Source organism: Leuresthes tenuis, unplaced genomic scaffold, assembly GCF_036924035.1.
Source record: "Leuresthes tenuis unplaced genomic scaffold, fLeuTen1.0.hap1 SCAF_18, whole genome shotgun sequence".
Lineage (NCBI taxonomy): Eukaryota > Metazoa > Chordata > Actinopteri > Atheriniformes > Atherinopsidae > Leuresthes > Leuresthes tenuis.
Window position 1 is genome coordinate 22,225,884 of NW_027325372.1, and position 140,832 is coordinate 22,366,715.

Here is a 140,832-nt window from a genome sequence, read left to right on the forward strand (position 1 = left end):
TGGATCTCCAGCTCCCCTTGTCCATGTGTTAAAGTATGCTTAAGCAAGATGCTGAACCCCACATATCCACCACAAACTGAATGCATCGAGCGCATAACAAGACTACGAAAGCTCAAAGTAAGTGCAGTTCATTAATCATTTATAGCACTGACATCAAAACAGAAAACAGATAAATGGGTTGTCCCATCTCCTATCCTTCACTCCATAATCGAAACTTCAGAGCATTTCCAAAGTGCCGCAAATAGGCCCATTTTATCTGCCTGTACTAATTCTGCTCAGAAGTGCACTGATAACAGCAGAAATATTTACCGGAGACATGTAAAGGATCGAGATATTTGTGCCAGCACTTGAAAAATGTTTCCATATGTTGCTTCTTTTTTTTCAAACTACAGGGCAAACTTAGGTGGAACTTTGTGGAGAGGAAGAGCACAGCCACGGTCAATTAGTAACACAGGAAACAGTCACATCACAGCTGATCTCAGCAAAGTTTGCGCTTAAGATCAGGTACCTAATCAAGGCCGACATCTTCGAGGGTGCATCTTCACAACCCACACTTTTTTTTTTTAAAGTTGATGTTTTGGTGTGTGGCAGCACATTCCCAAAATAAGTTAGATCCTGTAACTGTAATCCTCCTTTTTAATGGAAAATCAGCATCACCATTTCAGCAGTTTACACTGTATCGATGGACAAATTCATAATTGCAAGTGTGTGTCTTTTTTGATATATCAACAAGTTTTGTCAGCCTTTTCAGAGAGTGAAGTGACATTACAAAGAGAAAACGCTCTTTAAAATGATGACTCATAGAATCTTTTCTCTCTGTCTTCTATCGGGTTTAATAATTGATTAAAACATACAAGATTTATCTTCCTGGGAATTTGACACATCATTTCCGACAAATCCTCTCTCCAAATATGTTTTGAAAAGTGCAGGACTGGACCTTCGTCTCTTTTCTTGTCTGAGCAACCACTGCCCAGGGAGCCTAACTGGAACCTCGCAGAGACTTGACATTTTACTTTTTCAAACCTTTCGACTGAAAAGTATAACATGTCACCAGGTTACATTCCCTAAAGCAACACATTGTCTGGCCTAATTGGGTTGGATGGCTCAGCTAGACATCGAGGTGGCATTTTGCCGGAAAATTCCCTCAGCTCGCAGTACGCCTTCGTTTATCAATGTCTGCCTGCTTTTGCTGAGTAGTTTGTTTTTGCCCTTCGCACACTTTATCACCTGTCACATCTAATGGGACCCAGTGTGGTGTACACAGGGCTACGGCATATCTCTTGGGTTCATCTCTGTTTCCTTTTCCACCTTCACCGCAGATATCTCCTTCAGTAGCAGAAGCTCTCCACTCCACAGGAGTGTTCAAGCTGTGTGCTGGCATGATTGGGACAGTAACAATGGCACTGTTCGAACAAAATTAATTTACAGCCTGCATTTGCATGTAGTAGAAAATAAGAAAGCAGTTGCCAGTTTGGCTTGAATTCCTTTTTTTTAAATTATGCACAAACAGAAATACACAAAAGGTCAGAATACTTGAACAACTCCTGGGTGAAGGCCCATTTTGTAGGGAGGATCATCTTTTCATTGTGTTCATCAATTAAATGAATTGAAACAAACAGACAATTCCCTTTACAGCTACATAAAACTTAAAAGACAGTAAATTCTCACTTTAAACCAGAGTTTTTACTTGAAAAGCAGATGGATTTTCTGGTGATCGACCAATAGCTAATGAATGTTTTTGTTATGGCACACTTTTAGTGTTGGTTTATGGTATTTACAGGTTGTTGTTAGGACACATCTGTTGTTAGAACATAGAAACCATTCAATTTAGTTGGATTGCTGTTTTGTAGTGTACAGTCGCTGCATTATTACTATATTGTAAATGTACAGTATGTGTGGTCATAACCTTGCCAGCATCACTGCATTAATTGCTCCTCTGTGTTCAATTTTCAATTGTTAATCAATAGAAATGTTACTTTTTTTTGTAAATTACATCCGAAAGATCTCAAGAGTAAAATCGGATCCAGAGTGCATGATTAAAAAAGCGAATTAAAATAAAATATCAATATAACCAATTTGGAAGTTTTCCCCGTCGGACTGACTGTTGACTGACGCTTGACAAAAAACTTAATTTGAACGATTTATTCATTGAGCTGGCACTTAGATCCCGGAAGCTTCTGAAGTGGTGTCAAGTTTCATGGAATGAGGCAGGAAATGCCATAATATATATTCCAAAGTAAAACTGGTTTTGAACCAAAGACCGCTTTGTGAGTGTTTTACTGCCAACTTCAGGGCAAATTATAATGACAACGGGTTATTTTTTTCTGTTAAAACGTTCTTCAGATGTGGAACTAATACAAATGAGTTGATAAAATGTCTACCATCGTCTACCGTTTACTACGTCTGCTTCTCAAAACACACACACTCCTTACCTTTATTTTGAAACCAAATATTGCTCCTTTTCCGGTTTTTGCTCCGGTTATTCAGATAACTTAACGTAGCCATAAAAAAGACAAATTAAGTTCACGCTCCACAGCTGGTGATGGCGGATGTTGTTGAAAAAGACACCATGAAGAATTACCATATAGCTTCCGAGAAAATTAACCCGGACACCAGTCGCTTTCCCTATTGTGTAGTCTGGACACCCATCCCCGTGTTATCGTGAGTTATGGCCGCTGTTAAATTGGGCTTTTTACGCTCGGGACATTAAGCACAGTGACAGCTTTACTAGCTTAGCTAGCTAGCACACGTTCACACCATCCTGTTGCTGCTTTTACTGAAATAAATGGAATCACAGTACTGCGGCTTTACTCCTATTAAGAGTTCTGGTGTGAGTGCGGACTGTTTTCGCACATGAGCAAGAGTTGAAATGGAAATATACGTCGGCGCATGAATAATCGGGCAGAAAATTAGAACGATGATAAACACGAAGTAAACAAAATGGCAAAGAAAGCGTCAAGCAGGTTTAACAGACTCTAACTTGTGACGCACAAAGTCATGCAGGCTTGAAAGCAGTTGTGTTGTGTTTTAATTAAGCTTAACCACCTTTTGCTTATCATCCTTTTTCATACTTTATAGACTAACAGCGGAAGCCGTTAACAATTCAGCTTTCTATTATCAGCAATTTTCCATTTGTTGTGCAGGAACAACATTTAAAAAAAAACAAAAAAAAAGCATTTCCCTGAATAAACCTGCCACCTGTTCATGACATGAATATCAAAAATCTGCAGTCCTAAAGCCAAGAAAGATTGAATTAACACGGGATGCCCATGAACCTGATTAGTAAATTCTGTTATTCTGTTTTCAGGCAGCAGTTTTGTTGTGCATGGGTTTGAGCTCTTTGTCTGACGACAGTGAGCAGAAAGAAGATCGAATACTTAACAATGAATCCACCCTGACCGACATTATCTCTCCTTTGTGGATGTTGTGTCCTCATATATCGATCTATTGAGTGAAAAGAGGATGTGTTACGTCTTTCAGATGGCTGTTTCCATTCATTGGCCACATGGGAATCTGCACTTCCACCGGAGTCATCCGGGACTTTGCCGGCCCTTACTTTGTCTCGGTGAGTAATGACTGTGGTGCTGTGAGGCTTATGCACGGCGATTTGGAGAAAATAACGCCGTCTGTGTGTGGAAGTGCAGCACAGTGGCTGCACGCTCCCCTGCGTGCCGTTTAGTTAAAAAAAAAAACTTAACTGACAACGCTAAATTGAAACTCGCACCCACTTTCATCAGCTTGAGGGGCACAACTGACATCGGTAGCTGTGGTGCTTGAGCGAGTGTTGGAATGGACAAAGAGATGGCATCGAACGTGACGAAATAGCAGTGATTCAAAGTGATTTTGTTCTGAGCCACAAGTAGAAAAAAACAGAGTGAATACAGCTGAAGCGCCCCTCATTGTTGAAGCGTCTGTGTGGGCTGTTGTGGTCACAGCTGAAGCCCCAACACTCCACTGAGGGGAAGGCGTTTGGTGCTTCAGCATTCTAAATGTGCCTAATCTACCCTGAATCTTAGACCTCAGTGGAAATGCAGATCATTCAAGGACGAAATAATCATTTGGCGCCATGGAAAAAGCTCTGGAGTGTTCAGGTTTTGGTGCTTTTTGTCATAACGTACCTTAGAAATGCTTTTGGCATGGAAATGATATGCAGGAAAAAAAAAAAAAAAGCTCTTGAATAAATTAAATTTTCAGAGATTTAAAGAACTGAAGGGGACTTCTTCTTTCTTTGAAATTCAGCAGAGGAACTGATGTGATTAGTAGGAGCAAACATCAAAAACAGGACATGACATGGACCTGGACTTCAGTTCCCGTTCAATCACAAGCAACATTTGTGCTCAAGCTTTCTCTGTTGGGGTTGTGTTATGTAAAATGTGGTTGTGTTAAGCTCCTCAGGGCCACCGTATAGTAATGATGCCTGAGTTTAACAGTTGAATATATATATTTTTTTAAATTCTACAAAAGAGAGAGAGACTAGATCAACACAAATAATCACTTAAACTAACATTTCCTTCGTTATGCAGGAGGACAACATGGCTTTTGGAAGACCGACAAAGTAAGCAAATAAAAATCATTGTGAATGAATGTAATGTCAAAGAGAAATACTGAGAACAAACCTGTCTCTGTGTATCTGTCCAACACAACATTACTGTTGTCTTTCTTTTTTTTACACCTGCAGGTACTGGATGCTCGATGTAAGCAAAGTCTACGCCAGTGGCTCCAATGCCTGGGACACAGCAGTGCACGATGCCTCAGAGGAGTATAAGCACAGGATGGTAACTATGGCTTATGTGGACGTGACTTCTGTCTCCAGTTGTGTCATAGAGGAGGGAATATAGGATTAATTTGTGATCTTTTTTTTTTTTTCCCAGCACAACCTGTGCTGTGATAACTGTCACTCACATGTTGCCATGGCGCTGAATCTGATGCGATATGAAAACAGCACTTCGTGGAACATGGTCAACCTCTGTCTCCTTGCTCTCATCCACGGAAAACATGTCAGGTAAGATGGGGGCAGTGTCAACAGTCTCTCAGCTGGACACAAAAACAAAAGACAGCTGGTACACTATGGGAGGTTCTGTTAGTCAGACTGTACTCTCATTTCAGTTTCACAGTCAGGAAGGTACTCTGCACATTTGTGTTGGCTAAACAGTTTAGGAGCAGTATCCCAGTTTATGCGCAATGCAAAAGGACATGATTTTGAGCTGTTTGTTTGCCCGCTGATCAGTTGTTCCACCTGCTGCAGCTCAGGAACAAGCGAGCGGAGAAAGTGCAGGTTGGGCAGAGTATCATTAAGAATGTGCCTGCTCAGTTTCAAACGGAAAATACTGTCAGATCAAAGCTAATTGTCAGAGTGATTTGAATTCCAGTGAGCTGGGGTAGAGCCAACACTATTGAAACCATCCCACTGCTTTGGAAAAATGAATTGTATTCATACTATAATCAGGAAAACACGAGAATCACTCGCATGATTTCAAGATGAAACAGTCTGAAGCCCTTGGCAGACAAACCTGTGAAAGTGACAGAGATGCCATTTTGCACTTATGAGATTTGTCATTGAAGCAAATAATGATGTCAGTCTTGGGTATATTAAGGAAGTCCCTTATAGGTTTTCACATGTTGTTGGTGTAGATTCGCAATCGTCCATTTCATGGTTATCCTTAGAGCTTGAATAAAGACATCTGGACCTCTTTTCTTGGCTCTTGAAGACATTTCACCTCTCGTCCAAAAGGCTTCTTCAGTTCCGACTCAGTCCGTCTCCTGACTCTGGTATGACTGTAACACCTCTCCTTAAGTCCCAGATAATGCTTGTAAGCTGGAAACTCCCCACTCCCCTGTTAAAACATCTTCAAGAACCAAGACGAGGCCCAGCCTCCTTTATTGAAGACTCACAACATGTCAAATCATAACAGTTCATATTGGCATGCCAAGCCCACAGCTGTCAGAAGTGGAGCTGAAATTATAACTATCAACATGCTTCAGCTGACTGAACAGTCCTTGATACACTTGTTAGGGTTGAATTGCACCACAGTAGCAGCACAGTGTAATCTTGACTTGAGGATACCATCTGTATGTCAGATGAGAAACCACAGCACCACTCTCTGCGTCCTTATAGAGTTACAGCTTTCTCATGTTTATATCAAGTTAAACACAGAGCTGTGTGTCAAACATAACTGTAGTGGATGGGAACAGTTGAAAATAATGATAAGTGGTCAGACAGAGCAGAGGCTTCAGTGATGCTAGACACTTTTCTCTCATTTTGACTCGGATGATGTGAAATAACATCTGGGTGCTGCAGCTTATTACTGGAGGTGAAACCAAAGAGGAGCAACGTTTGGACAGTGCTGCTAATTCTTTGCAGTCTGTTGGATTCTTCTGGATGATCATATGTCAGATTTATCCACTGCCGCTGTTGCATGTCTGTTTATTAATGAGACTGCTGCAGTTCCCACTTTAGCTGTGTTGAAAGCTGCTAGGTTCAACCCATGCAGTTTGACAAATGTTGGAGAAGTATCGAGGGGCTAATTTACACCTGACACTGACGGTTCAGTTTCCAACATATTAATGGGAAGCAGAGCATGTGTGAGATGGATTTTACAGTATGTTATAGCACTTTATTTTAGTGTCACAGTCAAATTCAAGCAAAATTGCTTTTGAAGTTGAACGACTGTCTAATGTGGGCACAAGCATCTGCTGTTCAACACCAACACTTTGAGCAGCTCCAGATGAGCTCAGAAACACTGATAACCGTTCAGTAAAACGGATGATTTCTGTTCGGAAATGATCAGGGAGAATTCACATTGTACTTGTGGCTCTCTTCCTGAGTCTAAAAATACCTGAACATAGTCTAAGAAGCTGGTACAGCACAAGCCTGTAAAGTCCAGCTGCTCTATTCAAAGCCAGTGTAAGAAGTAGGGCTAAAGCTTGTGAATGAGGTTCTTCAGTGGGATCCCAGGGGCTCAGGCATGATTTCACAGGTATGCCTTAAACCCGATGTGTCTCAGGACACAAGAAAGAGAACGCCCTGATTCTTGGGAAGAGTGTATATAGGACATTCCTCCAGAAAGCCTTTGAATATTGGTATTATAAGAAAGGATTACACATCCAATGGATCCCTAGTGAGTTATAGGACAATAGAGAAGACAATGGAATTTGCTGTGGTTGCTGCTGTTATAAACAGTTTTCAGCAAATGAATTAATCTCAAATTCACAAACCTCTTGAATTTGTGTAGTGAGAGTCCAGACACAAAGTTTTTAGTCTGTAGAACAGAATAAATGAGTGTTAACTCAGCATGTTGTACACATCTTTGTCTTATTTCTCACCAGCTGATCAGTTTTCATCTTGATTTCTAAGTTTAACACGAAAAAAATGATTAGACTACATGATTATTAATACTGTCAGCTTGGTTATACCAAGCACGAGGTTCAGGTGTTTTCAGCTGGTGGCAGGGCTCATACAAATGTTCGATTCTTCTCGCTGTTTCTTCTTTTTGGACATGACCACATGAATGTCTGTTCCCTCACCTTTACTTTCCCGTCTCCTCTCCTCTTCTGTGCCCATTCCAGCTGTGCAGGCTTTCTGAAGACCTGGCTGCCTTTCATGATGCTCATGGGCATCATCCTCACAGTGGCCCTGGCCATCAACCTCCGGTGACCCGGTGACGAAGGATAAAGGCATCGTGAACCTCCTTTGGAACAACGAGGGGAGGGGCCATCGTGGAGTTGAGCAAAAGTAACTGAGGAGATAAAGACTGCTCACCTCTAAGAGAGGATTGTTGGACTAAAGTGTGTTTTGTCACTGACATTACCGCAGTGCTGAAGCTGCTATACCTCAGTGATGGAATTTAATTTCTATTCATCTGTCGGAGACTGAAGACCACCCCACAAATGCATTTAATGGATAACAACTACTGTGACTGCAGGTGGAAAGGAAGAGTTGTGTGTGTGTGTGTACTAACAACCGCAAAGACACACCCGCATAGCTGAGAAACACACTCACGCCTTGCTTTCAAGTTAGATGTTTGTAGTCGGTAATTGATTGGGGAGCGCGCTCCCCTGAGTCAGTGCTTTCAGACTTTTACACTGAGGAGCACAAACATGTTTAATAAGTTCGCTGCCTTTCTTGAGGGTTTGTTGCATCTCATGCTCAATCTAATGTCACTCTTCCACAGTACTACAGAGAAGACCTAAACACACTAGAACAGATTGTATTTTTGTGCATTTTCTTATTTGTACTGAACTCACACTGTAGATATATCGAAAAGTCTTATCTTCTAACAGAAATATTTTCTTAGAGGTAAGTTCTCCACGCATGACACGTTTCACCTCACGGAACCGTTAACTGCAGGTCATCGGTGCAATGATTGTAGCAACCTCAATGAATATGGCTGTGATGAATATCTAGTTTTCTGTGTGGGCCAAATGCACCAGAATGCGAGGCCAACTCAAACCCAGTGCTGCGATTACTTTGTTTTCCATTTTTACTGCTTTTGACTTTTATGAGGAGTAGCAAGAGTCAGTGCCTAAACGTTACCTGTGTCTCAGTTACACTTTCAGTTTTATGGTTGTTGTGGGTCCTTTTAAAAAAAACTTCAGTCCACATGATGGTTGGCACTCCAAATCCGTTGCTATGGTGGTCGCAGGCACACTCAAATCCCCTCATTGTTTGCTAACAGGGAAAAAAAGTGTTGAGCTTTCTCTTTGTCCACGGTGCTGCCAGAAGCAGCAGGTAGCCAGGATCCTCAGGTTTTTCACGCTCACCATCTCCTGCTTAATATCCCCCGTTTCCCCCAACGGCCGTTGCTCCTGCTGTGTTCCACCTCTGCAGATCAGATTCCAAGGTCAGCGCTGTTTTTTAAAGCTTTCATATGTGCCAAGCAGCATCCTGCAACAATCCAAAGGAGATGTCATTTGTTTTTAGCTGTAGGGCTAACGCGGTGCCAGTTTTCTGCACTTCATCAGGCTTCTGTTGAAAGCGGATCTTCTGTGGCCTCTTTTTTTTGTGTATTTCACCCCTGTTGCCTATAAATATGTGACCACACATTATAGTGTATCAGGTGCTTTTCATACAACATGATTTTAACTTTGGGGTACATGCAATAGACTTATCGTCTGAGTTCTTTACAGTGCAAATTGTAGTTCTTTAGTCCACTTTTGCATATCCGCTCTGCTCCGCGGTGCAGCAGACTCATGCCTGAAAGAATTTGTGAGGTAGTTGTTCACATGGAACGGAGCATGCAGTTGCATGCCAGCCTGTGCATGCATGCAAGCCAATGAGCAAAACTGTTCACGGTCAACTCACAGCTGTGGCTTCTTCATTAATAATCAGCTGCCTTTTATTGAGACAAACTGCCTAGTGATTGATTTCTATATTTAGTACCCCTCATTTTTCTCTTCCTCTTTCTAGCGGTGTGCGATTGCTAATCGTCTTTAGAAAGAATAAATAATATTTTAGACTGTAACATGGCCTGCTTCGGTTGATCTCTATGCGACGCACTCGCCTGCTTCACGTGCAGAACAACTCGAGCTGCAGATTCTGTTGATTGGATGAGAGAAAACCATGTATTTGTAGAGCAAGGAAAAAATTGACATTTTCACAATTCTTTTTTGTGACGTGTGAATGTTTTGAATTAGATTTTTGGGCTTGGATACAAGTAAGCAGACGGGTAATCCAGCTCTCAGGGCGGTGTTACTAAACGGAGTACGTGTTAAAAGGGAAACATTTGGAAATCTGCTCATGGTTTTTCTGTCAGTCGACAGAATTGTATTTGAATGTGTAATTTTGCTTTGAATGAAGCAGCTCATTCTTTACATTACTTTTTAATAAACATTTCTGTCTAAAGATAGAAATGAGTAGCCCTCTGAGACCGTCTGCCATTATCATCATTGTTGCCTCTTTCAAATATAGGCTTTTGTGTGTATATTATAGTAGCAGAGATAGAAAATGTGAAGATAAATAGTACATTAGTTCTTTACGGCATGAATGAATTGAGTGGAGATGATTTAAAGGGTTTTAGATGCTGCCTGCTGCGGTGCCTTGTTGTATCCAAGAGCCAGCTCCAGGAATGTGGAGACCTGTGGTCCCAGCGAATTCAAAAGACAGTTGGGTTGCCATTATCAGCGCCACTATCCACATATACTGACACCAGTCTGCAAATTCAGAACTCCTCTGTTTCTCTAATCCTTCAGATATCTTTTATGCTGCAGCTCACATGGCTACGGGGAATTTTAAGAATCCTGCGAGCGACTGTGAGAACTCTGAATGTGTTCAGTACTTACAGCTGTAATACCAATAAAGATGTCTATTGTTGTAAAAGTGTGAGGATTTTTTTTAAAAATTTTTTTTACCTCTTTTGGGTTTCAATCATTGAAATATGACCACTGTGTTTCATCAAAGCTGTCAGTTGGAGGAATGAAGGCTCTCAGCCTCCTCCTGAAGCCTCTATAAATACACTCAGAGGTGAATCCTGTAATAATCTTAAGAAGCTGTCAGAATACACACCGGGGAAGCCGTTTTAGCTTTGATACTATTCTGTTAAATGGTTTAAAGTCTCACTATAGCCATTATCCTACAGAGCAACATGGTATTCAAGAGAGGGGGGGGGGGGATCAAAGGCACTGGCACCCCTCCCCCATATTTACCATACCACCTGCGTAGTTGGGAATGCCAGTAACACCATAGTTCACCTCAAAAAACGTCGAAAAAAGAGAAAACATTGTTTTTTTACGTTCTGCAGAATTTAAAAGTCCAGGTTTCAGTAGCTAAATTTAGGTTCAGGTGAGAGAAATGTTGGCCAAAAACTCGCTGTAATATAATGAGAAAGAGAGCTGGCATCTCCTCCACTTTCTCCTCCTCCTCATCCATCCATCCATCCTGCCAGAGAGAGATCTCGTGGATCCGGACAGGGAGGTGAGAAGCTCCTCCCCGCAGATCATCACACAAGTCGATGGTCCTTTTTAACTTCATTGTTTGGGGAAGAAGCGACGCCCCGCTTTGCCACGGCAAAAGGATCAAACACTCCCTCTGATCAGCGCGACCCCCAGTCCTGTTCTCATGGAAATCAGAGCCCGCCTCCCGGCCACACTTTCCGTGGGGCTGCGAAGTTGAAGGCGCATTACCAGCCGGGACAACACGCGATAAGGATGTGTCTATGAGGAGCGGATCGTTTCGTTCACCCTCCCTCCTTCCATCCACTTCTGTGTCTTTCTGTTTCTTTACTCCTTGTTCTCGGGCTTTTTCTCTGCAACATGCTGGAGTTGACGCGCTGCATTGTTTTCTGCGCGCTATTTGGCTCCGTTTACTCGTCTTGCCCTCCGCGCTGCGAGTGTTCAGAGGCGGCTCACACCGTGAAGTGCGTCTCCAAAGACCTGCGGAGTATCCCCACAGGGATTCCCGGATATACTCGGAATCTGTTCATAACCGGGAATCAAATCAGTCGAATCGGCCCAGAATCGTTCAAAGGTCTGGATAATGTGACCAACTTGTCTCTGAGCAATAACAGGTAAGGACTCTTCCGGGGATTCCTGCGCCTTTTTGCCATCACTCCTAAGCAAAGTAAACGTGGAATGAGAAATCCAAGACAAATCATTGTCTAAAGTAGAAGGTTTCAGTGGCAGTATTTGTATCTATTTGGGTTGCCTCAGTTGTATTAAACATATTCAGTTTGACCTTAGTTTTGGTTTAAAGCGATGTTTCTGTCATGCCTTTACGCTTAGAAGCACCCATCCTGTACCCATGCTGTATTGCTTTTAAATCATTTTAAAGTGTGATTTGTGTCTCATGGATTTCTTCAAAACCAGAATTTCCGAGGTGGAATCCCATACCTTTGCTGGACTCCTTCGCCTCCGTTCTCTGGATCTCAGCAACAACCAGCTGGCTGTCATCCACCCCGAGGCCTTCACGGTCCTCAACCAGCCTCTGCGCGAGCTCAACCTGAGCGGAGCCCTCTACAACCACTCCTCTGTGATGGACCTGTCCACGTCTCTCCGCTGGAGCTCCTTGGGGAACCTGCAGGTTCTGGACCTGTCCGACAACGGCCTCATCTTCTTGCCGACGCACATGTTCACCCACTTGAGCAGCCTGCGGCAGCTTCAGCTCTCCAACAACTCTCTGGTGGCCATCCACAGCTCCACCCTCTCCGGTTTGGACCGTCTGGAGGAGCTCGACCTCACGTTCAACGCCCTCAAGACATTTCACGAGGAGGGCTTGCGAGAGCTGGACTCCCTGCCCAGAGCTTCTCTGCTGCTGGGAGAGAACCCGTTCACCTGCACTTGTGGAATTGAACCTTTTGCTCTGTGGCTCAACAGATCACAGGATCGTATTAGAGATGCCGACAGCCTCATGTGCGACTTCCCAGTGAGCATGAGGAACACGTCCATGCTGGCAGTGGGCACACTGACTTTGGGATGCTACCAGATGGATTCAGGGGCAGACCTGGCTTTGCAGACCTCTTACGTCTTCTTGGGTATCGTCCTGGGCTTCATAGGTCTCATCTTCCTCTTTGTACTTTACCTCAACCGCAAGGGCATCAAGAAGCGCATCAACGACATGCGGGATGCCTGCAGGGAGGTGTGGGAGGGCTACCACTACCGTATCGAGATAGACTCTGACCCCAGGTTATCACAGGTCTCTACGAGTGCCGACGTGTGAAAGGACGCTCGCCGCCGGAGTATTTTCCTATGAAACTGACATTTTTCTAATGCATTTATCTGTAGCTGAATGTAAAACAATGTACAGGTTTATCTGTAAATATATACATACAGTAGCGTTAGCAGGCGCTGTCGACTGAAGCGCACACTCCTGAGTGAAATGGAGATCAAATGTTCTGCTCTTTATGAACACACAAAGCAAAAATAAGTGCCTGGAGTCAGTTTGGTCCCAATCAGCACAGTGATCTGAATCAAACCCACTCTGTCATTCTGTCAGATCTAGTCTTTATTTTCAGCTTGGAAAAGAAAAAGAAAAGGTGACACGGCGCTGCAGAAACATTCTGGCACTATGGAAACAAACCTCTGGGAAGTTAAAGCACAACCACTCATTCATCTTTGATCCATCTCAAGCCCTTTGGTCCCGCTGGCCTCCTGCCCCAGGGTGCCAGAGAGGAATTAAGCCACCAAAAGCTTTTTTTTCCCTTCCAAAGCCCCCCCTATAAAATCACCACTCTGCTCCTCTTTGGCTGTTGGCTTAGAAGAGAGGGAGACAATTCAGCGCTGGCCAGCGGAAATCTCCCTGCCCCTTCATTTTTTTCTTCTTCTTCTTTTTTTTTGGTGAAATGTCGCTTTGTTTCAACTCCTTGAGTTTTATTGTCAAAATGATGAGAACCAGTCCCGAGCCGAGGCCGCTGAAAGCAATCTCCCTCCCTCCTTAAAGACAACAGCCGTTCTGGAGGCTCTTTGAAGGAAAAATCTGGCTTTCCAGGTTTTTCTGTTTAGTTTTTTTTACCCCTCCTCCTCCTCCTTCTTCTTCTTCTTCCTGTGATAAGATACAGATGATTCTGAAACACCAGCTACATTGTTTCTTTCAGAGGTTTGCTTACACCAGTGTGGGAAGAAAAGAAAAAGACAAAAACATATGCTCTGAAAGTTTTCCCTTCATCTTTACCTATTAGAACTAGAGCCATTAAAAAAAGTCATTTATTTTTAGTTGTTTTCATAGCGACTCCTGAAGTAACGCTGGGATCCGGAGTCTTACATTTAAGGAACCTTAAAGCGAATGAATTCTGGACCGTGTTTTTCTAAATGACAAAAACAATTATCTGTGGCCTTTTGATGCTCTCCACTCAGACCGAAAGAAAAGGTGGCATGGTGCCATTTCTTAATGTGTTTATTGCCCAAATTGCTAGCTATCAAGGTATTTGCAATGGTAGGGGATGCTGGAGTTAAGTGCTACAGCCTCCCTTTGTTCAGAAAACAGAGCTGCATCTTCATCCCATCAAGACGTTCTCCAAACTCCTCTGGAAGTGCTGCAGAAATGTTTATAGCACGGAGCCTATTTACTGCATGTGGAATGACAAAATGAAGTATTAAAAAGTCTCGATGTCTGTATACTCATTTAGCTCAAATGTAATATTGTGTGTTATGAAAACAGCGGAACTGAATGTATTCATAATATTTGGACTGAAGCACGACGGATCATTTCTCCGAGGCGCAGCGCCACATTAAGCCGGGCATTTACTCGCAGAGGAAAAAACAATAAAGGCTCGTACGCAGACACAAAGGGGAAGCTCGGATGGCGAGACGCTTCAAATAAGCTTTGTTTTCCCCCAAAGAAAGAAAAAAAAGATGCCTTGTGACAGCCATTCTCTTTCTGCTCTCACAGACGGCCATTATGCCGGAGTGTAATAGGATTCACTTACGATGACAAAGTCAAGCGCTCTGATCCAACCATTGTTCAAGTGTCATCATTCTTAATAATTGCCTGTGGGAAGAAAATCCCAGGGGGGGCCTTCATTCAACTATTACACAACATGTCACACCCGGGGCATTAGGCCGTCGACCACGGGTTATTGGTGTCAATTTGCAGAGCAGAAATAAGAAAAACTATTCACTGCATGACATTACTTCCGTTTTCACTCATTAAAGTTTGCATTGGAAGCCATGCCTTCTCCGTTCTTTTATGAGTCTGGCTGTTTGAGAAATATATGGTGTGTTTGCTATGAGCTGTGCACGGCCGCCTCAGCAGGGATGCAGTGAAAGGGGAGGAACCCTCAAATACATCCAGACACTCTATTACTCCCTGCGCAAAAAAGAAAGGCTTGTTAAAAAAATCGCTCCAATTATGCCTTCAGACTGCATGTTGCACATATCTACTGAAAAGATCACGTCTGCATTTCAACTTTGCTTCCCTCGTTTTGAGTTCCCACAAGCCTTTTGTTGCACTGCTGAGAGGAAACAGTTTTAAAAACTTTAACAGCCTGTAGACGCTGCTGTATTCTGTGCAGCATGTGGTTTGCACTAAACACACACTGAAAGTATGTCTTTACAGTTTCCCTCTGGAGCACAGCAGGCTTTTGATTTTATATGCCTCCTGTCTCTGGGAACATCTTGGTGCCATTACAGGGGTTTAATGGCTGTGATAGGAAATATGCCTTAAAAGTGAACACCACATCTGTGAGGAATTGAACATGTTAAAAAGAGACCACAACAGTCAGCTGTATGACGTCAGAGACAGAGTGGCATCTATAGGCCCCTCTGCTGGCAGAGTATGACGAATACAGCTGTCCCTCCCTCTCAGCTCAGGACACACGTCATCATTTACATCCAGCTTTACTGAATGCAACAACTTCAACTTAACAGTCAGTGTCAGCAGTGTTCATGCCAAACTCCTCTTTCTTGCCTTTACTTATTCACGCAGTGTTCTGATTCGTTATGTGAGATCACTGAATTCATGGTCCAACCACCCCCACGTCCCTATCCATCATCTCTAATAAGTCTGGCCAGTGACTAAACTACAGAAGTGGTTCCAGTGGGGCATCGGCTATTGTTCTGCTGTTCACTTGATCAATGTGACTAATTGTGTTTGCCAGTAGATGCAGGCGAGGAGGAGTTGGTACAGCTGGTCCAACTGCCTATTAAAGCCGACAGGCAACTCATATATCACTTTCATAAAGGTGGGAGCTAATAACACACATCCAGCATGCAGTACAGACACAAAGCACACACACACACACACACACACACAAATCCTTGCATTTGTCAGAACTGAAGAGATAATGAATATATATGCAGTCTTTCTCTACAACAGTAGGTGTCATTACAGAGAGGATGTGCTACACTGCAGCAATAGCTATGGCAGGAGTTTTAACTTGGTTTTTACTCTTAGTGGAATTTGATTTTTTTTTTGTAATATTTTCAATAACTTCCCGTTCTTGGGCCATACGGATGTAGAGATAGACCTACTTGTACACTCTTCCCTATACCTCTTCGGGCAGGATTCAACTAGAAGAGATGCTTTAACTTTCTATGTTGGGTGAGCCTGATGCTTTGAATTGTAGCACCAATCAGACACACGATAAGTAAGGTGATTTGATTGGTTGGCACTTCCGCTTGGAAAAGCTGAACTGCTCTCAATTTCCTACCCGAAGTTGGGCGAACAAAACACAGGAAAAGAGCCAAAGTTCAATTTGGCAACACCAGACATCTGTGTGTTAAATGTGAATGTCTCAGTTAGACTCTCCCCAACAGGCAAAACTCAGCTTGAGGTAGACCTGAGAGCAGTCATTATCCAGTTGCAGCTCCTGAATGAGTCTAAACTCTCCCAACTCCTGTCTGGCAGAGATGATATTATGAGCCTACTCCATCTTGGCTGCTGCTCACTTCCTCCTCCTCAGTAACTGAAATGGCAGGCCGAGAGATACATCCTTCATCAAGTTCTACAGCTGGAAAATGAGACACATCCTGGATATCTTTTTGGTCACCTCTTTACAGGCATCAAACTCTTGTCTCTGTGACGAGCGCAGCAATTGCAGAATCCTATGTAAAAGCCCTTTTACAAAGATTGGGAAGTGAACAACCGATGGAAACGACACCAAATCTCCCAGGCACTATGATGTCAGTATTGCCACGTGCAGCTGTTCAAGAAGAACAGCGATCACAAACAGAACGTAACACAGGGTAGAGTGCACAGAAGCTGCTGATAACTTTATAAGGGTTAAAATTACACCAATAAAAATGGAAATACTAGTCCTTTCAAACACAGCTTGCATTATAATCGCTGAAAGAGGACCCCCTTGTTATGCTCTTTAAAACCGTCCAAACAGTGTCTGTTTTGGGCTGTATCAAAGGGTGCTTTCAAAGAGCAAGCCGCTGACATGTAATCAGAAGACTGTCTATAGCGCTGGTGTCTGTAGTGGTGTGTTTCACTATGCTGGCTGTGCTTTTCCCACGAGTTGATTCATCTTTGTGACCACTCAACAACTTTGACCCTTCGTTCTGCCTCTGCCATGATAAAATGAAATTAAAGGGCTACTGGGTTTCTGCCTTTACCAGACATAATCAAACAGTAAGCAATGAATAAATCCATGCATTTGCTTCATTTCCTGCATGTCAGGCTGTTCATTAAGCTGCAGGTGATTGCTGGTATAATCTTTTCTCTGAGGCATCAGAATCTCTCTCCAGCAAATGATTTACCTCCGATTTCAGAAATGTGCTCATCGCTCTATTGTCCTTTGAGATGTTTACAGCACTTTAAAAAAAAAGATTTTACTCTTTACACAAAGTTTCATCATTAACGACAGAATCCTAACCTAGACAGAAGGCTAACTAGCTTGCACTTTCCAAAGTACACCTTACATGCTCGCTAGTTTTCAGTTTTTTGAGAAACTTGACAGCATGATTAGATCTCCTGTAAGTTCAGTGTTAGTCACAAGCATGACTTGAATTGTTAAAAACAGTGTGATGTAGTATAGTCTCAGTTTTCTAATTTACGTTTTCATTTCACAAAGCTCAAAACAGAAATGGTTCTGACTTAGGTAAACAGTAAAATTTACACTATCTCTCGAGTTCAGTTCAATCACCACAGAATGTGTACAACGTGTTGGCCTATGTGTCCACATGTCAGAATGGGATTCTTTAGTTTCCTGAACTTTAAACAAAACCCTCTTGGCGCATTTGTTTCTCATTGGAAAATAAGAAACAAATGTTCTAACAAAGCCTGGCATGAGAACAAAGCTCATGTAAAACATACAACCACAACAATGCAGCAGGGCTCTCAAGTCTTCGTGACCGCATCTCCATTGATCTACGAATTGACACCAAGTGTAAACGCTGCAGCAGCACTTTGACCTCCCCTCCTCTGGGCCTCCAAGCTGAGAGTAGAGCAGTGTTGTTGTGGGGGGATGTTGTCTTCTCGCTGGCACAGAATCAGTCTCTGCATCCCTGTGGGTTGTCAGAGGTTTGTTTTGTTGTAGCTGTGGTTGTTATAGCAGGATGAGGTTAGGGGCTTTTCAATTAAACAAATGTATTTCCATCAGTGTCTCATCCTGCCTTGTCCTCTCTAACTCCTGAAATATGCTTCTAAAGCTTATTTCATGTCCTGAGGTTTAAAGACAAAGAAACAGTTTTCTTCTCTGCTTTATGGTCCCGAAAAGATCCCTTAAGGGGGAACAACACAGTATGAAGATGAATTGTCTAGATGGGGACCAAACTTAATCAAGCCATTTAATTGATTAGGCGTACCAGAGGAATAAGCCCCAGTTTGATTCATTAAAGAGTCTCTCCTCTGGTCCTTACTAAGAAACCGAATAAGGCCTGTTACTGGTTGATTATAGATGGCCTTGACCTGTTTTATAGAAAGGACAAGATACTCACAACTTTGCAGCTACTTCATCATCTCTTTATTGCATCAATGAGCTGAGCTGGAACTGAGCAGAGAGCAGGTCAAGTACAAAAGTCAGACAGAAAACTGCAGTCTTCTGAAAATACATGAAATCAAACCTGTCTTCAGAATACCATTTTAATTGTAGCCACTTTCACTTTATGTCAGTTCATTCAAATTAAAAGGCTGTTAGTTGCTGCTAGTACAGTATAATGCTGCAACAAGACAGGATATGTTCAGGCATATGATCATATACATGGCTCATACAAGGAACAAATCTAAGAGAATGGAGAAGCCGACAGAGGCTATATCTTTACCTAAGTTAGCCTCTGATTTGTCCCATCAGTGTCTGTTCAGTGACAGATGTCCGAAGATGGATGAATTGGTTTGACCACAGAGATGTGAACATCTGTGAACTTGCCAGCAGAGCCAGTAGCTGATGCAGTGGCTTGCTTAGGTGATCTGGCTACTCAGTTTAGTAGTTGTCTTTGCTTGGAAGTAACATGTGCCAACTTCTCAGTTTCCTTAATTTAGTCCCTTTCAATGTTAGATTGAACACAATTTCAGGTTGATGCGTGTCATCGAAGGGATACTTTGACGACACGCATCAAAAGTAGTAGTATCGATCTTGTCAGTTTTAGACAATCTAATGTTGAAATGTTACATACTATAGTTTAAAGTTGCACTTAATATTTTCATGTGAACATTAAAGCTACATTACATATATATGTGTGAAAACTATGAGCCAGGTTACTATTGGTACCATGAAAGTTATTTCTCATTGTAACCCGCCATCAGTCAACCCACAGTTTGTGAAGGTTGTTTTAGTGTTTTAGCATCTCCCTCATCACAATCTCGTGAACATGGTGGAACGGCTAAAGAACTTGATATTTTTACAGGGTGTTGGTGGAGACTGAAACAAAATACTTTGTAAGCTAAATACTTGACTTGCATATATCATATACAAGTAGAAGGTCGTCCAACTTTTTACTTGCTGTGAAGGTTAGGCCCTAAATGGCATATCAAGAAAACAAAATTGATTCAAAGACACTTGCCCTGTGATGAACTGGTGACCTGTTCTGGGTGTACCCTGCTGTGGTGAGTGACACACCGGCTGCTCCAACAGGGACTTATGTGCCATCCAACCTTGAGACGGTTTTTCACACATTCTTTGGCCTTTATTTCAACTTCCACGTTTTATTTAGACTTCCTTCGCTCCCCTACTTAATTACTCATTAAAAGTACTTTGTTTAGGTTAGGATCACATCATGGTTAGACATAATAACACAAAAAATCTTCATTCTACCCTGCAAAAGTGATATTTGGGGGTACCCTTCGCGTTTCAAACTGACTCCTTTGTCAGTAAATGTCAGTATCTGATAACTTGGTAATGACTTTGACCACTTTCAGTTTTACCACAGATAAAGCAGTTTACATCATCTGACTTCTTTGTTATCCTTGTTGCAGAGATTTAGATGACTTCTCAGATCTTAGTCACGGTTCAAGAAAGAATCCCATTTTCAGAGCCAACCTGACTAAAGCCTAGACAAACTGAATGTTATAAAAATAAACCAGAAAAAGATAAAATGGAACCTAAAACCACAGCAACAAAAACGATCTGTTCCATTATTCAGGCACAGAAGATTTGATTACAGCTTTATTTATTTTTTTCAAATTAACTCTAGCAGGATTTCTCAAATAAAGAACAAACATAGAAATAATTAAATTCAGCCAGTGGGCTTACTTGCAAAATCTCTGTGTGATTTCATTCACACAATGAAAGTTAATGGACACAAACATTTGCACATAGTGGTTTAAATGACTTTTGTGGTTGTTAAAGTTTTGGGGCAGAGACCACTTACTAGCTCAGATTGGTTCCGAAAGAAAAAGCCAAAAACTGTCTAAAACGGCTTCAGATATTTACCTGCACAACACAAATTAAAGTTCACAGTTGTATTTAGAGTCAGATTTGCTTGTGCTTCAATGATGACACACAAGCCTTTTAACAATACTGTTTATTTCATTAGAATTATCTGTTCATTGGGTTTAGCATTACAGGGCCATGGTTTAATCTCCAGAATCATGTAAGTTGTGAACAGGAATGAGCACAGAAGAGCTTTGCTGATGACGATGATGATGATGAAGCTGCTCATGGAATGACTTAGGTGTGAACTCTCTGTGGGTAGTTTGACCTCCCGCCCTCCTAAAGGGAGGAAACCTAAGCTCATTATTATTACCTTCATTATTTCCAATTCTGGACCAGATGCAGAGCAGGAGGAGGCATTGCAAACCCTACGGGGATCTGAGGCACCTGATTGGACAGAAAGAAAAGAGCGGTCCTGAGGCCAAAGGGTAGATTCTTTCGGAGAGGAGACGCCATCTGCTGACTGTCTGTCTCCCTGACTTTAGGTCATATTGGCACATTAAAGACTGCAAGGAAGCTTACATTGGAAGAGGACATCATATGACAGAACTGCATGTGACATCCGGCATCCGGCATCATGAAACCCATGTCCTTCTAAACCTGAGAAGATCAAGATCTCAATCTGCTGTTTCTGGGGACTGTTTTAGTTTACCACCAACCAAGTTTCTTACCGATCGTAAACCATTTCACATTCACTAATGATATCTTATCTAAATCTAAAGTTAAAGCTAATTTAGCTTCTCTTTGGGCACTTTGGCTTCTTCCCACCATCCAAAAACATGTAGGTTAGGTAATTGATGATACCAAATTCTCCCAAGGAGTGAGTATGAGTGTGCTCAAATGGTTGTTTGTCTCGTTTGTCTCTGTGCGGCCCTGTGATGGACGGGCAACCTGTCCAGTGTGTACCCTGCCTCTCGCCAAATGACAGCTGAGATAGGCTCCCCCTGCGACCCTCGGTTAGATTAAGTGGGTATAGAGAACGGATGGATGTATCAAATGAGTGTGTATATCGATGGTACAACTGGTAGTGATAATTGCAAAACCAATAACCCTATTAACAATATTAAAGAACATGTGGATCTGAACCAAACTTTTACCCTGAATACACAGAATAATGGGAAATGAGTACAACCTGATTAATCACATATTGCATTGAGGTGACAAGTACTATGTTGAAGTAACATGCTGCCTCCACGGAAACAAACCCAATATCAAGTCAGTGGTTGCCATGTTATATCCCAGTAAGGAAGTGTACCAGCTTTGTGATTGTGAACATAGCTGTAACTGAAGGTACCTCAATAAGCCACTGATACTGTTTCATTGTACAGACTAAAATGCTCCAATGAAAATGAAATGTGTTACCTGTAAAACACTGTGAGCAAACAGATCTGAAAGAAAAGCAAAAATTTAACTAATTTTCACCATTTTCCATCTAATGCTAGTTGCTGAGTGGCTATCAAAACAAGCAGTTATGGTGCCGAATACATCATTAATGATTAATGATTCTGTTTGAGAGTCTTGTGCTAAAAACTACAGTATTCAGCAGTGTCCTTTGACGAAAGCCCAAACTAACAGTGCATTTTCAGATACAGCTGGTAAGGTGGGATCTGACTCTTCTCTCAAATGTCCCCACGTCCTGCACAGCTCTGCACATAAATTGATGACCAAGCTATGTTTGCCTTCTCCTCCATCACACTGTGTTCAGGGTCCTGCACACACAGACAAAACCTGTCCTCGACTGGGGCCTAACTTAGTGTAACCTTTACACAAGAGAGGCTCCTCAAATGTCTGCTGCTTGTTATCAAGTCAGAGAGGCATGCCTTGGAGACAGAGTGATGTATTTCCTTTGTTAGAATGGCACCCTGTTCTGTGAAAATAAGCACTGAAGCAGAAAACTCTTCGTTATTGTACACTCACAAGGCAGATTGTTAGCTAAAGTAAGAGGTACCATCCACACAGAGGGATGCCACAAATTCAGATAAATATATCTGATTCAAAGATTGATTTAGCGCTGTTTTCTTGTGACGACTGTGTCATCAGGAAAGAATTCAAGGGGAGTTTCACAATGTTGATAGGCATAAATGGAAAGAATTCAGAAAGGAGGAAATTGCTCCTGAAAAAAATGAAAGAGAAAGTCATCTGTGCTATTTCCTTTGACAGGAAATTGTGTCTTTGATCTAAGCCACCACACTCATCTGGTCATCGCATGCGAGGTGTCACTCTTTCCTATGGCAGAGAGGAAGAAATGTTACATTGCAGGTCTGGTGCTCACAGGATGCCCACTGCAATGTCACCTCTGAAAGATGGAAAATAAAATAGCACATTTGAATAAACCTGGGATCAGGAAGCATATGATGAAGGAACATATTTTGGCAGGGTGACCCATTTATTTGTCCTCCACTTGAGGTGCATCATGTCTCCTCTGGCAGCAGGCGACTGTCATTATTGAACACTACTGACCAAGCACAGTCAGGGATGAAGATTCACACCTGTCAGACTACCAGGGAGTGTGTCCTTAGTGTGTGTGTCCCCTACACTGGCTGTAAAAAGGTCATTTTCATGTGGAGCCTTCCACATGGTCAAATATCAGTCAAACAAGTACAGTAGGATGATGTCACACTCACAAGCAAGCATGATATGCATTTTATTCCATTCACATCTGAGAACAGTTTCATTTTTATTCTGTGAGATGGAGACTGTAGTGTGGTTTGAAAGTTGTTGTTTTTTATTTGCTTCATTTCTGCAAAGTGCAACCCGGGTGTTGGGGGCAAACATTAGTAATGTTGACAAGACCATCTACATTAATATGATGTTTCTCACAGTCTGGCCGAATGGAGACAACTCTCAGGCAAACAAAGAGCTGCTTACTTTTTTAGAGAACATCAGTAATCACCCTGACTTCACCACAGCAGCACCTGCAGACAATCAGTTCATTAAGCACTGATTGGTTGCAGGTTGAAATAAATACCAAATCACTGCTGGATGCACATACAGAGCAGGTGGCTTTAGGGAAGTTGGGCTACTGTTTCTTTGACTGGAGGCTCACAAACATGACTTGTGGACTTGGTTTGGGGTAAGTGTTTGCAGCCATGTTTGAACAAGTGATGCGTTGTCTTCTTTCTTTTAACTGTGGTGTTTTGTTCCCTGAGCAGGATCTTGCTGGTTTTAGTTCAAGCAGAGCATGTATGTTGTCAATGGGCTTCAGAAGGTGAGCACAACACATTTAAGCTGCTACTGTAACTCCCTACAAAAGTAGACTGACATCTCTCTTTCTGTTCTACAGCACAGGGCTCCCTAAATGGCAACAAATATGCTGGCTTTAGTCAACAAGATGGCAGACTAAGACAACTCGGCGTCTATCCCCAGAATCAAGTCAGACAAATCTCGTTTTCTCCACGCTCAGTCCAGAGTAGTAGCCTCAACACACAAGCCAAAAGAGGTTCCAGTCAAGGACTTTCAACTAGTAGATATACACAAGCTCCTTCACAGCCAGCCCAGAAGTCTGTGAGAATACAGAGCAGGTTGATGTCAAAACCCAACTGGCAAAGCGCATATTCAAACAGGGTTAATGCTCAAACTGTGCCACAGCAGTCGTTTGGCCTTTCTACTGCTATCTCAAGTGGATCTTCTGTGAGTCCGCGCAGTTGGAACCAGAAGGATCTCAGCAAGAAGGTAGCTCAGCCAGTCCAGCAGGGTACACCGCGTACTAACAAGTATCTATCCAGCAGCTCTGCCTCTGTTCGTAGTTCTGGGAAAGACTTCCCCTCCAGTTTGGCCTCTGCTAAAGCTCCTTATGGTCTGTTGCGCTCAACTGCCGCATTGTTTAGCCCAGTAGGTGCTGCACCACCAGGAAGATCTGTGCAGATGCGGACATATGCTCGTGCCCCTGCAAAAAAGGTGTCTTTAGACCGTAGAGCTGACGGACCAAAGCCCAGAGGTTTCTCATCTCAGTTTTGGATGGGAAAACCACATATGAGCCAGCCATATTCTGGGACTGGTGCAATAACCCAAGGAAGCTACAGACCCCACTCTGCCTCCAATGAACAGAACCCCAGCGGCAGGTTGTCAGTTCAGGGAGCTCACAGACTCTCTGTTCCCAAGAGGAGCAGCAGCACAGTGGGAGCTTCTGCTCCTGGCTTTGCCCCAGTCTCTGTCTACGAGATCCCTCAAAGATTTGGTGGTTCAGTTTTAAGAAGGCTGAAAGATCCTGCTGACCAGAACAAAGTGAAGGCCCAGAAGCCACAGCAGACCCCTACGGCACCTCTACTACAGATGATCCAATACAAGCCACAGCTCCCAAGTGTTCATCCAGGATCCAAATGGCGCGGGGTCAGCCTGGGCCACAGATCCTAGCAGGTGAGTATCTGACTTAGTCTTACTGTTCTGTGACTAAACTGGACTTCTAATGGGTCTCATTCTACCAACAGGTGCTGCAATGTTTTCTGCATATTTTTTTTTTAAAAAGAGTAATAAAGTCACTTTTATATTCTACATCTGAAGTTCTGCTGTAGCCTTGCATTTGTGCCAAAGCTTAACTTTATATATTTTGTATATGTAAGACATTTGTATAAGTGGCTAATGAGCCATCAAACTGTTTTCAATGTTCTTGCTCATGTCTGGCAAGAGCCAGACACTAGAAGGTCTAAAGGAACAGAACTGAAAGTACTTTCACTTTCCAGACTTACTTGGAAGCTGTTTACATCACTTTAACTTTGCTTCAAATTCCCACCTCAACTAGCTCTCAAGTTTAACTTGAGATTTGACCACATTGGTTAAGTTGTGTGGCATCAGGGACTTCTGAACAGACTTGTAGTCTAAACATGGTTGGTTGGCCCTCTGGACAGCCAGAGTGTCTACTTGTAGTGATGGTCAGGCAAGTTACTGAGGCTTTCCTTACAATTGTGCTGAAAGATTCAAGGCTTTAGTGACAGCTGGTGGGCAAATAAAACCACTGCAACTTCTCAAAAGTATAACTAAAGCGCTGCAATTTCAATCTCATGTTGGCAAAAGTACATTGAAAAAATTCACAAGGTGATGTTCTTCCAATTAAACTGGAACAACAAGCTCAAAACTTGTATAAAGTGTGGCAGCACTGGACTCAGAGTGACAAGAGCTCTGACAGGAAATCTGTCAGCCCAAGCCCTGACATCTAGAAACATTTATATTCACCTTTATCTCAGAGGTTGTACTTGCACTCAAAGTATAATGGAGTACAAAATGGGAACATGGCTTATTTAGAAAAAAGCTAGTCTTCATTGCACATGCATGTGGAAATGGTAAAATAGTTCTGTGTTGGCTGATCCTTCAATATCAGGAGTATTTACATGATGCTGGGAACAGAACCTCTTACCAGAATAGTTCAACCTTCATTAATCGACTGATCATAACTCTGCAAAGAGCACATTTCTTAAAGCTAAAAGTATCACACCTACGTGTATGCAAGGACTACATGTATACATTTCTTAATGTTGTTCTGTGTATGTGGCCCCGAACCCAACCCGTATAGAATTTTTAGTTCATACTGGCCCAAAACTGGTTTGAGCAGTGTCAAGGCCCTGCTCACCCAGCAGTACCATTGCAACTCATAACAATAACTAACAAAACCACCAAAAATTTCTAACACTGAAACTCAAACATTGCTTAAGGCATTTAACGTTACCTTCAGGATCGTCCACTGTTCGCAGCACATAGAAGCGAAAAACCCGATGGCTGATACACGGGAAAATTCTCCTATGGCCCCATTCCCACTTGGTGACCGACCACTTAATTACCTTTCAGTGCCTAAGGTCCCGCTCCGAACAGCTGAGTCACACCAATGGCAATGAACATAAGTATGATTGGTAACTGGTAAACTTCAAATGATTCTGCAAAAATATCAAATGAAAGAGGAATTAACCAAATGATTAAACCAGAAGTATTTCGGAAACCAAACGATGTACGATAAACGACATCTTTAGTTCTTACCAGTGGCTGTGTTTTGGGATGCTGAGCCATCCACAGACAGTTCAGGATCAGCATTAAGTTTTTTTTTTCTGCTCCATTTGAATCAGAAACACTTCATGTGGTACCAACAGTGCGAGATCGGAGTTTCTTATAACATCACATGATACAATAACATATTTCCATACAAATTATAAAGGTAAATCTTATTTGTTTATTTATCTTTGAGGTGAGCCTTGTGGCTTTGTGCTGCTAACTTTTTCCTTAGCGGTGCCACAGCATCGTGCTTGTGCTGTCAGACATCAGCTCTTTGGTTGGAAATTGATCACTGTTACCTTGCAAAAGAAAACTGATAACTGGCTTTAATCTCCACAAGAATCAAAATGAATAAATACAAGCTTGCACCACTCTATTGATGGTATGAGACGTTCAGATTGAGGTTAAGATTCGTGCAAGATACCTGCAAGCTCGCTGTAAACTGACCTTTTTGCTTAAATCACCATCTAGTGGCTTACAGGGAAAATGCAAGTCATTTTAGTTGATGTAGTATCTGCCTAATACAGGTCACTTTCTTTCTTAATACTGTTTTGTAACAATTTTCTTTGCTCTTAGCAGTTTTGAAATGTCAGCTAAATTGTTCAGGATCCTTTTTGTTCATCTATGACATAAATTAGGCCTTTAATCGTGTAGTTCAAAGCTCTGTGCTTTACCTTACTGACAGCAGCTCTGCCTTCTTGTTTTACTTAAATGCACCAGATTAAATAACTTGGGTCACCTCCCATTGAACTTCTCTGATGAACAAAAACACATGATTAAAACTGTTCTCACAAAACATTTCATTCATCCCATTCCTATCCTTTTTCTTTCGACCCACATGTTATGACTGAGCACAGATCAAATTGTACCATACCATCTTGTTTGTCAGTAAATTGCAGTTGAAGTGGGTTGTTTCCATTTTCCAGAGATCTTTTAGCCACCTGGTGTGAAGTGGTGGGAAGAGAGGGTGTGTCCAGATTACTGTTGTAGTTCTTTATCACTTGAGATTTTAATGTTTGACTCTCCCAGGAGGGGTATGAAAATGAGCTAATGAGTTATTGTAACCATCATTGTCACTGCTATGTGGTGCTTCAGTCTAGTCTCCACAGTGGTATTTTTCTTACTGGTTTCATCGTCAGTGGTCTGTTCAGTTTTTGTCCCTGCGATCTAGTCTTTGTCAGTGGGTGAGGTTCCTAAGTCAGTTCGAACCTCAGCCAGTGTTCTTTCGGTAGGATCTTGAGCATAATTACAGTGAGTCTTATGGATCCAGTTACTCAGTCTGTCTTCTGTCAATCATACCTTTACACAATGTGATGTAGCTTCTGCTACTTTGTATGGTCCCATCCACAGAGGAGAGGACCAGTTAAGTTTGTTGACTTTCTTTAGGACCCAGTTTCCTGCTTCAACAGGTGAAGTATCGTGGTCCTGTTCCTTGGTGAGTATTTCTGTAACCTGGTGAGATAGGCGTCTTTTTTTACTGTAGTAAAACAGGGTGAGTCTGTTGGTGCAGTTGTAATTGAACAGGGCATTTTTCTCCCCGTCATGACCTCAAGTGGGACAACATAACAACATTCATGGTGGCATTTGGAGTAAATCTTAGGTTAAATGACACAATACGGCGAGCTTTGGCCCAGGTTAACTGTGTCTGCACAGACTTCTATTAGGCTTTTTTGATGGTTCTATTTTCTCTTTCCACTAGTTCTTGTGAAGCTGGATGATAGACTGCACCGAGCTTATGTCTAGTTCCAAACATCTCTTACGCTTCTCTTAGTTCTTTATTAGAGAAGTGAGTACCATCTTATCACTTCTGGTACCCCAAATCTTGGAATAATTTCTCTTGTAGGCCATTTAATGACTTATTTTCCATTTTCATTGATCTAGTCTTCTCCTGTGGCTCCTTTCTCTCTCCATGCTTGATGGAGCAGCTGCTTCTTGAGTTGACGTAGGTGTTTAACAGGGGTGCTGGTTGAAGTCACAAAAACTTTTCTTATAAAAGGATTAATTTACCTTTTCCAATCAGAGCAGTGCAGACCACTGATTATTTAAACTGTTCTAAAACCCACTACCTTTCTCAGTTTGTTAATCTGGTTGAGTGGCATCTCTTTAACCGTAAACACGGTTTTTATTTCTATTTCACTCATTTTATTCAATGTTTACTGTTTCATTTAATTAATATTTATCTGCAGGGATAGAAACTGCTTATAGTATTGCTATTTTGTTCAGCTTGTACAGCACTTTGTCCTTTTTCACTTCTTTTCCTGTGTCGATCATACACGTATAATCTTAGCTGTTGACTGTTAATTTAACTAGAGGCTCAAGAAACAAGTCCTTAGAACACAGTGAGTCACCTGCTGTTAGTCCTGGGCAGCCCTATTGTGGCATTTGGTAGGAGCCAGGAGCCTGATGCCAAGAATTCTGGTGTGGGTCTGAATGTGGAGGAGCTTGAGGGGGATCCTGCTGTGGAGGAGGGTAAGTATTGTAATCGTACTGAGTCGTCCCCTCTACTGGTTGTGAGAACTGTCGGGCTTGACAGTGATTGGCCCAATGACCATAGCCTCCGCATTGAAAACACAGATCATTTCTTCTTGGGCTGAATTTGTACCTGTTATGGTGTTTCCCTCTCCCTTTATTTCTGAATGGAGGTCTACTTTGTAGAGCAGTAGGTTGGTATGGCTATGGAGGTGGGTCTGGGTATGGCCCATAAGAAACAGGTGGAGGGTGTGATTGAATAGCAGGAGGAGGCAAATTAGACATTACTACTTATCAAACACACTCACACACACACACATTAGGTCTTGGGGGGTGGTTACACAGAGTGGCATCTGGTGGGCGGGGCTCTTTGGGTATGTAGGTTGCCCAGAGGGCCGCGCTCCCAGTTCTACAAGTTTGGCTGCCCCTCAATTTTAATCGCTCACTATTAGAAAATATTGAAGAGCCAGAAGGGTGAGGGGAGGGGTCTTCTTCCCACACCCCTGCTTCCTGGTTGCTGCTTGGGGCGGGAGGGGCCAAGAGGATTAATTAATTGTTCTGCTGGTTCGGGGTCTGTGGTGGCTGGGGGGCTGCTGGCCCCCTGGTGTGCCCGCTGCGCTACACCCCAGTGGAGTCGAGGGAGGGAGGACGTGTGGACGTGTGGATGTGTGGGACGTGAAAATGTGTGTGGTAATGATTGGGCCTGGATCTGGGACTTGCTGTCGCCTGGCCTGCTTGTGCTTCTCCCGATGGGGGGGCGGCGTTGCCTCTCCCCGCTGCTCGCGACTTCACCCACCTGTGGGCACGTCTTGACTCCCAGGGCACTTGGCCAGGGACGCTGGGGCAGGCGCTGACCCACTTTGTGGCTGTCTGGGGCGCTTGGCCCTCCTGGGTATTGGGTGGGGCCTCTGCTGGGGCGCTCGGGCTCCTGGGGCCCGGGTCCAGTGCACGGCCCGTGTCTGGGCGGCTGGGGCCTGGCGGGGTCGGTGGGCTGTTGCCCCTGGCTCTCGGAGGGCCTCTGCCCTATGCTTATGGGGGCTCTGTCCGGGGGCTTCCTCTGCAGTCTTCTGGGTGGATGCGTGGTTGTCCCTGCGGTGGGTTTCCTGGGTTCTGTGCTCCGTGGGGGCTGCTGGTGGCCTGGGTCTTGTGGCCCTCTGCCTGCTTCTGATTGCTGGGGGGGGGCTGTGGATTGTGGCCCTGTACACTTATACACTCATAACTAACCACGGTTACCATGTAGGTCCTGTGCCATGGGTGTTGCATGTTCTCACACACACACACACACACACATTCATTAGCCCAGTAGCATGCTCGCTAAGCAGTTGATGTATTATCATGTCGTCTCAGGTCATCTATATCCACAGCTGTGTTGTATGCGATTGCCGCTTCTTGTGCTTGTTTTTGTTTGGTTGTGTGTTTGTTTTTTCTCTGCTTGTCTGCTTTCAGGTGCTCCTGGTGGCGCTAAGGCTGGATTCCCCTCAGAGGCCATGGACTGTTGTCTGTTTTGTTTTTTACAGGTGTAGCAGCTGGTTGTCTGGTTTTTGTTTCTATTTTTGTTCTGTTTCCTCTTCTTCTTTCCTTGTCCCCCAGTCCGGTTCAGTTCTATTACATGTTATATATTGTAAACAGAAATAAATAAATGGGCATCAAGGGGAGCTTTACATTTATAAAACTTCCCTTGGCAAAGCAAATCTGTTTGGCATCAAAGGTATTCAGACTACAATTCTGCTGCCATAATGCTGAACAGGTCAAGGGGAAAAAAAAAAGAATAGCAGGAGGAGGAGCCTGCTGAGACATTTGTTTAGCTTGAGCCTTGTTTTGATTTACTTTGTCTCTCATGTCTTTCAGTTGTGATTTTGCCACTTCTGCATGAAGGGAAATTAATTCCTTTGGTGTCAATCTCAATGGTTTCCCTAATGGCTGGATCTTCACCAGTTCTATCCTGCCATAGTTCTCTTACCCGGAGTAAATAGACTGCCCCTCTCTCATCTCCATTAGGTGGTATTCGGTACAATTCAGCTGACCTCACGTGTATAGGGAACTTTTCTCGTATGAGTGGCCATAACAAGAGCACAAGCTGATGTAGGGGCGTACTGTCTCGGGCCGTATCAGTTTGGCAGCGTTTTTCAATTTCGGCCAGCATGCCCAATGATGTGCATGAGGCAAATACTCGTCTGAAATCACCTAGGACTGGGACTATTCCAGCACATGCTCCTAGAAATGCCTTAATCCATGGTGCCCCCCCATTATTTATATCTGGTAACTGGGATTTAATCATTACAGTGTCCTGCAAGGAGAATGGATTGTACGTGGTAGTAGTGCGACCATCACTGGTAGTTGCCGTTACCAATGGCATCTGATGATGACTCTGACAGATGTCTGTGCAAGAGTGAATATTACCACTACCCGGCTTCTGAGCAGGGACATGCGGCAGATTATGATATCGTAACTGGTAAGTATGATTTATCCACTCACGCGATCTGTTTTGCTCAAATACATAAGTTAGGCCATGTACAGAGGGACCACCATATGCAGCCCCTGATCTATTCATGTAGACCGGTTCAGATGATGTTGTCCGTGATCCGGTTTCTAGTGACTGTGATTCAAATGTGTCAGTTGAGCCTTCAGAGATGGGTTGTTTCTCTAGAGTACTAGTGATGAATGGATTAGTACTATGTTGCGCCGTTTCATTCAGATACTCTTCTGCCTGTGTTTGTGAGTCATTATCTCCTGGAAATGAAGCTGTTTGCAATATACCATTTTTACTAACCATTAATATACCTGATAGAGGTGTATTCTGAGTGCTGGTTAATACTTCCGAAGTAGCAGGTTTAGTTTGGGGCATCTGTTTTTGGAGATCATCCAATAACATGCATGACTCAGCATAGGGAGGAGGCAGCAGTGCCTGTTTCTCCTTGGTTGCAGTTATGTAGAGCAGAGGTGTCTTATCTTCTAGTGTAGTAGGATGTGTCTCTGGAGAAGATAACGTTTTGACTGGTATTTGGTGCGGTAGTTGTGCAGAGGACTGTGTGTGTCTGAATATAGAATTTAACTTCTCCTAAAAAATGCTGACAATCTGCCAGAAATATGCCTGCCTCCTGTAGCTTTGCTATTGCTTGATTCTTACTACCTGTCGCCTGTTTTAAAAACAAATTGTAATCAGTCAGTTTCGGTGGTGTACTTTCACACCCTCCAAACATTCCTTTCCCTTGCGTTTCTCTCGTCCAGTCCACAAATCTATCCATCCCTCCTTTTTCTACTTCCCTTGGAACCTTTTTCTGCCATCTAGTCAAGGTGTCAAATAATGCCGACCCCAATGAGCCAGGTTTACATATTTTCCACTCGTCAACAATTTTTTGTGACATATTTAGATGTTTTACACGTGTTAGTCAGAGTGGGTGAATGGTGCAATGCCCGAGTGGAGGACCCGATCAAAACACTTCTACACGGAGCCTTTTACTCTGTGCGCTTGATCGCTGGGGGTTCTCCACTCATTTTAATTCACCAATCTCTGTAACACCCCAACTAAACTTCCCCTTCTATGGTTTCTATTCCAATGCCCCTCTTTTTACAGAACCACTTGAGATCTGTGTCAGTGTAGGAATTCTCGATCAATCTCAACTGTTTGATACACTTCCACCAACACAGTCAAATATCAACCAAGTAGCAAACCACCCCACATTTTCATGAAAAATAACAAACCAGCCCTGAGTCCTTATACAGAAATAAACACTTAACACTTAATATTTTAAAAATTGCGCCCCCTACTGTTTAACTTTCTTTAGATTTTATCACAATGTTAGACATTAATGTCTTATATCCTGCCTGATGACATTTAAATGTTTCAGTGCGGGTTTGTTGTCTGGGTTAGCATCAGGACAAGAATCCATGTTGCTTTATATAGCTGATTTAATCCGAAACACTCAACAGAAACTGCTCTGACCAAGTTATGCTGACAAAATAGCAAGCTGATGTCAGCATCTTGAGTCAGAGCACAAGCAGAAGTAAAACTGATTTATAATCATGCTAACACGTTTTTGACCACATATACAAGAAATGGCTGTTTTGTAAAGAGAACATAAACTGGATTACCTGCAGGCCAGCAGTAGCTATAAAGAGGATAATCTTATCTTGCTTTTGTTTTTTCTGATGAATAACATAATGGGGTGAACACGCTGCTGTTGTAATGTGCATTTACTGTTAATCTAACAGATCTCTGAAGTTAATGTCTGAAGTATATTGGTGGTAGTGTAGTGGTATGATTTCCATCTTTCATGTGGGAGACCTGAGTTCAAATCCCCTTACAGCTTTCAGTAGGGGTCCTTAGGCAAGACCCCCTTATCCTATCTGTAAATTGCTTTGACACAAAATGCGCAAACATAAGTATATACATATATTCATTAGAGTTATCATAGGCAGGGGTGGTTTTTGCAATGGGCAAAGTGGACTCAATCTGTGAAAGAGGCGGGTGAACCTGCACAGATTAAACTGTTTGGGTTTTTCTAGTTCTAATAATGTGTAGCTAGCTGAAACCGTACAGCCCATCATGAATCATGCAGAAGCAGGAGACGTCAGAGGCTTTTCCGCCACAGAATTGATTCTCAAGTCAAATTCAATTCAATTCAATTTTATTTATATAGTGCCAGATTACAACAATTGTCATCTCAAGGCACTTAAGTAATATAGTCCAATTCAAGCCAATTGGAATTCAATTCATTGTAATCATAATCCAATTAATTCATATAGAGCTAATTCAAAAATTAATATCCTAGCTAAGGAAGCCAACAGATTGCACCGAAACTTGTCTTCAGTCCAATCTCCCGTCCTGAGCGTGCCTGTGGCGACTGTGGAAAGGAACGACTCCCTTTTAACAGGAAGAAACCTCTGGCAGAACCAGACTCAGGAAGGGTGGCCATCCGCCTCGACCAGCTGGGGTTTGAGAAGACAGAAAAGAGGGAAAAGAGGGGGGAAAAACACCATAACGCCATTCAAAGGATATCTCTTGGAACAGGGAAACACAAGTTAATAACCACAATAATGTCACATGTACATAAAATCAATTGTGAAATTAAACAGGGGGAAAAAGAGAGCAAAGTGAGGAAAGGTGTGACAGATGAGGTCCCCCAGCAGTCTAAGCCTATAGCAGCTTAACTATGGGATGTTTCAGGATTACCTGAGCCATCCCTAACTATAGGCTTTATCAAAAAGGAAAGTTTTAAGCCTAATCTTAAAAGTGGAAAGGGTGTCTGCTTCCCGGACATTTACTGGCAGCTTATTCCACAAGAGAGGGGCCTGATAACTGAAGGCTCTACCTCCCATTCTACTTTTAGAAACTCTGGGAACAACAAGTAAACCTGCAGTTTGGGAGCGAAGTGCTCTGTTGGGGAAATATCTTACAATGAGATCTTTAAGATATGATGGAGCTCGGTCATTTAGAGCTTTATATGTGAGAAGAAGAATCTTAAATTCTATTCTGAATTTAACAGGGAGCCAATGAAGAGAAGCTAAAACTGGAGAAACGTGATCTCTCCTGTTAGTTCTCGTCAGAACTCTGGCTGCAGCATTTTGGATCAGCTGGAGGCTTTTCAGAGAATATGTGGGACAGCCCAATAATAAGGAATTACAGTAGTCCAATCTTGAAGTAACAAATGCATGAACTAGTTTCTCTGCATCACCCTGAGACAGGATGTTCCTGATTTTAGCAATATTACAAAGGTGAAAGAAGGCAGTCCTAGAAACCAGTTTTATATGTGCGTCAAATGATAAATTCTGGTAAAAAATAACTCCAAGGTTCCTCACTGTAGAACTAGAAGCCAAGGAAATACCATCTAGAGTAACTATATAACTAGACAATTTCTCCCTGAAGCGTTCAGGTCCAAAGAGAACAACTTCAGTTTTGTCTGAATTTAAAAGCAGACAGTTCTGAGTCATCCAGGTCTTTATGTCTTTAAGACAGGCTTGTAGTCTGACCAACCTATTGGTTTCATCTGGTTTCATAGATAAGTACAGCTGAGTATCATCGGTCCAAGCACAGAACCCTAAGGAACTCCATGACTTACTCCAACGTGTGAGGAAGATTCTTCATTTACAAGAACAAACTGGAATCTATCAGATAAATATGACTTAAACCAGCCTAATGCAGTTCCTTTAATCCCAATAACATGTTCAAGTCTCTGTAACAGAATGCTGTGATCGATCGTATCAAATGCAGCACTGAGATCCAACAGGACAAGCACAGGAACAAGTCCGCTATCAGAGGCTAAGAGGAGATCATTGGTAACTTTCACCAGTGCTGTTTCTGTGCTATGATGCACTCTGAATCCTGACTGAAACTCTTCAAAGAGATTATTTCTATGTAAATGATCACAAAGTTGAACTGGAACTATTTTTTCAAGAACTTTAGACAAAAAAGGGAGATTGGATATAGGTTGATAATTAGCCAACACTTCTGAATCATGAGTAGGTTTTTTAAGTAAAGGTTTAATTACAGCAACCTTAAAAGTCTGAGGTACATATCCTATCAACAAAGACCGATTGATCAAATCCAATATGGAAGTGTCAATTAAGGGGAAAACCTCCTCAACAGTCTGGTTGGGATTGGGTCTAACATACAAGTTAGAAGAGACTATTGCTGTTGTTAGCTCAGAAAGATCAACTGGGCAGAAGCTGTCTAAATACAATTCAGGTTCAAAAGATACTTCTAAAGCTGCTCTACTTGATGATACATCAGTGATGATAGTGGGAAGGATTCCATTAATCTTCTCTCTGATAGAAACAATTTTATTGATGAAGAATCTCATGAAATCATCACTGCTGAGAGTTAAAGGAATACATGGCTCAACAGAGCTCGGACTCTTTGTCAGCCTGGCAACAGTGCTGAAAAGAAACCTGGGATTATTCTTATTCTCTTCTATCAATAATGAATAATAAGCAGTTCTAGCTTTACGAAGTGCTTTCTTATACGTTATTAAACTATCTTTCCAGACTAATTGAGACTCTTCTAAATTAGGGGAACGCCACTGTCTCTCCAGCTTTCTTGCAGTCTGCTTTAACGCACGCAGCTGTGAATTATACCAAGGAGCCAACCTCTTCTGACTGATTACCTTCCTTTTCAGAGGGGCAACATTGTCCAGTGTTGTACGCATTGAAGCTATAGTGCTGTCAACAAGAGAGTCAAGTTCTACTGGAGTAAAATTTAGGTAGCCATCCTCTGTCATATCAGCACATGGCAGTGAAGAAAAGGATGATGAAATCAACTCTTTAAATCTGGTTACAGCATTCTCTGACAGACACCTTCTATATGTAGAATTCTTCTCAGAAACCGTGTAGTCAAGTAATGTAAATTCAAAAGTTATTAAAAAATGTGAACACTTTGAGAAAATCCAATAGAGTCTAATATAGAATTAAAGTTAATATTTAGGCTTTCATTTTCAACATCTACATGAATATTAAAGTCACCCACTACAATGACTTTATCTGTACTCAGCACTAACTGTGATAAAAACTCTGAGAATTCAGACAGAAACTCAGAATAAGGGCCAGGTGGACGATACACAACAACAAACACAAGACGTTTTTGTGATTTCCACTTTGGGTGGGAAAAACTGAGAATCAGAGATTCAAAAGAGCTAAAACTAATCTTGGGTCTAGCACTGATTAGTAACCCTGATCTGAAGATAGCTGCCACTCCTCCTCCTCTACCTGTGGTTCGAGGAACGTGAACATTTAAATAGTCTCAAATGCCTTCTTGTCGGTGTCTCTGAGTATAATGCAGAGACAGTTGCTCTCTGCATTGAAACAGATGGCAATAGCCTAACGTGAATTAATGTGTTTATTAGCCTCTTGCTAATAAAAGCTAGACATAGCAACATTAGCTATGTTATGCTACTACTTTTATACATTAATTTCATTGTTAAGCCCTGATAAAGCCAGTGTGTGGCCAAAAACTACTGGCTTTATTTAATTAGTTCCACTGTGTAGCTGTTTACATTAAAACTTAAAAACTATTGAAATTTTGATTATGAATTATAAAAAGAGTTCCCCTGTCTCTACCTAACGTCTAATATTTTGTAAACTATACTTTGTGATATAGCTTTTTGAATCATTTGGAGTATGTTATGCTTGGGTAATTGGGTGTTAACTATTGTGTTGTGCATTCTGAGAGTTTAATAAATTGTGTATAGTGGCATATTTATTCTAATTGTGTAACCAATGCATGTTCAGTGTATTAGACTTATATATTGTATTTTAATGTAAATTAAAGGGCAAATATTTTGGAGCACCCTCTGCCACTAGTCAGAATGAGGAGCCGTGTACCTCCTCAGCCACACAGGCCTCTCCAGAAATGGTCCAGGAGTCTCAGGAAGAAGAGCCATCTGCCTCCTCAGCCACAGAGGCCTCTCCAGAAATGGTCCAAGAGTCTCAGGAAGAAGAGCCATCTGCCTCCTCAGCCACACAGGCCTCTCCAGAAATGGTCCAGGAGTCTCAGGAAGAAGAGCCATCTGCCTCCTGTGCCAAAGGTGTCTCCACTGCTGTCTGTTGATTCACTGTTCACACTGTTGATGTCTGTTGATTGTTTAGATGAACACTTACTTGGCTCTTCAGGTGTGTCTATGCACATTCACTTGTGTGTGTTTGTGCTATCTATGTTATTATTTATTACTAATATTATCATATTATTTATCACTTTTAATTATTTGAATAAAGAGGTAGTTTGTGCAGAATAATGTGTCTTGTCCTCTGTGTGCATGGTGGTAGGGTTGGCAGGAACAATGATGAATGGGTGTGTTTGCCGGGGGGATGGGGGCGCAGAGGGGGGTGTTTGCCCAGGGCGCACAACAAGAAATGACTGCCACTGATCATATGAATCAAACAGCTTCAATTTCCACTGATTTATGGCTAGAACAGAGCGATGGACAGGTCGCCAGTCCGTCACAGGGCCAGAACAGAGACAAGAATAATAATGATAATATTTATCCATAAGAACAACGAAACTAACTCTCTATCTGTCTGTCACCTTCTCTCCAGCAGTAAAATCCAATCTCATGATTATTGTTTTCCCATGTCTTGCGCATACACTTTATCTCTTCCTTCTCACTTCCTCTCATAACTTTGTCTTGGGTCTCTTTGCTGCATCTACAACAGAGTTGTTGTTTTTAAACTTTATTTGTAATTCAATTTGTAAGATTACTTTTTTTTGTAACCAGATATGTAGCATGCTAATGTAAAATTTCAAAATTTCAAGTATGTCCAGTAAATCCACAATGCATTCTGGGTCTTTTGCGGTCCTCGGCAGGTAGCCAGTCCTGTATGTTTCAGTGTGCATGTGCGATCACCCAGTTAGCAATATAATAGACAGGACAGTGTTATATTGTGAAGGTTCAAACATTAATTGAATTTGTGGGTGAGAAGACAAAAGTGCCTTTTACTGTTTTTAAATGTCTGGATGATAATAAAATACTGTCAGCATTGAGTACTTCAGATTTGAAAAATACCTGTGGGCTAAGCACAGCAAGATCATGCTACAGCTAAACAACAGCGACTTGCTTTCAACTTGGATAAAAATGCAACTCTGATGTAAATGAATGAACGTCATGCTTGTTATAGGGTGAGGAATATGCTATCAACAACTGCAGGGTCGACATTTTTTTAGTAAAATCATTGATAATATCCATGGAACTTTGTAAACTACATGCATTGAGCTCCACATGTTTGATCTGATGTTTAGTTTTAAACATAATTGTCAATTGAGTACTGTACAGGGGATATTGGGTCTGTAATTCCAGTTATAGACCTGCAAAGCTTCAGATCCAGAATCATAAAATAGGCTATGGGCCAGTACATTCAAAGGTAGATGTACACTAAGAAACTAATCAAAGTCTTCAGTCTTCAGTTCAGAATTGGTTATGCAAAAGTGCTCTATCGAGTTACATTTCTCAGCAAGAAAAGTATATAACTAATTACTTTTAAATGGAACCAATCCTGTAATCGAACAACTTACTTTTAGAGGTAACATTACCTAACACTGCTCATGTGAAAGAGCAACCGCTGGCTTTTCATGATTTTGACAATTGGAAGGAAAAGGTGAGGTAAGTTAGGTAGGGATTACTATTTAGCTGGTTGTGATTTGTACCTTTCCACAATGATGTAACATATTGATATTGATATGTACAAATGAAATGTAATTTGTTTTTATTTGTAAGTGAAAAACCTAAAAACATTTTTACCTGTAGTTTGTGTGATTGAGGTTTGGCCATGGTTTTATTGAACCTCCAACACAGACTAAAAGACCGCAGGAATGAAAGGAATTTACTGATAAGAGCTTTGGAAATACATGCTGCAGAGCAATGCATACCTGTAGTTATCTTCTATACTTTTGAGGTAATGCTCTATTAGAAACTGCTCCTGACCTTATTTGATTAATCCATTAATATTAAATAAACATGGTGTAATTGTTTAGTTTTTTTTTACTTTATACCCTACAGCTATGTGGCATGTAGGAAAACAAGAATGAGACAGTAGTTTCTGTGGCAAGACTATGAGTGAAATTTTCTCAGTCCAAAAACCATTTTCTGGCTTGCCATTTTTCCTCAAATAAAGACCAGGATGCAGTTAAAAAAGCCAGGCATCTCATAATGGCTGAATGCAGGGGTTGACGTGAACAAATACAACCTGGCTCCCAATACGCTTTGGGCCATACCTGTCATTACAGTGTGCAGTTTTAAACAAGCACGGTGGTGTGGTGGTTAGCACTGTTGCCTCACTGTAAGAGGGTTTCAGGTTCAACTCCTGGCTGGGGCCTTTCTGTGTAGCATCTCCCTGTGTATGCGTGGGTTCTCTCTGGATACTCTGGCTTCCTCCCACCTTCTAAAAGCATGCATGTTGGGTTAAAAGGTGTCTCTAAAATTGCCTGATAGAATTTCTTACTAATATTATGTACATTTAATATTTGACATCTTCTGACTGATCAGCATGAAGCCAGTCCTGCACATCAGTGTGCATGTGCAGTTCAGTTCATCCAGCTACCGAAACACAGGACAGTGTTTGTTGTAGAATTTCTCACACCATTTCCTATTTGTGGGTTAGAGAGGACAAGAACAATCGTGGTAAAATGCATATTGGGACCAGTTGATAATTAGGGTCTGTCAGCAGCAAAGAATCCTTTTTAGATTTCAAGAAGCACCTTCCTCAGGCTAAAGCACAGCTCCAAACATTGGTTAGTTTTCAGCTCAGCTAAAGTTGACACTGAAGAAAACTAATGAACGTGTGGATGGTTATATGGTTAAAAAGATGCTACTAACAACTGTAGAGTTTAAAAAAGAATTATATGTTGCCTGCTTTGGCCATTGGAATACATTTGCTGGTGTCTTTAATGCCAGGTTTCTGACCACGGAGCTGACAATTGTTTTGCTGAGTGGGAAAAATTTACTGTAAATGTGAACAAGTGGGTGGTGAACCACAGGCTTATGCTATTAGGACCATGCTCACTTCTTACAATCAGACAGTCAGCCTGGGGTTCTGGCTATGCAGGTCTGCTAAGGGACAGCAAACAGGATTAGCTGCACTAGATAGCTCCTCACTGGCTAATGGGACTTGGCCATCTACAGAATTGTTTTCAACTGTGTGGAGCCAAGCTTACTTAAAAGAGAGCCTTACCTCTGCAGTTACATAAAGTGTTACATGTAACATAATCCCTAAAGAAGGCAGAGAAGTAGCTAAATATTTGACAAACACAGCAAATGAAAGCAGGAGATGCAGGGAGAGCTAGTAGTCATGCTTAGCTTGCACACTTTAGGTATACAGACACAAGAGTATAGAAGAATTCAAACATCAAAAGATTCCAAGAAAGAGGTCATAGAGTATAAATGTGTGTTGTAGATATGTGCCACTATAAGAAGGAGCTGAATGGTATTCAGTGAGCCAAGATGAGCTAGCAAATCTACAGATCCCGAGTGAGAAAAACAGGAAGTGATGTTAGACGTCGAATGTCGGCACATGAGTAAGGAAGCTTAGGAAAAGATGAAAGGAGTGTCCCCCCCCCCCACAAATATTCAGTGCAGGGAAGACTCTTTTTTTCTTGTCCTTTGTGAGTGATTCTCCAGAACAAAGCCTATCGTTTCCGGCTTAGTAAGGTAATTGTCTGTATTGTACAAATCACCACCTTTTAAGTTGTAAATGTTCTGCAGACATTTTATTGTATTGAACCTAATTTAGAGTTTGGAGTAAGTGACTTCCTATGATTTCTCCATATAGGTTTAATTCATTCAGAGTCCTAATTACATAAGTAGTATTAAAAACACTTTAATTTAATCTTATTGCAAAAAACATGAGCTACGTTTAAGTGTTTGTCAAGAGTTGTGTAAATATATCAAGGCAGCTAATCGTTGTGAAAATATAACATAATGTGCTCGACCTGTAACAACTGTCAGATGAGATATTGCAATAAGATTTCCAACATGTCAACACACAGAATAACACTTCCTTAAGAATATCAAACCTACAGAAACATCTACACACACTCTCAAAACCTAATTTTAAAAAAATTTGAGATCTTTGACTTACAGGCCCTCAAACAAGGCACCTATATGCAATCATATATACATTGACACATATATATGTATACATTTTTTAAAAATATATTCTGTTTCAATACATTTTTGAATCACAATAATCCAACTTAGAGACTTAAAGACCATATATGAAATGGATTAAAAAGGTTTCCATCTGTGGAAAAGACCATCAGAACAACAGCTAAACCATGTCAGAAATATTTTGTTTAAACTGACAGCATGGGGATTGTTCACACCCAGTGAGTTTACCAGTTTACCCTGACTGTTTGAAGACTCGAATGACCTTTGATGAAAAACATCATCGCACTGGCATATGAAAATGAAGCTGAATGCTAACCCTATTCCCTTTTTTTTTAACCATCATTATCCATCCATCCATCTTCTATACCGTCAATCAACCATCATAATCACTTTTATTTTACCGCAGCAGCACCTGCAGACAATCAGTTCATTAAGCAGGGATTGGCTGCAGGTTGAAATAAATACCAAAATCACTGCTGTTTGGCTACTCTTGCTTTAACCAGACTAACAGTGCAAAGAAATGACTTGTGGACTTGGTTTGGGGTAAGTGTTTGCAACCATGTTTATAAGTGATGAGTTGTCTTCTTCCTTTTAACTGTAGTTTTTTTTTTTTTGTGCAGGATTTTGCTGGTTTTAGTTCAAGCAGAGCATGTATGTTGTCAATGGGCTTCAGAAGGTGAGCACAACACATTTAAGCTGCTACTGTAACTCCTTACAAAAGTAGACTGACATCTCTCTTTCTGTTCTACAGCACAGGGCTCCCTAAATGGCAACAAATATGCTGGCAGACTAAGACAACTCGGTGTCTATCCCCAGAATCAAGTCAGACAAATCTCGTTTTCTCCACGCTCAGTCCAGAGTAGTAGCCTCAACACACAAGCCAAAAGAGGTTCCAGTCAAGGACTTTCAACTAGTAGATATACACAAACTCCTTCACAGCCAGCCCAGAAGTCTGTGAGAATACAGAGCAGGTTGGTGTCAAAACCCAACTGGCAAAGCGCATATTCAAACAGGTTTAATGCTCAAACTGTGCCACAGCAGTCGTTTGGCCTTTCTACTGCTATCTCAAGTGGATCTTCTGTGAGTCCGCGCAGTTGGAACCAGAAGGATCTCAGCAAGAAGGTAGCTCAGCCAGTCCAGCAGGGTACACCGCGTACTAACAAGTATCAATCCAGCAGCTCTGCATCTGTTCGTAGTTCTGGGAAAGACTTCCCCTCCAGTTTTGCCTCTGCTAAAGCTCCTTATGGTCTGTTGCGCTCAACTGCCGCATTGTTTAGCCCAGTAGGTGCTGCACCACCAGGAAGATCTGTGCAGATGCGGACATATGCTCGTGCCCCTGCAAAAAAGGTGTCTTTAGGCCGTAGAGCTGACGGACCAAAGCCCAGAGGTTTCTCATCTCAGTTTTGGATGGGAAAACCACACATAAGCCAGCCATATTCTGGGACTGGTGCAAAAACCCAAGGAAGCTACAGACTCCACTCTGCCTCCACCAGGCGGAACCCCAGCAGCACATCAGTTCAGGGAGCTCACAGACTCCCTGTTCCCAAGAGGAGCAGCAGCACAGTGGGAGCTTCTGCTCCTGGCTTTGCCCCAGTCTCTGTCTACGAGATCCCTCAAAAATTCGGCGGTTCAGTTATAAGACGGTGGAGAGAACCTGCTGTTTTAATCTAAGAGTTGTTGCTGTTCTGACCAACCCATTTGTGTTTGTCTCCTAATGGTTCAAGAAATCTCCTTAACTTTTTAACTTGATTAAAAATAAAGTTTAAATTTTATATTCTAAATTCTGCCTCAAGTCTTCATTCTACCTCCCAGTCATGTACTGTGACAGAAAATGTCCTTAGTTCACTTGGTGCTCTATTGTGTATGTTGTACTACATGCCCAGTGATTGCCTCCATGCAAACACCATTGTAAACATCCTACCATGGCGTGTTATACAGTGGAAGGTCTAAACTAATCAACATTACCTCATTAACCAATATGGTTGTAGAAACTTCAGTCCTATATGTGGCTTGGATATGCTCTATTATTGCATACATCATGGACTCAAGTTGGCACCGTTGACCAAGGTGTCATTCCGCTGAGGTGATTAGTTGTACTGTTTTCTAGACTGCAGCCTCACCCTTGTTGCTAACAGGCGGTTAACTATTACTTTTAAGATTCTTCACACCATGCCAGTACTGCTCACCTCCGGCCGCTGGGGGTCACCATGTAGCTCAGTTAAGCTCAAAAGTATGGAGCCATTTAAGGGCTGTACTTTTTGTTTGAAACAATATTTGAAGCTTTTGTTTATATTAAATCAGTGAAAATTTAAGATTTGATAAACTGAATGTTTAAAACTCTGCTGCCTTGGGGGTTGGACGGCTCTACAGAGACTCCTTGTTTCAATCTTTCAAAAGTGTTGTTTTTTTTTTTTTTTTTTTAAACTTTTGTGATGAGCTTGCTGTGCGCCCTTAAGGAGATGAACATTTATGTTGTGATCTTTTCAGAATGATTCATTCCTTTCCCGACTGTGGAAAGGAACGACTCCCTTTTAACAGGAAGAAACCTCTGGCAGAACCAGACTCAGGAAGGGTGGCCATCCGCCTCGACCAGCTGGGGTTTGAGATGACAGAAAAGAGGAGGAAAGGATACCTGTTGGAACAGGGAAACACAAGTTAATGACCACAATGTCACATGTACATAATATCATTTGAAAAATTAAACAGGGGAAAAAGAGAGCAAAGTGAGGAAAGGTGTGACAGATGAGGCCCCCTAGCAGTCTAAGCCTATAGCAGCTTAACTATGGGCCGTGTAGTGAACAATTAAGCTATCATCTGCATATAGTTTACAACACTTCTTACTTTGATTAGTTTGCTAGCGGTACCTGTCGATATGCGATAAGTTTCTCTTTCACATTACAAAGAGACTGACCTATCCTTGTGTTTTTAGGTGCCTGATGAAGTTGGACGTAGTTGAGCCGGCATCATTTATCCTGATACCACACACTTTGCAAGTGGTAGTTTGCTTGTTTGTTGAACGCTATATAACCAAATGTGACAACATATGACACAGTTTCAGATGAGCTTGACGCTGCCATGGCTAGAGTAGTTTTATATCAGTAGCTGCACGCATGCATGAGGCTATGTTGCACTCAGCCTCCCATCAGCCTTGGCGTACATCGGAATGAATGAAATAAAGATCAGAAACAATCATTTCATGAAATGAAGATTGTTTACGAGTCCCAAACATTGAGTCCAAGTCAAGTCTTAAGTCTTTTGAGGGCAAGTCTGAAGTCAAGTGTCGAGTCTTTGTTTGTGTGACTTAAATGCGACTCAAGACCCCATCTCTGACTTAGGTTCCTGCCCTGCAGTGGGCAATGACGAAAGAATTTAGAAAGTACTTGCTGGTCGGGCAGGAGAAATAGGATTGCAGATGCTTTGTCTCGTCAGCACCTACCTGGTCCTCAGGACATCGAGGTTATGCTTGCAGGTACTACCATGCCCACGGCTTTACTGCAAGCCCTGGGATCAAGAAAGGCTGAGGTGACCCAAGTGGTCATTCCAGCCCTGCCACAGCACACTACTGCTGAGATCTGTGCTCTTCAGCAGGCCGATCATGTTATTCTGGAGCTGCTGAGATCTTGACGGAAAAAGATGCTTCCCAGTTATGAAGAGTGGGCACAGCTGTCTCAGTCCGCATTGACCCTGCTCTGGCAGTAGGACCACCCGGTTGAGAAGGATGGAATCCTGTACTGCCAGGTGTTCCGTTCTGATGGTGCAGAACTGGTGCTTCAGCTGCTGTTACCTGCTGCTCTCACGAGTGAAGTCCTGACCAAAATCCATTAGGAGCATGGGCATCAGGAAGTAGAGCGAACGCTGGCGCTGCTATGGTCCTGGTGCCACTGGCCTGCTATGTCTTCTGATGTGACTCAATGGTGTCTGGCATGTGAGAGGTGTCAAGTCGCCAAGAATGTCCACCCAAAAAGCTCACAGCTATATGGGTCATCTGCTGGCATCACGCACCAGTCAAATTTTTCCCATTGATTGATTACACCACTTTTGAGCCTGCCCAAAATGGTGTAGAAAATATATTGGTGATGTCATGTTTAGGAGTTGTGCATTATACCAATAAATGCAGATATCTGTAGTGTTTGATTTGATATGTAAATACATTTCAATATGCATGGATTTCTATGGTGGTATAGACTCTAATATAGTAAAGGAGCTGCATATAGGTTGCTCCATTAAATGCATTCAAGTTCAAGACTTGCATTAGGAAGAAGGGTTAGGATCTGCCTTGAAAGTTCTCACAAGACCGTATGACTTACAAGTGACACACAAGGCCTTTTCACATATATATCTTGCAGGCTGGGACTAATGTGTCTTTGTTGTGCTTTGGTGTCTTGTGAAAGTATGGAGGGGGGATCGAAATTGACCCTCTAAGACGGCAAAGGAGACAGTAATAGAGGTGAAATTGGCAATGTGTATGAGGGCAAATTGCCATCTTGGAACTACTCTAACTAATGACACTGTGGACACTGTGATGCCAGCTTGAAGTGTGTAAGCACACTCTAATGGGAAGCTGAGCCACCTCTGCTTGGTATATGTGAATTACCAGAGAGGAACATAGTGAGTACCCAAGAGTCTTTTTTGCACCAGTTCAATGAGGACAGTTCAAATTAAATTGATCAAGTTTTCAGTAATAAGGGATGGTCATCTGATGAGGCTCTAACTTGAGCTGAAGGAGAGGGTGGAGTTGTGAGGAGGTGGGATGACAGCAGAAGGAAAAAAGGAACAGAGAAAAGACTGATTGGCTTGGAGAGAAAGGAAGCAGGGAGATCATTGGACTGGAGCTCTGACATCATAAATATGTGGAAAGTTTCAACAGCATGGGAAAAAGCGAGCAGAGGAAACCCAAGACATAAGAAACAGCGCATGAAATGTATCAGATCCTCCTTATCAAACATTCCCTGAAGCAAACCCTTCCTACTCTACCATTTGGTAGAGCACATTGTCCACTGAGTATACTTTGCCTTGTCAAAGATTATTGTAAGTGGACCTACTTGAAAGAGTTAGAAAGTATGTGTTATGACATCACTTTTTCAAAAATGCATACTTTTGCCATTAAATGATACCCTAACCATCTGCGAAAAAAGTATTGATTCTGATTATCATTGATCCAAGAAAATGAAAAAATGCAAAGAAACATTTTCCCTTTTCTTTTTATACAGTTTAGAACAGAACCCGGCAGGCAGAACCCGTATGTGAAAAGGGTTACTGATTGTAATGCACACCAGGAATGCTCATTTGTCTCTCTTTTCATTCGTTTCTCTAACATCTAAAAATGGTCTTTGTGATTTCAGATAGTGAAGATAAAAAAAAGACAAAGCCACACAATCATACTTCAGAGCAATTGTACATTTAATTCATTGCCTTGTGGCTTAGTCTTTACCATAACTTACACGCCTTATCTTTACTTAACGCTTCTCTTCATTGGCTCCCTGTTAAATTCAGAATAGAATTTAAGATTCTTCTTCTCACATATAAAGTTCTTAATGACCGAGCTCCATCATATCTTAAAGATCTCATTGTAAGATATTTTCCTAACAGAGCACTTCGCTCCCAAACTGCAGGTTTACTTGTTGTTCCCAGAGTTTCTAAAAGTAGAATGGGAGGTAGAGCCTTCAGTTATCAGGCCCCTCTCTTGTGGAATAAGCTGCCAGTAAATGTCCGGGAAGCAGACACCCTTTCCACTTTTAAGATTAGGCTTAAAACTTTCCTTTTTGATAAAGCCTATAGTTAGGGATGGCTCAGGTGATCCTGAAACATCCCATAGTTAAGCTGCTATAGGCTTAGACTGCTGGGGGACCTCATCTGTCACACCTTTCCTCACTTTGCTCTCTTTTTCCCCCTGTTTAATTTCAAAATTGATTTTATGTACATGTGACATTATTGTGATTATTAACCTATGTTTCCCTGTTCCAACAGATATCCTTTGAATGGCGTTATGGTGTTTTCCCCCCCTCTTTTCCCTCTTTTCTGTCTTCTCAAACCCCAGCTGGTCGAGGCGGATGGCCACCCTTCCTGAGTCTGGTTCTGCCAGAGGTTTCTTCCTGTTAAAAGGGAGTCGTTCCTTTCCACAGTTGCCACAGGCACGCTCAGGACGGGAGATTAGACTGAAGACACATTTCGGTGCAATCTGTTGGTTTCCTTAGCTAGGATATTAATTTTTTTAATTAGCTCTATATGAATTAATTGGATTATGATTACAATGAATTGAATTCCAATTGGCTTGAATTGGACTATATTACTTAAGTGCCTTGAGATGACAATTGTTGTAATCTGGCGCTATATAAATAAAATTGAATTGAATTGAATTGAATTGAATTAAGTCTAATCTCAAGCCTTCCAATGAAATAAAGTCTCTGTTTGAAAAATGCAGCAGTCTATGGTATCTAATTTAATTTATGTTTATTTTGGCTTTCTAGTTCTTTGCTCTGTTGTTTATGTTTTGTATCCTTGTTGTAATTTCAGTCTGTTTTTTTTATCAGTTAGTCTCACTTTCTGCTCTCCCAACACACCTTTGATTCAGTTCAGTAATTACCACACCTGCATGATGTTGGCATTACTCCTCGTCTTCATTTGTACGGTGCATAGTTCTTCTCAGGAGTTGAAGTACACTGAACTACATTTTACCGACACGTGGAACTTGCCACTGTTTAGGTTGTACTTCAACTTGAAGAATGATAGCGATGCCACAAAAAAAGAATAATTATTAAAAGTAGATGAGAAATTCAGAAATACACTTACAAATACTTTTTTTTAATTGGAAACAGAAGAAAAGTTCATAAATTATCTTTAAATCAAGTGATAAAAATGTAATTAAAAGACTTTGCTTTGAGTCAATTATGTTTGAGTGCGAGTGGTCTAATTTATACTTTTTTCACTTTTAGTTACAAAATCTTCACTTATATAAAAACCCATTCCCAAACATCCTGTTTAACGTATCATTTGGTCTTATCCCTTCGACTGGAAAGGATAAGGTCCCCTTTTCTTTTAGGAATCAAGCAGTAATGATCAACTGGCCCTCCACTTGGCCCGTAACATCAAATTAAAGAGATAGAAAACAAATAATCCATTACCTTCTCAAAAAAAGCAGACCGTAAACATCTAAAATGTAGGGGTAAGAATAATTGGTAGGGCTGAGAGTTGGAATAGGAATTGGGCCAAATCACAAATTTGTACCAACCTCTGCAAAATACGCTCTACGGCCCTTCTACTGTAAAAGCACATTCTGTGACCTGTCAGATTCTTTGACCCAAATAAAAAAGCTAGTTGTTCCCAGGTCTTACACATTATTTTGTCTCTTTTACCAAATTGTCATTTTATGAGTGTGTGTGTGGCATTCCTATAATCCCAAAGGTGAGTGCTGACATTTACAATTAAAGTGGGAATCTCCTCATAATTCTCCTCTCTAAATCAAGCTTGGCTCAAAGAAAGGTCATATTAGATGGATTTATTAATATTATCAATGTTAAACCTCCAGTCAATGACTAAATACTGAAAGGACCAAAAGGTTGCAGCCATGTTGTTAAGGGACATTAGATTTATTTCGAAGCACCAGCAATCACCCTTACTCCACCGCAGAAGCACCTGCAGACACTCAGCACTGATTGGTTTCGGGTTGAAATAAATACCAAATCACTGCTGGATGCACATGCAGAGTAGGTGGCTTTAGAGTAGTTGGGCTACTGGTTCTTTGACTGGACTGTAGGCACACAGGAATGACTTGTAGACTTGGTTTGGGGTAAGTGTTTGCAGCCTTGATTAGAAGTGATGAGTTGTCTTGTGTCTTTTAACTGTAGTGTCTTATTTTCTGTGCAGGATCTTGCTGGTTTTAGTTCAAGCAGAGCATGTATGTTGTCAATGGGCTTCAGAAGGTGAGCACAACACATTTAAGCTGCTACTGTAACTCCCTACAAAAGTAGACTGACATCTCTCTTTCTGTTCTACAGCACAGGGCTCCCTAAATGGCAACAAATATGCTGGCAGACTAAGACAACTCGGTGTCTATCCCCAGAATCAAGTCAGACAAATCTCGTTTTCTCCACGCTCAGTCCAGAGTAGTAGCCTTAAGACACAAGCCAAAAGAGGTTCTCGTCAAGGACTTTCAACTAGTAGATATACACAAGCTCCTTCACAGCCAGCCCAGAAGTCTGTGAGAATACAGAGCAGGTTGGTGTCAAAACCCAACTGGCAAAGCGCATATTCAAACAGGTTTAATGCTCAAACTGTGCCACAGCAGTCGTTTGGCCTTTCTACTGCTATCTCAAGTGGATCTTCTGTGAGTCCGCGCAGTTGGAACCAGAAGGATCTCAGCAAGAAGGTAGCTCAGCCAGTCCAGCAGGGTACACCGCGTACTAACAAGTATCTATCCAGCAGCTCTGCATCTGTTCGTAGTTCTGGGAAAGACTTCCCCTCCAGTTTGGCCTCTGCTAAAGCTCCTTATGGTCTGTTGCGCTCAACTGCCGCATTGTTTAGCCCAGTAGGTGCTGCACCACCAGGAAGATCTGTGCAGATGCGGACATATGCTCGTGCCCCTGCAAAAAAGGTGTCTTTAGGCCGTAGAGCTGACGGACCAAAGCCCAGAGGTTTCTCATCTCAGTTTTGGATGGGAAAACCACATATGAGCCAGCCATATTCTGGGACTGGTGCAAAAACCCAAGGAAGCTACAGACACCGCTCTGCCTCCAATGAACAGAACCCCAGCGGCAGGTTGTCAGTTCAGGGAGCTCACAGACTCCCTGTTCCCAAGAGGAGCAGCGGCACAGTGGGAGCTTCTGCTCCCGGCTTTGCCCCAGTCTCTGTCTACGAGATCCCTCAAAGATTCGGTGGTCCAGTTATAAGACGGTGGAGAGAACCTGCTGACCAGAACAAAGTGACGGTCCAGAAGATACAGCAGACTCCTATTGCACCACCACAGCAGATGGCACAATACAAGCCACAGCTCCCAAGTGTTCATCCAGGACCCAAATGGCATAGGGTCAGTCAGCACCACTGACTCTAGCAGGTGAGTATCTGACTTGTCTCGCTGTTCTGACTAAGCCTGACTTCTAATGGGTCTCATTCTACCAACAGGTGCTGCTACTCCATTTTGAAAAATTAAATTAAAAATATTTTGATATTCTCTACTTGTCTTCTGTGTATGAAATGTTTATGCATTTAGCAGACGCATTTATCCAAAGTGACTTACAGGTAGGCATGTAGGGTCATGCTGGTGATTTTGAACTTGGGTCTCCCACATGGAAGGTGGCAATCATACCACTACACTATCCAGTATTTTACCAATACTTTAACTGTGTACATTGCACTGTTGTCTATGCCCCGTTCTCTCACGTTATATGGATGTACATGAAACTCGTGATCTAAATATCGTCCGGCTGCTGACTTTAACCAAAGTGTTATCAGTGAGTAGATTAACATTTTATGCCAGAATTAAGGTCCAGGTTTAATTTTAAAACTTCCCCTCTAATAGTACCTGGAGTTCTGTGAGACTCCAGAGCACTGCAAATGTGTCCAGTATATTCCACATATCATTCAGGTACAAGTAGGCAGCATGATCACTCGCAGCTTGCTAACAGAGTGGCCTTTAGATCTTTCTCAGTTGTCTTTTGGATTCCCTTTGTGCAATTTTTTTTTTTTCTTTCTTAAACCCATGGCTGGGAACATCTGCAGAATGTGTAGCTAATCTCTAGCAGCCTGTATGTGAGGGACTGGGGGGTAGCTGCTGTGGTCCTGCTACAGAGTATTAGCTGCTAGGACCAGTGACGAGGTCAGAGTGGGAGCTTGGGAGGAATCTGCGGTTGTCATCTGGCCCAGCTGCTACCTGCCCTTGTAGACTAAACATATTTGTAGAACCCATTCACTGAATTTGAAAAAGGAATAGTAGGGAAAGAAGTAAAACTTATTCATACCCCTTCTCCCTCTAATTGCCCTTCCTGTTTGAGTTCTGCTTTTATCCAAAATTTAAATATATACACACGTACTAAACTATATGCAAACCTATATAACAACCCCACAGCAGGCCCTTGTGAGACAATTGCACCTAAATACACGTTCACACCCTTGTACATCAGCACTCAGAGTACAGAGACCCTCCCCAAACCCCCAATCATCTGTGCCACAACCCGACACCACAGTCCCTCTGCCAGGCTCCCTCACCAATCCCCACCCTGCACCCCACAGTGCCAGGAGGTGGACAACGTCCCCGAGACCCCCGCGAACCAGCCCGGGAGCAAAGTGCAGACACCACACTAACACAGGCATCCGAGTCCCCTGCACCAATGCCCAACTATTTATTTATTATTATGGCCTGTATTGTGCCAGTACCAACAAATGACCTCAAGAGAGTGCCATGGGACAAACAATTCACTGAGCTTCTGTTAAAAGTGAGACCAGCTGACATGAATCTAGTGAAATAAAAGCTAATGTTGGCTACACAAGCTTTTTTTTTTCTACTTTAAACAGGAAAGACTGAGCTCCTCCTAAATGCAACTGTGAATATTTTCATTGTTTTTATTTATTTTTGCTTAATTAAACCGTTAATCTGCCAAGAACTATTTAGTCCATTTCCTGTTGATGTAACCTGTACTTAAGAATTTAAGCAGAAAACCCCCCTAAAACTGGAGCTGAGGGGTTTTCAAAAAAAAAAAAACAAAGCGTGCAAGTTCCCAACGCTACAGGTTGAGATGTAGCTTGAAACATCCAAGTACAATATAACGGCTCTACTGCACACACAACAGGTGCTTTTCATGCGTTTACACTATCTGACTTATCAGAGTTCATGAATAAGCCGTTTTACGTCAGGACGCCCACTGCCTTATTGCATTTCACCAAAATCCAAATTTTCTAAACTCGTTATTGCCAAAGGGGAACAAAGACTTCACTTTGTTTTGATGAAAAGACCCTAAACTGTTAAATCCCTGAATAAATAAAACGTCACTCTGTGAAACCACTTTAAGAAGCTGCAACAGTCTCTGAAAACCCAGATGGTGACACATTTAGCATTTTCTGACTCTCGGTTTGACGGATGTTATTTGTCTCCTCGATGAAGACGATGGAGAAGTACCCTTTGAAACGTCATCATGCTGTCTGTGGAACTGAAGGATTTTGTCTTTCTTGTAATTTTCTTCCTTCTAGATTAAGTCTGCCGCTCCTTCTGGATGTTTCTAATGGCCAGCTCTCGCCTCTCAGTTCCACCCAATCCTCTACCTTCAAGGTGACTCCAGTCATAAATTAAAAAAAAAAAAGCAGCCTTTCCACACTCCGTAAATGAGAGCGAGCTCTTTCGGTTCTTCCTCCCTACTGATGTAAATATGTGTTGCAACATAGCTGTGACGCGTCAATCAATGCGGGGAGCGAACACATGGCTTTGAAACCGATAAGCAGAGAACCCCACAGAGCTGAGTGTGTGCATCCGCCTGAACGTTTCAGAACCGTCAGCAGAACAGAGTCTGGGACACGGAACAAGTGAAGCGTGTGAGCCACGTGGAAAATTCAGGACTTTATTCAGCTCTGCCTCAGCCCTGGAGAAAGGGAATAATAAATAAATCCACAGCAAACGTCTTACGAAGATTTAATGTACATTTATTCTTAACACGTGGAACATATAGTATAAAGATTTCATACTGAATAAATGATATTCATTAAGCCAAAAAAAGGGAAAAAAAGGAATTTACATCAAGTCTTTAGCTACATCATCTGAAATACAAATATGCAGAATTCGCATCACTGAAAAAAAACAAAAAAACAAAAAAAAAAAAATTAAAACTGGTTTCTTCATCGAGGTTAAGTTTGTCATTTGTGAAGGAGCTCAAATAAAACCGCAGACATGATTTCTGTTAATATTCTCTACACCCAGACTAGACACAAACTGAAACTTAAACGTTTGCTGGGTGGGGCGGGGTGGCATCGGACAGCAGCTGAACACCCCCTCCCCTCCCCCAAACTGAGCGGGGGGTGAGGCGCCGAAGTAACGGAGCGGGTGGGCGTCGAGTCGTCGCACGGCGCAGCTGATGTGGGGGTAAAACTCGGAATCGTCGATGATTAAAAACGGTGAAGAGCAACAGAAGTTGAGAAAGAGAGAGAAGTGTAATGTACAACAACATATTTACACTGCAGCTTGGACTGCATCTAGCGTTGAGGACCAGTCCTATAGGTGACTTTTTAATATAAGGGTCAAGTCATACAATCAAGGGACAAAGAGAAGAGGTCGGGGTGTTGTAGGTTCACCATACTTTGGGGGGAAAGCCGTTTTCTCTCTTGACAATAACTAAAACTGTTTTTAAAAACTACAGTTTGCTGCCAAGCCAGCGTATCTCAGTGTGAAACAGTATTATTACAGTATGTTTACAGTTTTTAAGGTGTACAGTACAGAAAAAAAGTCCTACAATCTACTGCACAGGCCTCCCATGACAGATGTCTGTTCACAGCCAATAATGTGGTTCCTGTGGGGCTGAGTATATAGCATCCAAAGTTACAGCAAATATACCACACCACAGTCCATGAGTCTATGTAGCCTCCAAACATGAACCATAATATTGTTTAGTCTGTGCCCTCTTCCTCTGCCGACCCCTCCGAGGGAGAGAGTGAGCACATGTATCCCCCAAACTCACTGTAAACGAGACAGCAACTTTGGTTACAGTTTTTTTTTCTTTTTTTTTTCTGAAGATTTTTTCTTTTCATTAAAAAACAAAAACAAAACAAACAAAAAAACAAAACAAGTCTGTTCCGCAGGGCAGCTCACTCTGTTCTATGCCTGGGTCCCAATCCGCTCTTCTCTGCCGGCATCTTTCCGATTCAGACGTTTAAAATCCACAGCTACTTCATGATATTCCTTCCTTTTAGTGAGAAGCAGGGGTAGAAAGACAGTGGAATCCGAGGTGATTTTGCATAAATTAAAGAGAAAAAAAAGGAAAAGAAAAAACAAAGGACAGTCTACTCTTTTCATTCACGCGCAACGGACACACGTACATACAAACGCACAAAAAGAAGGAGGTTGAGGAGGAACGGAAAGAGGCAGAGCTGAAACCCCCCCAACGGCTGTCATGACTGGCCAATCAGAAACAGTACGTCACAGATTACTTGGGACACCAGAGAGTTCATAAGTGGGGACACTGAGATGTCTAGTAGCCGTGACTCGTACAAAGTGAACTCTGAGTGGTTTTCCTCTACCTTAGCCAGGGCGTGCAGCGCCCGGGCTGCTCGCCGCATCATGTCCACGCTGGTAGGCTCAAACTGGGGGCCGCCCTGCATTTGTAGCAAGGAGCTCTGGCTCTGCTGGTACTGCGTGGCCGCTAAGCTGTCTTCTAAAAAGCCCAGCAGGTTACCCACGCTGGCTTTTTGCACAGCGATAGCCCGCGCTGCCAGGCTATCGCCCTGGGCTAAATTAGCAAGCAAGACGACTGCCATCTCCCGGCAGACGGCCACCTTGCGCTCACCAACCAGGCGCACGAGCGAGCCGTAGAGCTTCTCCAAGCGGCTGAACGGTGGCGTTGCCAGAATGAGGTCGACGTTGTTGTCCTGGATGCTGAGCTTGCTGAGGGTCTCGAGGACCAGTCTCTGGGGTGAAAGGGAGCTGTGGGGCCCGAGTGTGGGGAAGGGATCTAAAGCCTCCGCTGAGGGGCAGACAGCCCAGTGGAGCAGGCCATCCAGCAGTGGGAGGCATATGCTCTCTGGGTAGATAGAAAGGTCCAGCTGGCCTGAGATGTTTGCCAAAGTGACCAAACAATTCTCTCTCAACACCTCGAGGCAGTCCCACCACCATTCATCTCGCTCGCAGCTCACGCCTTCATCTTCCTCTTCCTCTTTCTCATAGGTGACCGGCGCCTGTTTACGTTCAGGGTGCCTGTGGTGGAGCAGCACCAGGCGGCCCAACAGCAGCAGGAGGCCCGGGTGTTTCGACATCTCCAGGTCGTTCCCGGGGACAAAGGAGAGGCTCCGGACGATGTTGGAAACGCAGATGCAGCGCCTAGCTAGCGAGTCTTGCCAGTCCGACAGAGTGCTGAGCGGCGTTTCGTCTTTGCTGTGTGGCTCGTCCTCCAAGATCTTGACATTACGGCGGCTCTGGAGATCCGGGTTGATGCTGAACAGATACTTGCCGTTCTCCTTCTGCTCCTCAGCACCTCCACGGACCACTTCCTCTGTGACCGACCCTGGACGTGCAGATAGTACATCATCAATGGTGGCAGTGACCGGCGCACCGACGGGAACGGGAGGCGAGGTTTTCTCCGATGGGGACTTGTCAGGTTCAGAAGACTGGGGCTGCTGCTGCTGTCGAGCCTTATCTTCCCCACTGAACTTGGATTTTTCAGGGTTCTCTGTTGCTGCTCGGGGCGCCATGTCCTTCTTGCGGCCCTCTGTGGCTGCTGGCGTGCGTTTCCGCTGCTTGAGTAGCTCCATCCGGCTCTCAAAGTGGGTCTGGATGTGCTCAGTAGTGTCACCACCACCAATGCTCCAGTGTATCAGGCCACTGTCAAAGCTCTGTCGCTGCCCAAGCTTTGACAAGTGGTTCACCAGGAAGGGATTCTTCTTCCGCACCACCTTGATGGGGAGTTTATCAAACTTGCTAGCCTGCTTGGGCTTTTCCAAGTGGACGTTGGGGTCCTGGGAGGACCCTGAGGTAGAGCTATTGGCTTCCTTGGTAGAAGACTCCCTTTCCTTTTCTTCTTCCTCATCCTCTGAAGACTTATCTTTCAGAGAGCTTTCCTCCTCCTCCTCTTTCACGTGGACCAGTGAGGAGGTGTCAGCGTTGATCTTTGTTTCCTCTACCACCTCATCTTCCTCATCCTCCTCATCTGTGTCCATGTTTTCTCCCTCAGGCATGGGAATATCATCATCAGAGTCCTCGGCTGCATTTGGGTCAATTAGGGTGCGCTGGCCAGGGTCTCCTACTTCATACTCCTTTAAGATGCCAAAGATCTCGATGAGGCAGCGTCTGAAGTACTCCACCACCAGCTCCAGGAATCCAGGTAGCTGCGAAGGCAATGAAAAGGTCAATAAAGCAATCCTAAACTGAGCTAAAAAAAAAAACAACAATCCCAAATCATTTTGTTGCGTTGACTCAACAAAAGGTGACCAGATGGGGATTAGAGCTGCTTACCTGACAAAGGTTAAAAGTACAGATGCTACTGTCATCATACAGTAAGATGTTTATGGTGTCCAAGGCCCAGGTGCTTTCAGCTAATAAACCTGACTTTAGTGACATCATTACTCTCCAAGCCTCAGGAGTGCCTGTGAGGACAAAAACAGAATAAGCTAAAGTGAACATAACCTGTTATTACATCAGTATAAAAGGTGGATTTTCACTGAGAGATGAAAAAACTCAAAAATAATTATTTTCTCTGGTAAAAATTAAAAACTTTCTTCTAATTAAAAAGTGTTGAGGGGTATTAAATAGAAATTGGAGGGGGGAGGTACATCCAAGTTATTAACGGAGTATCAACAGCCAAGAATAAAAAAGGAAAGTTATCTACCAATGTCTTTCATGGTGAGCCTCCTCCGGGGTTTAAGGTGGGGTTGAGTAGCCTCCAAAGAGCCAGGAGGGAAGGCCACGTCTCGCCGGATCATGGGTTGCTGCACAGGGGCCTGGCCAATGTGGGAGGCGGGGACTGGAGGTCCAGCTTTCTGAACCTTAATGCCAGGATGCATGTAGGGCGACTTGCTGGGTGACGTTCTGCTCTCCATGGGCCGGGGCATGGGAGCTGGGCTCGACACCTGAGGAATGTGGTTCTGGGAAGTCTGGTAGGTGGAGGGTAGAGGTCTGGTCATAGGTGGTCCAGAACCAGCAGGGCCAAATGGAGGCTGCCTCTGGTTGACGTGACCGGGCCACTGTCCCTCGTGGTTCATGCGTTGGTCTGATGGCATCATCTCCTCGGAGCGGTTCATCCCGTGGTACCCAGGGGCCTGGCCTGGTACAGGAGGTCCCTGGCGGTTGGGATAGTTGGGATAGCCCATCTCGTTGCGACCCTGCCACACTGGGCCCTGAGGGCCATCAGGACCTGAAGGCATGGGGCTTGCCATCATCTGGGGGGGCATGGGGGACTGGGAGTTCGGGCCTGCAGATGATGGTCCTCGCTCCCGTCCGAAGGGGAAAGGGAACTGGCTCTGTGGGCCAGGTGGTCTGCGATCTCCACCAGGATATGCATTGTACTGGTTATACATGTCCTGTTGGCCCTGGTGCCCCGAAGATTGGGGTCCTGGCTGCTGCTGACCACTGTAAGGAACGTTGTACATTTCTCCCTCATGGCGCTTGGCGGGAGGACCATACCCTCCATCTACAGGACGCTTGTAGTTCTGTCAGCAGATAACATTCAGCATCATAATCATCAAAGGCCTTCAAGCTTGTTTTTAAGAACAATTACAGCTGATATTTATGTACTTTTGGAAAGTGGCAGAAATAGGAAGACCTCAAATTTTAATAATGAAATCCATCTGATTAATCATATGTTAAAAAGACAGATTTAACACCACAGGAAGAGTTCTATAAATGCTGAACAAAATGTCCTTACCGGTTGCTGCTGTGGATACATTCCTGGCTGTTGATTTGAGTATGGGCCACCAGGGGGAGCTCCTTGGCCAGGGTATTGATTTGTATAGGTATCATGTCTGAAAACAACAACAACAAAAGTTCACACCATTACATTTCTCCTCTTCAGTAACAGCACAGGTCATGCTGTTAGGAAGCGCTGACAAGTGACCCAAACTCTGCCAAGATCACAAACGGAAAATGTCTTCGGGCCATCTTTCTCTTATTTTATCTATAAGACGGGCCTTTCTGTGCACTGAGCAGTACTGACCGCTGCTGTGGTGGAGGACGGCTAGGCGAATACATCCCCGTGTCAGCACCAGACGGCATCATGTTGGGCTGAGGAGCTCCAGGTCCCATGTTGCCATCAGGGCCAATTCCTGGTTCCTGCCTGTAAACCAACAAACAGCTCTTGTCAGTTGTGGTAACTTTAAAGTATACATTCGGATGTCAGAATAGAGCAGACCTGATCCCAATCTGATTCCTTCACGCATGACAAAAACCACTCTAAGAAAGTATAGTTTGTTTACCTTCGGTCATATCCATATGGGTACTGTTGCCTCTGAGCCAGAGGCATGTTGCCCATTGGGCCTGGTGGTCCTCTGTTATACTGCTCCCCCATTCCACTGTTCGGGCCGGGTGGCATGAACTGTTCTCCAGCTTAAAAAACAAACCCAGTAGGATCAGAACACTGTTAGTTCAAGCTCTAACAAAAATCCTGCAGAATCTGATTTGGTGGCTCGGCCGTCGCCTACCTTTCCTCATGCCTCCAAAAGGGTCCTTGTTGGACTCGTAGGGACCCATCCGACCCATCATCTCTGGACCACCCATCCCAGGCTGGTAGCCCTGAGAGTTGGGAGTCATGGCATTCCTTCTGGAAAATGCTGGGTCTCCGCCATCAGCAAAGGGGTCCTGCAGATTTACGCTGCTCCTGTAGGACGATACGAGACGTGCGACTCTTTTTTAGGACATACGTTAGCTTTGCTTGTTAAATCCACGTTTGAATACTTTAGTATCTGCCTATGAACAAATTAAGCATTACAAGTCCAAGATGAAACTCATAGAACCTGTTACAAAAGCTGCATGAGGACGAACAACATGTATTTCTATTTTTTTCCAATACAGTGCCCCACTAATTAATGTATCTTTTCATCCATATATTTCAATAATCCCAATCCCTTCAGAACCAAAATAACAATATAAATAATCATTATCTATATTCTTAACTATGCTCCTCCTTCACACATACTGAGAAGCTGGCTGGTGGTGTGTATATCCTAACACAACCCGTCATTACATAGCTTACAACCTTTTTCGTGCATATTGTTTACTATTTTTTACCACAATGACTCACTTTGCCACGGGGATAGACACAATGTTACTGTGATGACTGCTGACATCATTAAAATGATAGAAACATGATATTGCTGCCTCTTCATCGTACCTGCCGCCGGGCATTGGAGGCATTTGTGCGTGCGGAGTGGAGGCTGGGGTGGGGGGCTTCAGGTCTCCCCCTTCTGCCATCGAACTGGTGGTGGACTGGGGAGTCTGGGGTCCTTGGAGGGATCCAGAACCAGCTGCAAAACAGGGATAAAAATGATGAGCACGATAGCAACAATCAAAGCCTCTGGTTTGGGAAACACAAAGATTCTCTCTTCTCTCCAGAAGTAAAGTTGATGACTGATGGTTGATAGTGGGGCAGAATGGTCTTGTAGACTGATAAAACACCACTGGTGTCCTTTGTGAACCCACACTGCTTTTGGCTCTCCTAACATCCCATTAAGAAATTCTTGAGCGCTGCACAGAGAACACAGTCGGTGTCAACATGCCCGGCTTTTGAGTGCACAGTCTGTGAAACAGTTGAATCGTCTAGCTGTCACAGCACGCCATCATCTTAACTTCCAAAAACCCTCCTTGAACCGCCGCTGCGCTCATGGAGTCGCCAGGAAATTGGGATCTAAACCCCGACTCTGACCGATTACAGTCTGGCCTGTAGAGACAGGAGACAGCCGGCTGAGCCTGTGCACGTGAGAGTGAGTGATGGTTTGTTTGTGTTGAGAGTGTGACATAGTAGCGCTCATCCTTAACTTCAGCGCAGGACTTCTCACTATTAGCATGGCAGCCTGATGAGTCACAGGTTCCCATTCATTAAACCAGCACACACACATCGGGGTCATTGGCAGGTCACATTTATTCACATTTTCACACATCGCCCTCTTGCCTCTCCAGTTCTCACACATGCACACACATTAACTGGCTCCCCCTCCCCTTCTCTTCTCCCTCCTCCCTCTGGGCAGGGATTTCCCTCCACTAAAGATGAAGGGAGGAAAGGGGAGGGGGAGGATCTCATAAGGACATAAAAAAAAAGTAGCATGGCAGAAACAGAGTCAGAGAGAGAGGGAATCGTGTGACTTTTACACACATACACACACACACGAGCCTCTTCCCTCATTCATCATTTCTGGCTCAGTACTAATCTCCAGGGAGTGTTGCTTTGCTGCTGTAGCCCTGGGCAGGCACCAGGCAGTGAGGACACGCCGCTGATGAAGCGTCACTATCGCCAAATCACCTCGTGCCCCACAACAAACCTCCCATCCCCCTTCCTCACCCCAGATCTTCCTCCCTTCGTACCAACTAGAGGGCTGATGCCAGCTGACAAGCACCCTGATGTCCCCTGTAACAACAAGCCGGCACTGACTCAGTGCCCCGTGTCTGACAGCCTGGGTCTCAGCCAGACTCAAGCAGCACGTGGTCGCTCCCGGTGTTGTTGCTCCTGGCAGCTATACCACGCTGCCCTCCAAAACAAACAGCTTCCAAGCCACAGCGTGGTCCTGAGACGACCCCTCCCATTCCATGCTAATCCTCCCTTAACCAGTGGTATGACTGACTGCCAGTTTATACACTCACTTTTACCCAACATTCAGAGTTCACTGAAATATTTGGCATGCTGCTAGCATCACTGTTAGTCCAACGTCTTTCGTCATGTCTTGTGCAAATGCCAGGGAGTATTCCCCAAAGGAAAGGGTTTGTTGAACTGCCCAGAGGATGTTGTGTACTTCAGTGACTTACAGCTACACCCCCATCATCTCCTCCACTATACATCCAAATAGTGGTGATTTATGAAGGATGGCAGCTACTACAAGAGATGACAAATCATGACCAACGATCGCCTTTAACGTTGCGGTTTACTGTCAGATGATTGGGGGGGGGGGGTGATGAATTGCATAGAGTTCACAGCAGACATCGGCGCTCACCAGGGCTCGGAGGCTGGATCTTCGGCTGGTTCTTTTTGGTGTCCGTGTTGAAGAAGTCCGGGGGCGGGTCCTCGCCGCGCTCGATCTTGCACTCGAAGGCATACAAACACTGGATGTACTGTTTCTTGAGCGAACTGGCTGCGCTGCTCGATGTGCCCACATTCAGGTTGGTGGCAAGCTCCCGCCATTTCTTGTTCTTGTTCACCTGTAAAACACGGGAAGAAAGAAGGCTAAGAAAAATGTACTCAAAACCCGTGCAAAGATCGATTCGAGACAGTCGTGTCAAACTCAGAAGAAACTGCAGGCGTACCTGTGTGAGACCACCAATCTCTTTGACTGATACATAGAGCCTGAAGAGATCGAGAGGCTTGCGGCCCACAGCGGGAAGATTGTTCATGCCCATGGCCTTCTCCTCAGCGAAGGCCAGGTATCGGTCCACCCACATCTTCCTCTCTGGCTCTGGGCCGAGCTCGTACAACCGAGTGATTTTCTCATTGGTGATGGTGGAAGAGCTCGACTTCTGTAGGACAGCACAGAAGAAAAGTATTACATATCTGGAGAAAACAACAATAAAACAGTTTTACAACAATTTTTCCTTTTACCTTTTTGGATTCGGGTTTGGGAGTCCCATCCACTTTGTTGTTTATCTTTTGGGCAGGGTTGATTTTGTCCATGCCAAAGTCAGATCCTGGAGCCATTCCTGGTTATTTATGGGTGGTAGAAACAAAAAAGATTACCAGTCTATAAAACCATTTTTTGGATTAACCTTCCAGGCCCCACTGTGATAGCATTAACCACTTAATTAGGTCTTAAGTGCTTGTTCTCACCAGGGGTGTTGTTGGCCATGTTTGCACTCATTGGATAAGGCCCTGGCCCTCCCTGGTTCATCACTCCGTGCATGCTGTTCATGCCAGGGCCGTATGGAGAGCCTGCCCCCATCATGCCTGGTGACATGTTAGGGTAGCCTGGTGGCCTAGAGAAGAGAGTGCTTTCTTAGAAGGAGTTATACAATGTGGTAAGAAAGAACCCATTAAAAAAAAACAAAAAAAAAACTGTCTGTGCTGAAACCTATCCTTCACAGAGTTCAGCTTTTTTTCTTTTGGAAATATCAATTTATGTCATATTATCACAGCAACGGTCAGGCTCATGACAACTGTTTGTAGTTTGAATTTGCATCCTTGCTTGGGGCGGGGGGGATTGGGTAATTCACTCATCGCAGAGACCATCGGCTCTCCTCGCATTCTCTCCATCTCCTCTCATAAATAAATGTTTGGTCTCTTTCCATTGCCTCTGCAGAACGCTCGAGCACCAAACTACCCAACAGCTCGGCTTGCACGTAGGAAGAGCCACTCATTCTTCATGGCACATCCAGACACACGCACAGCAAAATAGGAGAAAAACTCTCCCAGCTCAAGACTCTTAATGTGATGAGTTGTTCTCAACTGTCCCCTTAAGTGTCACTGAGAGCCCGCGGCAGCCAGCAGCTGGGTGCACCCACCTGTTGTGTATGGAGTTTGCAGGTCCGTGGTGCATGGAAGGACCGCCGTCCTTTCTGTTTATGCCTGGAGGAGGGCACATGCCTGACCCTACCTGGGGAGGCATGCTGGTCATGTTGGAGCCCATGCCGGGACCGTAGGGCCGGGCACCTATCTGCCCGGGACCTATCTGCCCGGGACCTATCTGCCCAGGACCTATCTGCCCAGGACCTATCGGCCCGGGACCTATCCTGCCAGGTGGCATGCTTCCGTACGGAGCCCCGCTGCCCTGACCAGGCATGGGGTTCATGGAACCGCCCAGGCCAGGACCGCTGGGGTAGTTGGCGTTGGGCATCCCCGTGTAGCCGGGCTGCCTGGGATAACCTGGAAGGGTTACAGATCAGCATTCAGACTCAAATCTCATGGTTACATCAGGATGCTGCTTTTCATGGCATCCTACTGCATTTTAGTGTTAAAACAGAGAAATCTTCCCCTCGTTTCTACCTGTGTTTCACCAGCCTGGCTCTATATTTACCTTCGCGCTGCCTGTTCTGACAAGCAGCCTGATGAAGCGGGCTTTATCTGGCCCCCGCTGTGCGCTGCTATGACTCATAGCAGAACTTCTACAAAGCCTATAGAAACCATCTGAGACTTCAAAGTGAAGTGATTTAATAAATAATATGAAGTGAGAGGAAACTGTAGAGCTTTTTTAAGATTCTGGCCTTTCTAAGAAGCTGCGATGGTCATTCATAGTATTTTTAGTATTCAAAAAATTAAAATCCTGGAATATCTAACAGAGCAGCACTCTCACTGCTACTTTGTGAGGTGGCACAAAGTGCCCTTTTAAGCAATTCTACCCAATGCTTCTACAACGAAGCCTTACCTTGTGGGCCATACTGGGCCCCCTGAGGGCCATAGTTTCCCATGGCATTATTCTGGGGATAAGGTCCCATCCCGCCATGCATCTGGCCTCCTGAAGACTGGCGTGGAGATAAGGCGGAGCCAGGTTGTCCAGGGGACCCGTACGGAGGCATCTGAGGGTTGCGCATGTACACTGGAGGAGATTGGGAGAGAAATTTCACTCAAATACAAGAGACTTTTGGAATCACACAGACACTGGAACTGACTGGATTAAAGAAGTGGTGCTCGAAGTTTACTCCTTTATTGCACGGTTACACACATACAGCAATGTGTTGCTAAGAACGTGCTTCCTTACGCTCTCAAACAGAGCAGGAGAATGTGTCTGCCCGTGTCTGCCGTTACCCTCATTTGACCTGGCAAGCAGACTACAAACGTTCTCATTTAAAAAAGGCACAGCCTGGGGGAGTCTTTACAGTAGAGGAGGAACTCCTACAAATGCAAACACTCACACCTGAAAGCAGATGATGTTCTGTGATAGTGTTTTACTTCTGAGCCGTTTAAACAGCTGGACTCACCTCTGTCCTGGCCCATGGCTGACTGGTTCATGGAAGAATGCATGAGGCTGTCTGACTGGACGCTGGGCGGCCGGGGCGGCATCTGATTACCTGCAGGACAGCAATGATGCATCGGCTCAGAGAGCTTGGAAAGGCTTTGGAGAACTGACTGTCTTCATTTGCAACTTTTTCTTCTAGTTGAAGATTAGCTGGCTAACAATGGAATAATTATAAGCCAATTACAATCAAGCTTATAAAAGAAAACGAAGACAAAGACGACGTCCTGTTGATCTTTAACACTGGTCTGATCAAAGAGTTGCTGGTGGCATGGTACCCGTGCCGGTTTGGTATTTGTAGGAGGTATCTTTGCTTGGTGAACTAAAGGTTGGTCATAAAAGATGGGAAATACCTTTTTTATCAGGTCATCTGAACCCAAATGATTCGACATGTAAAGTCAGTTTTTCCTTCTTCAGTTTTTTGTTGTTTTGCACATAAAAGTCTGGAATGTATGTGATCCTGCATTCTGGAAAGCCAATTTTGACGGTTCAAATATCTTTTCGATGGTACCTAAATTAAACTGAATCGGACTTTAAAAAATGACTAAAGTAGAAACTGCTTTGGGTCGCATGATGCACTTATAATCCTGTTTGGAAGTCAGTCGAACAACAGCACTGATAATGCTCCGTCTGTACCTGGCACAGCAGCGGGGGATAGTGGGCCGGTGCGAGACGGGGTGACGCTCGCGGGGGAGCCCACGGGTGAGGGCGAGGGCCCGCGTATGCCCGGCAGGTGGGGCGGGGTGTGCGGAGAGAAGGGCGACTGAGCCGGGTTGCTCTGCTCGCCCTGACTACTGGACACCCCTGAGGTGCTGACGCCCGGGCTCAAAGCCGCCTCTGTGCCGGTGGGCAGGTCATCGATGGAGCCAGAAAGGTCCTGCAGCAGCAAGAGCAGAACAACGTGTTTGGTTTTAAGACAAATATTACGTTTTAATGACTTCAAAATGAGACATGGAAGTGGCGTTATTTTTAAAAGGGGTGGGGGAGTAGAAAAGGTATAATATAAGAACTCTATAAGAATTTCAGTAGAATATATTCTTTAAAACCACAAAACTATATCCAAAACCTAAATCCAAAGTTCCTCCAAAGTCCCATGTTAAACACACCTCTGCCATACAATTGACCCACACAAGTTTTCCACAAAGTCCAGAATATCAACAACAGAAGCCAGAAAAAACCACACCTGAAATCAGACACAATCCAAATATTCCACCAATGGACCCCAACACCCTTCCCATTGGACATCTCCAATCTTAATTTCTCTATATAAAGAAATACAGACAAGCTATTTTCTAAAAGATGGCAGCTTTGGAGTTTTTCAGTCTATCACGATAAGCTTCTTTGCGAGCCTTATACAGCAGTTTGGATGTGTGACATTTCATCTAATGCACCACCTCAACAGTTTAATCTACGCAGTTTCATTGTAAGAAATTATCAGGAACAAAAAAGATTTGGGAGAAGCAGTAAAGAGAGCAGCTGCAATCGGAGAAGTGGAAATCCTTTCAAGATGAAATGGGACATAAATGTATTCAAAGTCAAATCAAGTGAGTGGAAATATAGCTGCCCACAGAAGCATTCCAGCAGTTCTTGCTTACATCAGAGTGTGTGTGTCATTCTCTCCTAAAGTTATTTATTTTCCCACCTTTTTAAAAATACTCTCCATTTTGCTGGTAATCATCACTTTGGCAAGGAGAACTCTGCTTGTGTGAATGTGTGTGTGTGGGGGAGCTTTAGAAGCAAGTCATCTCAGGAGGCAGTTGATATAATTGGTGCTGGGCACCGACTCCTGTGCCATGCGGTGTTGTTACTGAGCGTCGCTGGCTGAGACACAAAGACCGGCAGGCAGGCAGGCAGGCAGGCAGGCAGGCAGGAAGGCAGGAAGGTAAGAAGGCAGCCGGCGATGATTATGTTTGTGGGAAGGTGAATGTTTACACTTCACCTAGTCACGTGGAACACATGTGCGTACAGTAATGTAAACTCATCTGCCAGTCACATTGAAGGAGGGGAGAAAAAATAGAAGGGAAGAGGTGGAGGGGAAAAAAAAAAAGAAAAGCACACACTGGATGGTGGCCAACTATTCCCATAGAAATCTCACACTCACAGCCTGGCTGCAGCCCCGAAGCCGGCGGTTTTGCACTTGAAACGGCGCCCGTTGCTATTTTTGGGATGTGACCTGATGGAGGAACCCCAGAGGGAGTGACAGGAGGAGAACGCTGATTCAGAATCCACCCTCCCCCCACCACCACTGCTCCAATCCACCCTGTTGCCTCTGCCCTCCCTCATTTCTGTGAGTAAGTGCACAAACCCTGGACTTTCTGACCTGCACAGGGGATGTGGCAGCTAGAAAACAATGCAGAAAGCATGGGGCTTAATGTGTAAGTATTGCAAATGATTCTGCAGGCTGACAACCGACTAATGTTCAAATGTAGAAACAGGTCAGAACGAGGCAGAGCCACGCTGTGTAGAAGCCACAGAGCTGTGAGATCTCAATGCTCTGAAACACAGAGCAGAGATCAAACAGCATGACATTCCCTGCTTAAACTCCCGTGGCGGGATCCTTTTTCCAGCAGCCAGCGTCGTCAGCTGACTCGTGCTCAATGCCCCCCTCCTCACCCACCCACCTTTCCTGTTCCCAACCAGCACCACCACACCTCTGAGCAGACATCACAAGACTGGTCATCTGATAGAGAGCTTGGCCTGGGCTGGCTAGTGGCCACGATGACCCACCTCTTTAGCTGCTACTCACAGATCCTTAGAGATCACTGAGTAGGGTCATGCCCCAGCCACAAAACAATCCTCAGTGAGCCAGACCATTAGGCAAAGAGGTCAGGGGTCAGTTACAGGAACTGTGCCTGGAAGTCACCCCTCTGCAGGAGGCTACTCAAGTACAAATAACAGACAAGATAGACATGAGGCAAAGGAAGGATAAGCACGGTAGGGGCTCTTGAGGGTGTATACACAGAATGAGAATAAGAACTGGCTGATTAACAAGGTTTAAGTTGTAAACCTCAGTATGTTTTCTTTAAAATGAGGTCTTTGTTGGTTTTTGTGGAGTTTGGAACCATTTCTGCAACGCTGCTTTGAGTTGAAACTGCATTTCAGTTTCAGTTTTAGCCAACATAAATCGCTCACACCCGTACCTATTGTGAGGTGATCATTTCTGGTTCCCTCGCACAACAATGGCGATTAAAAGCATTGTCTTGACTTCTTCTCAGTCTGACCTCCGGATCTGGACCTTATTCAGAATTGTAATTTTTTAGCAGCTTGAAGGTGGACTTGCCTGAAGAAAAGACCTCTGAAGAAAAGACCAAGTCAAAACGGAACTTTTAAACCAAACACACTACTGGATTGGAAACCATAATGAATTATAAATAACTATTGGACATGATATGAGAACAAAAACGACTGAAACCTTCAATACTGCTTCCACCTGGTTTCTGTCTTTATATGGGATAGGTGCAAAAAGTTTTTGCCATAACAAAAAGACCCCTTGGCTATGACTCAACATCTTTTTTCTTATTCAGTGAAAGAATATCTATGAATATGCTAATCTGCCCCCACCCACATATGACCATGCCTTCCCTATTTCCTCTAAACCTGCTATTAACAGTTATTCAAGCCAAAACGCAATTATCAAGAAGAGAAAGCTAAACAAATCAAATGCATACTTTTTAAAATCTTTTTTTATTGTAAAACTGCTTATGTATTCCATTTTTACTACTTTCAATAATATTAGAAATGTTTTGTTTGCCAGCCAGCCACCCTAGCAGTTAGCTCGACAGCCACCAGCAGCATCCTACGAGCTAGCCACAGATGCTAGCAGCTGTGGTGGGGGCTAGCAGGCCAGAGCTGTGGATGCTAATGACTGCATGCTTTTTCCTAACATCACTGAAAGCTTTAGAAGGTGAACACATAGCCATTCTGATCATTCCACTTGTATGCAGCCTCTGTTTAGTATATTCATGTGTTTACAGTCACTGCTGTAGCAGCTGTGCATGCTAGCAACCGAGTAACTTTTCTTCATAGCTTGCCCTAGCTTCGGTTTTCATTCGTCACTAACACCACTTGCACATTAGCTGTTAAGTCCACAACACAAGTAGTCTGGTTTGGTTCCCTCAGTGTTCTATGTGGAATATACAGATTGTCCGACTTGCTCTGCTGAGGCTGTAGGTGGTGCTCTGCAGACTCAAAGCAAAAATACTCAGCCATAGCATAGGTGGCTAAAGCAATGTGGTGGGGAACTCATGACTCTTGACAAGTCTTTTGCTTTTTCATACATCTTCTCTCCATAATTTTAAAGAACAGAAAACAGCCTCATATTAGTCTCCACGGTGCGAAACCGTGACGTATTAAGATTATATGACCCTTAGTAATGCAACAATTTGGTCAGTTCAAGTTTACTGACTGAAAAGGCAGAATTACAATTATGTGCTGTTACCTCTCCAGCTGTAACACAGCTGCCCAGTGAGCCACAAAGGGTGGGTTCCCACAACCTCGAACAACCTACATAAGAAGATTTTATAAGGGATTTGAAAGGAGCTGAAGTCAAGAGGCAAACCGGGAAGTGGAGCCAGACTGAGTAAATTCTATGCAAGGAGAAGCCCAGCTTTGTGTGGGTGGTCCAGAAGAAAAGCTGCCAGTAGGAATGCTATGAGCCAGAATCAGCTTTGTGACTGTAACATCTGATAAAGTACTGAAAACAAATGTGCTTTTTGAAAACTATAATGGCACTGTAAAGAAAGAAGCAAGAATAAATTAAATGCTAAACCAAAGCAAATGCTTTACTGGCACAAACACAGTATACAAGGCAAGCTCTTTGACTTTCTGTAAATATCTGACAACTGACAGCTCTGGTTCCTCGGTCTGGGTAGGCATAAGCATTGTACTCTCTCCCTCTCTCTCACACACACACACACACACACACACACAAGCTCCTATCAACTCCCACTCTGCAGTCATTGATTTTTCCCGGCTCGATGCTGCACAGCACCAGCCTGTTCTGCTGACTGCACAAGCCGGACAGCGAGAGGAGGGGAGGGGAGGGGAGGGGATAGGAAGGAGGGATGGAGGGTGGAGGGTTGGCAGTTGGTGATACTGATGCTGCTGAGGCTCTGCTATTCAACAAACTCATTATTAGAAGGCAAATGATGAGGAGGACGTGGATCTGACATGGGGAGGAGTTTAGGGGAGGCAGAGGGGCTGAACTGTAGTGTGTGTGTGTGTGTGTGTGTGCGTGCGTGCGTTGGGTGGGTAATTATGAGCTCGGATGAGGGTCACAGCAGCATCATTTATGGCACATACAGTGCTGTTAATATAGAGGAAGATTTTTCAATAATCGGCAAAGAAAAGTGCAGAACTGGTGAGCTGTGTTGTGGAGAGAAGGAGAGCTCAGCAGTTCTTCTATGGCAGCCATTTTGTGCTTTTCCCAGCACAGCCTAACATGGGACTCAGGGATGAGAGCTGCTGAACAGTCTTCATCATATCTGAGGCATTTATATGTTGAAAATGTATTAAAAATACTCCTCAATAAAATTTCCTCTGAAACGGTTCCTGTTGATGAGTGCTGAAAATGTCAGACGGTCTTTAGTGGTCCCACTTTTCCCATCTTCTCCACTGCCCTTCTGAGTGTGCCTGCGCTGTCTCTGAGTCATCTGCTCTGCTCTTCGCCGTCCTAATGTATTCCATTTGCAGATTACTTCACTGAATCAATCAAGCCTGACCAGAGCCATTAGTCTGCCGAGCCAGCTTGTTCTTCTTCTTCTCTTTTTTTTTTTGGGGGGGGGGGTTATGAAAGTGGGAGAAGAGAGGTTGCACAGTGGCCCTTGGATAATGAAACGTATCTGGAATGTGTCACCCTGGCCAGAAGTGTAACTAGATCAGGTGTTGGGGAGGAGAGGACGGGGCAGGGTTCAGCGTTCAGTCACACACTTTCCCTGACCCACTCTTCTCTGTCATTCTCAGGGTTTCACCCACCGCCTGGCTGGCAGGCTTCCTTGTTCTCAGGCCTCCAGATGCTAAACAAAATATACAGTTTAAAAAAAAAAAAAAAAAGAGCTCACTCATTCCAGAGTAGACACACGCTCGAGAAAGGGAGGGGGAGGGAAAAAAAACTGGCAGCATCTCAGGGGCTGCCATGGTTACTGTGATCCACGTGGTTGACACATTAAAGCCAACACAGTCCCTCCCCCCTGTTGCTGCCATTCCTCTGTCTGTCTCTCCGTCTCTCGGTAGCCTCCCTGTGTGCCTGGCAGGGTCACGGTGCAGTCAGCTACTACAAAAGAAGAAGCCTGTCATTGTTACAGGAAATGCAGACGCACCAAAGCCGTGTTCCTCCTCCTCTTCTTTGCTTCTCTTCCACAGCCACTACTTTAATTACACGCTCAGCCTCCAGGCCCTTTGCTGAGAAGGACCAGGTGACACACACACACACACGCGCAAAGAGTGGACAAACACAAGATGCTAAAGGCTTAGAGTTACTATCTTTCATGAGTCCCTGATGTTTATGTTTATTTTCTGAACACCGTTTGCAGCTCAAACAGGACAAAGCGGCCTTTGATATCTGAGAAGGGTCATGGGAAATGTCATCTCTTGCCTTTTAAGTAAAACATCAAATGAGATTTTCTCTCCTCTTTCTCCCAGCTTAGCCTCTGAACGTGCTGATTTGACTTTTAACTGAGGCCCAGAGGCACATCATCTCCAGTTCATGATCAGATAGCTTCTACAAGTCATGAACAAGCACCAGCGACACAATAGGTGCTGGGACAGAAATAAATTCAGCTCGCCTAGCCAATTAAACCACCTGAAGTGACTCTGTGTTACTTTACATCAAATCACAGCTGGAAATGTCCAGATGTTGAAAGGAAAAACAGGTAGGTGGCTGCTGCTGATGCCTCAGTCACCTGCCCAGGGCTCCCACCTGCCGTGTCAACGTACAAAGGCCTCCAAGAGGTCCACAGTGGGCTTGGGGAGAGGTGGCTCCAACCCCCGCTTGAGGTTTGCAGGGCTGAGCACAGCCATAAGGGGGCACTCCCACCCCACTATGAGGGAAGAACTGGAGAAAGGAGGAGAAGCAAGGCAGGCCCATGCCTCAAACAGCAGCAGCCATTACAGGGTTTCGCACACAGCACAGGCTAAACTCTACACACAGCTGAAAGCCCCCAATAGGTGTGACATGAAGCCCATGAGAGTTTGAAATGAACACGTCACAGTTCTGTAATTTCTTCTCTGCGAGATGCACACCAACAGCAGCCTCGAACAGTGACATAACGCTCAGAGGCTGCAAGCACCCTGGTGGGGACGCACATCCAGCCTGGAGTGTCAGAGCCACAGACACAATGTCTGCTACTTCCACAGATGAGCTAGCTCCAAGTCCCAAAGGATCACCCATTACACTGCTACTCCATCAGCAGCAGCCACGTGCGACGGATAATAACATCCAAAACGGAGAGGATGAAAGGGTGAGCTAGCAAAATGTTGAGGCAGTCGTAAGAAATTAAATCGATCGGTACTGTTCTGCTTTTACATTCCTACGCAGTACAGACAAAAAGAAAAATCAAGGCCAAGTATGAATCTTAATCAATAAGAAGGGTCTTTTAGTCTTTTTTTTTTTTTTAAACACTCACATTTGCCTAATTGAGCTTCTCTGTGGGGGTAAGAGAAAAAAACAACAACAAAAACACACAAACACTGCAGCAGTTTGTGTGTCGCTGCCACAGAGTAGCTGAAGGGGGGTGCTGATTACTGTGAATAATAGGAAGATGGTGTGTGTGTGTGTGGAGGGGGGCTTTTGTAGAGTTCACAATAGTAGCAGGGAGTCCCAGGGCAGCACACAGATGCCCAAGTGAGGCAGGCAGCTGCCCAGCCCCGAGGTCTGAGGGGTGCTGGGATACGGAGGGGTGAGGAGGGTGGGGTGGCTCCAGACCCCTACAGCCAGTCTGCCTGCTTTCCAGACCAGCAGCGCCCCTCCCCTCACACTGTCTCACACACACAAGCACAGTGTGCATAGAGGGCGCTACTAAAGCAAATGACACCATCAAGTGAATTGACTGAGGAGAGGAGAGAAAACTATAGAATATTGGGGCTTATTTCATAGAGTGCGAGTTAATTTCATTGTGGGGCTCGTTTCATCTGTCCGAGCTCAGCAGCTTTTTCCAGCGGGAGCAGGAGAGCAGAGGACAGACAGTGCTGCAGTCAGCCACAGTCTTTGTGCTGCAAAACTAGCTCAGCCCAGCAGAAATGGAGGCAGAGGGGAGGGGCATGGGAGAGTGTGTGCGTGAGTGTGAGAGCGTGTGAGTGAGCGGAGAGAGCAAAAGGGAGAAGGAGAGTGTTTTCTGTGTGTGTGTGTGTGTGTGTGTGAAAACTCACAAGAGCAAAAAAAAGGGTTTGGGGCTTTTGGACTGAAGCAAATGCAAAAACAACACTCTGTCAGCAGGTTGAATATTTCCAAGTACGTTAATTAAAAATCATATAGAGGGAAAAAGGGGGTGAGACAGAGGGAGAGAAAACAGACAAGCTGAGAGGAGGGAGGGGGGTTGAGGGTGAGCGTGAGGCGCCCTGGAATCTGAATAAGACATGTCCACACAGGAAGCAAAGGGCCCCAGAATAGCAACAGGAAACTGGCCCCGGACTCTGAATACTGTCAGCGTCAGAGCCTCGCAAAACAAGGCTGCTGCGCTGCACGGCGTTATGAAAGCTGATTTAGTGAGAGGAGAGAGAAGGAGGGAAGGAGGAGGAGGAGGAAGCGGGCAGGCAGAGAAAGAGAAAAGGAGAATTTCGACTGAAAGAGGAATGAGAGGAGAAGAGAAATATCTGTATATTAAACACTGAAAGAAAAGAGAAATGCAGCAAATTGAAAAAAAATTACAGAGTGTAACATACGAAAAGGCATAGAGGGGGTTGGGCTGGGTAGGAGAAAGGAAGAAAAAAAAAAAAGTGGGCTGGCCTTGTCGGGCTGATTGCTCCAGAGCTATGTCGCAAAAACAAGCTTAGCTGCCGCAGGAGAGCAGAGCTGGGCTGGGCTGAGCAGGGAACGGGATTGCAGGCAAGACGGGAAAGGGGTGGGAGGGTGGGGGCTCAAAGTTGATCAGCAAGAATGGAAGATCCCTCTGTTTTACATCAGGAAGCTTGGCACATACCATTAAAAGGTCATTAAGGGGAAAAGGGGGGGATTGTTGTTGCGATGTGGGTGGTCCTTAAGCTTTGCAAATGTACGGGATAAGGCTGGATTCATGTGAGGGTGGGGCCCAGATACATTAAGGTGGGAAAACTAGGAGCATGGGATGATGACTCTCGAGGATGGTTTTCATCAGAATAAAAACACTAAAAAGCAATTTATTCATCCTTTGGTAGACTCCGTCATAAAGGTACAGTCTACATAATTAAACCATTGTAGACGACATAAAGCCTCCACTCATCCTTCAAACTTAAACCCCTTCAGATGAAGCATCTCACTCAGAGAGGCGAGGGGAACCGGAGAAAAAGCAAACTCGGGTGGGAGCGTGTGACCAGCATGTGACCTTCCTCTCGAGTCTGGAGCACTTTCGGGCCCATCAGAAAAGAAGAGCAGTACAAGCAGTGGGCGGTCCCTGAGAGGGATTAGCCCTGCACAGGAGAAAGGGTGTACAAAAGACCTGGGAGAGGGACAAGAGCGAGATCTTTTTTTTTCTTTTTTAAAGTAGGGTGTGAGGGAGTGAAAAAACTTGATGGTGGTCTGGTAGTTCTTCCCCTTTTTCTGTGGCTTGACGGGGAGAGGAAGTGTCACATCCAGGGAGTATAAAAGCCTGATGGTGACTGGCCTGTTTCACGTCTTCTGAAGCCCCGACGGAGGAGGCGGGCTTCTGTATCAGCTCCTGCTAAGCTGGTGTTGCATACCATCCATGACAGATGCGTGGGAATTAGTTTTGATGGGAAAAAAAAGCTCCTGAAGACCGTCTCTTGAAAACACACTAATGGTGGCACTGTAAGCTCCACCTGGAACCACAGGAGACATTAAACAACTCTTTTCACAAGCTGTGTAGTACTCATTGTGAAGAGCCTTCATGAGCAAAATCAGTGGAGTGCCCTTTTAATCAGCAACTATGGTTATTCATTACAGACTAAGTCAATAATGTGAGTCATTTGAGAGAACAAAAATGCCCCCCCCCCCCTCCCCCTCCTCTCCCCTGCGCTTAACGTTTAATTCGTTTCCTTTCCAAGAAGACACAAACGTCTGTAGCTCACAGGAATATTCTGCCAGCACGCGGACCACTACATTGTAAAGTACCTAAATTGCAAAAATGTGAAGCGGTTTCTGTGCGCAGAACAGCTCAGGCTCACAGCGCGGTAAACACTCAACAGTTAAACTGTACGTGCGTGTCCTGGAGCCTGGGTGAAAACAAACCAGGAACCAGTTCAGCCTGCTCAGCTAGTTGGACTACCACTGCCTGTTTTTCTTTTTTCCCTCCCTCCTCCACTTCTTATTCACAGCCCTTCCTCTCCAGCCGACTGTTGCTTTCCTACCTGCGCCTTCCAGCAGGCGCTGAGCCTCTTGTACACCTTTATTCCCACCTCAGCAGCAGTCTAACAGACGCTGGCTTTTTAAGCACCTGGCTCCAACAGACCCATCTGTGCTTGGGATGAGGTGATGTCTGGCTGGCTCTGCGTGAATGCTACTAAAGTAGCTAAATGGCGTTTACCCCTCAGCCGCTGTTGGAACAGGATTCCAACGGGATCTTAGGCAGATTAACAGAAATGTGTCTCTACAAATGACAACTTCTTATGAAACAAACAATTTTCTCCTCAATGTAAAACTCTACCTCGTGTTCTGTTGGATGCATTTAGAAATGATCATTTAACAATTGACTTTCAAACCTTTTTCATTAGTAGAAGTACACGTGACCTCTGAATGAGACTGCATCAAATATGTTAAGCTGTTCAGAAATAGAATAAAAATATATGATACACAAGCTAGGATAGGGCTGTCTTACTAAATATCTGCAAGCGGTCCCCTTATTTCAGTGTCAACACCAACACACTTTGAACCCAAATCTGAGTAATATACTTTCTATTTTTTCCTTAAAAACTAAATTTTATGTACTTTTGCCAGGAACTGTCAGATCCAAATATCTAACAAAAAAACAGACAAAATGGCAGCCATAACAAACAAAGGTGTGGAAATTAAGGTGCAACAGCCCTTTGATTTTCAACTGATTTCATGTCTTTGTTCAGTGAGTCGTCTTCTTTCACCCAAGATCTGAGTGGCTGCACTGGAAGGCTGAAGGACGAAGTCCACGGAACTGTCTCAGATGGCCTTCCCCATTCCAACAAGGGAAACGTTTTTCTTATATGCTTCAAATGCTTAAAGACTGCTACACACGGATTTCCAGCTGTCCAAGATAATAAAAAATAAATAAATAATCCTAACCAAAGAACCGGAATGAAGTGAGGCACGATGTGTTGATCTCTGGCATCTCTGAGTCTGAGCAGTGCAGCCGAGCAAACTAAACTGTGGAAGCAGGAGCCCTGTCTATGTGAAACGTTTTCCTACTTCTACCAGGACCACATCAGGTAGGACGTGGCATGGAAAATAGCAAAGGAACTGAAGGTGATTAACAAACTGGAAAACACATGAACACACCTCACAGTAAACTTTTTAAGTCTGTCAGCTCATAAAACATTTCCATTCATTCTCTAGAAATCACTATATTATCACGATTAGCTGTAGTTAAAACAGTTGTGTTCAGAAGCAGCGCTGCTAATGGGACAACTGGTTCTGAGTGGTTTTCCTCTCAGAATGTGGAGGCAGTGTTAGCCTTACCTTCCTCTGTTTGAATGTGAATGAATGCTAACCTGCTCAACAGTCTCAGGAGCTTTTTCGTTGTTCTTCTAACTCTTCTCTTTTATGTATTTGCACCGCACAGACTGAGGTTTACAAAACTCAGTTTGTAGGGTCATTTTTCACCTTCGATCTGTGCAGACACAACCAGAGAAAAAGCTCTTGAAGGCGTGTTGTCCTTAGAGAAACCCTTTAGTCCCCATTACCATCAATAGTTCCAAGAACTGTTTGGTATAAAAGAGCCTTTTGATACCCTGTACTAGGGACAGTTGGTACCACGAAAAGTCAGGGGGTCTTACACAGACCCCTCTCTACAGCCAATTCAGAATATAATCCCAGACATCAGGTGAACAGGGTTAGAATTAAATCCGTGAAAAAAAAAAAAAAAGTTTAAGAAACATTTTCTGCTTTTTTTATTCACAACTTCGTCTGTGCTCATAATAATAGCTTCAAATTCCAAGTACAACACAAATCGCTGATGCACATCAACTCAAAACACGTACAAGAACCACTTCCGCAGGCTTTATGGTTTAATCTGCACACAGTGTAATGTGCAGTCTGCAGGGAGGGATATCAGAGGAGGAGCAGCAGGAGAAAGGGGATTGGTGTATGTCTACCTTAGCCAGATTAATGGCTCTCTCAGCCAATCACACAGCACCAGTAGGGAATCCCCGTGAAGTTGGAAGGGGAAAAAAAAAATAAATAAAAATAGCCCTTGCCTGGCCTGCTCGGCCAATGGCTGAGCCCAAAGAGAGATGTATAAATAAATAAGAGAAATAAATAAAAGAGGAGGGAAACACATCCTGAGGGCATCCCTTACTGGCATAGACAGCTCTACTTCTCATCTCTCCCTCCCTTTGAGAATGTCCCACTCCAACCAATCACTCACACTATTTGAAGTTATTTGCTTGCACTCCCTCAATCCCACCCCACCCCCCCTCCCCCCTTCGCACCAACCACCACCACCTCCCCTTGCCGCCGATTCTGCTCTCTCACTTTCATTCTGTCTCATTAATGATCTAATTTCTCACTCTCCTTCCCTGAGGCCCAGAATGAGGTTAGCTCCGCAGTCTGACCTATAAACACCGCCATGGAAACTGCAACGTGTTACAGCGAGACACCTCTTTAACAGGGAGAATGGAGTTGGGGGGCGTGGTAGGATGTGTTGTTCGTTCTCTCACCTTTATCTAAGTCACCCACCGAGGACTATCAGATGACACTTCACCTTCAACAATCCTTTTCCTGGCAGAAATATATTCCACTCTCTCGTGGCAGCAGCAAAGCACATGCAGCTGCAGAGTTTTACGTGTTGCCTCATTAATATCGAAATATTGGTGGAAAAACAACATCTACATGCCATGTGGTAAAAAAAATTAAATATCCCTGATGTGATTTAGAAAGCATGTGAACAGAGAAATAAACTAAGGCAGGGATCCACCAGTGAGATAAGACATAAGTACAAGATCACGAGCCTAATATTTGGCGGCTAATCGATTGCACAGCCGACTCCAAAAGCCAACATTAACTTCACATTTCTATGTATTTTCCTAAGTGTGCGCATAGATCAACTCGGACTGCTTTCAACCATGGAGCGACTTCCACTGCATGATAAAGCAAAACAAGGTCCCATTAACTGGACTTCATTTTGAGCTTTCAGGGGAATAAAAATAAATAACCACAGCTATGGACGGGACGTCAAATGTATGACCCGTTTGCCGAAATACAGAGAAGGTCCAACAGCTTAACTGAAGCTTGGTGGATGTTAAGAAAACCCTGGACTAAAATCTATTTCGGGGGAGCCAGTGGCCTAGACCTTGCTATCCACTGGACGATGGCAATACTGGCGGCCTGCTCCGAAGACATAATGGACTGACATGTGGATCTTCATCCCATGATTCCCAGTCCCAGTTTCCCACTGCAGTGCAGCAGTGATCTCTTGGCTGTCCGGCCCGCTTCCCTGCACACCTAACTTTTCTCCCCTCTCACTCCTGAATCGGCTTGGATGTTGAGGAAAGCCTTACCATCAATTTAAAAATAAAGAGGATGAAAACTTTAGATGATAAATGAAGCGAGAGAGGGCTCACCGGCAGACTGGATGGCCGCCCCTGCATGCTATCCTCTTGACCGCTCTTGTTGGGCTGGTTAGAAGGAGGAGCGCTGGACTGGGAGCTAAAGGAATCCTGGGAGAGTTCCTGATTATAAAAACAAGACAGACAGCACGGTGGATCTAAGGCATGTGAAAAAAAATCCCACCCAAGCATAATTAATGGCTTATTTCCTCTGTTGCGATGAACAGCAGTACAGCCACTGATGCATCGTTAGAAATAACAGGGGTCTGGCATAGATGCGCTCTGATGTATGTATCCTGTGTTTGCCAGGTATGGCCCTTGAAAACTCACTGATTACTATTTTTTAAACAAAAAACAAAAACAGCAAAGCTTAACTACCATGAAACGCACAAGTGTTTTGGGTTTTTTTTAAATTCATTCTAAATCCTCTTGTTCTTACTTTCCATCTCATTAGTCACTTAAACTTGAAGCATAATTTCCAGCCAGTCACATTTCAGCTGTGAGCTGTTACCTGTGGAGGAGGTGGGAACCTCTGGTATGGTGACTGCTGCTGCTGCTGCTGCTGCTGCTGTGGTTGTTGTTGCTGCTGTTGCAGGGGGGGCGTCTGAGAGTAGGGTGATGGTTGACCCTGCTGACCATGACCCGGGGGTTGTTGCTGAGCTTGAGGAGGCTGACCTCCTGGCTGCTGCTGCTGTTGTTGTTGTTGCTGTTGTTGTTGTTGTTGCTGCTGTGGTGGTGGTGGGGGTGGCCCTTGCTGCTGCTGCTGCTGCTGCTGTGGGGTTTGCTGCTGTGGTGGCTGCCCAGGTCCAGGGGGTTGTGGGTACCCAGCTTGGCCCTGACTGGCCTGCTGACCTTGGGGACCAGGACCCTGTTGCTGCTGCTGTTGAGGCTGCTGCTGTTGGGGAGGGACATACGGTGGCTGTCCTGGTTGAGACTGTGGGGGCTGACTATATGGAGGCTGGCCTGGAGCAGGGCCGTGGGGCCCTTGGGATGGTTGGTAAGGGGGCCCTGGCTGCCCATGTTGGCCAGGAGGCTGAGAAGGGTGGCCCTGCTGAGGGTAAGGTCCAGAGCTGCCTTGTGGCTGACCGGGGTAGGTAGGTTGCTGCTGGCCGGGGTGCGGTTGTGGGCCATGCTGGCCGTAGTAGCCCTGGTTCTGCTGGCTGTAGCCTCCTGGGCCCTGTTGTCCATAAGCAGACATCTAGACATAAAACAAGAAGATCAGTCAGGGTCTTTATCTTCTTTGCACATTAACAAGGAAATAAAACTGCCGTCTGTGTACCTTAGGGGTGCATTTTCACTATATACCGATCTGTCAAAGCACACGTGGAAAACTCATCCAAGTTTTGGAATTCAGCTGTGTTTTGGTTTAAATTACAGCCATGAAAATAAAAAACTGCTTGCTGACTTCATCTCTCTCAGTCTTTTCATATTCTTCCCATATTCAGCAAAGCTACGCCTTTAAAGACAGCGTTTTTGTTTCATTATGCTCAAGAAACACGGAATGAGAAAGGCGATGACCTTGTGAGGAAGCACGAATATATGGGGGGGGTTCTTAGCTACTCAACAATTCAAAGAAAATACAAGACAGAAATAAAGAATTGCTTCACATTTAAAACAACATCATGTGGCTGTATTGTATCTGTCTGACAAAGGCAGGGCAGCCGTTTTCTTCTCTGCGGGGCACTTATCGAGTTCATGGTCAGACACCAGGCAGGCCAGTATGAGATAATCACACCACACAATGGGCACAAGACCACAGGCAGCGGACGTAGAAGAAAAGGCTTCACTCTACGGGATTCCCTGCATGCATTTCTCTGTTCAGACGCACTTGGCTGACAGAGTTCAAGAAGGGGCTTATTCCTCGCAATGAGTAAGTGTGGCAAAACTGGATGTTTACAGTTTTCAATTGGATGACGCTGTCAGAAGGTGCTGTCCACTGTGCCCGTCAACACAGCTTGAATTTTGCCCATCTCTTGCTTTCAAGCGTGAAAATAAACCTGACAGTGAAAAACTGACTGCTCCCGTTCAATCTGATCCTAGAATAGCTCCCCCCCCTCCCTCTTTCAGGTAAAAGTAATGCTAAAGAATGGTTTGGTTGGAGTTAACATTTAACTTTATTGGTCATCTATGATGTAGTGACAGCTTGGGATACGTTACTTTTTTGCCCACAACTTGATGAAATAAAGACAAAATCAAGGCAAAAATCAAGGCTAAACCAACCTGCGGGATTCCATTGATCGATATCCTGCTGGAATTTGTGAAAAATAAGTCCATCTGCTAATCTTTACATAAGAGCAGTCATGAAAAAAAAGGTCTTAAAATGAGGTAAATACAATCTCACATGACCAATAACACATGACATATTACACCATGTCATGATTTACTGAACAAAAACTAAGACAATGCAAAATGTCCACCCTTCCACAGGATACAGGAGGGTAAGTAGCAGCCAAGTGCTGCTAATCAAAGCACTTCATTAACTGATCATCAGTAAGTGTGAGCACCTCTATAAAAGATGTGTGTTAACACAATGTCAAGGAGGAAAGACAACCGCAAAGATGTTACTGAAGGAACTGTTGCTGCCCATTAATCTGGCAAGAGTTCTAAGGTCATTTACAGATCATTTGGAGTCCATCATTCTGCGGTGAGAAAGATTATTCACAAGTAGAAAACATTCAATTGCTGTCAATGTTCCCAGTGAGCTCACACCAAGGTAAGACCGAGAGACTGCAAAAGAACAAAAACAGCTACATCTCAGAGTCGACGCATTTCAGTTAGCATGTTAAATCTTACGGTTCATGACTGGTGGAATGTTTGCAGGAGAAAGTTACTTGTCTCTAAAGAGGACATGGCAGCACAGCTTAGGTTTACAAAGTCTCATCTGAAAAAGCCACCAGACTTCTGGAACAATGTCCTCTGGACAGACCAGAGCAAAGTGGAGATGTTTGGTCATAATGCACAGCAGCACGTTTGGAGGAAACCAAACACAGCATATCAGCACAAACACCTCATACCAACTGTCAAGCACAGTGGTGGAGGGCTGATGATCTGGGTTTGTTCTGCAGCCACAGGACCTGGGCACCTTGCAGTCATTGAGTCCACCATGAACTCTGGATACCAAAGTATTCTAGAGTCAAATGTGAGGCCATCTGTCTGACAGCTCGGCTGAAACTGGATCATCAACAGGACAATGATCCCAAACACAGCAGCAAATATCAAAGTCCAGACCTCAGTCTGGATGAAATGCTGTGGTGGGACCTTAAGAGAGCTGCTGTCCATAAACCAATGCTGCAGACTTCAATCAGCTGAAGCACCGTTGCAGAGAAGAGTGAGCCAAAATTCCACCACAATGATGTGAGAGACTGATAACGTCATACAGAAAATAAGTGCTTCAAGTTATTGCTGCTAAAAAATCATTCTATAAGCTACTGAATTATGATGTATACTTAGTTTTCCACAAACTGCATCTGCATTTTCATTCAGTTTTTGTAACATGTTCATTTAGTTTTTGTAACATGTTCTTTTTAGGTTGTATTTACAATATCCTGCCTATTAAAGGGCAATCATGCAGTGTTTGGCATTCATTTATACCTCACACAGTGTCACACACATCCTTTTTTTATTTTTACGCAGACATTTAACTTATATCAAGTTATGCAAAAGTTAAACATGATTAGGGATGAGGCCGTTGCTGCTACCAAGAGATCATTCCCTTTCACATGTCCATCTTTTATATACACCATCTACGGATGGAACCAGTTAAGCAGTTACCCCATTCTCTAGTTATTATGCTAACCGTTTGGAAGCTGCAATAGACCTGTAAGGATAGAAATACTGACCTGCTGTCCGTACTGCATGCCGCCTATTGCGCCGGGTGTGCGGCTTTGTATCCCCATCGGGTACCTCTGAGGGCCTGGAGGTCCATAGGCCTGGCCTGGGTAAGAGCTCACTTGCTGGGGTCCAGGTCCTGTGGGAGGTCCTTGCTGCTGCTGCTGCTGCTGCTGTGAGTAGGGATTAGGTCCTCCATATGGCTGGCCACGCATCTTCCCAACCTGGTCCATTGGGCTTGGAGGCTGAAGGACACACCAAGAGAATAAGTAATGTATCAATGAGTCGAAGCAGTGCATGGAGTTTAGAGATAAGTGTCATAATTTATGGCCTTGGGGTTGATGGTTTTAGCCTGCTGCCCATTCTGGACTAGTGTCAAACACCATAACTAGGACCATTAAGATATAATTGACAGCACATTGTTCAGAATCTAGCAGCGACACACAGAAGAGAAAACAATTCAGGTCAAATTCATCAAGAGTAATCCTGGAACCTCATACAGTGGGTATTCTTGAAAAGGAATCACTGCGTGATGAATGCAAATGATGACTCCGCTACTGCATTGTGTCGCGCAAGCATCGTCTCATTAACCAGTCACAGTAAAATCGAACAAATACAGAACAAAAAGCAGAAGAGGGAGGAAAAAAACAGTAGTGGTTTTACTTTCCTACTAGAAAGGGAAAAAAAATTGGCCTCGAATGAATGAATGAGCCCACTACATCCGCCAGGAGCGTTTCCCTGCCCAGGAGATCATTGTGCCAGTGGGTGGATACTGTTACGGCAGAGACGACGGGGAGAGTTTCTATGAAAATAATGTTAAGGAAGTGGAAGTGTCTGCGGTGACTGGAGCTGGGCCCACCCTCAGCTGAACCCAAGTCAGGATGGAGGCCAGGCTGGTGGAAGTGGAGGTGGGGGCTGACCTTGGCCAGATTGAATTTGGAGATCCAAATAAACTGGGCAGCCGATGTTAGCGGGACAGATGGCGCTCTCTGGCTCGAGAACCTTTTGGGGGGGGCTGGAATGAGGTAGCCTCATCTGTAAACAGCTGGAGCCAACATCATAAAGTGTCTGATGCTGTGTGTGTACATACGGGATGAGTTTTTGTGGAATCCCCCTGAACACGACCCTGCTCGAGTGTTTTTAAAACAAATACAAACAGAAATGAGAATTCCGCCGCAGCATTATGAGCTGCAGTTAACTCGACTCATCACATGGATGACAGGACCTGCATGTTCCCATCAAACGCACCACAGCACCGTCTGAAACTATAAGCCGCAATGGGGTCTTTGAAGTAGCAACACCTCCCGGCCTGCTGACCTCGGGCAGCAGACACAAAGCTTTCATTGCTTCCCACGGTTATTAATCTGTGTGTGTGTGCGCGTGTTTTTCCTCCCCCAAAAAGCTCTTTTCCTTGGTTAAGGGAGACAACCACCAGGGCTATTTATAGCCAGCGAGACGGAGAGGGCAGTCTGCCGAAAATGTAACAGGTCCCAGCTGCACTGCTGTTTGAACCTGGGCCAGGCCTTGCTCTTCCTGGGCTTTAATAAAGCAGCAGGCTTTGGCACTCTATGAATGACAGTGCTGCAATAAGAGAGGAGGTCGGGTGAGGGGGGCTCAGCAGGAGGGTCGTGTGTGTTTGTGTGTGTGTTTGAAAATATCTGTGTGTGTGTTGGGAAAGACCGGAGGTGTTGGTGGGGGGGAGGGGGGGCGTGTGAATCAACAAGCTGTCAGTGTGGTCAACCAACATTATCCAAGATAACATATTCCACTCCAGATTTTCCCTCCCGCCTCCCCCAGGCCACACTCTCCTGAGCTCCTCCAGGTTCAGGAGAGTATGTGTGTGTGTGTGTGTTTTTGGATGTGTGTGCAGGAAGGGGGTGTTACTACACTCCCTTGGGTCATTACCGACCGCACCGTGGGGTGGGGGGTGGGAGGGTAACAGGCCCCGGTAGGCAATCTCCTGTGACCTCTAATGCACTTTTAACCCCAGTCTGGAAGGAAAGACATCATAACCCCCCCCCTCCCCCTCCCCTTTGACATCATGCCAAACAATACACTGCTCAGCTGAGAGATGGCAGGTTAATAGTGTTGAGGCCCACGTTGCTTTGTAGCTGGTTTTCAGTTAATTTCAGATCATAGTATGCATCCAATTATGGCAACACGAACACAGCTGGAGCAACTTCTACAGACAGAAAGAAGCAATATCCCGTTACTAATGAGCTACTCAGGCAGTTCGACAGAACCTCTGGTGTCATCTGTTAAGTGTGCCGCTGAGGCCTGAATCGTCTTCCAATCCAACAAGAAAAATGACTCATAATGCCAACAAACTACACAGCAGCTACAAAAAAGGCAAAATCTATTTCTCATTTAGACTAAATCTGCCAGCGCTGACCGGGCCATAAGACAATCAAACTTTTCTTCTCTCACCACTGAGGTCGATATTCTGCTGGCAGTGAGAATATTTCTACACCGGCTTGGCGTACCTGCTCTTCCATTAAAAACCCCGACAGCCTGACTCAACTCGCCTGGAATCAGTTTCCAGAGGCTCGTGGAGAATCGCCGCCGACGCTCATCTCATCTCACTGTTCCCTCGTGCCCGACAGCCGCTACGAGGGTGGGGTCGTTTGAGCAGGTAAACAGGCGCCAATGTGCACTTTTTAAACATTCACTAATATATTTGAAGTACGGTCACTGGTTAGTAGAAAAATTTAAAGAATAATTCCTGAAAATCTGATCAGCTCTCCACATATTCATCAGAGTCGGTAAAAATAGATGATTAAAGAATGAAACAGCAGGACTGACATCATTAAAGATAAAGACTAAAGATGCACTGACTGTCTGTTTCTTAGATGATTTTTGATGGTCTCCAGGGTGAGACCTCTTTACTCTGTGACATTCTTCCTTCAGAGTACAAGAAGATGTTCGGACAAATAATTCATCAATCTGTAATGACGTAGAGACGGAGGAAACTAATAAAGTGTTGGATTAAAGAGCATTTAAACGGTGCTCCTACTCCCAAACTGTTTCAGTTCGGAGCAACAGCGCTGCGAGAGGAAAACTCCTCTGGAGACCTGTTTTAGTCATTTCTGATTTTAATTACAAAAGTATTCATTCATTGACTAGAATTACACTTTAACATGCTCTCTAAATCTCCACCAGGTTACAGGTGCTTCTCTCAGTAAGTGGAAATCTACAAATGAAGCGCTTCAGGTTACTGGACAGACAAGATTCGCAGAAATAAAATCCAAACCCCAAAGAGGAATTACATTACTTCCCTCGATGCGCCACACTACACAACACAAAACAGCCGAACGTCACACCCTGCTCGAGTCCATCTCGCTATATCACTGTTGACAGAACATCTGTGGGTTTTGGGCTAAAAACAAACAAAAAAAAAGTCACAATATCACTGTTGACTTTAAGAAATAACGGTAAAAATAACTGACAGCTGCAGCTACTTTTGGCATCATACAACTGATAAAGGGAAGAAATCAGAGCTGTAACAGCTGGGCTTCTACCTATTCAACAACGTGTACAAACAAGACTGTCAATTATTAGCTGAAGTGCAAGAAGGAATTCCATCTCCAACTGTTTTATTGAATAGTTATTTTAATTCTGTGGTTTTACTGCTGATAAAATATCTATCGACGGTTTGGTGTGCTTGACCATTTGAATGATTATATATATAAAAAAATAAAACTGCATTTCAGCTTAATGAGTATAAAATGTGGTAAAACATAGCTGCAGCCCTGAGAGAGCTGCACTCAATGAAGTGACTGATAAGTATCAGTACAAAGCACAAGGCTAACCACACAACTGAATAAATCAAGTTGGAATTCAGTTAAATGACAACAGGAACACAGGTGTGACGGTTCCCTTAACTAAGAACTACTTAATATCAGAAAATTCCCCATTATGTCGTTATGGCTTCATATGTAAACCCTCAGAAGCCGAATATAAATGTGAGGGACAATAAACATGCTCAGGGGGCCTCGTTTGTTTCTCCTCAACCTCCCTCGATCACGTTAACACATCTGTACGCTGCGGGCTGAGTGATAAACTGCAGCCGGCCTGCTGCTCGGGCCGTCATTGATCTGTTTACCAGAATTTCTCTCGCATTGCTCAAGTCTTTCACATCTGACGCACAATCACACATGCTCCAGGATCCCAGAGAGTGTTGGCTGAGGCCTCCGTCGGTGTGATGCGTGCCTCAGCCACACCAGATAGCGTTTTCTTTATCTTCCATGTAGAGGTCAGGGACTGCTACACAGGGCTTTGTTCCTCTTTTGCTCTGTCATAGAATTAGCAGCTCTGCTCTGTGCAGAGGAAATACCACAACTGAAGCACTGCCGCTGCTGAGCAAACATCTGACTTTACGTTCTGATGTCATACAGTCACAAAAATGCTAAAAGCAAGGGTGATGTGTATTATGCCTCTAAAAAAAACAAAACAAGCAAACATAACATTCCCTCAATTCCAACGCTTATTTTGGGATTTCTGAGTTTGAGTTAAAGCACAGCAACAGACTGGCTTCTGATGCTATCACATGAAAGTGTCTGAAGTTGGACGTGGACACGATAGGGCATGAAGGACATGTGAGTTGAGAGAAAAGGCTCCGAGGGCCATACACAGCAAGTTGTTGGGCACATCTGGACCGATTCAACATGTAGAACCGGTGTCGCGACTGTCAGTGAAGGAACTCAACTCTGATTGGATGTTTGTGCACGTGATAGAAGGCAGCGCTGGCAGCAGAAAGCTAACGGCTAACTTAACACTTCAACTTCTTGTCATTTCTCTACTTTTAGGTTTTAAATACACATTCTTCTGGTTTCCCTCATCTTGTGTAAAGTACGTACCACCTCCCCCTTCAGGACAGGAGTCCAGGTCCTCTTGTGCAGACGAAGATTGTGCAAACCGACCTTTAATTGGAAGTCGAACACACCGCAAAGTAGACCTCTAACTGTTGACTATAACGTAAATTCTATGCCTGTACGAGAAGCCGCAACTTTTCAGTGAAGAATAGAGCAGGGGTCTAACCCTATTCTAACACATAGCATAAATGGCTTTATTCGTGAATGCTTTAATTAAGCATTTAGACTATGCATCAAAAATAACAGTTACTGTCACATTAAAAAACTGCAGCGTTCATTTGCGACCTGACAGCCAATCAGAGTGATCTCTCACTGACAGAACCTTCAATGCAAGTACTCTCAAACGCATCCTTTTCAAACAATGGTTGCAGCTTGTAAAAAAAGAAAAAAAAAGTTGTTAATCCAATGCTGTTCCTCTTTGGTGTTCACACATGCCACACAGAGGTGGATCAGCCCTGCATCACTGTGTGCTCGCACATATAAACCCATCGTCACTGATTATAGTGGCGAGTTAAGCAACACTAAATGGCCCCTACACACACAGCCCATTTAGTCTCCGTAACCACCTTCCTTGTAGGGAGGCGGATCAACTTCAACCCATCCATGCTGCCTCTGTGCTTTGTCTTGCCGACTGTGATATTAGCTAACGGTAGTTACCAAACCTTTTTCTTATAACACCAGATAAAAACTAAAATTAAAAATAAATAAATAAAGGTCAGTGATTTTGAACTCAATTTTCATTTTCATATGCATTCCTACTACATATCTATGAATGATGTTTATTTAAAAATTCTATTTATTTTTGTAATTCAGCTCTAAATCGAATCAAAAATATTTCCAGAATGTGTGTATCCTTACTGCGATGTGTCATAAAGAAACTCATGAGCCTGGAAAGATAGATACGACCACTCACTCTGGTTTTGGCTAATTTTTGTTCAAAAAAGCTCAACAGAACATTTTGACAGGTGAGAGATGGATGAAGGATTCAGGTGGTTAAAAAGCCTGATTAAACAGTACACGCTGCCATTAGTATTTCTTTCCTAAAGACTATCACACAACGATATAGCAGTTGTCTTGTGTTGATGTAGGATTTTAGGAAAGGTCAAAACATTCCTCACATGTTGTTTCCTGCCGGACGTAACATTTCTAGCACACGCTTCCATGCAATATCTATAAAAAAAAAAGCCTGCAGCATCTCAAACCACAACAAAGAACTCTTTCTTTTTGTTTTTGCTCAGTCATCGCATCAATTCTGGGGGAATCTCCTCCCCTCACTTTTTTCTCTCTCTTCCTTGAAAAGAAATAAATAAATAACCATAATTAGCACGTGGCTAATCTGCATAGAGGAAAGCCAGCGCACTCTTGGCAGAAGAGGCTGCGCTGAGAATATTGTGTCATGACTGGGGCTGCCGGTGGATATTGAAACTATTCAAAACTGCGCGTTTGTGTGTGTGACACACATGAAGATAGGGATTTGTAAGGGGTTTGAGGAGGGTGGAGTTGGTTCGGGGATTGGAGGGGTGGGTGGGCAGTGCCTGAGAGCAGACCTTGATTCTACGGGGCTGAGCACAGCAGATGGACCGTGGGGGACAGACGATAAACAACTGCTGCTAATTTAATCCGCCACATGGCCTCGGCTCGGCACACACACTATTGTTCTGCCTTGAAGCCCCTTCGACACACAACAACACACCAGCGCCGACACACGCCGGCTGAGGCCGCGCTCATATGCTGGTGGAGTCACAGACGCACACACATCATGTCAGAAAGGGACACATATCCACTCGTCATCGTCCACGTGAGGTCCGCCAGCGAGATTTGTCTGCTGCAGCAACTCCTTACCTCACATCACCGATGTGTCATTTGCAGTCCCACATTCACAGCGGGGGCTGCCCACTACGACCAATCTTTCACTGTTTAAGCTCTGAACACAAAAGCAAAGGGTTAAAAGCTTGGCTCTGAAACAAGGGACAGTGTTCCTTAAACACTTTCTCTGCTGGCATTTTTCCAGCTGTATGAGTCATGGTAATCTGTGAGTTAAACCAACTGTTGTGGCATTATTTTTGACAACTGATGCTGATGACGTGTGGCATTTATCATTTAGTAATATATAATGTTGATTTCGCTCTCATTTTGAGTCATTCGTGTTTTAATTCTTATGTGTTTGTCAGATGTGTGGATGTGCTTTAACTGTGCTGTTGCTTCTCTCTTGCAAAAGAGATCTTTGATTTCAGTCGTGGGTTAATTTTTTTGTTCTAAAAGTATTCTAACTTCCACCTATAAACGTAGCACCACGGTCCTCTCCACAAACAGTCATATAGTTTCATATTTAACTTTTGTGTCTCTCAAAGTGGAGTAAAGGAACTTTTAGCATTATTATCTCTACACCAAAAAATGTCCAAGTCAGCAGAGACCCAGCAGCAGCGAGGTTTAGATTCAAGACTTCTTGCGAAAAATAACTTTGAAAGAAAAATGACAGTAAGTTTAGTCAACTCGTGTATTTGAAACTCCACATCTGTGAGCCAGAATAAGGAAGCAACCAAGTAGCAAACGGGAGCGCAAGAGGCCATGTTCTCAATTGAATTAAATCAATCTAAATTCCCAGATAATCAACCTGAGGAGCTCCACCTTCCCTCTGACCACTGCGTGACTCCGATTAAAAGCGAAGGCTGGGACTGAACTGTGCCTGCTGCTGCTGCTGCTGCTGCTGGAAAAGACATCCACACCGGGATGAGGCAACAGCACCCTGCTCCCCCAGATGTTCACCCAGCTGTTTCAAAGAATTCTAAAGATGTACAGCAAAGAGGAGCAAGTGAGGATACTGCACACTTTGATTCAGGTTGCTCTTGAAAGGGCATCTTTCTTTTTTGGGGGAAGATTTATTCCCATTGGGCAGATGGTGTATGCATTCCAGGTAGTTCTGCTAAGATTCCTATAGGTTTCATAGCAGAGCATTTGGAATATCTTAAAGACTGGAGGCTTCTTGCTAATTTAGAGCGAAATTTAACAATTGCACGGGGAGAATAAATAAATAAATGAATGAATGAATAAAAATACTCCCAGAGAACTGAGTAACTCCATCCTCTAACAAACACTCAGATTTAGTCCAAAAGTAAAACTTTATCGTTCAGACTCCAAACAGATTAACCTGAGATTAGGAAGGATAAAGCGTTGGGTTATATCAGAAACCAAAGCGTGTACAAAGTCTGAATCTGGATTTGAATATGGAAACCTCCCGTGCTCCAATTTTGGCGTGTACTATAACAGTTAAAACAAATATTTTCCATCGTGCAAAATATGTATCGATACAGCTCTGAATCAGTTCTACCTGGACTTTAAAAAGAAACAATCCCTCCATCGTTACGTGGAAACTGAACTGGTTAGTGCCCATGTGACAGTGTTGACTAGCTGCTTACAGTAGAACAACAACATAGCGGTTGGGTGCTGACCGGTTCACACTCTTGACTGAAAGAAGCGGAGCGCTCTGTGGGAACAAGAAACATCTGCCATCAGGTAGATCAGGACAGCTTGCTGAGACCATCCAGTAAAAACAAAAGGGGGCTTCCTGCGGCCTGGCCTGTCAATGCAGTGTTAAGGCTGGACGCACAACAGAGCGAACATTCACCCTGACTGCCAGCTGTCAACCTGTCAGGACAGAGTTATATTTCCAGGTGACAGCAGCGGACTCCTGGGAGTGAAACAAGGCGACTGGTGTTTGGATGGGAAAGGGCCATGAGCTGGAGCGACATGTAGAAGGCACTTACAGCCAATGTGATGCACACTGGTTGGATTAGGTACTAATGGTCAAACCCAGCCCAAAAACAAATACTGCAGTAAATACCGGAAGCTAATTTGTAAGAGAAAAAGATTCACGTCAAATTTGTCTTTAATCTAAAACTGTAACACCCTAAACTGGTCTTGGAAGACCAAGGTTTAAATCAACAGTAAACTACTATGTTGATATATCTGACATTTGGGAAAACATTATGGGCCTCATGGTTACAGTCACAACTCTGACTCAGACGTAAGACGCAATCACACACAAAAATCATCCAGTCAGGAGAGGAAAATACATATATCACAAGAGTCCAGCGTTAGCATCTACGCATGCTGTTTAAATGAGCCCCTGGAGCATAAGTCATTGTTACGTTCCACACGAGGCAGAGACCATAAAAGCTGAAATCAGGTGTGAACGATACCAACAGCAGCTTATTACTGGGAAAATGGACAACCGCTATTCAGGCCTGGACTATTCCTACCTATAGTCTTTACTGACAGGCCAGTCATACTCGATGTGTCTGTGTTGGCAGGAAACTTTGACTGCCCGCCGACACGTACTCGCTCCTGTTATGGTTTCAGTGGTGACCGAGCTGCAGCAGGCTGGCATCTACACAAAGAGGTGCGCCACTCGTACTCCCACCTTCTGATGATCGCATGCACACACCTCACTCCAGCTTCCTGCTTCCATGACCACATTTAGTATGTCCAAGCAGTAAGAAAAAATAACAAATATGGTTGTGGATTATGAATGTGGACAGGGATTATTTTGTTGATGCATACATCAATGTCATCCGTGCCATTTGCTCTACAGATGTACAGAACACTCCAGAGGAGTACTAAGTGGATATATCTTATTCCATCTTTTTTCTCATCAGTAAAGGCAGCGTGCAGGCGGAGACATCCACAGCTACATGTCAGCAAGCAAATAATGTTTAAGTGAGGGGGCCAATAGTTGAAGCTGGGCTCAGTAAAATTTCTCCTTTTTGTATATTTTCTAACAAATTATAATTCATTCAAAGTTGCAAATTATTCCATAAACATGCTAAGCTGTTGTTTTAGCTCCAACTTAACAGTGAAGGTAACAAATCCCATGATGGATGCTGCATTTTTGTGTCCTACGTTGACATTTATCACAATATTCAAAGACTCTTGCTCTTTATGGTTCAAATATCAAGAATGCGGGACTTTTATCAAACCCATGGACCCCACTGGTTTGATTTTCTTAACTAAAAAACACTTAGACTATAAATACCACATGAGGCAAAACGCAAATAACAACATGCATCTGAGCTTTGTTCCAAAAAAAAAAAAAAAAAGGTGGAAAATCAGCTTCTCGCAAGCTTCTGTTCCTTTGCTGCTTTATACATAAGCCATTGACTTCTCTTCTCTTTGCTCAGATCAAAGGTGAGAGATGTATGAGATCCTGGAGGTAACATCATTCTCCACCTTCCAGTATCAACAACTGCACCCATTTAAAGGTTAACCACTTTATTCCATAAAAACGCGCACGCCATATGCCATGGAAATGAGTCTGGAGTCCCGCACGGGCTCAGGGAAGGATATTACTATGCTAATCTGGAGCATTTTGGAAGGTAAATGTCAAAAGAAATGAATTACTTTTACATTCCTGCATGCCACAATGCAATAGCCCCGGTCTGACATTTGTCTACGAGGAGCTTGTTTTTCCCAGCGTATCAGCGAATGCAACACAGCGAGCACAATTATTCAGATGGAGACATTTTCACTAAGGGGATGCGTATATATTAACTTTTGAATCATTAAAAAGAAGGTGCGAGTATCACTAACTGTTAAGACAGATCACTTGGAAGTGTTAGTTTTCATTTGTTTACCTTCTTAAATAACTGGGAACTCTGACGGAAAATCAAGAGGCCACTGAAAAAAAAAAAAACAACGACAACAAGTCAGGCTTGGAAGCCGTGACGCTATCTTGTGGTTGTCAGTGGGAGGAAAAAAAGGCTGATGTTAGGAGAGAAAGACGGATGGCTGGTGACACGTGGAGTAAGAGCAGGTCAGAGAAGCTCCCGAGGCAGACACACACACACACACACACAAACACACACACACACACACCAACACCGCAAAGTAACTGCCGCACTTTATACACAAATACACACAGCTGTCAGGGGCAGACGAAGATCATTCACAAAACACCCCCCTCCCTCCCCTGGGTATCACTGACACCGTTTCTCCCTCATACGCACACACACACACACACACACCCAGACGCAGAGTTGCCAGGAGGCAGCATGCTGTCCATGTGGCCTGTGGAGAATCATTACTCAGCAGTGAAGACTAAAAAGATGAGCGCGAACTTTCCCTCTGAACGCTCCTCCCTCCTCTCCTCGGAACAAACTCGTACCAAATGACATCCAAACAGCAGCTGGAACTTGTTCTGCTCATATTCCTGGAACTGTGCGACACGTACCGAGCAGGAACAATTCAGAAAATGCTGCCCTGGTTGTCAAAAAAAACAAAAAAAAAAACACTATAAAGCTCTCTGGAGATTGGCTAGAGGACATAGTGACACATGATGAAGCGTCCACATCTCAGGGGTCTCGCTTCACAGATGCAGCAGCCAGTGGATGACAACTTCCTGATAACAACAGTGGGAATGATAACATACTAACTCCACAACAAGGAACTTGATGTTCTCTACGATTATCTCGAAAAATAACGTGCATATGTCTGGATCAGCTCTTAGGATTTCTTCAAACAAGAGTGAAAAATACAGAGTTGAGAACAATGCTGATTGAATATGCTGTCAAGTGACTAAAGAAAAAGAAAAAAGTTACACAGATAAATCACAAATTTAAGGAAATTTGTCTTAGCCACTTTATTGAATAAAACTGCGATTGAATCAGTGTGGAGATACAATTTTCTTAGCGAGGCACCTTCTTGGCATAATATGAACAAGAAAGACTGAACTGGAATGGATTTATTTGGATTACGAGTTTGATTGAACTTGACTGAATTGGTGTAAGTCTGGGGGAAACTGTGTCTAATTAGACTTCATTAACTCTCCCTTTAAAGTGCTCAGAGATGACTTTTGCTGGGAGTGGATTGTTGCATGTCTGAAAGCTATCCGTTATTTCTAAATATATGTTTACATTTGAAAATGAAGCCCTTTTTTTGTGACTTCACACCGTTTATTGGATAAGTGAAGTCATTTGAAGGTGTGATGAGCACTTTGCACCATTTTCTCATTAGTCACAGACAAAAAAAAATTATCTCACACAATCTCGCTTTTGAGAAACTGAGACCAGAAAAGCAGACACAACTGCTCTGTTGTTGCAACTCTGAACTGAAAACAAAGGCAGCAAATGATGATTAATAGAATTATAGATTAATAAAACTGTGGAGCGACAGAATATTGCCATCCAGTTCCAAGACTCAAAAAGGTACAATTCGGAAAATGTCCCGTTAAGCCAAACCAAGTCAAATGACATCCAGTTTCCTAACAAACGGAACAAGGAAAGAGATCAAACGTGCATGTTTTAGAAGGTCAAACCTACCAGACAATGTTTGATATGCCTGCTCAAAAAATAAGTCCTCACCAGCATCTTTAACTCTAAAGTAAATACATTTACTGATCTCAATTTGTCCAAATCTCAAAAAATTAAACGGACCAAGACTGAAAGCATAAAAACAGCTGTTATTGCATGGCAGAGGACAAAAATACGCCTCTAAAAGAATGAACTGCTTCCAGGTAGAATCACCTCCAACCGTGTGGAGTGACATTAACATTGTAGCTTTGAAACAGCGGCCCCCCCGACACAGTATGCCTTACAAATGGACATCCCATTTAACCAGATGACACACTTATCGCAGTCTTGGTGTTCTTAATAAGAGCTGTGGTTTTATGCCCTCGTTTGTTTCACTTTCGGATGGCTTCCTCTTGTACATCGGCCCAGAGCTATGTGTGCATCTATCAGCGGCAGTCATTTTCATTACGTCTTTCATTAGGTCGTGGGACTTTCTCAAAGAAATATTTGCCAAGTATCTTTGAATATGTTTCAAGTCATTTTCATTTTAGGAAGCCAGCCATGCAGAGCTGAGGGGGCATCCCTGATGGCTCGCTCCAGTGTGTAAGTCTGGGGGAAACACCTGGTGTTATGCCATTCAAAACAATCCCGACAACAAACTGCCTCAGAGGACTCGTTTATGTGGAGGCAATGATAAAAACCCATCATATCAACCCTCATCCATCATTCAATTAAAACATTAATTCATCTTAGGCAGGCGAACCATGGCGGGTGCAAGGCTTCATAAAAATCATTGCCAGTGTTGTGTTTGCATCAGTTAAAAGGCCGATCCTGCCGACTAATGAATGAGAAGTCGAAGCATTTCATAAACCTAGCTTAGCCAGCGGTACTTATGGTGGACAACTGAACAGAACGCCATGTGAAACAAACTCCACCTGAACTTTGGACTGTAAGCTGCCACATCAAACATAAATGGTCGCCTACTAAACACGTGTAGATATGAGCTCATGTGGCATCTCCATATTATGATTTTTCAGTTCATTCGATACTGACACAAGTCTGAGATCACACTAGGGCTGCCATGATTAGTTGACTAGTCACGATTATGCCGACTATTAAATTTGTCGACGACTAATTTAGTCGATGCGTCGTTTAATTTTTTTAAACCTTGTTTTTCTCTCAAAACTGCTGTGGCACCTTCCACTGCTGCGTCTGCCTTTCCGTCCTTGACACACATGCTCAGTAGTGGTAACCGGGGTCAGCCGTGATGTCACAGGAAGTTAAACCAGACGGGCTCTGGTATCATGGCTACGGAGCTCAAAACTAAACTCAAATTAAGAAAACTAAAGATAAATGTGTGCAATGCAATATCTGCAAGGTAGAATTTGCCTTCCACGGCAGCACAACGACGACGCACGAGCATCTGAAAAGGAAGCATGTTGCTGTGGCTGATTGTGAGGAGGGACGTCATCTTGATAAGCTAACTGGAAGGTTAGCTGCTAAAATTAGCATAAACAGAGAGTTAACTTGCTACTTACTCATATTGATAGCTGTAAACGTTAATATTAGCGATGACGATTTGATTAATTAGCCTTAGCACATATTTTATGTTTCTTGTAACGTTATAACAGTGAAGTGTTTGAATTCGAACGTTAATGTTTTCTAACATTATGTTTCAGTGCTAAAAAAGTATGTTCATCTTCAATGGACGGCTTTGTTACAAAGCTAGCTACATGCACACCTCAGCAAGCAAATGTCCTGACTGAGTCCATACTGAACATGTTGGTGTTATAGTTGAGTCAGTGAGAGCAAAACTTTTTGTGAATAATTCCTGAGTTTCAGTTGCCTAATTCATTTGATTTAAATGCAGCTATGTTTGATGTCAGAGACAAATGATTTATTTGTTCTCTACGATACTTATTTTTGTGTGTTTGCTACACAGTTAAATAATTGTTTGTTGCAACAAGCTGCATATTTCAAAGGGTAATGAACTATGATATTAATTGTCTTTTTTTAGTTAGCATATACCTTAAACACTCCAAGCTGAAAGCTAATGATGGTTATTATAAGAGCAGCAGCATCCTGGTGCGATAAGCTGTATGCTAGTTTACATTCAATATACGTATGATCCGATGAGTCGACTAATCGAAAAAAAATAATCGGTGATTAGTTGACTATTGAAATAATCGTTCGTGGCAGCTCTAGATCACACACGTAGATGATATTAAACCACCCGTGAACGTTAAAGTCACTCCCATTCTTCTCTAACACTAACCAGATTGACAGCCTTTTCCCCCACTCCCAATTTGTAGCATCAGCTACATTTAGGTGTGCTTAATAACCAAAAAATATCCAACTACCTTCCCAGTCTTCTGCCACTCGTACAATAAGAGCATGTCTGAGTGTCTTAAGCAATAAAGCCCGTAAACACCCGTGGAACTCCTACATGGAGGTTAGGACTGCGGCTCTGTAGGTGTCAGATGGTCCATTTCCGATCAATTTTACCCCCCCTTAAACCCCCGATGGAAGGAAGTGGAAGTGCAGGACATACATCACACAAAGCGTATATCGCCCGCTTTTGCACTGGCGAGTTATGGCTTCTTGCGTGGGCACAGATTGTACATCCTGGTCAGCAGTTGTCTTTTCGCGTCGTCTTTTTGTTTCTGACTGACGACATCAAGAGATCCAGCAGTGGCCCTCTCAGTTCTTTATGTTGATTTGGTGCATAAGATCCCATAGCCTCTGTGCGCATGCTTCAAGGGCATAACAGTCACCTAATACAAACAGTTCACCCGTGAATGCAAATAAATTACATTAACTGACACATTCAAATATGGGATATATAGCCAATGACATGTTTTATTTTCTATTTAAATGTTAGACTCATTGGTGTTACCAAGGAACAGCAAAACTACCAAAGCAAACCTCTTTCAAATAAACTTTTCAACTAACTAAGAGTGACATTAAAAGTAAAAAAGTCATCTAAGGAGCAGTACTTGAAGGAAAGATGTCCATGCATTGTGTGACGCTTTACATCCATTCTGGTATAAAAACTGCACCAAACACAGCAACACACTGCTGTCGATTCGCAAAAATATTTGAGTATGTGGTCTAAAATGCTCAAAACAGAATGTCGTTCAAACAAAACTGTGAGAATGCATTATGCAGCTTTAAGAGCCCACTATTCACCTCGCTGTGATTCAGGAAAGTGGCAATCGAAGTGTGAAAAGCTGTCATCTTTGAGCCTAAAGCAACAAGTGGAGGTATTGCTTCTCCAGACGAAAAGTCTGCTATTAATGAACACCATTTCCATGCTGGGGAATCTGCAGCAGATAGTGAACTCACACCACACAATCTGTGACATGACTATTTTATCACCAAATAAGCATTCACCACGTGATGAACAGTCTCATAATATCACCGCAAAATAATTCAAAACGTTTTTACTCGCAACAGCCGAGTAAATAAAGTGCTTCTCGGGAAAAAACAGGGGGATGATTTTAAGCCTAATCCAACTGTACTAATACACCCTTAATCAGATATCTGTATAATAAAGCTTCATCTAACATTTGCCCTGAACACACTCCGCCTACCTCGCCTGTGACACAACAAGTAGAGTAAAAACACTACACATGTGACCGTTATCTCTGAGGAGAGAGATGCAGGTAAGCCCTGTTGACACGGAAACCCTGACAGTGAGAAGTAAATTAGGCTATTGTAAATCTGTAGACAAAAGGGGAAAAAAAGTGGCTGACACTTGGCTGACACCTTGGTTGCTTGTAAACACAACAGCAGCCAGTCCAACTCTCACATGGCCAAGAGCTCTTTAAGCACATAGACTCATCTACGACTGATCTGGAAACAGTGGAAGGCACAGTCTTACAACGCGGCTCTATGACCACACCTACTCTGTGTGCTGTACCAGAGTCAGTCGACTTGGAAGTAGCAGTGCACTCTTTTTACCCAGTACCAGGAGAGAAAAAAATAAAACCCCTTCAGGTGTATGTCTGAGGTCAAAGGCTAAAAATGACAGCAGGGATGTGAATATGTACATGGGACCTTAAGGTTTAATCAAGAACATAAAAACAATAGTGGATTCACATCAGAACAGTCAGCATGCAAATTACTGCAGTGGGAGGAAGTGAGCAAACTGTGCTCGCAAAAAGGCTCTCAACAAATACAACCACAGAGTAGGTCATTTCTCAGATAAATCTTCTTGTCCCCGGTGTAAATGTTGTGTAAGATGAGAACACTGATATATTTTCACCAAAACAGCACGACGCATATCAAAACTACACGACAGCATAAAAATAGTGGTAAAAAATTGTCAAAATATCAAAAAAGACGCTGGGACTATGTTGTCTTGACTCGGTGGAGGAACACAACTGAGCAGAGGGGGCTGTTTTTCTGCAGCCTTCCATTAGAAGCAATTATAAATGGCCGAGAGCAGAGGAGTGGGGAGCCAATCAGATCTCGGCTCGCATGTCAACCTAAGACCAACTGTCTCCTGGCTCTGACAGCAGGATTTTACCTCCATAATTCAAATCCCAAAGCCAAGGCAATCTACACTTTGGCAACTCCAGCCAGCAGGGCTCTGTTTACAAAGCGGCGCATGGAGCACAGAAGCAAAAAGAAAGAGAAAAAAGAAGCGAACCGAGTCGAACCGAGCCGCTATGAATGAAACTCGCTGTCAAGATGAATCATTAGCGATCACAGTAACACTTTGAACCGAGTAAACACTTGGTGGATGAATTGTTACAATTCACCGGACAGTGAGACACATCTTTACCTCGCTATGAAGCGGTTTTTTAACAGTCACAGATGTCTTTTCCCTAATGATTATGCAAATGTCATTTAACGGCTATCGCTGTCATTTGCATGTTGTTTATTGCCTCGTTAGCCACCGACACAACTTTGATAGCACCAGTGTGAGCTTGGTGTCAGAAAATTAGCTATTTCGCCACAGATTCTGGCAGAAACAACCGCGATAAATGCACTGATATATTCGATGAGACTAGAGAAGCTCTGCGAGGGAATGATCACCTTATCCCCATCTGCACACACGCGTTCTCATCACCAACTCTTGCTCTACTTAGTCAAACTCTTGCCCTGTACCAAGCAGGGACACACACTGGTACCAACAGCTCTGAAAGTTGTTCCTTACAGAATATAGGGCTTCTTTCTCTGTCTAAACACTATTGCATGGGTGGTATTGAGAGAAAGAGAGAGGCAGCCATTTTAGAGCTCTTGCTACATAGACAATGGCTGGTCCAAAGCAATATGCAACTCTACAGTGCCTCTTCTCAGCTACAGGGTGACTTAACTCTGTCCAAGTGTGTTAAGTTAAGTTTACCTGATTTCTGTTTGGAGGTTGTCCAGTGTTTCCCGGGCTCATGGGAGGCGGATGATGGGTCCTTTGTTGCCAACCCGGATGAACCCCACCATACTGACTGCTACCCATATCTCCTGGTCCCTTGTTGGCCCCTTCCTGATTGTTATAGTCTCCTTGTGGGTAGTTCGGGTAGCTCCTAGCAGAGCTGGAGGATGTCAAAAGCTGATTTAAAGTTGGTGTAGACGTAGGCTGTTGATTTCCCATGTTATACCTCTGATTATTATAAGAGGCAGCCATAGCTGTAGTTCCTCCTGCTGGCTGTTGCTTGCCAGGCTGCCCCCCAGCCGCCGGAGGCTGGTTGTTACGCGGGGAATTCATGGCCCCGTATCCTTGGCTCTGATAAGAAGTCCTGTTCTGGAACGGGCTGTAGTTGTTGTAACTGTTGTGGTATCCGTGTTCGTGGGAATTAGGGGGGTAAGAGTCCATCATGCCCGGCCCCGATGCAGCTGCCATGCCAGGGCTTTGTTGTCCGCCATATTGATGAAAAGGGGCCCGGCTGTAGTGCTGGTTGTAACCGTAAGGAGGTGGAGGAAAGGGGCCAGGGTGGTGGTGGCCCATCCCGGGATGGTTATTACCTTCTGGTCCGCCTGTATCATTCTGATTACTACTATTATTATTTACCCTGGGTAAATTCCCGTTGCCGATCTTCATGTCAGGATCCCCTCCTCCCCCAGCATTTCCAGCATCGGTCCCGTCCTGCAGCTCCTTCTGGCCTGGAGATCCGCCGTCAGGTCCCGTTTCCTTATTTTCATGTTGTTTCTCTCCCGGTACCGACTCCTCCTGTGCGTCCCGATCCGGCTTTTTGAGTTCGGATGGCGGGCTAGTGTTGAGAGTGGCGACGCTGGCGACCTGAGCGGCCATGATATCCCTCTCTCTCTCTCCCCTCCACTGTTTCTCTGCCTCTCTCTCTCAGCACAGCGACTCACTCACAATCAAACTCCAAATAACCATTGAATATAAATACAATTATATTTGTAACAACGTACCCTTTGTTCCGGTTCATTCCCCCCCTTTTCCCTCCGCCCGGACCGGTATCCGGTAATCCACCGCGACTCCGTTTAAAGTTAAAACCCAGAGGGGAAAGTTTGTGAAAGAGAGAATATATAAATACAGAGCCAGGGAAGTGAATTTCACCGACACTAGTCAGTGTGAGTGTACGTGTGTGTGTGTGTTGGAGGGGGGGGGCTTCTGTTACAGAACGAGAGCGCGAGCTAGAAATCAACCAGACCAGCACGAGGCTCCGCGAGACACAGCCATCTTACCGACCTGTCGCGAGAAAACAAAAACCCGGACTGGAGTAGGCAGCGAACACTGGATCCGGACAGCGCTCACCGCTTTATGACAGTGTTGTTTATATCAGAGAGCCTTTATTGAGGGAACATTACACTTTTAACTGAAGTAGTAGATTAAAAATGTCGATGTGTTTGAAAAGTCTCTTCGTCTGGTATAATATAAGTATCATTGTGAGACTATGAATTTCTTACACATTTTTAAATAAGCTAATGTGAGTGATTATTCTCAAGAGTGAGCAGTTTGACAATGTAGCTGAGAATATTTATTGCGATTAAAAGATGTACATTTCGTTATTTTATTAATGTGAAATATAGTTTTAGTTTTCATATCGACAGGCATAAACAATTCATCACAAGGTTCTAAAATTGTTCACCAGCTATAATGCTATAATCCTGCTTGCTAGCAGCATAGATAGCTTTTTCTGGCCTAAGAACAAATTCCTATTTCAATGTTTTTCTTAATCAGTTAAAGCCTTTAAAAGAGCCACAGACCTTCATGTACAAGACTTGTGCTAAAGGCTTTTGTCATATTCTTTTTGACACTTGAATCATCCTTCTTTTTACTCTTCAAGCCTTGAATTTGCCAATAACTTCTCAAATCTAACAGCAACGAAAGCTGTGTGCACAAGTGTGTGCAACATTCATGTCTGTTATTCTCAGTGGCTTATCTTATTAGGTGGTGAAGAGAGTGGCACAAAATAGGCCACAATGTCATCTTCTATGAGAGTGGGCTAATGGGTGGAAATGACTGCCTCCATGTGTCTGCAACAGCAAATGATAAGAGTGAGCACCTTCAGCACACGAAAGTGGAGGAAAGCATGAAATTATAACCTGTGTATGTCTGTGCAGTGTGAGTGAGAAAAAAAGAGAGATGATAAAAAAGGAAGAATGATGGGGGATGGACTGAGCCAGTCACAGAGCAGGAAGTGAAGACAGAAAAAGAGAAACAGTGCTGGTGAAAAAGTGACAGTGTAGGCCACTGAAAATGAATGCATCACATGTTATATGATAAGAGTCTAAATTCACTACAGCACTCAGAAAATCAAGAAGAGATTTGGAGAAAGCATAAAGTCGCCCTATACAATTAATAGGGACAGTCACTCTACAGCTCTTCACCAATCTCTCCCTCCCCACCCCCTTTCTTCATGTTCTCTGCCTGCGCTCTCCTAGCAGCAGCAGCAGCCCTCATGCTCCCTTCAAACGCTGTGGGCATTTTCTAAATCACAGAGTCAGAGTTGAATGACTGTGAAATCAAGCAACTAAATGTGAAAACAAAACACAAAGTAAATAAAATACAGTATAAGGTCCCTCTATAGTGCAAAGGTGACTTTTGCAACCTCAAAGAAAACAGTTCAAGTAGAATTTAAGAAATTTAAAGCACAGACACAGATTATTATGGACTTTAGTCAAACAGGACGCAAGATATTCAATACGTGAACAAATTCAGAAAATATTGTGAATTAAAGATGTGATATCACATGCTTGTTTGCAGACCACTTTTCTGAAGCCATGAGTTTCTCATTTTTGCTATATTGGGTAAAAGTAAAACTAATACAGTATGATATTGATTCAATTTAAATAAGTAAAGTGTTATTTTTCTTTGTAGCCCTCTTCACAATGTGGTGCAAAAAATAAATCAATGTTAAATTGCAGCTGTTTCTCTTTTGTGGTTATCCACACACACCATCTAGCAAAGGAGGTTCAGCATCATATCAGTGTGTGCTTACGCAATCAGCATGTTGTCAGAATGACAACAGTTTCATTTATAAGGGCAATGTGTTCATGTGTACCTCCAGTTCAGTGTCTGGACGTGGCCAAGTTGGTCTTTTTTGGAGCCAGAAGTGATCATATTTGGACCAGAAGTTGGAGCAGATGTGCTCAGGAGACCTGATAGGATGAAATTACATATTTGTGAAGCATGCTATCTATTTACAGATTTAATTATTTTCAAAATTACCTCTCGGACATTGATCAAAATAGGTGATTCAAACCAAATGACACTATTGACCTGTGGTGACAGTTTATTGACTTAGTATTAAAATACGGAAATCTATACATTTTGAATAGGAGTCTACTTTGGCTATGATATTTTATATAAATGTTTTGGAGCAAAACCCTTGTAGCCACCAGTGGCACTGCAGTTTAACGCACTACCTCAGTCGATACATATGAGATATTAAATGAACTCCCTAACCCTTTATAAAAAATAAATCAAAAAGTAAATAAAACATATAGCATATACAAAATGTAAAGATCTGTAAAAATGTCCCTCCGACCACTCAACAGGGTACTGACTAGACAGCAGCTAAATATTTTTCAATTGGTTTAGTCTTCGTGTAATTGGTCAACTGGAAAAAGCCCTATACTAACAATCTGAAAAAAGACATACTATCACCTCTCTTATCAGTCAGACATACTTCTGTATATGAACCGTTTCCTCTCCCATGTATACTGGAACACAGAGACTAGTCTAATTAAATGGCTAAGCTGAGTTATTAGTATAGCTCTATTTAATTACACATGGAAATGTATTGAGCAGCTTAATTTCTGAAAATGATGACTACAACCATATTTTCTATCCAGTCTATTGGATTTACTTGCTTATGTAGCCAAACCCAAATCACCATTTGGGGAACTGCAGACTTTGGCACTGTGACATTCATTTTTCAGCCACAGCGTTTACCGCTTGGTCTCTGCATTTGACAGCAATAGCAACACATGTGTTCATAGCTGATAAATTAACAGCTTTTTAATCCAATTCAATACAAACTAGATGGAATGGTATTGCATAGGGATGTTTTCTACTGTTTCATATGAAAGTATAGTTTGCTATTTTACATTTAAACAACTCACAGTGCTTGTGAACTCTTTTTCTGGAATGTTAATGTAAACATATATATAAATACTGAAATCTAGAAAAACTAAAATGCACAAATGCACTTCTGTTTACAACTGGAGAGCAATTCAATGCTGCAACACTGGGCATTCATGAGCCTGTGAAGAAGCACGTGAAGGCAGCATCGCTGCTTGCAAAAGCAGCAGAACTTTGCTATGTGAATGTGGGGGATGGGAAGCAGCAGCGCTCTGCTCTGCTCTGCTCTGCTCAGCTCAGTCCTTTCTCTCCACATTGCAGGGCTTTCTACCCATGTTGTTCACTCTGTCTGTGAAAAACATATCTTCTTCTTCTTTTTTTCCTTTCAAAGTTTCATTAATAAACAAGGAAATATACTGACATGTACTTTAAAGCTGCAAGCACAGCTTGTGTGTGTTTAGTAAAGGAGAGAATGCGGGGTGGAGGGGGTCAGTTCAGCTGCTGTCTGCTTATATAGGCTAAGGGAGGAGTGTGTGTGTGTGTGTGTTAGCAGAAAGCACAGAGGCTATAAGAGAGGAGGGGGTAGGGAGCTTCTTTTTCTTTTTAGCATAAACTTGCTGTTTATTATCAGGGGGTGAGGTCTATTTTCCTCCCTCTTCCATATATTCAAAAAGAGCACCACCGTCTGCTTTCTATGCTCTGTTTCCTCAATCTTATTTTAGAAAATGCTTCAATATGAGCTGTATTTTCAGCGTTCACCTTGAAAATTATTTAGCTGTTTATTTCATTTGCGTGACTTTGTGTAGCAAAGTGGCTTAAAAGCCTTGAGTTCATATGTTATGTTAAACCTCTGGAAGAGCAAAAGTGTGATGCTGAAGACCTCGTGCACAGCTAAGAGTGCCATGCATTTATTTATGCAGTTCTTGTTTTTACAAGGATAACATTTTCTTTGAAATGCCGCGCTACTTGTCCTGACAAGCTCAACAGCAGCCATGTGCACCTCCTGAAGACCAAATTAACAGCAACGACAGTGTTCTTGAAATTGATATAAGTTGGAAAGCAGATTCTGTTATTTTGAAATACTGACACTGAATCAGAAAACACGGCAGTTTACAGCTGATGTTGCAGTCAAACGGCTGCCAATCACAGATGAGGAATGACTTGATGAAACAATGTCACCATAATAAGTTACTACATTTATTTTCTGTCTGGCTCATGTAGGCAAACATTCACACTTCCCACACGATCTCATAGTATTTAGCTGTCTTGACTCTGTCACATTTGACTCTTTGCTGTGATTGTTGATGGTGCGTTTTGAGAGTGAGGTGGAGGGGATGGGGGAGTCACGTAAACCCCCTCTCCATCTGTCCCAGGATGATGATTTAAGAGTGTTTACTTGTGCCTCGCCACCGCCTCCCTGTGAGGATGACCATGATGCATCACCTTCGGCCCAGTGCAGCGGCTTCCCTGGCCATCTCCAAGGCAGCAGCTTGGACTTCATCCAGTTGCCTTTTTCTTCTGGAATCATTCTAAAATTGCAATCAGGGGTTGATTAGAAGAAGAGGAAAGAAAGTAACAATGGAAGCCCCAGGTCAAAAGATTTGGTGAGTGAGAGTTCATTATTCATGTAATCAGATTTAGTTATAAAGACAAAAATGAGAGCCATAAATAACAAAAATATTCTTTTTGTGCTAGTTTTATGTCAGCCTTTGGTATTCCTAAAAGAGAATTTTGAAATGTGGCAACTTTGTTCAGTTAATCTCGGCTTGGGACAATAAACTATTATTGTCCCAAGTGTCACTCTTGCGTGCTTTTTTCTTTTATGTTGAATCCTTAGGATGCCGTCTGGGAATGAAGCCACACAATCACCAGGACAACCCAATAATGTTGCGTGGAATTTCCTAACAAGAGCGCAGTTGAATTCAGACACACATGCATGGTACACACCCACGTGTGCAAGAGCCAAACACGACCCATACCTGACAACACTGTACACAGCGAAGATTTATGACTGTCAAGAGTCCGTCATTAAGCCGCGCTTGTGCCAGACATGAGTGTCAATCCCACGCTGAAGCGGTCCTGGTCACACACACACACACACACACACAATCAAAACTGTTGGGTCCCGTCCAGATGGTTGCCAGGCAGCAGTTCAACGCATAGTCTGGAGTGTGTAGAGGAAGGAAGTGCCACTTTGCAAAATGCAATTGGCGTCCGGCTAGTTCCCAGACCCTTTGTGCACGTGTGTGCAACCTGCTGTTTAAACGCACACCTGACAAACACACACCCACCGCTTTGTAAACAATGCAGGAGTTAGGAATGTCTAATAGAAGCCCTTCAGGGTTTCCTGAGGGTTTCCTTAATAAATGCAGCCAATCACTTTTATATTGGCTTTAAAAACACAGTCAGGCCTCAAAGTCAGGGCCACAAAACATGTTTAAGCCACACATGCAGCTGTGATAGATGAGGCAGATCAGAGGATGTTAAAAATCACTTGAAATATTATCCCACAGCCTCCCTAAGGTTATATTTTAGATGAATCTTTCAACCATTGTTTTCACCTGATTTAATCAAAAGGTATCAAACATCAGCCCTAACTCCCCCTTAACTCACCTGGCACTTCCCTGTTCCTCACTCTTTGCATTAGTATCTCAATAGTAATGGAATCCTCTATGTCCTTTGTGTGAAAACACACTACCGGCCATTGATATACAGTCAAATCTCACATCATAGAATACTTTGTATTTGTTTTGATGAATGACTTTCAAAGTAATCTTTTTAAGGAAGACTTCTGGTTTGTGTGTCCAGCACGTTTTGCATGTTTAGCTGAGGGGACGCGACTCAGCATCCAGTAATCCAGGAAAAGGATATTTTGATTTGATATGTTGTTACAGGGTCAGTTTAAATGCAAGCCATGATACTTTTCTAACCTTTACCACCTTGTTTTGAATAACTAACCTTAAACATCTCGTTTTTAATATATAACCTCAACCAGGTAGTTTGTAATGTGTAAAATAGCAACACAACAGCTAATGGAAGTACAAGGAAACGGCAACTAATTGCAAAAAGGACAGTTCAAAATTAAGTGGACTCGAGCTTGACTCTCTTGTATGAGTGGTACCATCCTCGAACCTCCTGCCACCTCTACATGTAAACCTTTTCATCCATCAAATGTGATGAAACAGTCAACAGTGGGTAATTTGGAATTTGCTGTGAGACTGTTACCCGAGGGGATTATTTTTATGTTCAGTAGCACAACCCCCCCCAAGAATCGTGTCTGTGAACATGCATTAATAAATTCAATCCTTCATTGATTCTTGCATGATAGCTTAGTCTGGGTCAGATTTTTTTTTTTAAATGAAGATAAATTCATTAAAGTCCACAAAGGTACCAGAGCTGAATTCCAAACACGCAGCTTGTTTTTGTAGTGTGCTCAAGAGAAGTGAAGGAAACACCTATGATCACAACAAAGACAAGCAAGGTTAAGAGCACTCAAAATTATGTTGTCCACTCTGCAAGGACAGATAAGAGCTTGCTTTATTTTCTACAAGGATGAAAAAAACCATGGGGAATCATCTCTGTAGTTAGGGAATTAACACTATAAACCTACAGGGAACTGTTCCATTATGTAAGTATAAAAATACTTCCATTCCAAAAGAGCTGTCTGGTAGATCTAAAAGGGAGAAAAGAAAGGTCATACTGTTACAGGGAAAGACATGACCAGAACTCTTTAAGAAAAACACAATCTTTCTTTTAGTGTTTAAATATTGGGATATGAACTGTGCATGTGTCAAGTTAAACCAGCAAAAGATTAACGTTCCTTGCCAAACAGGTCGTGCTGGAGGATTTGTCACACTATTTTTCAAGGCTAGTTGTTCAATTATTGTAGCTGGCTAGCTAAAAGCTAACATGCTTTGAAGCTAACAATAAGGGATGAAATTATCTTTCTCTTTTCACTTTAGTGAAATTTTTCATTCCTTTCAATAGATATTAGGACACAAAAATATGAGCTAACTGACACACAAGTTTATGATTTAGTAACTTATTTACATGCAAATAACACATAGCTATGCTAACGGGATGTTTAAAACGGGTGGCAACACCCATTCCGAAATCCCGCCATTCCGACATCCCGCTATTCCGACATCCCACCATTCCGACGTTCAAATGTCCCACCATTCCGACAAGGCTTTCCGTATAAGGAAATGTGCGTTACTCAACAGGTGAGTCCCTTCTGTCTGTTCATGCAATTTATATGTTTAACACATGTTTACAGACAAGCGTTATTAAAAACACAAAGTCTCGGCAACTGGAGGAGGAGAAGCAGTCCGCGGTGGTTTTCAATCACGGTTACATGCTGCCATTCCGACATGTAAACATGTGTTAAACATATAAATTGCATGAACAGACAGAAGGGACTCACCTGTTGAGTAACGCACATTTCCTTATACGGAAAGCCTTGTCGGAATGGTGGGACATTTGAACGTCGGAATAGCGGGATGTCGGAATGGTGGGACGTTGGCCAATGGTCCGACATTGGCCTCCAATTGAATTGTTAATTTTTTATTAAACGTCCCGCCATTCCGACACTTTTTTCCTCCTATGGTCGGAATGGCGGTATGTTTTTTTTTTTTTTTTTTAATATACCGCCATTCCGACAGTTCCTTTTAATAGCCTATGTTTTACCCAAAACATTTTACACTAATGAAGGCTGATATGCCGGCGCGCGTATTTGCGCCGGCATATCAGCCTCGCAAACAAACTTTAATAATCTATTATCAAAATCCCCTGAAATGTCAAATATAAAAATACAGATATTAATGTAACTCTGGCGAGACTGAAACTGATTAAGCAGAAATACAGTGTCAGTGAGTTGTCACAGCAGCCAGCTGGAGCGGAGCTCTCCACAGAGCCCATGCGTCTTTTGCCCGCTGTCATCATATGCAAAAGTAATAATTGCAATTACAGATCACGGCTACTGCACAGGACACAGTTGCGAGCACTCTGCCTTGCCTTGCCAATAGGAGAGGAGAGAAATGACAGCATAGAACGTATAAAACACAACAAAATGCAGTAAAAACGTTTATTCATGTAATTCACGTGATTTATGAGTACTTATGGGAAGCGCGGATGGGCTTTGCGCATTTGGCACAAACACACAGCCGTTGCGCAAGGCTTTATACAGCCTGTTGATATCTTAAGGACCTAACTGGTCACACCTGGGAGTAAATGTCATGTAGAGATTGTTTTTACATGACATTACAGCTGAACATATAGCTTTCATCCACAAACCAACGTGGGAGAGCCCGAAGACGCATGTGCCAGACGCACATAGGCATGCGTAAAACCAATTTTGACCACTTCATGCTGCGTATTTGCTTTCTTTTAGTTAACTTTCGTTTCTTTTGGATTCTTGTGCGTGTTATGGAGCCGTTTCGGTCCATATTTGTAAGCCTTTTTTTCCTGGATTAAATTTTCGGAAGTTGAAACAAGTGGCATTGGAGTGTGTGATTGAAAACCACCGCGGTCTGCTTCTCCTCCTCCAGTTGCCGAGACTTTGTGTCTTTAATAACGCTTATCTGTAAACATGTGTTAAACATATAAATTGCATGAACAGAAAGAAGGGACTCGCCTGTTGAGTAACGCACATTTCCTTAAACTGAAAGCCTTGTCGGAATGGTGGGACGTTTGAACGTCGGAATAGCGGGATGTCGGAATAGCGGGATGTCGGAATAGCGGGATGTCGGAATGGTGGGACGTTTGCATGTCGGAATGGTGGGATGTCGGAATGGTGGGATGTCGGAATGGCGGGATGTCGGAATAGCGGGATGTCGGAATGGCGGTATTTCGGAATGGGTGTTGCCACCCTTCAATTACACACTCCAATGCCACTTGTTTCAACTTCCGAAAATTTAATCCAGGAAAAAAAGGCTTGTTCCAGTTCTTTCAAATTTCGTCAGCATCAAGAAGGTGTGCTGTTTTTTAAAACAATGTTCCACTTAGTTTGAAAGAGTTAGTTAACAAATTAAATGAAAAAAGTTTATATGTCTCAGAAGGAAATTATCTAATTATGAAGCGTGAACTTTAATTAAGAAATTATGGAAATATGCGAAAGATATAATATAGACACATTACAAAATTCTTGGATGTATTGTTTCCAGCTTGCTATATTTCAAAGGGTTTTGTATTTTCCTTTTACTTTATACAACATATTTCATTCTGATTCAGCGCAGCTGATTTACCAGCCCCTTGCAAAAAGTAGTTTATCCAAGTGTACTACGTGTATACTTATTATTTTATAGTAAAACTGAGGCAGTATACTTGAAGTTTACTTTTTATATACTATGTTTTATATACTTAAGAATAGTATAGTGAAGTATATTGGCTTATACTGAAAAGTATAAAGAAAAGTCTAAGACTAAGTACATTAATACTAAGACTTACACTTATACTTTTATAATAAAGCTTATATTTGTACTTTAGTATACTTCTTACTTCTTTTTGCCACAAAGTACTAATACTTAGTTTATCTTGATCCAAGTACAGAATCAGGTCAAGTCGTTGACTCAGCAAAGAAGGACTTGATTTCATAGAAGCTCTTTGTTTTTGAAATGCACATCTTTAATGATTTACGCAGGTTTTTATAAATACACTGTATGATATCTTTAAAATGTTATATAAATGTATCAAACTTGTTCTCAACATAAGATTGCCACCTTTCATGTGAGTGACCTGTGTTAAAATCCCCTGCATGAAAGGTACCTTCAGCAGAGATCCTTAGGCAAGACCCTCTTATCCTACCAGTGTTGCTTTTGAATAAAAGTGTCTGCCAATGCATAAATATAAATAGCATGCTACAAGTAATATGCTAAGTATAGCAGAAAAAAGTATTTTAAGTATTTTAAGTTCATAAATGTATACTTAAAGTATACTTCAATAAACTAAAATGTGGACTGGAAGTATATAACTAGTACACTAGTTGTATATAGATGAGTGCACTTATTGTATACTTGAAAGTGTACTTTTGCAAACTTAAAATGTTCCAATTTAGTCCAAAGAAGTATTAAATTAGTATACGTTCTGGTACACTACAAGTACATGGTCCGCAGTATACTTGCTATACTTAAGCATACTTAATAAAATTAACTTTTTGCTAAGGGAGATCTTATTCTGGCTGTTCACTCTCTTTCTGGGTCGGCTGCAAACTTGTTGTGATGTTTGGTTCTGCTATGTTTGGACTTCTTGAGGTGGTCTGCTGAATATAGTCCAAATCCTTTTTAAGTTTTTCATGAAACATTTTGAAAAATATTTCTTTCCCAGAGTTCTTTTCTAAAAATGTAATTCATTCAACCTTGTCACGTCTTTGCCAATTACTACGTTTAGATCAGTCTCCGATCATTTTGAAGAATTGCATTGGAAAAGATTGATGGGTGAAGGCTAAATATAGAAACAACTCAATTGTTTTAACGCCTTTTTTATAAATTTGCTCACATACACAGGATATATAGTGCTTTCCTGATCGACGATCTTTTGATTATAATAAACTTAACTTGAACCAAATAGGTATGTTGAAATAAGAGACTCTGTAGTGGTAAGTGTGCAATAGGTGGTGGCATTGAGGAGATCTGGGTAAAATAGCAAACTGTAATTCAGACATGATGAACAGTGGAGTGGCAAAGAAATGGGTGAAATTGATATGTTCAAGATGGAGTGATTAAGTTACTTTGATACCGAACAGCCCATGAACCTATATCAATATGAACTACGGCAGGCCGAGAAGATGAAGCCGAGAAGATGAATTGAACACAAATTAAATGTGTGCTTTGTGTGTGTGTATGTGGGGGGGACCAATCCTCTCATATACTGAAATTGGATGTTTCAGCTGTTACCAGCGAGATCATTTTGTTGTCCCGCTTTTCAGACTATTGTTTACAGATGCGCTTTTTGTCGCCACTGAACTCTTCCCTCTTATGAGGGCTGGTGTTTGTGCTTTTCAACCACGAGTGCCTTAAATTTCAAAGGGCATGGAGAAGGTAAAGCTGGAAAAAAATGATGGCAATCCATTAGCATAGCAGTTTGATGTGAGAGAGGTGCAAGCGTGAATGATGAAACAGCAAGAAAGTCCTGTTTTAAACACAGATTTGCCACATAAAACAGACTGTTTGCAAGGAGACGTACAGTAGTGTGAAAAAGTATAGCACACCTCATGTCTCTTTAGCAATAGCAATAGGCTTTCTGATGGGCTTTCGAAGTTGTGATGTCAGTGTTTGCTGGTGATTCACCCATCTTCAGTTCAGTCCATCAGACCGTTTTCAGAGGAACGTGTTTTTCATTTGTTTGTTAAGCAACTTAACTCTGACCCATGAATCATTCAAGCATAGCAAAAGCACCAAACTTAGCAAAGAACCCATTTTAAATGGAATCTTTCAGCACTTTGTTGCTAGCAGCCTACACATATGATTTGTTCCACTTTCTTTAATTGCATATTTGAAAAATACCAAAGACACAAAATGGAGCAGAGAATTTGACATATCTCAGTATGGCGTGTGGGTGTGTCCTTGAAAAGATATGAGGAAACTGGAGAAGTGAAGGACAAAAGAAGAAGTGAGAGGCCATAAAAAGAATAAGAAAAAAATCCAGCAAAGATTTGACACAGGGACCTGAGAGATGCATCTGGACCTTCAGTTGATGCATCTACTGTTCACTGAAGCCTTATCAGAGATGGTCAGCCATGGAAGGGGGGCTTTTACCAAGGAAAGTAAAACAGGAAGAAAAGGCTGATGCATGTCAAATAACACAAGAAGTGGACTGAAAATCAGTGCCAGCAGGTCTTATAGAGGGATGAATCCTCCCCAGAGCCCGGACCTCAACATTACTGAAGCAGTGTGGGATCATCTGACAGAGAACGGAACAAAAGGCAGCCGACATCCAAAGAAGAGCTTTGGGATGTCCTTCAAGGAGCCTGGAGAACTATTCCTGAAGACTGCTTAAAGAAATGACAGAAAGCTTGTTAAGAGGGTTCAGGCTGTGATGAAGAATAAAGGTGCTAAGACCAAACATTGACTTTCAAGCTCATTGGCAATGTCTAAAGTCCGGTTTTGCCTTATACAATATATTTATTTTATGTAGTATATCATATATCTATGTTTGTACATACTTCAATAAATTACTGCGCCTGTTTCCTATTCCCCCATGTATAAATAAAGAAATGAGGGGTGGCACAAGACTGTACTTTACTTTATATATTGGCTGGCCCTTCATTTAGTAGAATGGAACATGCCCCCATGCGTGGCGGCACACTTCAGGAATGACCTTTGGCATCCACACTGGGACAGTCAGTGGGGGGGAGTGAAGGGGACCCAGCACCACCCACCAGTCAACTGTGAAAACAGAACTTTATCTTGACTCGGCAGGGAGCCTGCTGGATAGGAGACTTGAAGGCTTTTAAAGGTTTTGAGGGACACCATTCTTTGTGGCTGATCATTATCCTGCCGGGAAAGGCTGAGGATCGGGGTGTCAGTGGCTGGGGGTCAGATCTCAAATCTTTGCATTGAAATGCTGATGAGACAGAGGACATTCAGCTGTAATTGCTCTTTTGCAGTAATTTTGGGTGACACACCTCCGAGCTGAGTGCCAAGGAAAAACAAACCCTGAACTCTGATGTATTGCAGCTGCTACCTTTTTCTCCTTGTGTGGTGGGGGAGGATGATCCTGAAATGAAAAGACTGAATATACTGTAATGTGTGACAATAAAGCAAAATGAGGCTGAGCATATGACTTTCCAGTTTTTCCCTGTCTGTTGCCAGTGGAGTTGATAAAACATAATCCGTGGTTTCCTCTGAATGCGATATGAGAGCTTACAATTTGGAACGCATCATTTGGATCATTTAGGATTTGGATCAGGTTCACATTTGAAGAGGGTGTTTAAACCAGAACCTTAAGAGACACTGCTAGGCACAGCTCATGCCAAATAGGGCATTTATAAAAGGCTGGCAACGGCCCTACAGAGTGAAGGCTGGCAGAGGCATGATGCCCACATCATAGTGCCAACTAAGGGTTTTGTTTGGCATGTGTCTCTGTAGTATGGCTTCTCTCCTCCAGACAACTGGCCCCAACACAACTTAGCATTAGGTTGCAGAGGCATTACAAACTGAAAGTGATTAATTAAAAAGCCCTCAGCCCCGACGTGAGATGACGCGCAAGAAATAAACTGCAGTGAAGGTGCCTTCTTCAGCCTCCGCTGTCTGTCTGGGTTGGTTTTAAATAAGAAAAATGCAAGAGTAGAAACTACTTTTATGGCAATAAATCATCAGTGAATGAAAGAAAAAAAACATATATTGATAATTGCCTTTATATTTTACAGATAAAGTAAATTTAAAATAGATACACACTATGACCTCAAAAGTAAACTCAGCGTGAAAGTGTCATTTCCATGAACTTTCTCACTTAAACATTTGGCTGGAGGCCTGTCCGACACATTTTGATATCCTTTGCTTGATAGCAGAAGGCGCCACAGACGCAATCCTCACTGAGACTGTTACAATAAAAAGAGCTCCAGGAAGATAGTCAGGGATAGCAGTGATGTTTAATTTCAGGCACAGTGGAGAGCAATTTCTGACCTGCAAATGTACAAATCCAAGAAAGTAGGAAGAGAAGGTCAAAAACATAGCTGAAATAATTTACTGTGCTTCATTTTAACCTTCCAGAAAGGCCTACTTTAAAAGGAAATCTTTTTTAAAAAATGGGAGGAGGCACAGAAAACAATGCATTTTAAAAGAAGCTCTTCCCCCAGTGTGCCTTTATCTGTCACTCAAAAGCCAGCAACGTAAACACATATTACGGGGGGAGACAGAGGGGTTTCCATAGCCACAGTTTTAAATGGCACTGCTGTGCTCAACACAAACCCCCTTGTCCCCCTCCCCCTGTTTTTTCCTTCTTTTTTCCCATCAGTGTTTATTTATTTGCTGTTGAGTTGAAAGAATTCAGGTTGTGCAGCACAAACTCAGTTTCCTTGCGCTGTTTCCTCTGAAAAAGAAAGAAGGGAGAGACAGAAGAGGGCCAGCGGACTGAGGGGGAAAAAAACATACAAGGCGTTATGCAGAAACACAGATTTAATGTAAGGCTTGGTTCTCTGTTATGAGCAGGGGAGAGAGGAAAAAGCTGGTCTGGACTAACAGGAAGAGGGAGACGCAGAGCCGGTGGAAGTGAAGTCTCATACAGAGGACCAAGGTGTGAGTCTGTGGATACACAAGTTCTTGGTGAGGCTTTGGAGATCGCGCTGCTTCAGTCAATGGACCTCGGCCGAAAAGGACCATCTCTTTGGGAGCAACTTGTTGGAAGCATGTCCTGCCCCCTCTTTGGGTAAACAGTGCAATAATACACTGAATTAACATCACGGACCCAGGGGAAATCAGGTCTCTCAACAATAAATTTGCAGCCCCCACCCAATACGCCTGATTTTTTATGGTTTCAAGCTCAATAACACAGTTATTATTAAATCAGGTTTACTGGAATCATGTGCATGCAATACTCTTGGTTATACAGTTACCCAGCTGCCTTATTTATTCCCTTTTAGGTGAATTCATTACATTGCTTGATATTTCATAAGCACATATTGATTATGGCTGGAGGCTAGAAATTCATGCACAGCGTATGGTTTTTGAATATCTGCAGAGGAATTGTATTACAGCTTTTAATCCATGTAAAAATAACATTAGGTTATGATGCTGTTTGTTCGATATATCATTAATGGATGTTCAGTTCAGCGGCCTCCCATGCAGCTCAGGTTCTCCCTTGGAGGTCTTTACTTTGGCAAAACACAAAACATGAAGCATGTAAGCAAGAAACACTGTTCATCAACACAATGCCTGGAGTGAAAAGGGGATACAAATCGTGCAGAGCCACATTAAAGTGCTCTGCAAACCCTCTGATTCTGTTTCTCCTGTCATCTCTGCTGGAGACCAGGTAGGAGCCCCTTAACTGTGGCTTCTCACCCGCCGCTTAATCTCGCCCACAATCACATTCAGTGACAGGCGCACAAAGCCATCCGGTGAGCCCAACAAGGCTCAGCTATTATGTAACCACTGACAGCTGGACCTTTCAAAGGAGGGGTGAACCCCCATCCGAGTGGCAGCACTTTGTGTCAACCAGACGTGACAGTCAAGAAAGGGCCTGGGTAGAGGGAAGGTATTATCAGGCCAGGCAGGGGCATACGGCAATATCAAACGCACAGTGATGGAGTTCAAATCAAAACAACACTGCAGACCTGACTCTAACATTTTCTGCAGATCCTTTATAAAATGTCATGAAAGTTGCTGCATCTGTGTGTCACTTGATAAGAAGTGGCCGACCATCAGCAGACTGGGATATCTGTGTTATTAGGAAAACATCCACAAAAGTCTGTGTATTTTGTTGACTGGAGCTTAATGGGATCTTTGTCTGTGAACAAAAATGCCCGTAAATGGAGATTCACATGTCTTAAAAATAAAAGGGTGGGAGCAAATACATATGCACTGATTTGAAGTCTAAACAAAGTGACATGTCCCTGTTGTTTCTCGTAATATGTCTTTTCTTTGAAATGGTGGCACATGACACCAAACACAGAGGCACCCAAATGTTTGATTAAACTGTGCATTGCCTCCCTTTAGGCCAACGGAGCTTTGATGCTGGAAACACACAGCAGAGCCAAAGGGCCCAGAATAGCAGGGGGATCATCAGCAGACGATGTGTTGATTTTGCTACCCTTTCCAAATAATTCCCTGTTGTCCCAGGGAAAAATCACTGTCAGTGGCGGCATTCCAGGGCAGACAGACTGGAGAGTTTGTACTGGATGAGGGCCGCCGCCTAGATAGTGTAGATCTAAACATGTCTGTGGTCACGCAGACATGGCCTTCATCATTCTCTTTAGCCAAAATGGCCATGATATCATTATATTTCTGATAGATCAGTTTGAACCTGCATCTAAACTTACAGAATGCAGAACACTCCTGTTTGCTTTAAAAGTCAATAATGAGGCAAAACTTTATCGAAATCTGATTGCTGCAGCAACATACGCAAGTTAAGCTTATTAACATTAAATAAGATGTTGTGCTTTCAGCATACGGTAACACATTTTTATTACGATAATAATCTCAATTTAAAGTTTACAGATTCAGTGGAGGACAGCATTTTTACAACTTTTCCACAACATTTCAAGATGTCTTCCTTGGACACTCACAGCTTCAGAGGCCCCACACTTCCACACCCCTTCATTTTAATTCGGTGGGACACTTTCTGGGTATGCTAACTGACTGTCAGTGCTATTTTTGACATCAGGATGTCCCAGTTTACGGACCACCAGTAGAACCAGTTCCCCTCCCTGTGTATCTGATGTTTGGCTCTCTCAAAGCTAGGCTACAGATTGTCATGTCTAGATAGAGGTCATAGTACAGCAACGGTTTCTTCCATCATGCAGGCAGTTCATTAGCACACAGAGGCTAAAAACGGCTAAACTGTACGTTTAAAAGAAACACTTTAAGGTCATACTTTAGTAGAATACATCTGTAAGATAGTGTAGAACATTTTTTTAGTTCAAGTATTTACTTTACTACTTTTAAAATGTGCTTTTACTTCAGATTAAAATCAAAATCCAGTCCGAGTTTTCCACAAAGCCGGAGCCTCAATTTACTGTGTGTGCTTTCAGCGCCACATCACTCACTAGCAACCTTAAGGATCCTTCCGCGGCTCACTTGTGTGTGCATGTATGTGACTGTTGTTTTACAGCACAAAACAACAAAGTTTTTAGCCGTTACGGATCACAGAAAACAAACTGCAATATTTATTTTTGGTGGTCTTTTCACGGGTCAGCGAATACATTGCGTCTCAACATCCGCACAAGTAGCTTAGGGAACTTGGCGCACTATTTCGTCCCATCTGCCCTGTCTTTCCAACGCATACAATACATTCCTGTGTTGTTCCGCGGTGTGACAAGGCTCTGCCTGCCTGCTGTTCCTGTAAACTCCCGCCTTGACTCAATGAGCGAGAGAGGCAGAGAGACCCCGCGAGAGAACGGGAAGAGGGAGACAGAGTGGAAAAGCCCTATAAAATAAGCAGGCCTGCAGCACTCACATTTGGGTTCATATTCCATTACAGAGCCCGCATCAAGTTTGCTGGGCGTAAGGAACACAGTAATCACATAATGAAATAAGGACTCACACAAATCACAAGGACAAATATCAGTTTACTGAACAAATGTGGTTGTGTGACAAATTATTACATTTTTGTCCACTTCACGAAGTCTGGGACAAATTTGTGGCTTCTACATCCTGAATCATGGAAAACAACAACCTCTGTGTCAATAGCTATATGTGCATTTTGATAGTTTGATATTGGTGAGACGTTTTGCAACTTTAAATAAAAAAATATTAGAATCCCCTTTTTTATGTCAACGTGCACATCAACAGACAGGAAGACTTAAATGTAGCTATCTCGATATCAAAGCATTTCATTTCTGATGTTTTGACTAATGTTAGTATTTAAACCCTGAATTTCGTAGGTAGGCCATCCTTTTTTTTCCTTGGAAGTGTGCCAAACAAGCAGCTCCTTATCGGCCTTTGCATCTCAACCTTCAATTAATTCAGGATCAGGCTCTGAGTGGCGTGATGTGGCTGTGTGATGACCAATGCTTCAGCCGTCAGAGTGCGTGCAAAACCAGATTCCACCGGCCCTAAGTGACAGTTTATGGTCTTTGATTTGGTTTGGCTGGAGATTGCCAGGCAACAAAACTACCCTGAGTCCCGAACGAAACTGCCATCTGTTTCATAGCCCGGTAAAACTGAATTAATTTGACTCAGAGCCTAATCCTGGAATTCAGCTGTAGATTGATTTTTTTTCTTCTTTTAAATCAGAGTTTTAAAAAAGTAGGTTACATCAAAGAGCACGGCGTGACTTGAGGTGAATGCTTCAAAAGGATTTAAGGTCATCTGTTCAGAACATACGCTTCAAAAACTGGGGGATGCAGAAAACTTTATCCTCATGTGGAGAAAAGATGGACGAAAAGACAAAGGAGATGCAATTGCTTGTGTTGCCTGTAAAGCAGGTCATAAGATGCTAATCCCCTTGTCTGGGCTACCACGCACTGGAATCCAGCCATTCCTTGCCATATAGAGACCTGTGAAGTCTCTATAATACTGAAAAGGATTACAAAATATCAATCGAAAAAGGCAAAACCAGTACGCAATCATAGTTCCTCACTGATCCACGTGAACCTGCCCCTGTCTGCATATCAGTGACCTTTTCCTTGCTGCTCTTGACCCATAGCACACGGAGGGCAAGGCCCTTTAACTTGGACAACAACCTCTTCTCTAAGCGTCTCTCAGCTTTATCCCGCTTGCTTCATGGCTGTTAAACCTATATGGATTGTTTTACCCTCCGATCCACGTGCCCACACAATACCCATTGAGACAGGGTGGAGGTCACAGGATCACTGCTGCGACCCCGAGCACGGGGGCTCTTGTATTTCATTCTTCACCCCCGCTCAAATCATGTAGCTGAGCACAAGACACACTTCTGGGCTCACTCCGAGGCAGCTACATAAAGGCTGCGAAGACAATGCCAAGCTGAGCTGATCAGCAGGCTGCTGTTGTTGCCTTTCCCACATAGTGGAAAGGTTAACTTGGATGGATCCCACATTTTTTCCCTCTGTCTCTGCGATATTAAACTGATGCTAAGGGACCAGGGCTGACACTGACAAATCTACTAATACTGCCATGGTGTCAGGCACACTTCCAGGCTCTGTCACAGCTTGTGAAAGTGCCCAATAACCTGCATCCTCTCTTACGTCTCAGATGTTGTCTAATGGTCGTGAAGGTCTCAAGGTGAAGCAGCAGCAGATTATGAATCCTTTGGTTTATTTGCAAACTTAATAACATTTACCCAGACACAGTTCTTCCTGAGATGTGGGATCCATCGGCTGATGGAGGACTGTGGGAAAACCGAGATATGTTTGATTATCCTGTTTTCTTTTGTACTTAATGATAACATCTCCTTGAGGAGGAAGATCTGTTGTTTAAGACTGTCAGGAGGAAAGATCCAGCTGCTATTTTTGGCACTGAATGTTTCCTTTTTTAAATATCAAGCTCCTCTTGACTTGCATCCTGGTTTTACAGCAAAATAAGTAGAGCATCTATCGCAACGTGAGGACTGATGAACAAACAGCTCCCTCTTTTATGGCGGTAATTAAAGCAGCAGTGGGTGGATGAGTGTGGGAAAGAATCTGAAAGGGCAGAAGAGTGCTGGTTCAGGACTGCCACCTAGTGGCATTCCAAGCACAGTGCAGGAAGCGACATGGAAGGTGTTTTGTTTTTAAGATCTTTCTGTAGATTTATGCAGTGAATGACATGTGCAATGATAATGTAAACAGCAGAGTGTCAATGAAGAATTAAACCTCTCACAAAAGTCCCAGTCACCTCTCCTGAACTCACTCTTCAATGCACGTGAATCCACTGGCTGCTAGTATCTCTTGGATCTAGCGTCTCCTCTGCCATGAATGACAAAAATGATTGAATAAGGATGACCCACACTTGGCAGCTGAAGTGGAGGATGGATTCTGATCCCTGTAATAAGTAGGGTTCAATAAGCGTTGCTGGAAGCCCCAGCCCTGCTCCAGCAAGAGAATGACTGGGTCAGATTAAAGTTGGGGAGTTTAATTATGAACAAGGAAATTAAGTTCTCCAAATCTCTGGCTCTTGGGGTAATTTTAGCTGAGAGATGGCGGCGGGTGTTTCGGCTCGTCTGTTTTTTCTCATGTCTGCGCTCAAAGTGAAGAATCCTCTGCCACTTCACAATCAGAAGGCTCCTGAGGGATGAAGAGGGAGGTGGTGAGTTGAGGGGCAGGAAGAGGGGGGTACAGAGGAAGAAGGGTGTGGAAGAAGGAGACAGGGATGAAGTGCCACTTAGGATATTGCTTCAAGGACTGCTCTCCTTGTTAAACTCATTGCTGTGGGCATAAATATAGCCAGGCGTCAGATGATTTATTGACACGCGCTCCCTCTCCTCCTTCTTCCTGCCTAACAAGCCTGTGGACAAATGAATTGTTGAACTGGAGGAATTTTACCGTGATTTACTCTCCGGTTCCAGTGCCTGTGGGAAATCGTTGGGAAAGGAGCTAAGTGTCTGCATGAGTTTGTGTGGAAGAGAGAAGCAGAGTGTGCACTAAACTTAAGAAGGATATGAGATGTGTAGATGTGTTGTAACCAAACCAAAAAAAGCACAACATTTCTTTCTTTCTTTCTTTTTTAAATTTTTTTTTTTACAAAAAAGAGCCTTAAAAGGGAACTGCACCAGTTTTACACATACAAGTCAACAGATGAATATGACGTTACAAGCATTAGAAAACAGTTAGTTTAAGTCTGAGAAAACGAACCTGGTAATGAGAAAGAGGTCATTTGGAGGGACAAACACACAGAATCAGGATTATCTTGTCCTTCCTCCTTTCTAAGTTATATATTGTTACTTTAAAGTGCAAATCTCTGAAATCTGTTGAACATTCTGGGTTTGAATTCCACCTAACAGTGAGCATACTTTCACTGTGCTTTGACTAGGACAAACGTCCACATCCCATCTCCTCTCATCAGGAGTGTCTTAAATTTTGGTGCTGGGGAAAAAGTCTAAACTAAACCAAATTTCCTTATATTGCCAGGAAACCAGGGACTAGATGCTGCAATTTACAGAAACATGTGCAAACATAAAAGTCAAAAACTGAATTTGTACATTGCTAATGAGCTTGAAAGTCAATATTCTTCAACACAGCCTGAACCCTTTGAGAAAAGCTTTCTTGTAAGTTATTCAAGTAGTCTTCAGGAATAGTTCTCCAGGCTCCTTGAAGGACATCCCAAAGCTCTTCTTTGGATGATGGCTGCCTTTTGTTCCGTTCTCTGTCAGATGATCCCACACTGCTTCAGTAATGTTGAGGTCCGGGCTCTGGGGAGGATTCATCCCTCCATAAGACCAGTTGCCACTGATTTTCAGTCCACTTCTTGGAGAATTTTTCATATCTTTCAGATACTGTTCATCTTGTATATATTTTTTAGGTCTAACACTTCTTCTTTTGGCCTCCACTTCTCAAGTTTCGTAAATTTCTTCAGGACATACTGTACAACATGTGGAAAATATACCAATAGCTCTGTGGGAATCACCTTGTTGGTCCAAAAATACTATTTTATGTCAGTCAAACTGTGTTATGTTTGGCATTTTTCAAATATGCAACAATAGAAAATCACACAAAAGCATGAAAATTCGCTCCTCTTCTGTCTCTGCTCTCAGTAGCTGTCAACTTGGCCCCCATGAGAAATTCTCCATGGTTTTCCAAATAGCGAGTGCTTTGACCTCTGCCTACTGCAGGTAAGGCACTAACTACTCATAAGGATGTCACACAAAACCACTCCAAAAAACACCAGCTATCTTTTTAAAACATATCCGACTGCAGTGCTGCCTAACCATTTAACTGGTTAGCAAAGCTGGAAAATATAGTTTACCACATTTATAAAGCCATTGTGCTGGAAAATTGAACAAAGAATATAAGACTGTAAGTGTTCCAAGGATGTAAGTTTGCATAGGGACGATAGGGACAAGTAATAACCAAAGTTTGGGAAAGACAGAGTTGTCCCTGTTGCAATGTTCAATGTAACCTGCATTGTAACAAGGTTAGATATGCTGCCATTTGATTGGCTGAAGGTCAGTCTCTCTCGTCACTGCTCCCGACGACGGGACACTGTGTGGCAGAGTTGCTGTATGATGCTGGATTGACAGTAAAATATCAGATTGGCTGTTGCAGGCAGGCCTGGTGCCACTAAATCATGAAAGAAAATCCTCACATTAATATTTAGTTTGGTCTCAACATTTTTGCCCATGTTTGTGCTTTGTAAATAGAAAATATCACCGAAAAAGAAAAGAGACATTAAAAGTAATTTCACCACCCAGGGAGTAAGTAGTAGCTAACTATCCCTACTATGCTAGCCTTCGAGACTAACGTAAGCACTCATTCAACTATGGAAAAGTGTTATTAAGGTGATATGGTGTGAATGTAATGTAGGCTAAGAGGCTAGTTTTATTTTACATTAGCATTTTTTTCTTTATTTTTTAATTATAAACAAAGTTGGTTCTATAAAGCCTAAATATTGGCTATTCCTGTAATATTCAAAGGTTTTTCGAATAAGTATGAAAAGTGTTTGAGGTTTGCTGGGAAGTGTTCCTACCAAAGCTAAGACCAAACTTACACCCTTGAAGTGTTCCTTATAGGTTGGTCAGTAAGATAGCCACTTCCCTTATTTGTTGGTTAAATATCAATTACAGTCTAAACAATGTGAACAAAAGACAGAATAATGTTAGAAATATCAATGCAGCTTCGAAGTACATTTTAAACTAGCACAAACATAGATAAAGTTACAATTCAGTCTTTTCTCGAAAAGTGGGAAAAATACTCACAAAATCTTGACTCAAAGTGATTTATTCATGTAAATAATAAATACATAATTGTTCCAGACATAGACCAAATCAAATATTGGATGGAATCACAGTGGAAAACCCTTCCTTTATTCATGTTTACACAGTGGTTGTGAGATAAAACTTTTGTTTAAGAAATCCGCTGTGAGATTCAAAGAGAGCAGGGAGTGATCTTAAGCAAATATTGGAGAAACGTACTCAGAAGCCCAGCTCAGAAGCTCCTTAAAAGTCTTTCATATCAGTTAAGCTTTGTGAATCCCAGCCTTGAACGCTGCAGCCTGGCCTGGCAGCACACAGCACCTAGTAAGTGAAGAGAAATTGTTGTCTATTGCTCTCCGCCGCAGCGATGTGCCTCACCGGCTGAAGATAGTAATTGTACATATGCTGTCAGCCTCATGTGGTCACATGTAATTTCTTTGTCTCCGTCTCTCCTCCCTTTCTCCAGCTCTGTTTTTCTTTTTCTTGCTCATCCTTCCATCCTCACAATGGACCTCAGACCTCACTGCGGGTCGGAGGGTGGCACGTCAAGACTGATTCGCTCTGACAATGAGCCACTTCCACTAATTTACTCATTTATGCTAATATGATTGACATTTCATTTCATCACACTCCTCTCCCCTGCCACCGATAGGGTTGGTCGAGGCAGCCAGTAATCACTGACAGGGCCATTAAAGGGAGATTGCATGCAATTATCTCGCTAATTCAGAGGGTTCTTTTAATTTGGCAGCATAAAATTGTCAATCTTGGAAGTGTAATCGGCCTCATTCCCATTTGAGGACAGGCCTAAAAATAAATAAGAACGGGACGTGCTTTTCTTTATGGTGGCTTAATGATGCAAGAGATGCAGAGACAGCAAATATATGGTCAGTATGAAGATTCCGAAGTTGTCCGTCCACTCTGACAGCAATCAGGTTGACGCACAGAGCCGAGAAATTAACACTGTTCTTACTGTCACATCGCTTCCAATGCTGTGATAGACATTTATTTGATTTGCCTTTGTTTATTCACCATTATAGACACAAGTGTTGGAGGAAAAGCAAAGTAATGAGAAAGATATATTCCCACAAAGATATCAGCACTCAAATATCACACACTCACTTCACAATCTAGCAGCAGGCTGGACAGGCACTTGGTGCTTCCCCTCACCCAAAATGTACTTTCAAACTGTTCAAATAGGATTTTTCATATCAAATATAGAAGAAAATCTTTAAACACTTAAAGTCCTCATTAAGTCACTCAGCATGATTGCATGAGCAGTTGAGTCGAGCCATGATTGTAGCTTGATTGTTTTGTTCAACTGGACCATGGTTTTTGTCCCAAAAAACGTGCACGGGAACGGAATTATGATAGGAACCAAAGTATGTCTACCACAGCAACGCTGTGGACTGTGAATGTGGATGTTGCCATCTATTACTTTCACAATAGGAGATTATCATTTGTGTAAGTTTATACTGAATTCAATTGCACATACGTTGTCCTGAAGGTACTTAAATTGGATTTTTGTCAGATAATGCTGTGGTTTTAGAATCAGGATTTTATGAGAGTAGAGCGACAGTCTGGAAATGCTTTAAGTGACTGTGAGTTGACAAGTAGGTGTAATGAGCTGATTTTCAGACATCATTTCTGAATTTTTCATTTAGTGGCATGACAAAAGAAACAGATATGTGAGTGAGAGCAGTAAGGATTTCAACCAGGAACCCTCCAAAAGCATGCAAATGTGTGCAAATAATCAACGGAATGAAATCTATCACGGAAAGAAACCCGTGGAAAAATTATTTGAGTGTTTGAAAATATCAATAAAAAGACATTAGGGTGCAGCACGCTGGGATACAACTGTGTTAGAGTCACATTGACAGGGAATACAAATGTCCATGGCGCCTCGACACACACACCGCGGTGTGTGCAGCCGTGTGGAAGCAATCCTCCTCATCATGACATTCAATTTGCACATGCAGATGTCATATGACATGTACGTCTTACTGCTGTCCAAGTGCATTTTTCAGAGGGAATTGTACAGCTATGGTTACTCTGAATTCCATATTCACATACACATGCATATCCTTGGTATTCTACCTTTGCGAGGTTACACCATGGGCATAACGCTTCTGAACTCTAATCACCGCAGCTGAATGCTTACCCTAACCTTAACCTATTTCTAACCGTACACCCAAATTTTGACCCTTGTGAGAAAAAATCTATACAGCTGTTGGGTACAGGTACCATTGTTTCCTGGTTTTTGGATCTCACCAAGATAGAGAAAAACAGCATTCAAAACTGTCACTCCACACCTCCACTACCCCCCTTCTCGGTTGTTCTATAGCTGTTCTCAGGATTTCCACACAAATGTTTTTTTTTTTTGTTTTAAGGTTGTAGGACTCCTGAACGTCACTGCCATTCAACAGCCATCAATCGGCCCCAGAGAAACAGGAGCTGGAAGAAAAGTGGATGGGAAAGGCTGCAAAAAGTGGACTCCACATGAATGAAAGCGCAAACCCTCCACATTCAGCGCTTGAAAATAGCTTTTCATGATCTGCTCTCGGAGAAGCCAGTTGGGCTGTAATGCGTGGCACGTCCCCTCTTTTCCCTCACTGCAGGCGATTCAATTACCTCCCATGCAAATTGACTGAGGCTTTCATTTCTACAAGGCAACCCTGGTTACTCATAAGGCATCTCATTGGAAAGCTCAGCAATTAGGGCGCTAATGCATCTGTTTGTCATGGTTTGGAGGGAGAGAAAGACACTGGGGCAAATGAAAGTGTCCAATTCAGAGAGCTGGAAAGAGGAGAAGAGGTCCAACGTGAATGCAAACTCACTTATCTAAATTCCATAAAGCCTGGTGAGATGTGCTCCAAAATGTGTCTCTCTGAAGTCAAAATCTTCAAAGTAGTAAGGGATGTTTTTGCCTGCGGCTGCTGACATTCAAATTACAGAATGTACAATTATACAATAATCTAATGTGTGTTTGGTGTTCTCCTGAAGCTGTTGTTATGTGGGTGCTCATGTTTCAGCAGAGATTTTATTGTGTATCCAGCGCCTCATGAATAAAACATCCTCTAGTCATTTTTTCCTGCATACTGTTGCATTATATCAATCATTCACAAAGCCTGTTTCTGTAATTTGATTTCAGTGTAATTTTCAAAGCAACAAAAGCAGGTTCACAAAAGTGAAATCGTGGATACACATACATTTTTGTCACCTCGCAAGAAGATTTGTGCCTCATTCATCATCAATCTTGTGCATGCTGCTGATAGAAAATAAACACATTGTACATTGTTTGGGGTTCACATTCAGACAAGATTGAATTATCGTGTTCAACATGATGTGTGAGAGCACCTCTCATACCATCCGGGGCATAGTGATATCTACTGTGGCCACCAGAGGGTGACCCTGCATTATTTAAAGAGGAAGCAAAAACCCAACCAAAACATCTTGTCATTCAATTAATTTCAGTCATTCTATTTAGATTTGTTCCTATTTTCTCTGATTTCTTGCACACGCCCCACACAGATGAATCCTTTTGCAGCTCAAACCATTCATTTGTACATACATTCTCCTATCTGTCCTCCTCTATAATAATAAACTTGGGGGGGTGGGGGCAATATAGCTGGAGATCACCACGTGGATCAATGAAGTTGTCACCAAACCTTTAAGGAGTGTTGGCAGTTGTGTCTTTAAAAAGCAGCTGTAAAGACCTGACAGGAGAACTAGGAGAGACCATGTCCAAACGAATGAGCTCCTGTTGATCAATACTAAGTATGTCTAGACATCATGTAGACACCGTAATCTGACAAAAAAACGGATTGGATCGGATTAAGACCCTGAGATAACTCGATCCAAATGTACACTGAACATGCATGAGACGACAGTGGATCGAGCGTTCTGTGCATGCTTGAGATTTTTTCCCGGGATCGTCACCTGGAAGTCGAAGGAGACGATATTACTGTTGTTGTCACTGCTGTCAGAAAGAAATAAACAACGCAATGGAGAATGCGCCGTTGTGCATCGCGTTTGTGCCATAAGTGGCTCTATTAGCGATAGTTGAAATGGGTACAGCACCACCTATCGTATTGGGGTATGACATGCTTTGTGCCAGTGATTCGATTTATTCACCGCCATATATCCAAGGATAATTACCCTTGCTCTGATAAGGAGCATAACCCAACTATAGCTATAATCGAGTTAATCTCATCATGTAAACCCACTGACTGATAGCAGCATAAACTCAATTAAAGTGAAAGGAAGAGAAAAGAAAAACTACTTCAGGGCCACTCCACCAATTTTACTCACAATGTTCCATTTGATTATCACTTCTCCGCTAAGATTGACATGCTTAGTGAGGACGTTCCACTAGCTATTTTTGATTTATTTGTTAAGAGAACTTGAAACAAACTTTTGAGATGAGGCAAAAAAGAAAACGCAAACTTGGCTGCTGATGTAGAGCAAATAAACAAGTTGTGCATTGTGTCATCAGAAGATGGTCATCAGAAACATAATTTTTAATGGTTAAACATTGTTTAAAAAAAAAAATGTCAGAAAGTCAACTGGCCGATCTGATAAGCCTTTGTGTGAATTTGGCTGGGAGCCCTTTTAGGCCGGTACCCTGTCAGATATTCACTGCCACCTTTTAAAATACAGTAAAGCAGTATCCTCCTGCTGACAGGTTATCAAGCCAAGTTCTAAAAGAACATGTAATAACTGTCCATGTAGCTTCATCAGTTTTCCACACACCACAAAGAAGAGATCCACAGAAAACACACTTTTTCACACGCTGAGCTTTGAATGTGGGAAATGATGACGAAGGTCCAACTGAAAGTTAAATGAGCCCATGCTCTATCAGACGTTTATATACTGAAAATTCCATTATTCATTCAGGGTATTATATGACCCATAACAACTGAAGTAATCCACCAAAGATTTATCAGAATTGGCTTATGTGAGAAACACAAACCAAAAATAATTTGTTAGTTAGTTGAAATATATACATGTATTTAAAATTTTGATTTGTTCTCTTTTCATCACAAATCTGATCAGTACTCCAGAACATAGATAGTCATTTTCATAATGCATGAAGATATTTCAATAGTTTCCATCCCCAAGAGGAATATTCAGATGACTATATTAAGTCACGGAAAATAATCAAAATAAATACAGTCAAAACATGACAGCATATCGGCAGAATACTGTTACACCATGAATATGTTATGGTTCTCTGGAAGTTATGCCAGTACAATAAATAAATGTTGCTTTCAATACAATTCCAAAGACTGAAAAGGACTTTCAGATTCTGTGCATGAATGAAAATACACAACAACACTCAGATCAATGTCAGTATGAAATAGAATGAAGGCGTCAGTCTTTGTGCTGTCAGTCGTTCCTGCTCAACAGGTAAACATGCTTACAGCACAACAAATCCCAGCGGGAACCTGCCACCCTCACTGTCACCTGGAATAAAACAGCAAATAAACAGGAGGCCTGCTGTGGAGCAGGGAGCAGCGACTGAGCCTGTGGCCCGCTCCCAGCCTTGGTGGCTCCCCCTGCAACAAAGGAGCAGACGGTGATTCCGACCTGGCTCTTTTGTCAGGGTCCACATGGGGCCCTGATTAAAACAGTTCAACTCACAGAGGGGGTCCGGCAACCCTCCCCTTCCCCTGACAGCAGCCACTACCTGCAGCCTTCCCATGGAGGGCCTCAGGAAACTGAGGAGCCAGGAGGAACACTTTTGCCTGAGGTTGATTCTACTAAAAAGACAACCCACAGTTGAATCATAGTATAAACCGTCGTGCATGTAAAAAAAAAAAAATGAAATGGAGAGGCTGTTCTGAGGCGCTCTCTGCTGATTCAGATATCCCACCAAGCGAGCGCGTGAAGCGGCATGTTTGACTTTTGTTGTTTGCAGGTATTCGCGCTGCTCTTGATAGGATTACTGACACTGAAGCTGTCGATCGTTCTGTCTGCATTGATTCCTCCTGTTGTTGCTGCATGTAGTTCTTGTCACCTTGGAAGTTCAAAGTGAAGCCAGGCCGGTCTGTAAAGGGGCTCAGTGTGAAAGTGTCTGTGTGTGTATCCTCTTTGGCCTTGGTTCTCAAGTGTTGATTCCACAGGTAACATGCCTTTAGTTTCTCTTGTGGAAATATTTCTATCTGAATCCACTGAACCTCCCTAAAACTATAAAACATCTTCCCACACATTTGACGTCACTCATGGAAATCATTGTTTATTATTTGAAAAAGGTTATAAGGTGCGTGGTCACCATTGTTGCATTGCAAACAATTTCACCGTTTGATGGTCCATCCCAGATGTTTCTGAGCCCAGAGAAGTCGATGCCACCTCTGGACATGGTTGACATAAGGCCTCTTTTTTTGCACAGTAAACGTTTGAAGTGGGATTTGTGAATTTAACCTTGCACTGCAGTGCTTGACAAAGGTTCCCCACAGTAATCCCATGTCCATGTGTTTATATCAGCGATTAATGAATGAAGATTCTTGATGCAGGGCCGTCTCAGAGATGGGAGTTCACAGCTGTCCACCTTCGGATGCTCCCTTCCCCCCTTTCAGTGAAATTCCTCCAAATTCCTTTAATCTTTTAGTAATATCATGAACTGCGGAGAAAGAACTATTCACACCCCATCCAATCTTTCTTTGATGACCATTTGAAAAAGAAAACATTTCAGTGATTTTGGCCCGCAGTTGTCTATAATCTCTAGATCTTCTTCCTATCTTTACTCCTCAAAGATTCAGTTTTTCATAAATACTGCTTTTGTACTATAAAGCGATTACAATCAAATCTTCGCATGACCTGTTTGTAATAATCCTGTTTGTTTATTCATTCATTCATTTATCTATTTATCAAAAGAGGGATTAGATGAGGTTATCTGCAGCTTGCATACTGTCTCAATGTTTTTTGATTTGGAGTCGTATGAGCCAGTTATTCATTATTCATGTAAGTGACATTACCTCTTTGACCCATTGTAACATTTCAGTGTTCTAACTTGTGTCCGTACCTTATCAAACAACTGAGGGGGGCTTTTTTTTTCAAAACCAATCAGATGTTCTTCCAAGAAGACATCCAAAATTAGTTCAAAGGTCAGGTCAGGAGTCTCAGGACCTCCAACACACATACTGCACTGATGCTTGAGTTCTTTGTGCTTCTGGAAGCTGCAAATAGTGTGATATTTTCCTCTAAAAGTTTAAAGTCTGTATTTTAAAAGTGAAAAAATATATTCAAAAGAAAGTATATAAGCAACAATCAGGGTTTGGTTTCAACAACTTTAAGGGACGTCTGAATACCTGATTTTTCATCCAATTTTGGATGAACTTCTCAGAGATGGCGAGCAGAAGAAGGAAGGTGAGTAAAGAAAAAAAAGAGGAGAAGAAGAGACACTCCAAGATGAAGGGGTAGCAGAAGAAAAGGGGCAATTACTGTTCCTTTCTTATGGAAATGGTAATGAAGTGGGACATGGGGCTCAGGACAATAGAAGGCCACAGGCAGGTTGAGCGTCACCGTGTAAACTGCTTCCTGTTAGGGAGCCATTTAGTCTTCACTTTTACTGACTAACAAGCCATCTCCAGGCCAACTACAAAGAGGCATCCCCATCAAAGCTGAGAGGCTGCTGCTGTCTGTGGAGTCCAGATAGGCTTTTCCCAGGCCAGCTCACATCTAACGGCATAGGGCAGGCCTTCAGGCTGCAGCTTCAAATGTTTGTGTGTGTGCATTTTTTTCTTTATTTGCAGGGATGAGAGCTGAAGTCTGCCTGCGTCTCACATCTACTGATGCAGAAACGCTTATGCAAGATATCCCAAGAGCCCATCCCATCATACTTCAGGGACCCTGATTTAAAATTCAAACTTAACATCAGAGATTTAGAGGCAAAACTGATACGAGGATGGGAAAGGCAAAAGTTGGTAAAAGTCAGCTTTAGCTCCTGCTTTGAAGCTGTTTTCAACGATCTTGGTAGCTCAGAGAGACATTGAAGTGCCACTGATTTCAGCAGGTATTTTCTGCTTCATTTTCAGACCCCACAGAGAACAAAACCAAAGTAGATTCAGTGACACTCATGTGCTGCCTATGAAACAAAGAAAAAGATAAACTAAGCTTGTATAAAATGAATAAAGTACGAGTGCTGGAATAAAACTATGTGATACTGAAAGATGTTCACAAATCATGTGCGCAATATTTGCAACTCAAGAAAAAGAAATACAAAAACACCAATATGACAAACTTACGGCAGAGATTAAGCAACAGGGAATAAGTAAAAAGTAAAAATGATGCATTTGGTTCTACATTTGCATACACTGCACATTAAGCAAGATGTGGATTTTTGTAAATATCTCAGGTTTTTTCATATACAATGAAGTCCAAGCTCAAAATTTTAATGTGACTTAATGCTCACCACATACACCTGCAAAAAAAACCCAAAAACTTAAATGACCAAATATTTCTTAGGGCTCAAAAAGATTCTGCAAGTAAATTTCAATTGGAGTTTCATCAAATGGGTCAAAACTTACAAAATGTCTAGTATTTAGATAAAGAATGAATTCTTCAAGCACAGATAACGTGTGTTATATACTTATATGCGTACCTTCTGTTTTTATGTGGAAATAATCAAAGGAAACAGAATGACACCTTGGGACCACATGAATCTGCAGTTGGTGCTTTAGTGTGCGTGTGTGAGGTCGAGTCAAGAGAAATTAGTCTGTTTTTTTTTTTTTTGCTACAAGCAGTGTGCATTTATGTGGAATATAAATCAATTAATCTGTGGTCTTAAGAGAGCAGAGGAATTCAAGCAGTTGTATTTTTGGCTACATAGACACAGATATAAGAACTACAAATTAAAGCTGGAAACAAAATAAGAACAGGATTGGAGTGTGGCATACTGCATATGTCAGTGAATCTTTTAAAATAGACATTTAAAACTCAAGACGATCCATCAAAAGAGAAAGGGACAATCGGCGGATATCCATTCGGCAGTGGACAGAAGGGGGCAGCGTACAGGGCTCAGTGGGGAATCAGTAGATCTTATGATGGCTGTGTTCTGTGGTAAAAGGCCTGGTGGGACTTAAACAGTTTTTGAGGGGGGGGGGTCATCTATTGTCTTTTAATGAGACCCTTTGATGTGGCCCCACTGTTTGCTGTTTGTACACCTGGGTCACCCTGCCTGCATTCAGATTGGCTGTCTGCTGGTGGAGGGGGCGGCTAAGCATATTCCAGGTAACACTTTCCAGTCAGCTGCTGCTGTTGCCTGGCGTGGGAAGGCAGTAAAATCTGCCCAGCCCCCTCTCTTTACCCCCCATCCGGTTTACAGTGCAGGCAGCTTCCCCACCACCACCTTCCTTCTGCTATAGTCCTGCTCCGTCCTGCAGACTCTGCAGGCAGACGCAGGCTGCCTCTCTGGGGACCCCGGACACCCGTTGGGCCGGAGTTAGCTTGCAGAGGCTGTTGGGCAATCCCTCTTCCTCCAAGAAGAGCAGGAAATTACTAGTCACCTTACAGCTGCAGGAAACCGGAGACAAGTGACACACAGATACAGAGGAGACAGCAGGAGAAGAGGCAGCAACTCTGTGCACGTGGTGAACAGATCAGTTCACACACGATACCAGATATGCATCTGTTTATGTCTGGTGGTAACTTACAGTGCTTCAAGGCAGATGAAAAGAGTTTAATTTGCTCTAAGAAAAAAAAGACTGTTAGAATACAAATCAAGGACACTGTGGATATTCTACAAACCTGACTATGAACAGTTGTAATTAGAGCTAGTCTGCTGAAGACGAATCTCCCAGGAAAAAAGTCACGGACTTATGTTATGTGCACAAATATGTGTGAAACTTTAACATATCAATAGATAAAAGAAAATGAAAATACCTGCATAGTTAGTTTTTTTTTTTTGTTTTGCCATTTGAGTGATCTGATGTCAGTAATTAAAAGTCAGACTGAAATGGAGGTTTAAATTGTGCTTCAAGCTCTTTAAAAATATAAATTTTAGTCATAAGTTTATCTACAATCTGAAAAAAAGCCCAAAACCCAGAGCTGAAAACTAAAAAAAAAGATGAAGATCACTGTTCTTAAAAAAAACTTTTTTGAAAGGAATATATGCAGCAATGATTTAATAACGATACTTTAATAAGCCTAATCTATCTTCAGTCAGGCACTGAAAGAGTGACTCAAGATATCATCCCATTGTACTTATACTGTGGCAATTAAAGTCTGTACAATTTGAATGGAGACTTTATTCATTGTTATCAGTATGCTGAAACATATGTATGAAGACATTTTTTTTTTAATTCTCTTATTGTGAAACATTTTTTATCCCCTTTTAGGGAAAGGAATGAAAGAGGAGTAGTTAACAGCTGCGGTCACAGTAACATGAGCAGTGAAATGATGATGTAGTGAGGATCAAACAGAGCTCAGACTGTATTTTTGTTACTGTTTTAACCAAAGTGTTTGTTTTCCCTGACTCGTTCGACTTTTTGGGTTCATAGAGGCCTGGTGAAGCAAAATTACCCATGAATTCACAGAAAACCAGATGAAGGACATAAATACCATCCAACAGTGGCACCTGTGCTAAATAACAGTGTGATTTGTATTCATTATCTTCCTTTTTTTCTAATTTATTCATGACTGACACCATTTCAAAATCAGTTCACCTCACGTTCTCCAGCTTGCCCACACAGCTACTTTATATAAGATGCTATTATTGGTTTTCCATATTATTGCTTTGAAAGATGCTGACAGCTCATTGGTCATGCATCAGAAGGCGACACCGTGGTGTGTGAACATCTCATTTTAATTGTGCATTTATAGAGAGAGGAAGTGCCGACAGAGGAAGAGGGTGATGAGCTCTGAAGTCACACGTCCTCTGACTCTGGGTAAATAATGTTCCTGGCTTGCACCTATCATTAATCCTCTGTCTTTAACACTTAGTGTTTGTCAGTGGAAACTGGCCCCGCTTCTTTTGATCTCTTCCTCCTCTGTCTACTCAACCCTCTCACTAAAAAAAAGGAAAAACGTAGGCTCCCAGCAGCTCAGAGCAGAAACAGTGCAAGCATCTAATGGTAGAGGTTGAGGTTATGAAACCCAAAGCAGACAGCGGCGCCCGGTTCAGATGATCCACCCCAAAAAGCCATGAATGATATCTGCTAATATTTGCTAATGTCTTCCCAGAAAAGGCGAAGTCGATCCCTCTTCCGTCAGAGGGAGAGATAGGCTGAAGTGTGATCTCACTGCACATGGTCTGCTGTTCAGTTCTCTGCGTATGTGTGTGTGCGCACACAGCTGGGGGTTGCAGTGAGGAGATTTAACTGTGTTTTCTCACACACTGGTGTCTGCTGACCTCAGCTGCTCATATTTACATCAGGCAACACTGATCGCAGTGGAAAAAAAAAAGGAGGAAGCAGGCAAAAACAAACCTGCAAAGAAGAAAATGTGTGTGAAATAAACGCACACACGAGGATGTTTTCCAGTGTTTGTCAGACTCTACATTGTATTGATTTGAAACTATATGATTCAAACTTTTAGCTTTGTAAAGCTGAGTTTTTCTCAGTCCATTTAGAATGAGCTTTGGTCCAGAGAAGACTGTGGTGTCTTCAACTGGAAAGACTGAATATTCCATCATCTACAGTACATACAATCATCAAAAGATTCAGAGATTCTGTAGACATCTTTGAGCACACTGGACATGAGCAAAAATTCTATCAGAATTCTATCCTGTAAATTACTGCATGGGCTCAGGAACACTTCAGAAGTCAAGCTCCATGAAACTCAGTCCACCATGACATACACAAATGTAGGTTAAAGCGCTATCATGTACATTAAAGAAGATCATTCTAAAAGAATTTTGTAGAAGCAGTTTTTTGCAGATTGCGGAACCTCTGTTATCTTTATTTCTGAGAGACTCCGCCTCTCTGAGGTGCTCCATCTACACCCAGTCATGTTGCTAACCTGTTTTCAGTTAACCTAATTAACTGCAACATGTTCCTCCAGCTGTTTCTTTTTAGTACCACTTACTTTTCCAGATTTTTGTTGCGCCAATATCGCTGCCATTAAATTTACGATGAGCTACTATTTTCAATGACATATTTGAAATGTCTCTCTTTCGGCATTTGATATCTTCTCTATGTCCTGTTATAAATAAGATATAAGATATTACAAGACTAGCGAATCACTGCATTCTGCTTTTGTTGACATTTTACACAGTGTCCCAACTTCGTTGGAATTGGGGTTGTTGAAGTACACAGTCCATCTAGATTTCATCAAAGGTATCCCTCAGCTAGTCTATGGATCATATCATATTGTGTATGTCATTCATAAAAAGTCATTTTGCTCTTCATCTGGATCCATCTCTGTAGCTCAGTCTACTGAATCTACTTCATTAGAAATCGCTGCCTATATTATTTCCTTTATCACAACACCAGATGTGTATACACAACAATTAAGTTTCTAAAGAACAACAAAACACTGTACGGACTTTCTTTTGTACAAATTCGATATGCATTTGTTAATACAATAATGTATCCTATACTTCCGGAGGAATTCTACCAACAATAATTCTAGCTGTCTGCCACATTATGTGTGTTTTACCATCTCTTCTTGTCCTTGTGTTGATGATGTTGGTTCCAGGGCCTTCATGTGAGACGTTACAGTTAGTAGATGTGTGTTTCTATGAAGAAAATGTGAGCTCTGATTGTAGACTGAACATCCACTCCACAGAGTCATTTAACGCGGGATTGAATACGGATTAAACACTTTTACAATGCACTCGTAAGTCAGTTTTTTTGACCAGTATAATATTTTTTTTACTGGTTGATGAGGCTCTCACTTATATGCTTAGAAAGAACATTTTTGAGAAATGCACAATAGCCGAAACAGTCTCTGAGGATATTTTAAAACAGAAAACATATTCATTTGTGTATGTTGAAGGACACAAATTTCCCCTGTATCTCCTAACCTGGACATGAAAAGTATTACATAGTGGATGGAGGGACAGCCAACTTTAATGCGCTAAAGGTCCAGATTTGGAGGTTTGGGGGTGAAGTCATCCAGTTCAAATTTCAATCAAGGGACCTAAATTTAGTCTCATACCCAACTGAGTGCTTTCCACTCGTTTGCTCTTTGTTTACACAAAAACTAGTGTGTTTGAACTTAACAAAATAAAAAAATGTAGGTCCAAATGCTAAAACAAGCAAGTTAAAACCTTTTCTCTTGCCAGATTGTTTACCCTCTGTGCTCAAAGGGGTAGAATGTACGTGTCCAGTATATCACTACCTCCCAGGGAACAAGCCTGTAACAATGACATCTTGAGAGGATTACATTACACTGTATAGGACCACCATTTCCAACAAGCACGACCCCTTCAGATAGGCTAGGAGTTCATTATACTTTTGATTTGGCCTCAGATATCAGCCTCACACAACAAGACGAGACTGAGCTGCTAGTTGTCCAGTAAAACCAACCAAGCTGACCTCCTTTGTCAGTGAAATGTTCTGGTCACTTTCAGAGACTCAGGTGTGAGGTGTTACGAATGGTAAACGAGTAACTCTGTAAAGAAAATGTGAGATGTGCCCACACTTCTTGCCCCAACCGCAGCATCCACAGTGAACATTAGAGCATGCATTCGGGTGTTGTGTTCCCACTGATGCCGAGAAGGAGCTGATAAAACATTTGACACAGAATGCTTAGAATTCACTGCACTCAAAGGCCAGATGTTAGCAGGTGTGTGTGGGTTTTTTGACCAGTGTAAAAGAGACAATTTTAGTTGCTGTTTGGTGAAGTTTGGGCATTAAAAACTATGTGATCAGGGTCAATATTGAGAAAAAAACCCAAAAAACTATCTTTTGTAAATGGATCCCCCAGTAGACATTAGTTTAATCTTTTCTCCATTTACAGTTATACATTTTCCATTTTATTCTTAAAGTTTATGTGATGATCCACAACAAACTCGCTCTCAGGGTCGCCTCTGTAATTTTTCTTCTGAGTGTGGTTGGGTCAGTCCCTGCAGTGTCAAAGCTGAGCCTTCTATCATTAGCATGCCAAAGGTCTCAAGGTCTACAGTAGGGCACCTAGAGGGCTGGCAGAGGCCAAAGAGGGGGCTGGGGAACGGGGGTGGGGGGCAATTACTGTCCCCTCTAATTCTTTTTATCCCTTTCAAAGGGAGGAGTGATTAGAAGAGGAAAGTTTAGATTTCCTGAACTTGAAGTGGAAACGCAAAAGCGACAGACGAAGCTCAGGCCTGAATCCACATCAGAGAGGGCTATGACTGTGTGTGTGTGTGTGTGTGTGTGTGTGTGTGTGTGTGTGTGTGTGTGTGCGTGCACGTGTGTGCGCGTTGGGGCTCTCCAGCCTTTACTGGTAGGAGATTTAAGGAGCTGTTGGCTGGAGGTGTTGGAGATGTTTACTGGATTTCTGTTCTACAGTTAAAATCATAATACACACAGTGGCTGGAAATTTCTCACCATTGAATACAGAAACAGAAAAGTGGTGTCCTCAAACGTAATGGTTTTATTTTGTCATTATCCCCCTGAATTGTGCAAGCAACTGCTCAGGTGAAATAATCATAAGTTCTGTCTTGGAATTCTCAGTGAACATAGTTTTCTGTTTCTTCAGTCAGATGCCTAAACGCTCAGAACTGTGATTAAAAATCAGCCCACTAAGACTACATGTCAACTTGTGGTCAGTTCAAGCATTTTCAGACTGTTGCTCGGTTTGAAGATATTTATGGAAAATACATAGTACACATGTTTCCAACACATGGTGTGCAGTAGTTACTTTATCCAACATATACATACATAGCAATGCTACACAAAACAGCCAGGTAGAAGTTGGGTGAAAATGGCATCATTAGTCCTCCGGCGTGTTTAGGCTCAATAAACCCTGGACTTGTTGTTGCATTCCTAGTTCAATGTTAACAACTTTATTTAATATAAATATATTCTATTTTTTCTTTCTCTCAACACTACACTGACATTCTACACTAATGTCATCTGGACAAGTCACTGTTCATTTACAGCTGCGTCCCATCTGGTTCCCCGTATGCTAGAAAAGCTCCTTTTCTGAAAGTAAGAGCTAAAGAAGACCCTATAAAACGAGTTCTACTAAAGACGCTCACCTGCAGCTTCTGCAATGAAGTTCCTCTGATAGTTCTAAGAACTATGCAAAGGTTCCTGCTCTTCATAAGCACCTGTGACTGCAAAAAACACAGTGCGACGAAAAGACTTAAACAAGATGGCACCTCGGCAGTCTAAATGAGAAAAATTGAAAGAAGTGTTCAGAAATCGTCTTCAGTGGGGTACATTTTAAAGATTTTATTCAGGTCATCTTCACCACGTTTGTTCTCTAGAATCACAACCAGCTGATCACTCATGTGATCTGACGTGTGACTTCGGGCTCATTTTGATGTGTACACAGGGGTCCATCATGTTCACGCTCAGTCCCCAGTAGATGTACATTTCTTTCAACCCAGATGAACTGACATGCAGTCCTCCAAAAACTTAAATAGTCTTCAGAGATGTTGCTACGCACAGATCAAGTGTCGACTGGCTAACAACAGCTGAGCTGGGAGGGGCCAACAACAGCCAATTTAATGACAAAAAGGATGAGACATAAAAAAATATAAATGGTGATGAAATAGAGATAAAAAAACACAGACAACATCAATACTGAACAGTTATTTAACACCTTATTTCTCTCCACCAAAAAAGCAGGTCATTAACTTCTGCCTTTTCCACAGCAGAGTAAAACTAAAGGACCAACAACAACACCAACACAACCAAGAACAGCCCAAAGCTCAGACTACTCCACATATTTCTGTTACTGTGTTCAAGTGGCAGCAAAATGTCTTAACATGTAGACGTGTATTTGCAAGGCACTAATACAGCCTGCAGAAATATGTGCATAGGATAACATGTTAGCTATATAAGCTGTTAGCTACATACAGCTGTTTTCATGAGCATCAGCTCCTTTTTGATTTTTTTCATAATATTACAGAATTATTTTTGCTGTATTTAGTTATTTTCATCAACCTTTCTTAATATGGACCTTCAAAATGAGTATTTCATGTAATTACATTTACATAGGCTCAACATTTTCCTGTCAAATTTTTTCATATATTACATTAAACCTTTATTTAAAATACAAACTAACTGGATTTTGAGTAATTGAATTTTCATTAAATCTTTACAATATTTTGGATGCAAAATTTCAAAATTCCATAGAGATATTAAAAGCTGAATATGAATAAAACATTAAGTTATGAGAACGCTTGCAATGATTTGGCATTGGGTCAATATTTTTTATTTCAATTGATACAGATACAAATTAATGAAATGAAATGAAAGGGTCCACACTAATCATATACAGTAATTTACTCGATGTAAAAGCTTAGAATTAAACCTGAAGGAAGAGTCATCCAAGAAATTGTCAGATGTCATATTTGGCAAATGTGATTTAGAATTTAATTATCTTTTTAATCAGACACACTGCTTAATGCAAGAAATCACCTGAGAATTCCTTATCATTAGTCCATATGAAAAAATCATACCTCTTATCGCCGTGTTTTGTCCAGAACCAGCTTACGTTATAAATCATGAAAACTTTTTCCGTGTGTTTGTATGAGAGAGAAAGTGTGTGTTTTTTCTTCCCAGGACTGACTCATCCGCCTCCCTGTGTTTACTCATTTAGGCCAGCAAAGTTCTCTGGAAAATATGCTTCGTTATAACTGTCTCTTTGTGAAGCACCAGCACTCTGCAATATTTCTCACCTAGGTGAGTGTGTGCTGATGCCAGAGCAGAGACTGCATCGGTTAACCCTCAGCTCACCAGGCAGAAGTGACTGTGTGTGTGTGTGTGTGTGTGTGTGGAGCAGAAAAAAGCTGTGGGAAACCTCTGGTGGCTTTTCAAGCAAACTTCATATTCCAGAGCAGACGTTCGCTCACTGTGTGGGATGGAGATGCTCCTCTTTTCCCTCAATTGGGCCGGTCAGCCGCGCTGCCAGAATATTTTGTGTTGTTCTGTACTTTAACCACTCTCACTGTGCAACACCTGAAACAAACACACACTCACACACAAACGCAGAGAGTGTTTCGTTCTTGCACCAACAGACAACTCATTCCCTGACTTTCCCAACTGGCATGATCGGCAAACACAATCTTGATTTGAAGGCATAAGGCAGCTTCCTGTTGTGTTTCTGTGCCTGTTGGGGGTTAGCGAAGTCTGAGGGCCCGGCTGGCGGGGGTTATGTTCTGTATGCAGCTGCTTTTTTAACACTCTCTGTGTCTCGGTCCTCCAAAATAAAAAGGAAGAGGCCGCTGAATGATATGGGATGCAAAGGTGTGAGAGAACCCCTTTACATTTATGGCCTCTGTAGAACTGGAGGAAGTGGTGCAGTAAAGTGGAGTCGCGCTCCAAAGCCCTCACTCAATTCCAAGTACATCACAGAGAGTGGAATCAGAGGTGATGGAGACAGAGAAGGCTCAGTTCTGTATCATAAAAACTCCAGTTTAAACTATTTAACAGTGTGTGTTGGACTGGTGGATGAGTATTACAGATGAATTCATGGATAAGAGGCCTTTGAAAATCACAGCTGTCAGTCGTGAGTACTTCATATGCAGTAAAATTGAATTTGTAGCAGTGCATCGCCATAAGTTTTGCTCATAAATGAAAAACCTTGATGGAAAATTATGTTTTCCATCATTGCTGAGCAGAAATAAAATGCGTCTGGCATTCTAGATGAATTAAAGGAATCCCCATGAAAAATAATGTGAATGTTTCATGTTTGGGAAAAGTAGGAGCAAAGAAGCAAAAATACTTCTAATGCTGCCATTTTGCTAATGAATAATGCTGAATTTATGATTACAATGCATGGATGTGACTGTCTTCACTAACGTACAACACTGCTATAAATCATGAAATGTTTTTAAAGAACCTTTTAATTTGCAAATTAAGTACCAACTTTGTTTTATTTTCAGTGTCT

The 140,832-nt window shown here is 42.9% G+C and overlaps 3 protein-coding genes across 6 annotated transcripts; 2 read left to right on the forward strand and 1 right to left on the reverse strand.

Moving 5' to 3' along the window:
* Positions 1-2,505: 2,505 nt before the first annotated feature.
* tmem222b (transmembrane protein 222b) lies at positions 2,506-81,066 on the forward strand. 2 transcript variants are annotated; one of them, XR_011908359.1, is made up of 7 exons: positions 2,506-2,661; positions 3,481-3,565; positions 4,524-4,555; positions 4,679-4,775; positions 4,872-5,002; positions 7,567-8,412; positions 81,051-81,066. XR_011908359.1 is itself a non-coding variant. In XM_072369881.1 (6 exons), exons 1-6 carry the CDS (start codon positions 2,543-2,545, stop codon positions 7,652-7,654), a joined length of 552 nt encoding a protein of 183 aa, XP_072225982.1. In that variant the 5' UTR covers positions 2,506-2,542; the 3' UTR covers positions 7,655-10,315. The 2 variants fall into 2 exon arrangements, 1 of the variants encoding a protein (XP_072225982.1); XM_072369881.1 differs by lacking the exon at positions 81,051-81,066 and having other exon boundaries at positions 7,567-10,315.
* LOC140274887 (trophoblast glycoprotein-like) lies at positions 10,981-14,596 on the forward strand. The gene is made up of 2 exons (XM_072370272.1): positions 10,981-11,501; positions 11,800-14,596. The coding sequence occupies exons 1-2, from the start codon at positions 11,248-11,250 to the stop codon at positions 12,647-12,649; spliced, it is 1,104 nt and encodes a 367-aa protein (XP_072226373.1). The 5' UTR covers positions 10,981-11,247; the 3' UTR covers positions 12,650-14,596.
* Positions 52,871-100,533, reverse strand: arid1ab (AT-rich interactive domain 1Ab). Of its 3 annotated transcripts, XM_072369874.1 has the most exons (21): positions 99,253-100,532; positions 81,757-81,990; positions 78,429-79,115; positions 77,933-78,040; positions 64,673-64,913; positions 64,002-64,091; positions 63,449-63,619; positions 62,812-62,949; positions 62,589-62,751; positions 61,918-62,063; positions 61,693-61,790; positions 61,401-61,610; positions 61,091-61,295; positions 59,281-59,413; positions 58,592-58,767; positions 58,367-58,496; positions 58,108-58,227; positions 57,820-57,916; positions 56,785-57,604; positions 56,412-56,542; positions 52,871-56,284 (listed from the first exon to the last, which is right to left on the reverse strand). In XM_072369874.1, exons 1-21 carry the CDS (start codon positions 100,150-100,152, stop codon positions 54,356-54,358), a joined length of 6,927 nt encoding a protein of 2,308 aa, XP_072225975.1. In that variant the 5' UTR covers positions 100,153-100,532; the 3' UTR covers positions 52,871-54,355. The 3 variants fall into 3 exon arrangements, with proteins under 3 accessions (XP_072225975.1, XP_072225974.1, XP_072225976.1); XM_072369873.1 differs by having other exon boundaries at positions 62,589-62,949; positions 99,253-100,533; XM_072369875.1 differs by having other exon boundaries at positions 62,589-62,949; positions 100,278-100,531.
* Between the last annotated feature and the right edge of the window lie 40,299 nt (positions 100,534-140,832).

Bases quoted from the DNA above. Each gene is read 5' to 3' on its own strand.
- tmem222b (XM_072369881.1), top strand. From the start codon at position 2,543: ATGGCGGATGTTGTTGAAAAAGACACCATGAAGAATTACCATATAGCT. The intron at 2,662-3,480 runs GTGAGTTATGGC...TACGTCTTTCAG, and splicing joins ACACCCATCCCCGTGTTATC to ATGGCTGTTTCCATTCATTG. The intron at 4,776-4,871 runs GTAACTATGGCT...TTTTTTTCCCAG, and splicing joins AGGAGTATAAGCACAGGATG to CACAACCTGTGCTGTGATAA.
- arid1ab (XM_072369873.1), bottom strand. From the start codon at position 100,152: ATGGCCGCTCAGGTCGCCAGCGTCGCCACTCTCAACACTAGCCCGCCA. The intron at 58,228-58,366 runs GTAAACAAACTA...GTTGGTTTACAG, and splicing joins CCATATGGATATGACCGAAG to GCAGGAACCAGGAATTGGCC. The intron at 57,917-58,107 runs GTCAGTACTGCT...TGTTGTTTTCAG, and splicing joins CGTCCTCCACCACAGCAGCG to ACATGATACCTATACAAATC.
- LOC140274887 (XM_072370272.1), top strand. From the start codon at position 11,248: ATGCTGGAGTTGACGCGCTGCATTGTTTTCTGCGCGCTATTTGGCTCC. The intron at 11,502-11,799 runs GTAAGGACTCTT...CTTCAAAACCAG, and splicing joins TTGTCTCTGAGCAATAACAG to AATTTCCGAGGTGGAATCCC.